The sequence below is a fragment of the Entelurus aequoreus genome, linkage group LG27, assembly GCF_033978785.1.
Source record: "Entelurus aequoreus isolate RoL-2023_Sb linkage group LG27, RoL_Eaeq_v1.1, whole genome shotgun sequence".
Lineage (NCBI taxonomy): Eukaryota > Metazoa > Chordata > Actinopteri > Syngnathiformes > Syngnathidae > Entelurus > Entelurus aequoreus.
In genome coordinates, this window is record NC_084757.1 from 34,135,176 (window position 1) to 34,279,354 (window position 144,179).

General features: G+C 39.1%; 4 protein-coding genes across 16 annotated transcripts in view; 1 reads left to right on the forward strand and 3 right to left on the reverse strand.

Annotated features, from left to right (window-relative positions):
* Nucleotides 1-7,325: 7,325 nt before the first annotated feature.
* LOC133644378 (claudin-34-like) lies at nt 7,326-8,027 on the reverse strand. Its single transcript, XM_062038799.1, has one exon. The coding sequence runs from the start codon at nt 8,025-8,027 to the stop codon at nt 7,326-7,328; it is 702 nt and encodes a 233-aa protein (XP_061894783.1).
* Nucleotides 8,028-17,370: 9,343 nt separating this feature from the next.
* Nucleotides 17,371-108,067, reverse strand: shroom2a (shroom family member 2a). 5 transcript variants are annotated; one of them, XM_062039027.1, is made up of 13 exons: nt 107,826-108,067; nt 101,770-101,903; nt 100,388-100,589; nt 66,636-66,784; nt 45,463-45,564; nt 38,758-38,880; nt 29,018-31,256; nt 28,767-28,840; nt 26,051-26,398; nt 23,269-23,754; nt 21,821-21,986; nt 21,491-21,763; nt 17,371-18,780 (listed from the first exon to the last, which is right to left on the reverse strand). In XM_062039027.1, the coding sequence occupies exons 2-13, from the start codon at nt 101,901-101,903 to the stop codon at nt 18,508-18,510; spliced, it is 4,569 nt and encodes a 1,522-aa protein (XP_061895011.1). In that variant the 5' UTR covers nt 107,826-108,067; the 3' UTR covers nt 17,371-18,507. The 5 variants fall into 5 exon arrangements, with proteins under 5 accessions (XP_061895011.1, XP_061895013.1, XP_061895012.1 ...); XM_062039029.1 differs by lacking the exon at nt 101,770-101,903 and having other exon boundaries at nt 17,373-18,780; nt 107,826-108,066; XM_062039028.1 differs by lacking the exon at nt 45,463-45,564 and having other exon boundaries at nt 17,373-18,780; nt 107,826-108,066.
* Nucleotides 108,068-116,047: 7,980 nt separating this feature from the next.
* Nucleotides 116,048-139,320, reverse strand: LOC133644610 (AP-1 complex subunit sigma-2-like). Of its 9 annotated transcripts, XM_062039248.1 has the most exons (8): nt 137,116-139,320; nt 135,908-135,993; nt 135,351-135,535; nt 126,975-127,083; nt 126,760-126,897; nt 126,257-126,287; nt 124,053-124,115; nt 119,735-121,327 (listed from the first exon to the last, which is right to left on the reverse strand). In XM_062039248.1, the coding sequence occupies exons 3-7, from the start codon at nt 135,533-135,535 to the stop codon at nt 124,054-124,056; spliced, it is 525 nt and encodes a 174-aa protein (XP_061895232.1). In that variant the 5' UTR covers nt 135,908-135,993; nt 137,116-139,320; the 3' UTR covers nt 119,735-121,327; nt 124,053. The 9 variants fall into 9 exon arrangements, 8 of the variants coding, with proteins under 8 accessions (XP_061895233.1, XP_061895235.1, XP_061895236.1 ...); XM_062039249.1 differs by lacking the exons at nt 119,735-121,327; nt 137,116-139,320 and adding an exon at nt 116,048-116,930 and having other exon boundaries at nt 135,908-136,328; XM_062039247.1 differs by lacking the exon at nt 137,116-139,320 and having other exon boundaries at nt 135,908-136,327.
* LOC133644609 (retinoschisin-like) overlaps nt 138,996-144,179 on the forward strand; it is a 6,901-nt gene continuing 1,717 nt past the window's right edge. The window contains exons 1-5 of the mRNA XM_062039246.1: nt 138,996-139,186; nt 139,271-139,296; nt 139,407-139,626; nt 143,635-143,776; nt 143,846-144,041. Of these exons, the coding sequence (XP_061895230.1) occupies nt 139,132-139,186; nt 139,271-139,296; nt 139,407-139,626; nt 143,635-143,776; nt 143,846-144,041 (639 nt within the window). The 5' untranslated portion in view covers nt 138,996-139,131. The remainder of the gene's footprint in view (nt 139,187-139,270; nt 139,297-139,406; nt 139,627-143,634; nt 143,777-143,845; nt 144,042-144,179) is intronic.

Below are 144,179 nucleotides of genomic sequence, written 5' to 3' on the forward strand. Positions count from 1 at the left end.
ATAAAACCTCTTTCTTGTTTGGAAGATACACTCAATTATAACTGTTATTTCTTACTGCACATAATAAATATGTATAAAGTGTTCGGATGTATTCATATTCATTTACGTAAAATTGTAAATTATATATATATATATATATATATATATATATGTATATACATATATAAAATATATGAATATAAAATATGAATATATGATATATACATATATATATATATATATATATATATATGTATATATATATATATATATATACACACTAAATTCAATTAGAAAATGTAAGAATTTGCATTTACAAAACATATTTGTTACATGTATTTTCTTTTATAAAATGTTATAAAATTGGGTATATTTGATTATTTTCAGACGTGTTGAACAATATTTTAATAAAAGTACAGTTGCCGTTCTATCAAATATCAAGGCAAGTATATGTATATATATAAATCATATATATATATATATATATATATATATATATATATATATATATATATATATATATATATATATATATATATATATATATATATATATATATATATATATATCCATCCATTTTCTACCGCTTATTCCTTTGGGGTCGCGGGGCGCTGGAGCCTATCTCAGCTACAATCGGGCGGAAGGCAGTGTACACCCTGGACAAGTCGCCACCTCATCGCAGGGCCAACACAGATAGACAGACAACATTCACACTCACATTCACACACTACGGCCAATTTAGTGTTGCCAATCAATCTATCCCCAGGTGCATGTCTTTGGAGGTGGGAGGAAGCCGGAGTACCCGGAGGGAACCCACGCAGTCACGGGGAGAACATGCAAACTCCACACAGAAAGATATATATGTTGTATGGGGTGAGATGGCGACTTGTCCAGGGTGTACCCCGCCTTCCGCCCGAATGTAGCTGAGATAGGCTCCAGCACTCCCTGTGACCCCGAAAGGGACAAGCTGTAGAAAATGGAGATATATATATATATATATATATATATATATATATATATATAATAATGGATTAGATTCATACAGCGCTTTTCCAGACACACCTGGTGGTGGTAAGCTACATTTGTAGCCACAGCTGCCCTGGGGTAGACTGATGGAAGCGTGGCTGCCAGTTTGCGCCTACGGCCCCTCCGACCACAACCCATCATTCATTCACCAGTGTGAGCGGCACTGGTGTCTTGCCCAAGAACACAACGGCAGCTATTAAGATGTCAAGAAATATATATATATATATATATATATATATATATATATATATATATATATATATATATATATATATATATATATATATATATATATATATATATATATATAATTAAATTAGAAAATTGATTTACAAAACATATTTGTCATATATATTGCACATATACAGTATATATATATTATACTGTATTCGTTTTGACCACAAGAGGGCAGTGTTTAATTTTAATATTTCATTCTGTCTATACGATTCCTTGCCTTAAAAATAAATGTTTACACTATAAACATTGTAATTGTCTTCAATTATTGGTCTATTAAATCACAAAAACGTCGCTTTTATTCTTATATATTCTCTCTAAGGTTAGATAAAACATTTCGTACAAAGCAACACAAGCACGACGCCATTTATCATAATAAGACAACGCAGCGCCGTAAAGGTGATAAAAGTAAACACGTAGTATTAGTTTTGACCACGAGAGGGCAGCGTTGTTTAATTTGAATATTTCCAATATTTCTATACGATCCCTTGCCTTAAAAATAAATGTTTACACTATAAATGTTGTATTTGTCTTCAATTATTGGTCAATTAAATCACAAAAACGTCGCGTTCATTCTTACATCTTCTCTCTAAGGTTAGATAAAAACGTAGTTTGTACAAAGCAACACAAGCACGACGCCATATATCGTAATAAGACACAACGCAGCGCCATAAAGGTGACAAAAGTAAACACGCAGTATTAGTTTAGACCACAAGAGGGCAGTGATTAATTTTAATATGTCATTATTTCTATATGAACCCTTGCCTTAAAATACATTGTATTTGTCTTCAATTGCATATGTATTCGTCTGCCAAGTCACAAAAACGTCGCTTTTATTCTTACATCTTCTGTCTAAGGTTAGATAAAAACGTATTTCGTACAAAGTAACACAAGCACGACGTCATTTATCATAAGACAAAGCAGCGCCGTAAAGGTGATACAAGTAAACACGTAGTATTCGTTTTGACCACAAGAGGGCACTGTTAATTTTAATATTTCCATTATTTCTATACGATCCCTTGCCTTAAAAATAAATGTTTACACTATAAATATTGTATTTGTCTTCAATTATTGGTCTATTAAATCACATAAACGTCGCTTTTATTCTTACATCTTCTCTTTAAGGTTACATAAAAACGTATTTCGTACAAAGTTACACAAGCACGACACCATTTGGAGTAATAAGACACAACGCAGCGCCGTAAAGGTGACAAAAGTAAACACGCAGTATTAGTTTTGACCACACGCAGTATTAGTTTTGACCACAAGAGGGCAGTGTTTAATTTTAATGTCATTCTTTCTCTATGAAGCCTTGCCTTAAAAATAAATTTTATTTGTCTTCAATTATATATTTATTGATCTATTAAATCACAAAAACGTCGCTTTTATTCTGACATCCCTCTAAGGTTACATAAAAATGTATTTTGTACAAAGTAACACAAGCACGACCCCATTTGGAGTAATAAGACACAACGCAGTGCCGTAAAGGTGATAAAAGTAAACACGTAGTATTAGTTTTGACCACAAGAGGGCAGCGTTGTTTAATTTTAATATTTAATTGTTTCTATATGAAGCCTTGCCTTAAAAATAAATTGTATTTGTCTCCAATTATATATATATTGGTCTATCAAATCACAAAAACGTCGCTTTTATTTTTTACATATTCTCTCTAAGGTTACATAAAAACGTATTTCGTACAAAGCAACACAAGCACGACGCCATTTATCGTAAAAAGACAACAAAGCGCCGTAAAAGTGACAAAAGTAAACATGTATTAGTTTTGACCACAAGAGGGCAGCGTTTAATTTTAACATTTCATTCTTTTTATATGATCCCTTGCCTTAAAAGCAAATGTTTACATTATAAACATTGTATTTGTCTTCAATTATATATTTATTGGTCTATTAAATCACAAAAATGTCGCTTTTATTTTTTACATATTCTCTCTAAGGTTAGATAAAAACGTATTTCGTACAAAGCAACACCAGTTCGACGCCATTTATCGTAAAAAGACAACGCAGCGCCGTAAAGGTGACAAAAGTAAACACGTAGTATTCGTTTTGACCACAAGAGGACAGTGTTACATTTTAATATTTCATTCTTTCTATATGATTCTTTCTATATGATCCCTTGCCTTCAAAATAAATGTTTTTGTCTTCAATTATAATTATTGGTCTATTCATATCTAATGACGTCACTGTATTTAAATGTGTATTTTTAAAACATTTTTATTGATTACAATTCTTAATTTTTTGTGTTTTCTTGTAAAATGATGTCTCCAAAAATGTGTTACATTTAAAATACATATTTAATAAAACTGACTTTGAAACAATTAGAAATACGTTTTTATTTATTGAAACAAATACTTTATTTTATTTCGTTGTCACTAAAGTGTAACAATTAAATGTTGCAATTTTTGGGGGTTAAAATTACCAAAACTATTTAAAGACAATGAGTTCAATCAAAACATTTTTATTTTATTTAATCTTTATTTTGTTTGAACCTGATCAACATTTTGCAAATAAATATTTGGTGTTAACTGCAACAGTCTCCTTGTATCTTCTTGAATTGAAATCTTTGTATTTTATTGCTTATAAAAGTGAGAAGCATCAAAATGGCCGCTGCATTTGAATATTTGAATATTTTAGTGTTTATTGGAAAACCCACAGACAACCCTGAATAAAATCATAACAAAACTGAATTAAATTCCAAAATGTAGGAATATTTATAAAAAAAAACATGTTTATGTTTTAATTTCTTAAAAATGTTGCATTTAAAATGTCAAACTAAATTCAAACAATTTAAAAAGTACTTCTATTTTTGAATACTGTACATCCATTGCATTTAGTTCTTGTTAAAATGTAACAATTGAATATTTTGTGTTAACTAAAATTTACTTTTGCACCCCCAGTGTGCTCCTGTCATATAGAGGATCTCAGATAACCTACCACAACACCACCAGTGTGCTCCTGTCATATGGAGGATCTTTGATTTAGCTACCACTGTAAGGAAGGGATAGTAGTTCTTTTAGAGTTGGGACACGATGAACAGATTCCGGCCAGAGAATCCTTTAATCATCTTTATTGCTGAAAGGCAGATGTGAATGCGTGTGTGGTTTTGTGTGTGGTCTAAACAAATAGAGAAAAGAGGAAACATTACAATCCTATTATATACTCATTAATATGCATAGAAATGCATAAATAATATAACATAATATAAAGGTGTGCATAACAACAACATATATACTGCATTTAACTGCATGAACTTCAAACAAGTTTCTAAGCTTCAGAGCCATACATGGCGATTATGTGGTCTCTGTCGCCATCTAAAGGCCAAACTCCGCCATCGCAGTTGCAATGACGTTAAATAAACTACACGTGAATGTAAACGCCGTCAACGAGACGAATTATCTCTCAATTGACCCCAAAACAACTGAACTTAGCATACGATGCACCGAACATGTGTAGAAGTAGCAAGGCACGACAAATGCTGTGTGACAAAACTTACATTTAGTCGTCAACGCACACAAGCTGCATGGCTGCCACCATTGATTGAAGCCACACAAGCTGCATGGCTGCCACCATTCATTGAAGCCACACAAGCTGCATGGCTGCCACCATTGATTGAAGCCACACAAGCTGCATGGCTGCCACCATTCATTGAAGCCACACAAGCTGCATGGCTGCCACCATTGATTGAAGCCACACAAGCTGCATGGCTGCCACCATTCATTGAAGCCACACAAGCTGCATGGCTGCCACCATTGATTGAAGCCACACAAGCTGCATGGCTGCCACCATTCATTGAAGCCACACAAGCTGCATGGCTGCCACCATTGATTGAAGCCACACAAGCTGCATGGCTGCCACCATTCATTGAAGCCGGCGATTCTGACAAGGACGTGCTTTAGAGGGGAAATGACGTCACAGATTGACCTATCAACTTAAAGACACAGGAACAATACAGAACTGGTTAAAGGCACACAACACTAGTGTGCTCCTGTCGTGTAGAGGATCTTTGACAACCTACCACAACAACACTAGTGTGCTCCTGTCGTGTAGAGGATCTTTGACAACCTACCACAACAACACTAGTGTGCTCCTGTCGTATAGAGGATCTTTGATAACCTACCACAACAACACTAGTGTGCTCCTGTCATATAGAGGATCTTTGATACCCTACCACAACAACACTAGTGTGCTCCTGTCGTGTAGAGGATCTTTGATAACCTACCACAACAACACTAGTGTGCTCCTGTCGTGTAGAGGATCTTTGATAACCTACCACAACAACACTAGTGTGCTCCTGTCATGTAGAGGATCTTTGATAACCTACCACAACAACACTAGTGTGCTCCTGTCGTGTAGAGGATCTTTGATAACCTACCGCAACAACACTAGTGTGCTCCTGTCATATAGAGGATCTTTGATAACCTACCGCAACAACACTAGTGTGCTCCTGTCATATAGAGGATCTTTGATAACCTACCGCAACAACACTAGTGTGCTCCTGTCGTGTAGAGGATCTTTGATAACCTACCGCAACAACACTAGTGTGCTCCTGTCATGTAGAGGATCTTTGATAACCTACCACAACAACACTAGTGTGCTCCTGTCGTGTAGAGGATCTTTGATAACCTACCACAACAACACTAGTGTGCTCCTGTCGTGTAGAGGATCTTTGATAACCTACCACAACAACACTAGTGTGCTCCTGTCGTATAGAGGATCTTTGATACCCTACCACAACAACACTAGTGTGCTCCTGTCGTAAAGAGGATCTTTGATACCCTACCACAACACCACTAGTGTGCTCCTGTCGTGTAGAGGATCTTTGATAACCTACCACAACAACACTAGTGTGCTCCTGTCGTGTAGAGGATCTTTGATAACCTACCACAACAACACTAGTGTGCTCCTGTCATATAGAGGATCTTTGATAACCTACCGCAACAACACTAGTGTGCTCCTGTCATATAGAGGATCTTTGATAACCTACCACAACAACACTAGTGTGCTCCTGTCGTATAGAGGATCTTTGACAACCTATAACAACAACACTAGTGTGCTCCTGTCATATAGAGGATCTTTGATAACCTACCACAACAACACTAGTGTGCTCCTGTCATATAGAGGATCTTTGATAACCTACCACAACAACACCAGTGTGCTCCTGTCATATAGAGGATCTTTGATAACCTACCACGACACCAGTGTGCTCCTGTCGTGTAGAGAATCTTAAAATAACCTACCACAACAACACCATTGTGCTCCTGTCATATAGAGGATCTTTGACGGGAGTCTTTTAAAGACAAACCGCAACAACACTAAGGTGCTCCTGTCATGTAGAGGATCTTTGATAATTTACCACAACACCGCCAGTGTGCTCCTGTCAGATTGAGGATCTTTGATAATCTACCAGTGTGCTCGTGTCATATAGAGGATCTTTGATAACCTACCACAACAAGGTGCTCCTGTCGTATAGAGAGGATCTTTGGCATGTGTTTTTAACAACCTAATAAAGAACTAGTGTGCTCCTGTCATAGAGGATCTTTGATAACCTGCCACAACAACACTAGTGTGCTCCTGTCGTATAGAGGATTTTTGACGGGTGTCTTTTTAAGACCGACCGCAACAACACTAGTCGTGTACTTTTGTCGGATCGTCAATCGCCACAATTTGTGTTAAAGTTAACAAAACTACAAACGACATTGAATTGAATTAAAATATTCAGGACTTTATTTGATAGAACATTTTCAAAATACATGTTTTTAAATAAAAAGCTGCTGGAAAATAGACCGTGACTCACTAGAATGACTACTTTGTATAGAGAGAGAATCGGAGTTGGTCTCTAACATGGCGCCCTGTGGTCACGTGAGGGCTTTTGACCAATCAGTGATAGTCTTTGTCATAAGACCACAGGGCGCCATGTTGGAGACCAGCTGTGAAACCCGGTTGTCCAAACTCTGTACAGAGGCTCTGTTGAGAGGATCCAAAAGACATGAAAGTAGCTAAAAAATGAAATAAAAGTTATTGTTATTATCCTGTTTTGACATTAAAGTTGTTCATTGAAGCAGGAAATGTGGATTATAACGCGTGGAAAGATGGATTATTCCTGCCTTCAAAGTTCTCTGCTCTTCCAGAACCTTCCGCAGGTGGCGTCCAGAGGCCGGGGGGCGTGCCTTCAGGTGCGCGGTAGCACAGGAACGATGTCCCGCTGAGCAGCATCAGGATGGCGCCGAAGAAGCCCACGCCCACGGCCGCGCCCACCCGCTGGCTGGCGGGGGCGGCGGGCAGCAGGAAGTGCGGAGGGAAGCGGATGGTGGCGCCGTTGAGGACTGAGGTCAGGTTCCAGAGCAGCGGCACCGAGGTGACGGCCGCCGTCAGCACGAAGAGGCTCCCCGCCAGCAGGAAGAGCGGCCGCACGTTCCCGCGCTCCTCCACCGAGAAGTAGACGCGCCTCAGCGCCAGGCCGCCGCCCACGTTGGCCGCCAGGCCGCCCAGCGCCGCCAGCAGCATCAACACCTGCGCCGCCTTCACCTCCGCCGGCACGAAGGCCTCGGACACGCCCATCCTCTGGCAGCGCTCCGCCTGCGGGAGGGCGTGGCTGTGGAAGCACGCCCGCCAGATGCCCACCCAGGCCACGCCCGACGTGACCACCGACACGTCCTCCACCTGCCACAGGCGCCACTCGTCCATGCCCGCCGTCGCCATGGTGACGATCCACGCCAGGCAGCCCGCCAGCAGGCCCAGGAACTGCCGGTGGGCCGTGTGGGCCACGAAGTCCATGGCACACATCAACACAGCGGCGGGAAGGACCTCGGCAAGACCGCGCCCACGTCCAGCCCTGCCCCAAAGATGGCAAACATCAACGAGGAACGCGACTTGATGCTGACTCAGGCTTTCTTACTGCACTCCTCTCATATAGAGGATCTTTGACGGGTGTCTCTTAAAGGCCTACTGAAATGAATTGTATTTATTTAAACGGGGATAGCAGATCCATTCTATATGTCATACTTGATCATTTAGCGATATTGCCATATTTTTGCTGAAAGGATTTAGTAGAGAACATCGACGATAAATTTGCAACTTTTGCTCGCTGATAAAAAAAAGCCTTGCCTGTAGCGGAAGTAGCGTGACGTCACCGGAGGAAAGACTTCTCACATTCCCCATTGTTTACAATGGAGCGAGAGAGATTCGGACCGAGAAAGCGACGATTACCCCATTAATTTGAGCCAGGATGAAAGATTCGTGGATGAGGAACGTGAGAGTGAAGGACTGGAGTGCAGTGCAGGACGTATCTTTTTTCGCTCTGACCGTAACTTAGGTACAAGCTGGCTCATTGGATTCCACACTCTCTCCTTTTTCTATTGTGGATCACGGATTTGTATTTTAAACCACCTGGGATACTATATCCTCTTGAAAATGAGAGTCGAGAACGCGGAATGGACATTCACAGTGACTTTTATCTCCACGACAATACATCGGCGAAACACTTTAGCTACGAGCTAACGTGATAGCATCGTGCTCAAATGCAGATAGAAACAAAAGAAATAAACCCCTGACTGGAAGGATAGACAGAAGATCAACAATACTATTAAGCCATGGACATGTAACTACACGGTTAATAATTTCCAGCCTGGCGAAGCTTAACAATGCTGTTGCTAACGACACCATTGAAGCTAACTTAGCAACCGGACCTCACAGAGCTATGCTAAAAACATTAGCTCTCCACCTACGCCAGCCAGCCCTCATCTGCTCATCAACACCCGTGCTCACCTGCGTTCCAGCGATCGACGGTGCGACGAAGGACTTCACCCGATCACGGATGCGGTTGGCGGTCCGGAGACGGAGGAAGTTAAGGTGAGGTCGGCGGCTAGCAAGTCTGCTATCCATCTCTCAGTCCTCCTGGCTGTGTTGCTGCAGCCAGCCGCTAATACACCGATCCCACCTACAGCTTTCTTCTTTGCAGTCTCCATTGTTCATTAAACAAATTGCAAAAGATTCACCAACAGTCCAGAATACTGTGGGATTTTGAGATGAAAACAGAGTTTTTTGTATAGGATTCAATGTGTCCGTATACTTCCGTACCAACTCTTGACATCACGCGCATACGTCAGCATAAAAAAACGTTTTCAACCGGAAGTGTGGCGGGAAATTTAAAATTGCACTTTATAAGTTAACCCGGCCGTATTGGCATGTGTTGCAATGTTAACATTTCATCATTGATATATAAACTATCAGACTGCGTGGTCGCTAGTAGTGGCTTTCAGTAGGCCTCTAAAGACCTACCACAACAACACTAGTGTGCTCCTGTCATAGAGGATCTTTGATAACCTACCACAACAACACTAGTGTGCTCCTGTCAGAGGATCTTTGATAACCTACCACATCAACACTAGTGTGCTCCTGTCATAGAGGATCTTTGATAACCTACCACAACAACACTAGTGTGCTCCTGTCAGAGGATCTTTGATAACCTACCACAACAGCACTAGTGTGCTCCTGTCATAGAGGATCTTTGATAACCTACCACAACAACACTAGTGTGCTCCTGTCATAGAGGATCTTTGATAACCTACCACAACAACACTAGTGTGCTCCTGTCATAGAGGATCTTTGATAATCTACCACAACAACACTAGTGTGCTCCTGGCATATAGAGGATCTTTGATAACCTACCACAAGAACACTAGTGTGCTCCTGTCATAGAGGATCTTTGATAACCTACCACAACAACACTAGTGTGCTCCTGTCATAGAGGATCTTTGATACCCTACCGCAACAACACTAGTGTGCTCCTGTCATATAGAGGATCTTTGATAACCTACCACAACAACACTAGTGTGCTCCTGTCATAGAGAATCTTTGATACCCTACCGCAACACCACTAGTGTGCTCCTGTCGTATAGAGAATCTTTGATAACTTACCGCAACACCACCAGTGTGCTCCTGTCGTATAGAGAATCTTTGATAACTTACCGCAACACCACTAGTGTGCTCCTGTCGTATAGAGAATCTTTGATAACTTACCGCAACACCACCAGTGTGCTCCTGTTGTGTAGAGGATCTTTGATAACCTACCACAACAACACTAGTGTTGCTCTTGTCATATAGAGAATCTTTGATAACCTACCACAACAACACCAGTGTGCTCCTGTCGAATAGAGGATCTTTGATAACCTACCACAACAACACCAGTGTGCTCCTGTCGTATAGAGGATCTTCGATAACCTACCACAACACCACTAGTGTGCTCCTGTCATATAAAGGATCTTTGATAACCTACGACAACAACACTAGTGTGCTCCTGTCATATAAAGGATCTTTGATAACCTACCACAACAACACCAGTGTGCTCCTGTCATATAGAGGAGCTTTGATAACCTACCACAACACCACTAGTGTGCTCCTGTCATATAAAGGATCTTTGATAACCTACGACAACAACACTAGTGTGCTCCTGTCATATAAAGGATCTTTGATAACCTACCACAACATCACCAGTGTGCTCCTGTCATTTAGAGGATCTCTGACGGGTGTCTTTTAAAGACCAACCGCAACATCACTAGTGTGCTCCTGTCGTGTAGAGGATCTGTGACTAATCTACCACAACAACATGATGTGCTCCTGTCATGTAGATTATATTTCATAACCTAACACAACCAGGTGCTCCTGGCATATAGAGGATCTTTGATAACCTATCACAACAAGGTGCTCCTGTTGTATAGAGGATCTTTGACATGTGTTTATAACGACCTAATAAATAACTAGTGTGCTCCTGTCATATAGTGGATCTCTGACGGGTGTCTTTTAAAAACCTACCGCAACGCTAGTGTGCTCCTGTCGTATAGAGGATCTTTGATAACCTACTGCAACAACACTAGTGTGCTCCTCTCATATATAGGATCTTTGATAACCTAACAACAACACTAGTGTGCTCCTCTCATATAGAGGATCTTTGATAACCTACTACAATAACACTAGTATGTTCCTGTCCTGTAGAGGATCTTTCATAACCTACTGCAACAACACTAGTGTGGTCCTGTCATATAGAGGATCTTTCATAACCTACCACAACAAGGTGCTCCTGTCCGAATAAAGAATCTTTGACAACTTACCGCAACAACACTAGTGTGCTCCTGTTGTATAGAGGATCTTTGACTAACCTACTGTCACAACAGCACTAGTGTGCTCCTGTCGTATAGAGGATCTTTGATAACCTACCACAACAACACTAGTGTGCTCCTGTCATATAGAGGATCTTTGATAACCTATTGCAGTGTTCCTCGGTCATATAGAGGATCTTTGACAGGTGTTCTTATCTTCAGTACTTGATGCTGTCTTGTCTGGTCGTTACGTGACGGCGGTGATAAGACGAGCACGAGAGAAAAGTAGTCAAGTTACAGTAAGAACGGAGAGTGCTAATTAATACAGAATGATGTCGATGTCCCCCGCCACCCCGAAAAGGGACAAGCGGTAGAAAAATGGATGGATGTATGTCGACGTCACGCCAACATTGGAGTATCATGGGATGCAAGAGAAGTAGCCTGCTGCACTTGTTTCTAGCGTTGCCGTAGCAACGGCAGTAAGGTAACAACGGAAGAGGTTACCTTTGCAGAGTTGAGGTGTCATCCTGGAGGAGTCTTGATGCCAAGTGAAGATGGGACGTCCTGACAGGAAACCTTCAAGTCCTTATCAGCAGGGCGTGATCCGGTTAATGAGTGACACTGACGTGTTTACGTGTGACACAACAATAAAACATTTCAGGTTGGGATGTCACTTCCTGGTTGAAGACAAGTGTGAGCAGGTGATTATTGCTGCATCAGCACTTTAAATGAAGCCCTCAACGCAAACACTCCCTGGTGACCTGAGCAGCGTTTCCACTTATCCAAGCTCAAGTGCCCTCTGAAAGCACACTTGGAAGGCCACCATCGCTGACACACGTCAGCAGGAAGCGTCAGTGGTCACATGGTGTAACGCCACATTCGGTCCTCCGCACGCAACGTCAGCTTTGGTACACGAGTACTGAGGACCATGTGACGTCACGGACAGGAAGTCCTTATGGCGTCTGCTCGCTTTAGCTGGCAGGGCTCATGGCTTTCAACAGTGCCAAGGAGAAGCCAGAGCTTGAAAACCCTCTTCTGTTGTTTGGTAGCACTTATACTTCTGGCTGAGATACGTAAACAAATATGTTTGTTCATTAGAGATGGACAACTATTAATAATAAACTTTACTACAGACAAAATCATCCTTCACATTCTTTCTAAGTGTGGTCCCAGTCATAACATTTTTAAAAATAAGTCATTTATTATTTTCTTCCAATGCTTAAATCTCTAGATTAACTTCAGATCTGTCGATATAAAGTTTAATTTGTATTTTTTTATGTTTGACGCTCTTTTTGTTGTGGAAAATCTTGTTTTTTTTATGGCAAAAACACAAAATATGCAATATTTTTAATTGTCAAAGTGTAATATTTGATGTGAAGTAACTGAAGCCTTAATTAGAATAGAATGAATAGAATAGAATGCCTTGTATTGTCACTATACACAGGTACAATGTCACTATACACATGTACAATGTCACTATACACAGGTACAATGTCACTATACACATGTACAATGTCACTATACACAGGTACAATGTCACTATACACAGGTACAATGTCACTATACACAGGTACAATGTCACTATACACAGGTACAATGTCACTATACACAGGTACAATGTCACTATACACAGGTACAATGTCACTATACACAGGTACAATGTCACTATACACAGGTACAATGTCACTATACACAGGTACAATGTCACTATACACAGGTACAATGTCACTATACACAGGTACAATGTCACTATACACAGGTACATTGTCACTATACACAGGTACAATGTCACTATACACATGTACAATGTCACTATACACATGTACAATGTCACTATACACAGGTACAATGTCACTATACACAGGTACAATGTCACTATACACAGGTACAATGTCACTATACACAGGTACAATGTCACTATACACAGGTACAATGTCACTATACACAGGTACAATGTCACTATACGCATGTACAATGTCACTATACACAGGTACATTGTCACTATACACAGGTACAATGTCACTATACGCAGGTACAATGTCACTATACACAGGTACAATGTCACTATACACAGGTACAATGTCACTATACACAGGTACAATGTCACTATACGCAGGTACAATGTCACTATACGCAGGTACAATGTCACTATACACAGGTACAATGTCACTATACACAGGTACAATATCACTATACACAGGTACAATGTCACTATACACGTGTACAATGTCACTATACACATGTACAATGTCACTATACACAGGTACAATGTCACTATACACAGGTACAATGTCACTATACACATGTACAATGTCACTATACACAGGTACCATGTCACTATACACAGGTACAATGTCACTATACACAGGTACAATGTCACTATACACAGGTACAATGTCACTATACACAGGTACAATGTCACTATACACAGGTACAATGTCACTATACACAGGTACAATGTCACTATACACAGGTACATTGTCACTATACACAGGTACAATGTCACTATACACATGTACAATGTCACTATACACAGGTACAATGTCACTATACACATGTACAATGTCACTATACACAGGTACAATGTCACTATACACAGGTACAATGTCACTATACACAGGTACAATGTCACTATACACAGGTACAATGTCACTATACACAGGTACAATGTCACTATACACAGGTACAATGTCACTATACACAGGTACAATGTCACTATACACAGGTACAATGTCACTATACACAGGTACAATGTCACTATACACAGGTACAATGTCACTATACACAGGTACAATGTCACTATACACAGGTACATTGTCACTATACACAGGTACAATGTCACTATACACATGTACAATGTCACTATACACATGTACAATGTCACTATACACAGGTACAATGTCACTATACACAGGTACAATGTCACTATACACAGGTACAATGTCACTATACACAGGTACAATGTCACTATACACAGGTACAATGTCACTATACACAGGTACAATGTCACTATACACAGGTACAATGTCACTATACGCATGTACAATGTCACTATACACAGGTACATTGTCACTATACACAGGTACAATGTCACTATACGCAGGTACAATGTCACTATACACAGGTACAATGTCACTATACACAGGTACAATGTCACTATACACAGGTACAATGTCACTATACGCAGGTACAATGTCACTATACGCAGGTACAATGTCACTATACACAGGTACAATGTCACTATACACAGGTACAATATCACTATACACAGGTACAATGTCACTATACACGTGTACAATGTCACTATACACATGTACAATGTCACTATACACAGGTACAATGTCACTATACACAGGTACAATGTCACTATACACATGTACAATGTCACTATACACAGGTACCATGTCACTATACACAGGTACAATGTCACTATACACAGGTACAATGTCACTATACACAGGTACAATGTCACTATACACAGGTACAATGTCACTATACACAGGTACAATGTCACTATACACAGGTACAATGTCACTATACACAGGTACAATGTCACTATACACAGGTACAATGTCACTATACACAGGTACATTGTCACTATACACAGGTACAATGTCACTATACACAGGTACAATGTCACTATACACAGGTACAATGTCACTATACACAGGTACAATGTCACTATACACAGGTACAATGTCACTATACACAGGTACAATGTCACTATACACAGGTACATTGTCACTATACACAGGTACAATGTCACTATACACATGTACAATGTCACTATACACATGTACAATGTCACTATACACAGGTACAATGTCACTATACACAGGTACAATGTCACTATACACAGGTACAATGTCACTATACACAGGTACAATGTCACTATACACAGGTACAATGTCACTATACACAGGTACAATGTCACTATACACAGGTACAATGTCACTATACGCATGTACAATGTCACTATACACAGGTACATTGTCACTATACACAGGTACAATGTCACTATACGCAGGTACAATGTCACTATACACAGGTACAATGTCACTATACACAGGTACAATGTCACTATACACAGGTACAATGTCACTATACGCAGGTACAATGTCACTATACGCAGGTACAATGTCACTATACACAGGTACAATGTCACTATACACAGGTACAATATCACTATACACAGGTACAATGTCACTATACACGTGTACAATGTCACTATACACATGTACAATGTCACTATACACAGGTACAATGTCACTATACACAGGTACAATGTCACTATACACATGTACAATGTCACTATACACAGGTACAATGTCACTATACACAGGTACAATGTCACTATACACAGGTACGATGTCACTATACACAGGTACGATGTCACTATACACAGGTACGATGTCACTATACACAGGTACAATGTCACTATACACAGGTACAATGTCACTATACACAGGTACAATGTCACTATACACAGGTACAATGTCACTATACACAGGTACAATGTCACTATACACAGGTACAATGTCACTATACACAGGTACAATGTCACTATACACAGGTACAATGTCACTATACACAGGTACAATGTCACTATACACAGGTACAATGTCACTATACACATGTACAATGTCACTATACACAGGTACAATGTCACTATACACATGTACAATGTCACTATACACAGGTACAATGTCACTATACACAGGTACAATGTCACTATACACAGGTACAATGTCACTATACACAGGTACAATGTCACTATACACAGGTACAATGTCACTATACGCAGGTACAATGTCACTATACACAGGTACAATGTCACTATACACATGTACAATGTCACTATACACAGGTACAATGTCACTATACGCAGGTACGATGTCACTATACACAGGTACAATGTCACTATACACAGGTACAATGCCACTATACGCAGGTACAATGTCACTATACACAGGTACAATGTCACTATACACAGGTACAATGCCACTATACGCAGGTACAATGTCACTATACACAGGTACAATGTCACTATACACAGGTACAATGTCACTATACACAGGTACAATGTCACTATACACAGGTACAATGTCACTATACACAGGTACAATGTCACTATACACAGGTACAATGTCACTATACACAGGTACAATGTCACTATACAAAGGTACCATGTCACTATACACAGGTACAATGTCACTATACACAGGTACAATGTCACTATACACAGGTACAATGTCACTATACACAGGTACAATGTCACTATACACAGGTACAATGTCACTATACAAAGGTACCATGTCACTATACACAGGTACAATGTCACTATACACAGGTACAATGTCACTATACGCATGTACAATGCGATCTCGCTATGTCTTCTGGGATGTTGTGCGTGTAGTGAAAGCCACCGGAGACCGATATCTGGCATTCGATTTGTCAGAGTAATTGTATCTAAGTTATCACAAAACCTTGTGTTTCAATGAGTTCCCGGCGAGCAGACAGAAGCGGTCTTTGATCTTACCAATCAAAAGGCTTGTAAAACTCCACTGTGTAGGATGGGAAGCGACATGAAGGTGTCAGTTTCTTTGATGTATTGTAATCCACAGGAAGATTTTGTCGTGACCCGAGATCTACAAAGCGGAGAGGAAGCAGGACCTGACCCCCCTCCAGGCACCTTTTCTTCAAACTGTTTTGTAACCAAAGGCGACGGCTGTTTACGACCCCCTTCCTTTAGAAACAGCCGTTGCCATGTAATCAGGGAAAGTCCAAATAAAAGAGGAGGTGTACAATCTTTCGTCAGAGTGTGGTGGGAGACTGTACAAGAGTACAGCCCAGACGTTTCTCCTCAATTGAGCTAAATTGAATTCTGTCTTGGTTTAATTGAACCAATTAAACCACCAATAAAATTCTCAGGATCCAAAAGGGTCCCACTCATTAAAGTGTTAAAAATTAGTCATACATTTTTTTATTTTTTTTATTTTCAATGCTTAAAACTCTAGATCAACTTCATATTCAGCCATCGATAATACATTTTTGTTTTTGGCCAAAAAATATACAATATTTTACCCCCAAAATGTTTCAAAGTGTGAAATAACCGGAGCCTGGAATATGTAAATAGTTCATAACATTGATTTTGATTCATTATTATTTTTTGAGCAGTTTTAAAGAGAGAAAAAACAGCCTGGAGAGCAGCGTTGCGTTATTGGAGTCAACATTGCAACTATTTATTGTCACATTTGCTCTTTTCTTCCACTGTTTTTGTCAGAAAAATTGTATGTAAATTATCAAAAAACTTTCCGTTCTCTGAGTTCCCAGTGAACAGACAAGAGGCTGTCTTTGTTGCACCAAGCCAAAGGCTTGGAAAATTCCGCTGCGTACGATGGGAAGAGACGGGAGGGGGTTATCTATTGTCATCCAAGACCTGCCCAAGCTCGATCCAGGACCAGTCCAAGCCCGAGGCATCTTTTTGTTTTGTGTTAATGTGGCCGAAAACAATGGCTGTTTACATACCCCCCATTCCTTTAGAAACAGCTGTTGTTATGTAAACAGGGGTCCAAATAAAAAGAGGTGGCGTACAATCTTTCACCAGAGCGTGGGTGACACTGTAAGAGGTTACAGGTCGACACGTTTCTCCTCAAATTGAGCGAAATTGAATCCTGTCTCTGTTTATTTCCTTGCTTCTTGTCTGTTTTAATAGATGCCATCGATGTTTGAACCTGACAGTTTTTATTTGTATTTTTAGAACAGGTTGTCAAAAAAACGGGACACCTTTGTTCAAAGGCAGAACAAAGTTGTGTCTTTTAAAGTTGGAAAGAAGTGAGTGAAAATGTAAGAAGCCACACGAGTGGTGCAAACAAGGCAAGAAGAAGAAGATGCGGTGTAAACAAAAGTAGCACATCCAAGTGATTGGTACTGAATAGTTTGTCGTTTTCTGTCACGCAAAGAAAAGTCTGTGGGTCAAATATTGAAAAAACAAAAAGTGAAGTGAAATTGGTGAGGTGATAAACAGGAAGTGAGGTGGTGTGGACTTCCTGTGCAGACCCAAAAGGCTACAATAAATTACTAGAAGAAGGAAAGGCTTGATGCAATGTACAGTGTGTGTCTGACCCCCTCTGCTGGACACAGGCAGGAAGTGCAGCGTGTCAGAAGGCCCGCCTCTGGTCCAGGGGCAGACTGTCCAGCAGACACTTGAGCTGCTCCTCGCCCAGCTTGATCTTGTCCTCCAGCTTGCGCTGCTCCATGATGAGCGCCGACTTCATCTTGACAAAGTGCTCGTAGTCCGCCATGCCCTCCTGCGCCAGGTAGCTGTCCAGGATCTCGTAGACGGCGCGCTCCCGCCGGTCCAGGTTCTCCTTCAGCTCCTTGGCGTCCTCGTGCTGCCGGATCAGCAGCTTCCTCTTCTCTGTCAGCGTACGCTGGAGGGAGACGCCAAAGCACGTGAAACCTTTTGCACCGCCTTTGTCACCTCCACCCTTTGGTGCTATTCATAATAACCACTTATTACTCATAATGATCACTTACTATTCATAATGATCCCTTATTGCTCATAATGTTCACTTATTATTCATAATAACCACTTATTATTCATAATAATGACTTATTATTTATAATGATCACTTATTGTTCATAATAATCCCTTATTGTTCATAATAATCACTTATTATTCATAATAATGACTTATTACTCATAATTATCACTTATTATTCATAATAATCACTTATTGTTCATAATAATCACTTATTATTCATAATGACTTATTACTCATAATTATCACTTATTATTCATAATAATCACTTATTGTTCATAATAATCACTTATTATTCATAATGACCTATTATTCATAATAATCACTTATTATTCATAATAATCACTTATTGTTCATAATAATTACTTATTATTCATAATAATGACTTATTACTCATAATTATCACTTATTATTCATAATAATCACTTATTGTTCATAATAATCACTTATTATTCATAATAATGACCTATTATTAATAATAATGACTTATTATTCATAAAAATGGGAGCCATTACCTCCCTGCTTGACACTCCGCATCAAGGGTTGGAATTGGGGGTTAAATCACCAAAAATGATTCCCGGGCGCGGCCACCGGCTGCTGCTCACTGCTCCCCTCACCTCGCAGGGGGTGATCAAGGGTGACGGGTCAAATGCAGAGAATAATTTCGCCACACCTAGTGTGTGTGTGACAATCATTGGTACTTTAACTTAATAATTATCACTAATTATTCATAATAATGACTTACTGTTCATAGTAAACACTTATTATTCATAATATCGACTTATTACTCATATTAACCACTTATTATTCATAATATCGACTTATTACTCATAATAACCACTTATTATTCATAACCATCTTTTAAGTTATTAACCGTTTATGATATTAATGACTTATTATTCATAATAATGAAGGCATATTCACAATAATGACTTATTGTTCATATTCAACACTTATATTTCATAATTAGCACTTATTAGTCCTAATTAGCACGTATTATTCATAATAACGACTTATTATTCATAATAACTTATTATCCACAATAACGACTTACTATTCATAATAACGACTCATAATTCATAATGATGACTTATCCATAATAATGACTTACTATTCATAATAACTTATTCTTCATAATAATGACTTACTATTCATAATAAAGACTTATTATTTATAATAATGATCTATTATTCATAATAATGACTTATTATTCATAGTTATCATAGTTGCTCATAATAATGACTTATTCATAACCATATTTTAAGTTACTAACCTTTTGTGCTATTATTGACTTATTATTCGTAATAATTATTTATTATTCATAATAATTACTTATTATTCATAACCATCCTTTGTTATTAACCTTTTATGCTATTAATAACTTATTATTCATAATAATTACTTATTATTCATAGGAATCCTTTAAGTTATTAACCTTGTATGCTAGTAAGGACTTATTATGCATAATAATAACTCATTATTCATAACATATTTTAAGTTATTAACCGTTTAGGCTATAATGACTTATTATTCATAACAATTACTTATTAATCATAATAACGACTTATTATTCATAACCATCCTTTTAAGTTATTAACCTTTGATGCTATTAATGACTTATTATTCATAATGATTTATTATTCATAATGATGACTTATTATTCATAATAACTAGGGATGTCCGATAATGGCTTTTTGCCGATATCCGATATTCCGATATTGTCCAACTCTTTAATTACCGATACCGATATCAACCGATACCGATATCAACCGATATATGCAGTCGTGGAATTAACACATTATTATGCCTAATTTGGACAACCATGTATGGTGAAGATAAGGTACTTTTTAAAAAAATTAGTAAAATAAGATAAATAAATTAAAAACATTTTCTTGAATAAAAAAGAAAGTACAACAATATAAAAACAGTTACATAGAAACTAGTAATGAATGAAAATTAGTAAAATTAACTGTTAAAGGTTAGTACTATTAGTGGAGCAGCAGCACGCACAATCATGTGTGCTTACGGACTGTATCCCTTGCAGACTGTATTGATATATATTGATATATAATGTAGGAACCAGAATATTAATAACAGAAAGAAACAACCCTTTTGTGTGAATGAGTGTAAATGGGGGAGGGAGGTTTTTTGGGTTGGTGCACTAATTGTAAGTGTATCTTGTGTTTTTTATGTGGATTTAATTTAAAAAAAAATAAAAAAAAAAAATTTAAAAAATAAAACGATACCGATAATAAAAAAAACGATACTGATAATTTCCGATATTACATTTTGACGCATATATCGGCCGATAATATCGGCAGGCCAATATTATCGGACATCTCCAATAATAACGACTTAGTATTTATAATAATGACTTACTATTCATAACACATTTGCAGCAATTGTACAAGTTTGGGGAGATTTGGACATAGTTAGTTTACTAATGATTAATAACAGGTTAATTACACATTAATGTAATAAAACTTTAAAAATGGGTAAGTGTTTGGACACAATGGGAGCAAAAAGGTTTGGGACTGGGCTCTGGTTATGAATCCAAACTTGTTGCTAACATAAAAGAGCAAAAACTGGTGTGTACGTACTCGCTCCTGGGGCGTGGCGTCCTGGTCCAGACTGTTGAGGGCGTTCTCCACCCGGGCCAGGCGCCCCGACAGGGACAGCAGCAGACTGACCACCTTGTCCAGGTCCCCCACGAACATGCGGAACTTGTCCAGCTCGTTGGGCTTGCACACCTGCTGGACTCGGGCCTCCACCTGCTCCCCCAGAGTGTTGTTGTCCAGCACGTCCTCCTGCAGACTGTGGCGCGCCTCACGCAGGACCTGCAGCTTCTGGCTCAGGCTGGAGATCAGCTCTTGCTGCTCCATCAAGACATGGTTCAGTCATAATCCACATATTACTTTCATCAACTTTACCTTCTTGTTGGCCAAGTCCATGTCCAGCTCGTCATCGTAGTCCTCGTCCTCGTCCTTGTTCTGATCCTGCATGTCCTTCATTTTGATGAGGAGCTCGGCTTTGGGGGCTGAAGTACTGTAGTACGCTGAGCTGGTCACCATGGCAACCATACCGTCCTCCTTTTCTCTTTAATGAAGAACATGACATTTTTTATGAACAGCTAATGTTGTTTTATGTTATGGTAAAAAATGTCATTTTAGCATGTAGCTCACATAGCTATGCTAATGTTGCTAACATAGCATGATGTTAAAGTGTAATGTTAGCATGTAGCTCACATAGCTATGCTAGTGTTGCTAACCTAGCATGATGTTAAAGTGTAATGTTAGCATGTAGCTCACTTAGCTATGCTAATGTTGCTAACCTAGCAAGATGTTAAAATGTAATGTTAGCATGTAGCTGAAATAGCTATGCTAATGTTGCTAACATAGCATGATGTTAAAGTGTAATGTTAGCATGTAGCTCACAAAGCTATGCTAGTGTTGCTAACCTAGCATGATGTTAAAATGTAATGTTAGCATGTGTCTTACTTAGCTATGCTAGTGTTGCTAACCTAGCAAGATGTTAAAGTGTAATGTTAGCATGTAGCTCACATAGCTATGCTAATGTTGTTAACATAGCATGATGTTAAATTTAACTTTAGCATGTAGCTCACATAGCAATGCTAGTGTTGCTAACCTAGCATGTTTAAAATATAATCTTAGCATGTAACTCATATAGCTATGCTAGCGTTGCTAACCTAGCATGATTTTAAATGTAATTTTAGCATGTAGCTCACATAGCTATGCTAGTGTTGCTAACCTAGCATGATGTTGAAATGTAATATTAGCATGTAGCTCACATACCTATGCTAGTGTTGCTAACCTAACATGAGGTTAAAATGCATTGTTAGCATGTAGCTCAGATAGCTATGCTACTGTTACTAACCTAGCAGGATGTTAAAGTGTCATGTTAGCATCTAGCTCACATAGCTATGCTAGTGTTGCTAACCTAGCATGATATTGAAATGTAATCTTAGCATGTAGCTCACATAGCTATGCTAGTGTTGCTAACCTAGCATGATGTTAAAATGTAATGTTAGCATGTAGCTCACATAGCTATGCTAGTGTTGCTAACCTAGCATGATGTTAGCATGTAGCTCGCGTAGCTATGCTAGTGTTGCTAATGTAGCATGATGTTAAAATTTAATGTTAGCATGTAGCTCGTGTAGCTATGCTAGTGTTGCTAACCTAGCATGATGTTGAAATGTAATGTTAGCATGTAGCTATGCTAGTGTTGCTTAGTAGTTTTACTGTTAGACATCAATGTGACCTTGAATAACATGAATAAAATCTGGTCTTTGTTTATAAAAGTAGAGTAAAAAGTCAAAAGAGTGTCAGAAGTCTTCAAGGAGTTAAAAATGGAGGCTGACCTCTCCTCAACAGGACGTGAGGTGGCGGGCTTGGACGGGACTTTCCTGCGCTGGTGTGCTGCGTCCAGCAGCTGCTCCCCTTCAGGGAAGATGCCCTCCATCAGGTCCATGGTGGTCTTCATCCTGCTCTGGTCCAGAATCTCCGCCAGGGACTTGTCCTTGTCCATGATGTCCCGGGCCAGCTCCTCCCTCTTCTGCTCCTCAGAGACCCTCGCCGTGGCGTGGTCCTCCACACGGGTCCTGTCGGGGTCCTCCACACGGGTCCTGGCAGGGTCCTCCGGGGTCTGGGGCGGACCGGGCGGTGAAGACCCAGCTGGTCTCGGGCGACTGAAGGCACAGAAGAGCGAGTCCTGCCCGCCGCCCCCCAGGCTGCCCAGCCTGCTCATGTCGGGGCCGCTGCTCGCCGCTAAGGAGCCGCTCTCCGGGTCCCGCGGGGTCCTGACGGGAACTTTCTTCACTTTAGGCTTCTCCGGCACGTTCTCCACCCTGGGACGAAAACACTTTCATGTTGACTTCCAAAAAAATTGGGCTAAAAAGCTAGCATGCTAACGGTTAACATGAAATATATAAATATATATATATATATATATACCTGAAGAAAACAGCTAAAAAAGATAACATGCTAATTTCATGCTAACGGCTAGCATGAAATATATAAATATATATATATATACCTGAAAAAAACAGCTAAAAAAGATAACATGCTAACATTAACATGACAACAGTAAGCATGTGTCATAGTAAAATATACAACATATGAAGTGTGTCTCTGCATGGTTAGCATGCTAATGTTAGCATGCTAATAGTTAATATGTGTCAAGTACCACAATATAACTCTGAAGTTACCCGCGAAATGTGCTAAAAAGCTGGTACGCTAACAGTTAGCATGCGCCAAGAACCGATTTATATGACTCTGAGGTTAATACCTACAAAAATAGCTAAAAACAGATAAAATGCTTACATTGGCATGACAACAGTGAGCGTGCAACAAGTACTAAAATACATAACATTTGAAGTGTGTGTCTGCAAAATTAGCTCACTAACATTAACATGCTAGCAGTGTGCGTCAAATACCACAATATATGACTACCTGCAAAATTGGCTAAAAAGTTGTCATGCTAATGTCAACATGCTAACAGTTAGCATGCGTCAAGAACCGAAATAAATGACTCTTAGGTTTGTATGGATAAAAATAGCTAGAAAAGATAACATGCTAAAATTAGCATGATAACAGTTAGCATGTGCCAAGAACCAATTTATATGACTCTGAGGTTAATACCTACAAAAATTGCTAAAAATAGGTAAAATGCTAACATTGGCATGACAACAGTAAGCGTGCATCAAGTACTAAAATATATAACATTTGAAGTGTGTGTCTGCAAAATTAGCTCGCTAACATTAACATGCTAGCAGTGTGCGTCAAATACCACAATAGATGACTCTGAAGTTACCTGCAAAATTGGCTAAAAAGTTGTCATGCTAATGTCAACATGCTAACAGTTAGCATGCGTCAAGAACCGAAATAAATGACTCTTAGATTTATACGGATAAAAATAGCTAGAAAAGATAACATGCTAACACTAGCATAATAACAGTTAGCATGCGACAGGAACCAACATATATGACTCTGAGGTTAATACCGACAAAATTAGCTAAAAAAGATAAAATGCTAACATTGGCATGACAACAGTGAGCGTGCATCAAGTACTAAAATATATAACATTTGAAGTGTGTGTCAGCAAAATTAGCTCGCTAACGTTAACATGCTAGCAGTGTGCGTCAAATACCACAATATATGACTACCTGCAAAATTGGCTAAAAGGTTATCATGCTAATGTCAACATGCTAACAGTTAGCATCCGTCAAGAACCAAAATATATGACTTTTAGGTTTATACTGGTAAAAATAGCTAGAAAAGATAACATGCTAAAATTAGCATGCTAATAGTTAATATGTGTCAGGTACCACAATATGTGACTACCTGCAAAATTGGCTAAAAAATTATTATGCTAATGTCAACATGCTAACAGTTAGCATGTGTCAAGAACCAAAATATATGACTCTTAGGTTTATACTGGTAAAAATAGCTAGAAAATATAACATGCTAACATTAGCATGATAACAGTTAGCAGGCGCCAAGAATCAATTTATATGACTGTGAGGTTAATACCTGAAAATATCTAGAAAAGATAACATGCTAACATTAGCATGGTAACAGTTAGCATGTGTCAAGAACCAATATATATGACTGTCAGGTTAATTCCTGTAAAAATAAGTAAAAAAGCTAACATGCTAACATTAGCATGGTAACAGTTAGCATACATCAAGCACCATTATATATGACTGTGAGGTTAATTCCTGTAAAAATAGGTAGAAAAGCTAACATGCTAACTTTAGCATGGTAACAGTTAGCATTCATCAAGCACCAATGAGGTTAATTCCTGTAAAAATCGGAAACGCTAACATGCTAACATTAGCATGGTACCAGTTAGCATGTGTCAAGAACCAATATATATGACTCTGAGGTTAATACCTGTAAAAATAGGTAGAAAAGAAAACATGCTAACATTAGCATGGTAACAGTTAGCATTCATCAAGCACCAATGAGGTCAATACCTGTAAAAATCGGTAGAAAAGATAACATGCTAACATTAGCATGGTAACAGTTAGCATTCATCAAGCACCAATGAGGTTAATTCCTGTAAAAATCGGAAGAAAAGCTAACATGCTAACATTAGCATGGAATGTTCTAGTGAAACTTGTAAGAAAAAGGAGTAGTTACCCGTTAGAGTGGTGGTCCTGCAGGCAGATGGGAGGTTTGTCGCTGAGTCTCTGCGGGGAAAAGTGTGGCGAAGGTGGGCGTGGCGCCTCCATGGCGGCCGGCGTCCTCCCAGGCAGATGGTCCGCCGCCATTTGGGCCTCGGCCTGAGGAGGGTGGGCGGGGTTGGCCTCGCCGCTGCGGGTGTGACTCGGGGACTGCTGCTTAGGACATTTGGGCGGGGCCGGCTGCCTCCTGGGTGCGGCCGGCGACTTGGCGGGATCCTGGGTCGGCGAGGGGAGGAGCTGTGCGGGAGTGCGGTCGGGAGCCGCGGACGCACGCTCGCCGTCCCTCGCTGCTCCCTCCGGGGAGCTGCGGGTCACAACAAAACCACGCTGAGCTTCTCTCGTTACAAGAAGGTTCCGGAAAGTCTCCTCCCTCCGCTGGCAGCCGGCGCAGGAATATCTGAGCTGCCACAAACCCTCCAGCAGGAAGAAACAATTCTGCTTTTCCCCGCAACTCTTACACCGCAGTGTCTTTGAACGCAACACACCATTTTGGCACTTTTCACTTTTATCAGTCTGGTTATTTTCAGCATATCAAAATATGATAGCACTTCAAAACCAGCATGAGAAAAGTTGCCTTTTTCCCCACTGCACTAGGCCACGCCCCCTCCCTAATCAACTGTCTATTTTGGGCCGGGAAATCCAGGTGTTGTCCTTCTCGTTACAGGAGCGCCACGAGTTTCATGTTCAATCAAATAACGCAACAGAGATGGATGGACACGAAGACGACAGAAAAGTGCTAACTTTGTGTGAGTATGTTGACAAATATGAGATGATTATATAAGTCAAGAGGGTGAGGCAGCAGCTCACACATTCTCATACTTTCTGTGACATACAGGAAGTGTGTGAATGAATGATGGGTTCTCACTTGCTGTATAAGTCTAATCCATGATTATTATTATCATTAACACCAGCATAGCATAGCTAACGTTGCATTTAGCATCATGCTAGGTCAGCAACACCACCATAGCTATGCAAGTTACATGCTAAAATTTAATTTTAACATCATGGTAGGTTAGCAACACTAGCATAATTATATGCTAACGTTACATTTTAGCATTATGCTAGGTTAGCAACATTAACAAAGCTATGTGAGCTACATGCTAACATCATTTTAACATCATGCTAGGTTAACAACACTAGCATAGCTATGCGAGTTACATGCCAACATCAAATTTTAACATTATGCTAGATTAGCAACATTAACATAGCTATGTGAGCTACATGCTAACATTACATTTTAACATCATGCTAGGTTAATAACATTAGCATCGCTATGTGAGCTACATGCTAACATTACATTTTAACATCATGCTAGGTTAACAACACTAGCATAGCTATATGCTAATATGACATTTTAGCATCATGCTAGGTTAGCAACACTAGCATAGCTATGCGAGTTACATGTCAACATCAAATTTTAACATTATGCTAGATTAGCAACATTAACATAGCTATGTGAGCTACATGCTAACATTACATTTTAACATCATGCTAGGTTAGTAACATTAGCATAGCTATGTGAGCTACATGCTAAAATTACATTTTAACATCATGCTCGGTTAACAACACTAGCATAGCTATATGCTAATATGACATTTTAGCATTATGCTATGTTAGCAACACTAACAAAGCTAAGTGAGCTACATGTTAACATTACATTTTAACATCATGCTAGGTTAGCAACACTGGCATAGCTATGTAAGTTACATGCTAACATTACATTTTAACATTATGCTAGGTTAGCAACATTAACATAGCTATGTGAGCTACATGCTAACATTACATTTTAACATAATAATAGGTTAACAACACTAGCATAGCTATATGCTAACATTACATTTAGCATTATGCTACGTTAGCAACATTAACAAAGCTAAGTGAGCTACATGTTAACATTAGATTTTAACATCATGCTAGGTTAGCAACACTAGCATAGCTATGCAAGTTACATGCTAACATTACATTTTAACATTATGCTAGGTTAGCAACATTATCATAGCTATGTGAGCTACATGCTAACATTACATTTTAACATCATGCTAGGTTAACAGCACCACCGTAGCTATGTAAGATACATGCTAACATGACATTTTAACGTCATGCTAGGTTAACAACACTAGCATAGCTATGTGAGCTACTTGCTAACATTACATTTTAGAATTATGGAAGGTTAGCAACACGAGCACAGCTATGTGAGCTACATGCTAACATGACATTTTAACATCATGCTAGGTTAACAACACTACCATAGCTATGTAAGATACATGCTAACATGACATTTTAACGTCATGCTGGATTAATAACACTAGCGTAGCTATGTGAGCTACTTGTGGTTAGAGTGTCCGCCCTGAGATGGGTAGGTCGTGAGTTCAAACCCCGGCCGAGTCATACCAAAGACTATACAAACGGGACCCATTACCTCCCTGCTTGGCAGTCAGCATCAAGGGTTGGAATTGGGGGTTAAATCACCAAAAATGATTCCCGGGCGCGGCCACCGCTGCTGCTCACTGCTCCCCTCGCCTCCCCTCAAATGCAGAGGATAATTTTTACCACACCTAGTGTGTGTGTGACTATCATTGGTACTTTAACTTTTACTTGCTAACCTTACATTTGATCATTATGGTAGGTTAGCAAGACTATGTGAGCTACGTGCTACAATAAGTTGTTCTTACCTTGAGGCGGCAGGTTTCTTCTCCATCTGGGATTGTTCCTTCTCTGGTGTTGTTGTTGCCGCGACACAAGTTGTCTAGACCAATAAAAAAAAAAAAGAGTCAAATCATCTCTAAATAAATCAGCTTTACTTTGTTCTTGGAGACATTTTTGTTGAAATATGCACAGGAACAAGTTGGGTGTCTTCAGGTAAGGGTGTGTCCTCAAGAACAAACATGGATCATTATTTGACTCCAACCGAGGAGACACTCACCTGTGCATAGATGTCCGCTGAGGGGGAAGACCTGGACCTCTCGTGACAACAGGCCGACTTGGCTCTCTCCTCAGACCCAGGATCCAGGATGTTGTCGGCAGACCGGAATCGTCCAGAGGCTCTGGTCTCCGCGGGGTTCTTCTGGACGTTCCATCTGGCCTCGTACTCGGCGAAGGTGCCCAGTCGTTGCTGGTCATAGACCGAGTACGGACCTTCCTGAGGGTCATTACCGGCTTCTGTTTGGCTGTCCAAAGCAGCAGCTGTGCGACCATTGGGGTTCTCTCTGGTGCGATGGGAAGATGCCTGGTCGGGAACCACAGGTTTCCCGTTTTCTTTAAAGACTTTCTGTTGGTCCGATGACGCGCTCATGCTTTCTTCCTCTTTTACGCCGACTTCATGGATTTTGTCAGGCTCCGAGAAGGACCTTACCTTCTTTTCGGCCTGGATGCGCTTTCGGCCACCGATGCGCATTACCGGACAACCCGGAGTGGCAGGTTGTCTCATGGCCATCTCTGAGACTGCTGGGACAGGAGTTAGGTCTTTCCGAGCCATGGCTGAGGCTGGGTAACTGGGTATAGCTTCAGCTGAGGGGTGCTCCAGCAACACGGGTTCCAGATCTTTCCTCCTGAAGGACGTAGCCTTCAGCACCCGTGCCTGTGCTTCCTTCAGATGATCCTTATAGGTGTTGGTGAAGGGGCTGTTGGCCACAGCGGGGCTGCAGTTCTTGTTGGACTTCCATACGTCCTGATCGTCTTCAGCTTCGCCGGGAAGAGCTGCGGCGCTCTTACTCTTCTGCAGCTTGGCTCTTCTCATCTGGATCTCATTCTTTAAGGTTGTAGCAAAGCGGTCGCTGCGCCTCATCTGCACAGACTCCACCGTCTCATCTGTCTCTGCTTTGGCGTCCAAGGCCAAGCAATGGAGCATGGGCGTGGTCTGGGGGCTGATCTTGTGGTGCCTCACATCTTGGGGAAGTTCTCTGTGCTGCAGAGGAAGCGACCGCCGTTGTTCGGAAAGTTTGCTCGGGTGCTGGGCCTCCTCATTTTGTACGTTTGGTCCTCGATGCTTCCTGCCGTCGTCAGCGGTGACTTTAGGGGGCGAGGTCTCCACAACCGAGGTCACCTGCTGCTTGATGTACCCGTTAGAGGAGTACTGCGGCTGTGGAGACAGCTGATACTTAGCTTTGGTGTGCGTTTGTTGGCTAAGAGTGTTCTGCTCATTTCCGGTCTGGGTTAAGTCCAAACTTTTCCCGTCCTCTGGGTTCCCGGATGCAGGCTGGCATGTGGTGACACAGTAGTAGCGGCTATGTCCGGCGGCGTCAGTGTTGGGGTCAGGAGCTTGAGACGTGCTGACATTTCTCCTGGGGTTCTGGCTTGTCAGTTGTGCAGAACTATTAGTGGGCAGCTCCTGCATGCTGGAGAAGTAGCCACTGATGTTCTTCGGGCCGGTTGTAGCCCACGGTTGCGGAGGGAAAGTGCTTTTGTCGCTGTGGTGCCTGTGATGGGTGGGCTGACCTGGCCGGACATCACTGCTGGAGAGGGAGTGTTGCTTGTTCGAGCTGTGAGAGTAAAAAGTACCCCGCTCATTTTGGGGGGAAAGGTTGTGACCACCACGATCTTCAGCAGAAAGTTTACCCTGGACACGAGAACTAAGCGCTTCTGGGTGAGCTATGACAAGCCCTCGCTCCTTGGCGACAGCAAAGCTGTCACTGCGGGCAGGGGGCGCCGGTGGGGGCGGCGAAGGAGAGGAGGTCTTCTTTTTTTCCGGAACGTGCCAGACCGGCCCGCAACTCATTCTGCCAGATGTGGAAAGGCGGAATCCGGCCTGGTCGTCGTTCTGAGGCCCGTCGCAGCCTCCCGGCATCTGAAAGTACATGAGCTTGTCCTCCGGTCTGACTCCCTCCATCGCACTTTGGCTGTTCCTGCCGTTGCTGTGCCTCCCCCCCGCATCCCACTGGCTGACCTTGTACAGCACGTTCTCCGTGGAGGCGGCATTGCTCTTGGAGAGCGTAAAGTCCGGCGTTCCGGAGCTGGTGGAGAAGGAGCTGTAGGCGGAGTCTCGCTTGCCTCCACCGAGGTGCTCCATGCTGTTGTTGTTGGACTTGGCGGGGGACAGCTGACCGGCCGGGTACGGATGGGGGACCTGTTCTAAGCTGTCCATGCTGCCCAGGGAGCTGAAATGGTCCGAAACCCTGCAGAGGTTGGTTTGCTCCCAGCCAGCGGACAGATCGGTCGATGAAGAACTGGGGTTTGAAAATGGAAAATGAAGAGCAGCCAGTCAACATCTTTGGCAAAACAAACATGTATGCTAATAAAACTTCTCGTTTCTTTGCGGCTAACCGTGTTATGAAGTAAGGACATGTCCCAATCAGACGTGGTTTGACCTAGCCTCAGAAGGTCACATATCAAGCTCGGCCGATTTTCGAGAAGTCAATTAATCCAAGGATAAGTGAAAATGAACTTGATAACTTTGCCAACCTCCATAATGTGCGCGCGTGTTGGTGGACTGCGAGAGCTTGGCATCGGTTTTAGCAGCTGCGGGAGTTAGCACTACATGCACACAAAAAGTACGAACGATAACCCACAGTGAGTATTACCGTACTGAACTAAAACCGTCAAACAACTGCGACTGATAACCACACAGTGATTACATTGTGGACCGGTTAGCATTAGTCTGCTAGCTAGCTTAAATACTAACATAAAAACAAGAGACTATGGTAACAATCTAAACTTGTCAAGGTGTATAAATAATTGCAAGATACGTTGAACACAAAGAACGTGGTGGATATAAACTCCACAGTGTGGAGTGTCTGACTGTGGCGGTCCGCTCCCTGTATGATCAGTGTCAGAGCTTGGTCCGCATTGCCGGCAGTAAGTCGGACACGTGGGTTGGGTGAGGGTTGGACTCCGCCAAGGCTGCCCTTTGTCACCGATTCTGTTCATAACTTTTATGGACAGAATTTCTAGGTGCAGTCAAGACTTTGAGGGGATCCGGTTTGGTGGCTGCAGGATTACGTCTCTGCTTTTTGCAGATGATGTGGTCCTGATGGCTTCATCTGGCCAGGATCTTCAGCTCTCACTGGATCGGTTTGCAGCCGAGTGTGAAGCGACTGGGATGAGAATCAGCACCTCCAAGTCCGAGTCCATGGTTCTTGCCCGGAAAAGGGTGGAGTGCCATCTCCGGGTTGGGGAGGAGACCCTGCCCCAAGTGGAGGAGTTAAAGTACCTCAGAGTCTTGTTCACGAGTGAGGGAAGAGTGGATGGTGAGATCGACAGGCGGATCGGTGCGGCGTCTTCAGTAATGCAGACGCTGTATCGATCCGTTGTGGTGAAGAAGGAGCTGAGCCGGAAGGCAAAGCTCTCAATTTACCGGTCGATCTACGTTCTCATCCTCACCTATGGTCATGACCTTTGGGTTATGACCGAAAGGACAAGATCACGGGTACAAGCGGCCAAAATGAGTTTCCTCCGCCGGGTGGCGGGGCTCTCCCTTAGAGATAGGGTGAGAAGCTCTGCCATCCGGGAGGAGCTCAAAGTAAAGCCGCTGCTCCTCCACATGGAGAGGAACCAGATGAGGTGGTTCGGGCATCTGGTCAGGATGCCACCCGAACGCCTCCCTAGGGAGGTGTTTAGGGCACGTCCGACCAGTAGGAGGCCACGGGGAAGACCCAGGACATGTTGGGAAGACTATGTCTCCCGGCTGGCCTGGGAACGCCTCGGGATCCCCCGGGGAAGAGCTGGACGAAGTGGCTGGGGAGAGGGAAGTCTGGGCTTCCCTGCTTAGGCTGCTGCCCCCGCGACCCGACCTCGGATAAGCGGAAGAAGATGGATGGATGGAGTGTCTTTAACAGGAAGTGAACTTGCGTGATGTCACGTAGACCAAAAGTGATCCCCCAATTTGTGTTTATAATTTATAACAAAAACATTTGAAAAGTTTACACTTTAAAATGGAGGAAGATAAACATATTTAAACACACAAATAAAAATAAAAGAACAATATTTAATATGTCATGTCCTCTTTCCTCTTAATTTTAGTTATTAAAAAAAATACATAAGTTGTAAAAGTACTTTGAGCACAATCAACAATTTTGGCCACAATAACTTTATTTAGCCATTTTATTGTTTTGTTTGTGTATATTTGAGGGTCCCCCACCCCCTCCTTAACAGAGACAGATGTTGATCCTTGACTGTCCTTTTATCCGGGTAGCCTCCCTTTTTCTTTTCTGTCTCCTCAGACAAAACTTTTTGTTTCTTTGGTTGTTTTGCAGCTTCTGCCATGATGGCGACAACTTTACACACATCACTTTGTTTTTTGTCTTTATAGAGTACTTTTGAGTTTGTCAGTTTGGAACTGGAACTCATTTATTGCTACCAGGCTAATTTCCGATAACTAGCATTAGCTTTATCATTTTGATTTGAGCATCAAAAGTCACTAACAAGCATCGGTCTGAAATCCCTCGTCTTTGAGCTCACGCCAGCGAGTGAAAGTCGGGACAATGTTGATCCTTGACTTTTTTTGTCTCCTCAGACAAAACTTTTTGTTTCTTTGGTTGTTTCGCAGATTCTGCCATGATAGCGACTATGATATAAAGTTCCGTATTTTTAACGAATAGACAAAAGCGGAGTGACGTATGCCGTAAAGTTGTTTTTTTAAAGTCGCTAAGTGCCAGTGAGAGCGATACAGACCCCCTCAGGCCACGGCAGAGGTGTCATTTAACTAGTTCTAAGTCCATGTATCATACCAAAAGTTATGAAAATATTTTATGAAGGTTGAAAAGTTACTTAGTGGGTTTTACTTTTTAAAATGTTTATTATTGTAGCAATAGGATTGTTAAAGTTAAGGATTTTTGTGGGTTCTGATCGTTTGTGAGGGCACCAAAGGAACTTCTGTGTGTGTGTGCGTGTGGGCAGAGCAGTGATACAGGACAGTTCAGATTGTTGTTGCTGTTTTGTCAATAAATAGAAAGTTGATCCATCAGCTCCTTGTTACGTGTGTTTGATATTTAGTACTGTACATCACTTTATACTATATAAAATATGGACTTTTGTCAAGGCTGGAACCGATTATTCATATTTACGTCGTTTCTTGTGGGGAAATTTGCTTCACTATACAAACTTTTGGATTTACGAACCGGCCCAGACTGAGCATACAGTTCATGCTCATGTTTCCTCTCAATGAACCACAGCTCTGCAATGCCGGCAGCACTCATGCATACCCACATGTGTGCGGACTCCTTTTCAGTGGCCAGCGCCTCTACACGAGTTGTACACTGACTACTCTAAAGTATAGAGTACAGTGCTTGGTGAGACGTCACTATTGAAATATGTGATGTTTGATTTTCTTGGCTGTGTTTGCTTCCACGGGCCAGTGGAAAGTCATGTGCAAGCGCCTTCAGTGTACTGCGGTGAAGAAGCGATAGCGAACTCAACTCCAAAGTGCGTTTTTCTGTGTTCATGTCCTCGCCATGATACACACACTGTGTTCAGCAGGGGCCGTTTACTGGAAAGACAAAGCATGCGGCGGCCATTTGGATTTTCTGTATTTTATTCAAAAAAGAATGCTTAAACCTGACGTATACATTTAAAAAAAAATCTCCTTGTAGTGCATTATTATTACCATATTTTCCGGACCATTGAGCGCATTAAAGGGGTCATATTATGATTTTTTTCTAAATGTAAATACTTCCTTGTGGTCTACATCAGTGTTTTTCAACCTTTTTTGAGCCAAGGCACATTTTTTGCGTTGCAAAAATCCAGAGGCACACCACCAGCAGAAATCATTAACAAAACGAAACTCAGTTGACAGTAAAAAGTCGTTGTTGCAATTGTTGGATATGACTTTAAAGCATAACCAAGCATGCATCAATATAGCTCTTGTCTCAAAGTAGGTGTACTGTCACCACCTGTCAGATCAACCCCTGACTTATTTGGAGGTTTTTGGTGTTCTCCTGTGTGTCGTGTTTTAGTTCTTGTCTTGCGCTCCTATTTTGGTGGCTTTTTCTCTTTTTTTGGTATTTTCCTGTAGCAGTTTCCTAAGAGCGATATTTCCCGCATCTACTTTGTTTTCATCCTTCTTCGTGGGGACATTGTCGATTGTCATGTTCGGATGTACACTGTGGACGCCATCTTTGCTCCACAGTAAGTCTTTGCTGTCGTCCAGCATTCTGTTTTTGTTTACTTTGCAGCCAGTTCAGTTGTAGTTTTGTTCTGCATAGCCTTCCCTAAGCTTCTATGCCTTTTCTTAGGGGCACTCACCTTTTGTTTATTTTTGGTTTAAGCATTAGACACCTTTTTACCTGCACACTGCCTCCCGCTGTTTCCGACATCTACAAAGCAATTAGCTACCTGCTGCCACCTACTGATATGGAAGTGTATTACACGGTTACTCTGCCGAGCTCTAGACAGCACCGACACTCAACAACAACACATCATTTGCAGACTATAATTACTGGTTTGCAAAACATATTTTTAACCCAGTCTGTGACCACCTGAGGGCACCACAGACTGTGGATGCTTTTAAAAAAGGCTTAGAAACCCTTCTTTTTAAAAAAGCCTTTTTTTTTTAGATATATGCATACTAGTTTTAGCTATTTGGCTGTTCTAGTTTTTATTTTTATTAATTTTTTTATTATCATTTTATTTTTTTTAATACACTGTAGCACTTTGAGGTTGTTTACTCAATGTAAAGTGCTTTTTACAAATAAAATGTATTATTATTATTATCATTATTATTATTATTAAAAATTAGATAATCTCCCACGGCACACCAGACTATCTCACGGCACACTAGTGTGCCGCGGCACAGTGGTTGAAAAACACTGGTCTACATAACATGTAATGGTGGTTCTTTGCTCAAAATGTTTCATAGATGATCTTTTACACACCATCTTCAAGTCGCTTTCTGACCGTCTCTTTTTGTGGGCCTTCCTATTTACGTGCCTCCACTTTGACAGCGTCTTCTCCCCGTCATCTTTGTTGTACCGGTGTCAAAAGACGGAGCTAACTGTCTAAATGACATTAAGACTTGACTCCCATCAATAACGGAGCAGCATCTCCTCATCCATGGCTCACTAGTGCAACAACAACGCCGGAAATGTGTCGTGTGAAAAACCGTCCGACCGGAACTCCCCAATAACTAAAGTTCCTTGGGTGAATAATGTAAACTCACTACACCGGTAGTTTTTAGCGCTTCCATAACGAGTCTACTGACAGATATAAATTAGAACTTTACGCTATTTTATATTAGAAATGGCAACAGCGCAGGATGAATGCCCCACAACAAGAAGATAAAAAGGAAATTATTGACTACAATGGCGGACGCGCGCAGATTTTCAGGACTTATGCAGATCCCAAATACACATCAGCAGGTACCAGAAAGTACGAAAAGTTGGTTTTGCATAATATTGCAAAACAAAACACCAGATAATATGTATGCTAATAGGTGCCATTTTGCGGTCCTTATACACACACCATAATAATACCATATGTTGAAGCACGGTACGTCTGACTATGGTAGCCGTAATGCTCCCACAATCCATCAAGCGGTGCGGCTTTGTAGCTTACCAAAGTCACACTAAAACCTTTTAACAGATTTTTGAGCGCCGCGTGTAATGTGCTATATTCTCAATGGAACATTTAAAGTTTTGGTGTCGTTTACTGGCGTCATCTTGCAGTCCACACGTATCTCTTATGTGTGACTGCCATCTACTGGAGTAGCCAAAACAAACAAAACGGGACCAGTAGGATGCCAGGAAAGGAGGACAATAACTGGATTTTCGGTAGGGCTAGACGACTGAATTTGTGAACTGCTGCCTGCTCTTCTTTCCTTATATAATCATCTCATATTTGTCAACATATTTACACAAAGTTTGCATTTTTTTGTCGTCTTCCCGTCCATCCATCTCTGTTGCGTTATTTGATTGAATGACGGAACATGAAACTCGTGGCGCTGCCTCAATGTTGTGGACGGAGGCTTGACTCCATCGTTGGAGTAGCCAAAACAAAACGGGATCAGTAGGATGCCAGGAAAGAAGGACAATAACTGGATTTTCGGTAGGGCTAGACAACTGAACTTGTGAACTGCTGCCTGCTCTTCTTTCCTTCTATAATCATCTCATATTTGTCAACATATTTGCACAAAGTTTGAATTTTTCTGTCGTCTTCCTGCCCATCCATCTCTGTCGCGTTATTTGATTGAATGACGGAACATGAAACTCGTGGCGCTTCCTTAATGTAGCGGACAGAGGCTTGATGAGCGAATCCATCGTTGGAGTAGCCAAAACAAACAAAACAGGACCAGTAGGATGGCAGGAAAGAAGGACAAAAATTGGATTTCCGATAGGGCTACACGACTACATTTGTGAACTGCTGCCTGCTCTTCTTTCCTTATATAATCATCTCATATTTGTCAACATATTTACATAAAGTTTGCATTTTTCTGTCGTCTTCCTGCCCATCCATCTCTGTCGCGTTATTTGATTGAATGACGTAACATGAAACTCGTGGCGCTCCCTTAATGTTGCGGACGGAGGCTTGACGAGCGACTCCATCGTTGGAGTAGCCAAAACAAACAAAACGCTGCAGTAGGGATAAACAATACAGGGACAGGAAGGAATGACAAAAACTGGATTCCCCGACAAAAACTGGATTTTTCCGGGCAAAAACGGGAAGTTTTGACACGTGAGCAAAAGGAGACGTATCGCCTTGCGAGAAGACCAAAGAAGGATTCTCACAAGAACTCAAACGCCCTGTTAGATATCAAAACATATTTGGGGAGGATTAATGATAATGAGTTTTTTTATTCTATAATTTACATTGGTATTAAAAAAAGGGCCGATACGATTTAAAAAGCCGCTACCGGTATAGGTCAAAATGCCAAATAATAATCGGTGGATGTTTTTAAGTGCGCTTTATACATACTTGCCAACCTTGAGACCTCCAATATCGGGAGGTGGTGGTTGGGGGCGGGGGGCGTGGTTATTTACAGCTAGAATTCACCAACTCGAGTATTTCATATATATATATATATATATATATATATATATATATATATATATATATATATATATATATATATATATATATATATATATATATATATATGAAATACTTGACTTTCAGTGAATTCTAGCTATATATATATATATATTTATTTTATTTACATAAAAGAAATACTTGAATTTCAGTGTTCCGGTGGCTATCCATTAGATGGCAGTATTGTCCTGTTTAACTTCTCCGTTCATGATGAGTATATCATTTCGGCCACCGTGTTCAATGGAGAAGTCTGTTCTACATATTTACAGGCAACATACACCTTCCCCTTCGAACTGTCCTGGATGAACTGAAATTCTTGTTTCCATTCGTTTGAATTCGTTAGGCAAGCTGTTTATATTGTGGGAAAGCGGACGTGAGAACAGGCTGTCCCCACTCAGTCTCAGGTCCGCATTGAGCTAGAGGGGGCGTGGCCTCCAGCTCCGGCTGAATACCGGGAGTTTGTCGGGAGAAAATCTCTGCTGGGAGGTTGTCGGGAGAGGCGCTGAATACCGGGATTCTCCCGCTAAAAACGGGAGGGTTGGCAAGTATGGCTTTATAGTATATAAAGTAGTTATTAGTATAAAAAACATTACATTACACCTTTTTGCTCTTTTTTCCTACAGTTTTTTTGTCTGATTTTATTTTGCTAACATGCTTAAAGCTTGAAGCCCAATTCATGGTGTGGGGCTGTAAGTTAACATCTGGCGTTACCTGGCATCGTACGCACTGTGCCACGCCACGGCGGGCGCAGTCTGCGTCTTGGCCGACTCCGGTTGGCTCTCGTTGAACTTGGTGGAGTGCCAGGAGTGAGGCCTGCTTATGGGCTCATTGCGCCTGGGAGAGAGGAGAACAGAGTGCGTTAGAGACAAGAAACAAGGAGAAAGAGGTCTCCTGTGTATACTCCTCAGCATGTGGGCATTTGATCTAAGAGGAGACTGAGGGCAGCAGCAAGGTAAGGACTACCAGATCTGCTTCACCAAGGGGCGGGTCTCTGCAGATACAATGTGGAGCCAAGAAGGTACCGATCGGTGGAAAAGGTACCTAATATACAAACATACAGAGGAACCACCATTCACAAACCCTTCCAGTTGCAAACTTGCCAGTTTAAGGACTTTTAAAACGCGCCAAATACGTCCCTGTCATTGTTTTTGTGCTTGATCGTCATGAAGAGGTTGAGGAAGCCAACTGTTCCGGAAGACTACCTCTCGTTCTTCCAAGAGCCAACACACACACACGGCCCCTCCTCTCGCCTCCCCTCCTTTGTCGATGTTAAAGCCCCACTTAAGAACTTTCAGTTTTGGTTGCTTTTGGCGGTGCCAGTGGACCAAAGTGTTTAGTGTTTTGCCTGAAGGAAGACCCTCATTCCCCATCAGGACCAGCGCAGAGTGTCGGAAATGGTCTTAAAACGACTGTCACGTACACACAAAGTGACACGATAACGCCACAATGATTCAGTAAGACCCGTCTTTCCACATTAAGGACCTACATATTTTACTCAAACTTTACACACATCACGTTGTTTTTTCTTTATACAGTACTTTTGATTTTGTCGGTGTGGCTATTTATTGCTGCCAGGCTAATTTCCGATAACTAGCATTAGCATTTTGTTTTGAGCATCACTAACAAGCATCGGTCTGAAATCCCTCGTCTTTGAGCTCACGCCAGCGAGTGAAAGTCGGGACATATTAATCCTCGACTGTCCTTTTATCCTGGTAGCCTCCCTTTTTCTTATTTTTGTCTCCTCAGACAAAACTTTTTGTTTCTTTGGTTGTTTTGCAGCTTCTGCCATGATAGCAACTTCCGTCTTTTTAAAAAGGCTTAGTTGGCCACATGCGTGGACAGCACCTTTTAGCTCTTATTTCCAAAATTGTGTACACTACTGAATTGGGGTCTTATGGCCGCTTATGTGGACACTTATACTGCCATCTGGTGGTGTCAGAAGAGTATAACATACAATGGAATTTGGGGAAAAAAAGTGTAAAGATAAGAATTAGCATGTCACTAAACATGAAGTACACGTTTGTGTACTTATGGACTAAGTACAACTTATCAAAAGATGATTCTTAGTTTTTATTCTAATTAGGGTCCAATAAGCCCAAATAGCAAATACAAATAGCATGTAAACAAACAGCTTGGACCTTAAGAGGTTAAGAACCTACATATTGTACTCAAACTTTACACACATCACATTGTTTTTTCTTTATACAGTACTTTTGGTTTTGTCGGTGTGGCTATTTATTGCTGCCAGGCTAATTTCTGATAACTAGCATTAGCATTTTGATTTGAGCATCAAAAGTCACTAAGAAGTCCAGCAGGAACAGAGCCAAGGCAGCAATCGGTCGGAAATCCCTCGTCTTTGAGCTCACGCCAGCGAGTGAAAGTCGGGACAAGGTTGATCCGGTAGCCTCCCTTTTTCTTTTTTTTTTGTCTCCTCAGACAAAACTTTTTGTTTCTTTGGTTGTTTTGCAGCTTCTGCCATGATAGCAACTTCCGGCTTTTTAACGAACAGGCAAGGGCGGAGTGACGTATGCCGTAAAGTTTTTTAAGTCGCCCCCCAGGCCACGACAGAGGTGTCATTCACTAATTGTAAGTTCATGTATCATCCCAAAACTTTATGACAATATTTTATGAAAGTTAAAAAGTTACTTAGTGCTGCTTTAATGTAGGTGGATTTTACTTTTTTAAAAATGTTTATTATTGTAGCAATAGGGTTGTTGAAGTTAAGGATTTTTGTGGATTCTGATCGTTTGTGAGGGCACCAAAGGAACGTCTGTGTGTGCGCGCGTGTTGGCAGAGCAGTGATACAGGACAGTTCAGCTTGTTGTTGCTGTTTTGTCAATAAATAGAAAGTTGATCCATCAGCTCCTTGTTACGTGTGTGTAGTACTGTATATCACTGTATATTCATATTTTTTAAAATAAAATATGGACTTTTGTCGAGGCTGCAACCCATATTGGGGAAATGTGCTTCACTATACAGACTTTTCGATTTACGAACCCTGTTTGAGAACCGATTAAGTTTGTAAATTGAGGTTCCACTGTAGTAGTAGCAAGCTTTAGGAACTATGTGGCTGCAAAACAATAACATCCATTTCATTTCAAACAAATAATACCCCTTTCACACTGTGAAGGCCAGAATTTTTGTGTTGTGTCACGGTTCTGTTTTTTTTTTTTTATAGGACTTTTCCACATTGTGAGGTGGAATCAGAGCCAGAACAGAGTATGTAGGGCTAATCCACAAACATTCCGCTTGTGTTGCAAACAATTGTCGCTGCTTCTGACACTGACATTGTCCCGCGTCAAATGATGGGACTGTGGCATTCTGTGTGAAAGGCACGCAGTCATGGCGACTAGACATCAACCTTTTTATTCAGGGCCGATTTGCAGTAAGTTATTTAAAGATGAATATCATATGTCAGTAAACATCTGGACAAGTCTTTAAAGGCCTACTGAAAGCCACTACTACCGACCACGCAGTCTGATAGTTTATATATCAATGATGAAATCTTAACATTGCAACACATGCCAATACGGCCGGGTTAACTTATAAAGTGACATTTAAAACTTCCCGGGAAATATCCGGCTGAAACATCGCGGTATGATGACGTATGCGTGTGACGAAGTCCGAGTAACGGAAGTTATGGTACCCTGTAGAATCCTATACAAAAAGCTCTGTTTTCATTTCATAATTCCACAGTATTCTGGACATCTTTTGCAATTTTTTTAATGAACAATGAAGGCTGCAAAGAAGACAGTTGTAGGTGGGATCAGTGTATTAGCAGCGGACTACAGCAACACAACCAGGAGGACTTTGTTGGAGCGCTAGCCGCGCTAGCCGCGCTAGCCGCCGACCTCACCTTGACTTCCTACGTCTCCGGGCCGCCAAACGCATCGGGTGAAGTCCTTCGTCCTTCTGCCGATCGCTGGAACGCAGGTGAGCACGGGTGTTGATGAGCAAATGAGGGCTGGCTGACGTAGGTGGAGAGCTAATGTTTTTAGCATAGCTCTGTGCAGTCCGGTTGCTAAGTTAGCTTCAATGGCGTCGTTAGCACAGCATTGTTAACCTTCGCCAGCCTGGAAAGCATTAACCGTGTATTTACATGTCCACGGTTTAATAGTATTGTTGATTTTCTATCTATCCTTCCAGTCAGGGGTTTATTTATTTTGTTTCTATATGCAGTTAAAGCAAGATGCTATCACGTTAGCTCGTAGCTAAAGCATTTCGCCGATGTATTGTCGTGGAGATAAAAGGCACTGAATGTCCATTTCGCGTTCTCGACTCTCATTTTCAAGAGGATATAGTATCCGAGGTGGTTTAAAATACAAATCTGTGATCTACAATAGAAAAAGGAGAGTGTGGAATCCAATGAGCCAGCTTGTACCTAAGTTACGGTCAGAGCGAAAAAAGATACGTCCATCGCTGCCTCTCAAGTCATTCACTGTAACGTTCCTCATCTACGAATCTTTCATCCTCGCTCAAAGTAATGGGGTAATCATCACTTTCTCGGTCCGAATCTCTCTCGCTCCATTGTAAACAACGGGGAATTGTGAGGAATACTAGCTCCTGTGACGTCACGCTACTTCCGGTACAGGCAAGGCTTTTTTTTTTATCAGCGAGCAAAAGTTGCGAACTTTATCGTCGATTTTCTCTACTAAATCCTTTCAGCAAAAATATGGCAATATCGCAAAATGATCAAGTATGACACATAGAATGGATCTGCTATTCCCGTTTAAATAAAAAAAAATCATTTCAGTAGGCCTTTAAGTTGTTGTTTTTTTACACGTTTGATGTTGATTTATCATTAAAAAAAATCGAACACCTTTATTACGTGTGTTTAAGAGGAACATCAACATTTTATTTAAAAATATGGAACATCTACTGGGAAAATAGGTCAAAATATGACATTTGTCTACATCACAATAAGCCATCTCCTCCATTTTATACACTTTTATGACACTTTATGGATTTAATACTTTGTAAGGTTTCCTCCTGAAATATTGTCAACATTGAAATAAAAACTATTTTGAGACATTTTTCCAAATGGCGGACATCATTTCTCCCTGGATGTTACAGAAAGTATGAGAATGTGTGAACTGCTGCCTTCTCCTCTTTCCTTATATAATCATCTCATATTTGTCAACATATTTACACAAAGTTAGCATTTTTCTGTCGTCTTCCCGTCCATCCATCTTTGTCGCGTTATTTGACTGAATGACGGAACATGAAACTTGTGCCGCTCCTTTAATGTTGTGGACGGAGGCTTGAATCCATCGTTGGAGTAGCCAAAACAAACAAAACGGGATCAGTAGGATGGCAGGAAAGAAGGACAAAAACTGGATTTCTGGTAGGGCTACACGACTGAATGTGTGAACTGCTGCCTGCTCTTCTTTCCTTATATAATCATCTCATATTTGTCAGCATATTTAATCAAAGTTTGCATTTTTCTGTCGTCTTACCGTCCATCCATCACTGTCGCGTTATTTGATTGAATGACGGAACATGAAACTCGTGGCACTCCCTTAATGTTGCGGACGGAGGCTTGACGAGCGACTCCATCGAGCGACTCCAAAACAAACAAAACAAGTAGGATGGCAGGAAAGAAGGACAAAAACTGGATTTCCGGTTTATATAATAATCTAATATTTGTCAAGGTATTTACAAAAAGTTTGCTTTTTTGGTAGAGATATTTTTTTCTGTCGTCCCTACGTCCACAAATCTCTTTTGTCAATTGACTGAATCGTGAAACACAAGCTTGTCGAGCAACTCGCTGCAGTGGGGATAAACAACACAGTGTCGGGAAGACGCCGGGGAAGGAAGGACAAAAACTGGCTTTCCCGACAAAAACTGGATTTTTTTCCGGGCAAAAACGTGAAGTTTTGACACGTGAGCAAAAGGAGACGTTTCGCCTTGTGAGAAGAATTCTCACAAGAACTCAAACGCCCTGTCAGATATCAAAACATATTTGGGGAGGATTAATGATAATGAGTTTTTTTATTTTTATAATTTACATTATATATATATATATATATATATATATATATATATATATATATATATATATATATATATATATATATATATATATATATATACACACACACAACCGTTCAAAAGTTTGGGGTCACATTGAAATGTCCTTATTTTTTAAGGAAAAGCACTGTACTTTTCAATGAAGATAACTTTAAACTAGTCTTAACTTTAAAGAAATACACTCTATACATTTCTAATGTGGTAAATGACTATTCTAGCTGCAAATGTCTGGTTTTTGGTGCAATATCTACATAGGTGTATAGAGGCCCATTTCCCTCAACTATCACTCCAGTGTTCTAATGGTACAACGTGTTTGCTTATTGGCTCAGAAGGCTAATTGATGATTAGAAAACCCTTGTGCAATCATGTTCACACATCTGAAAACAGTTTAGCTCGTTACAGAAGCTACAAAACTGACTTTCCTTTGAGCAGATTGAGTTTCTGGAGCATCACATTTGTGGGGTCAATTTAAACGCTCAAAATGGCCAGAAAAAGAGAACTTTCATCTGAAACTCGACAGTCTATTCTTGTTCTTGGAAATGAAGGCTATTCCACAAAATTGTTTGGGTGACCCCAAACTTTTGAACGGTAGTATATATATATATATATATATATATATATATATATATATATATATATATATATATATATATATATATATATATATATATATATACAGTATATATATATACATATATATATACACACACACACACAAGAGGAGCCAGATGAGGTGGTTCGGGCATCTGGTCAGGATGCCACCCGAACGCCTCCCTAGGGAGGTGTTTTTAGGGCATGTCCGACCGGTAGGAGACCACGGGGAAGACCCAGGACACGTTGGGAAGACTATCTCTCCCGGCTGGCTTGGGAACGCCTCGGGATCCCCCGGGAGGGGCTGGACGAAGTGGCTGGGGAGAGGGAAGTCTGGGCTTCCCTGCTTAGGCTGCTGCCCCCGCGACCCGACCTTGGATAAGCGGAAGAAGATGGATGGATGGATGGATTGGTATTAAAAAAAGGGCCGATACGATTTAAAAAACCGATACCGGTAAAAGTAAAAATGCCAAATAATAATCAGTGGATGTCTAACAGCAGTTTTGTGGCAAAGAGGCTCTGTTTGGGCTCTGATGCAGCGTGTCTGTGTGAAAGGGGCTGGGTGTGCAAAGACCACACCCGTCCAGGTGCGTGTGAGGAGAAAGGTGAACAGACGACATGCATGCGCTACACAAGACTTGACGAGGGACAGCCGGAGTCACGGACGATGGCGATGAATGTGGTGATGGGCCCACGGGGGGTCACACAGAGGGTGGGGTGGTGGTGGTGGGTGGGATTATGCGGCTCACATGAAAGACGAGGGTTAGCGACTACCGTGGCGCCACACAAGCGTACCTCATGGAACTTCGCAAAATCTTGGTGAGGAAACTTCTGGCCACATGCACGTCATTCTCTGAAGGCATTTTCTGAGCTACAATGTCCACCATTTTCATATTCCTGGGCAGCATTGGGAGGAACACACACACACACACACACACACACACACACACACACACACACACACACACACACACACACACACACACACACAGAGAAACACACAAACACACACTAAGAGCTCAGCAATGATTGTGCATACTAATCTGTCAAGTCAGCAGCTACTTAGAATTGTGTTGACATTGCGCAACAGCTCCCTCTGCTGGCCAAACCAGCTGGTCACATGCTATCTGAGCCGTGAAAGGTGGGGTAAAAAAACTCTTGGAATGTTGATGCGCTGGTGGACCCGTCGCGGTGATATCCACACAGGTCACGGGGAGGGGGGGGGGGGGGGGGGGGGGGGGAGGCACACGGACCCGACCATATGGTTCACGGGGGAACAGACGCCCAGCATGGGGGCGGCAGAGGCTTAAGAGACGGGAGAATGTCTCCTTTAAGGGCAAGCTGTCGTCTGCCTTACCCCAGCAGCTCAAACAGGAAGTGGTGGCTTCCCTGCACAGGAAGTTATGGTCCACGGGCTTAATAATAAGACAGTACGGCTGCACAATTATGGCACAATTCCGAAGGGAATAAGCGGTAGAAAATGGATGGATGTATGGATAATAATCACAATTATTTTCATCGATATTGTCATCGCGAGGAATTACACAATTATTCATCTATTCGAAAACAGGAGTATTTATTGTACCACCAAAAACTCAACTTTAAACATAGTTTTAAAAACTAACGAATAAACCACAAGAAGTAAAATAATAACATTAATAATACATTTAAATTAAAATAGCAATATACAGTTGTGCTCATAAGTGTACATACCCTGGGAGAATTTATGATTTCTTGGCCATTCTTCAGAGAATATGAATGATAACACAAAAACCTTTCTTCCACTCATGCTTAATGGTTGTGTGAAGCAAACAACTGTGTTTACTCTTTTTAAATCAAAAACGACAAAAGTACCCAAATGACTTTGATCAAAAGTTTACATACCCCAGTGACTTTGATCTGATAACATGCACAAAAGTTGACACAAACAGGTTTGAATGGCTAATCAAGGTTCCAATCCTCACCTGTGACCTGTTTGTTTGTAATTAATGTGTGTGTATAAAAGGTCAGTGAGTTTCTGGGCTTCTGACAGACCATTGCATCTTTCATCCAGTGCTGCACACATGTTTCTGGATTCTGAGTCATGAGGAAAGGCAAAAGAATTGTCAAAGGATATGCGAGAAAAGGTAATTGAACTGCATAAAACAGGAAAGGTGTATAAAAAGATATCCAAGGAATTGAGAATGCCAATCAGCAGTGTTCAAACGCTGATTAAGAAGTGGAAATTGAGGGATTCAGTTAGACCAGCAAAGATTTCAGCCACAACTGCCAGGAAAATCCACAAATAACTTCAGCTGAAATACAGGACTCTCTGAAAAATTGTGGTGTGGCTGTTTCAAGATGCACAATAAAGATGCACTTTAAGAAAAATGGGCTGCATGGTTGAGTGGCCAACAAGTTCAATTTTGGTCTCATCACTCCAAATTACTTTGTTCCAGAAGTTTTGAGGCTTGTCTGTGTGCTGTTTGGCGCAATGTAAGCGGGATACTTTGTGACATTTGGGCAGGAATGGCTTTCTTCTGGCCACTCGACCATGCAGCCCGTTTTTCTTCAAGTGCCTCCTTATTGTGCATCTTGAAACAGCCACACCACAATTTTTCAGAGAGTCCTGTATTTCAGCTGAAGTTATTTGTGGATTTTTCTTTGCATCTCGAACAATTTTCCTGGCAGTTGTGGCTGAAATCTTTGCTAGTCTACCTGAATCCCTCATTTTCCACTTCTTAATCAGCGTTTGAACACTGCTGATTGGCATTCTCAATTCCTTGGATATCTTTTTATACCCCTTTCCTGTTTTATGCAGTTCAATTACCTTTTCTCACAGATCCTTTGACAATTATTTTGGCTTCCCCATGACTCAGAATCCAGAAACATCTGTGCAGCACTGGATGAAAGATGCAATGGTCTGTCAGAAGCCCAGAAACTCACTGACCTTTTATACACACACATTAATTATAAACAAACAGGTCACAGGTGAGGATTGGAACCTTGATTAGACATTCAAACCTTTTTGTGTCAACTTTTGTGCATGTTATCAGCTCAAAGTCACTGGGGTATGTAAACTTTTGATCAGGGTCATTTGGGTACTTCCTTTTGTCATTTTGATTGAAAAAGAGTAAACACAGTTGTTTGCCAATAAATAGCTTCACACAGCCATTAAGCATGAGTGGAAGAAAGGTTTTTGGGTTATCATTCATATTCTCTGAAGAATGGCCAAGAAATCATAAATTCTCCCAGGGTATGTAAACTTATGAGCACGACTGTAAAACAATAACATAATTTTTTTCCTTTTTGTTTTCAATTCAGTTCTTTACCTTCTACACTTATATTACCACCGCAAAGTGTGTGCTTTTTGTGTCAAATAAAACGTAACAAAATGTTTGTTAATTAAATTAAATTACATTTATTGGCGCAATACATCTTTGGACAATGTAGAGCAGTATCTTAAGTCAAAGCAAAATTATTGTGCAAATGTATCAATAAGTGCTTAAGTACATTATTCTTGTGTAAGGTACTTTCTTAAAACCTTCATTTTGTTAGCGCAAACAGACTGGATGCGGTGCACAGCGCTATTATTGTGAAGGGGGGGAAGTGTGCTTTGCTGTTCTCAGCTTGACAAGTAAAGCCTTGACTCACTTGATGTTGTTAAAAAAAAAAGAGTAAGCACCTCTCCAGTTGCGACCGCTGTTTGTACATTGATGTGACATCCATGATGTCGTTCACAACAACACAACAGATGATATGTGTTGTATTTGTATGATTGTTTGTAAAAAACCCAAAACCAGTGAAAATGGTATGTGGGCTCGGTACCGAGGTTGTCGTTGTGGCTTGTACAGCCCTTTGAGACACTTGTGATTTAGGGCTATATAAATAAACATTGATTGATTGATTGAAAATGGCACCTTGTGTAAATGGTAAATAAAAACAGAATACAATGATTTGCTAATCCTTTTCAACTTATGTTCAATTTAATGGACTGCAAAGACAAGATATTTACAGTCCGAACTGGAAAACTTTGTTATTTTTTGCAAATATTCGCTCATTTGGAATTTGATGCCTGCAACATGTTTCAAAAAAGCTGGAACAAGTGGCAAAAAGACTGAGAAAGTTGAGGAATGCTCGTCAAATACTTGTTTGGAACATTCCACAGGTGAACAGGCTAATTGGGAACAGGTGGGTGCCATGATTGGGTATAAAAGCAGCTTCCATGAAATGCTCAGTCATCCACAAACAAGGACGGGGCGAGGGTCACCACTTTGTCAACAAATGCCTGAGCAAATTGTTTAAGAACAACATTTCTCAACCAGCTATTGCAAGGAATTTAGGGATTTTACCATCTACGCTCCGTAATATCATCAAAAGGTTCAGAGAATCTGGAGATGTGCAAGTTAAAACTCTACTATGCAAAGCGAAAGTAATTTATCAACAACACCCAGAAACGCTTCGCTGGGCCCGACGTCATCTAAGATGGACTGATACAAAGTGGAAAAGTGTTTTGTCGTCTGACGAGTCCATATTTCAAATTGTTTTTGGAAACTGTGGACGTCGTGTCCTCCGGTTAAAAGAGGAAAAGAACCATCCGGATTGTTATAGGCGCAAAGTTCAAAAGCCAGCATCTGTGATGGTATGGGGGTGTATTAGTGGCCAAAGCATGCACTGCAAAAAGTCAGTGTTCAAAAACAAGAAGAAAAAAAAATACAAAAATTAGGGGTATTTTATTTGAACTAAGCAAAATTATCTGCCAATAGAACAAGAAAATTTGGCTTGTCAAGACTTTCCAAAACAAGTAAAATTAGCTAACCTCAATGAACCCAAAAATACCTTAAAATAAGTATATTCTCACTAATAACTATACTACTATATGAGTACGTATTTTCTATTGTTTCATTGATAATAAACCAGCAAAGTCCATTTGGCTGTCATCTGTTGACACAATTGTGTCAAAGTCATGATTTGTTTTTTCCATGCTTGAAAAAGGAAATTATTACATTAAAAAAGTATTTTTATACCTGTTTTTGATTGATTGATTGAAACTTTTATTAGCAGATTGCACAGTACGGTACATATTCCGTACAATTGACCACTAAATGGTAACACCCGAATAAGTTTTTCAACTTGTTTAAGTCGGGGTCCACGTTAATCAATTCATGGTAATTCATTGTGAGTGTAGATGACACAGCTTTGCAACAGTTGATATTCTAGTTTCAAGCATGTTTTACTCAATATAGGTCATCAAATCTCAGCAACAAGCTGTAATATCTTACGGAGATCATTTAGGACCAAAACCCTTAAAACAAGTAAAACATTAACATGAAATCTGCTTAGTGACAAGAATTATCTTATCAGACAGAAAATAAGCAAATGTCACCCTTATTTGAGATATTTCATCTTACTTAGATTTCAGTTTTTGCAGTGTGGGTAACTTACACATCTGTGAAGGCACCATTAATGCTGAACGGTACATACAGGTTTTGGAGCAACATATGTTGCCATCCAAGCAACGTTACCATGGCCGCCCCTGCTTATTTCAGCAAGACGATGCCAAGCCACGTGTTACAACAGCGTGGCTTCATAGTAAAAGAGTGTGGGTACTAGACTGGCCTGCCTGTAGTCCAGACCTGTCTGCCATTGAAAATGTGTGGTGCATTATGAAGCCTAAAATACCACAACGGACACCCCAAGACTGTTGAACAACTTAAGCTGTACATCAAGCAAGAATGGGAAAGAATTCCACTTCAAAAATGTGTTTCCTCAGTGTTGTTAAAAGGAAAGGCCATGTAACACAGTGGTAAAAATGCCCCTGTGACAACTTTTTTGCAATGTGTTGCTGCCATTAAATTGTAAGTTAATAATTATTTGCAAAAAAAAAAAAAAGGTTCTCATTTTGAACATTAAATATCTTGTCTTTGCAGTCTATTCAATTGAATATAAGTTGAAAAGGATTTGCAAATCATTGTATTCTGTTTGTATTTACTATTTACACAACGTGACAACTTCACTGCTTTTGGGTTTTGTACTTTGATGTTACATCCATGATGTCGTTCACTCATTCGATCCTCATCCGTCACACGCTAGGGAATTTGCATGCACGTCGTTTTTTTGTAGATTATTATGTGTTCATAATCGTGATTAGCCATCATTGAAAATTAAAAATGCAATTAATTGTCCAGCCCTACAAGACATGCTAGCATGCATTTAATATAGACATCCTCAACGTTCTAGAATCATTCGATAAATGCTCAATGACCAGCTGAAATAACAACGTTGAAACATGAGGGGTACACAATAAACACAGTAGTAAGGGGATCCATATGGCCCCATTCGGCACGATTTACCTGACACATGAAACGTGACGACTTAGAGGGTAGCACTAGCCACTTTAGCTGCCAGGTGGCAGTAGAGTGTTGGACATCCTGAAATGTGTTTTGTGGCAATTCCAACTTTGAGCACAGCGTCAGTCGCTGTGTAGAGTGGCGCTTTCCGTCATTTTCAGCAGACTGCATTGCAAAATGTCAACGCAGTCCCCAGGAAGGGGACCATATGAATCCTTTCCCTGCTGTATTTTTCGGTATCGACTTTGAAGGAATATTGTGCATCCTAGTAAACTACTAAAAATGACAAAGTTACGGTCTTGCACATTGAGCTGTGCGAGAAAATTCAGGTGAGTGTGACGTACCCGGGTCAAACGTCTGGGTTTAGTATGGGTTGTTAGGCTGCAACTAACGATCGTTTTGATAATCCATTAGTCGATTAATCGGATAATAAAGAGTACACATGTTTAATGGCTTGTTGGGCTGCAACTAACAATTGTTTTGATAGTTGATTAGTCGACTAATCGGATAATAAAGAGTACACATTTAATGGGTTGTTGGGCTGCAACTAATGATTGTTTTGATAATCGATTAGTAGACTAATCGGATAATAAAGAGTAGACATATTTAATGAGTTGTTGAGCTGCAACTAACAATTGTTTTGATAGTCGATCAGACGACTAATCGGATAATAAAGAGTACATATATTTAATGGGTTGTTGAGCTGCAACTAATGATTGTTTTGATAGTCGATTGGACGACTAATCAGATAATAAAGAGTATACATATTTAATGGTTTGTTGGGATGCAACTAAAGATTGTTTTGATAGTCGATTAGTCGACTAATCAGATAATAAAGAGTATACATATTTAATGGTTTGTTGGGATGCAACTAAAGATTGTTTTGATAGTCGATTAGTCGACTAATCAGATTATAAAGAGTATACATATTTAAAAGGTTGTTGGGCTGCAACTAACGATTGTTTTGATAGTCGATTAGTCGACTAATCGGATAATAGAGTACACATATTTATTAGGTTGTTGCGCTGCAACTAACGATTGTTTTGATAGTCGATTAGTCGACTAATCGGATACTAAAGAGTATACATATTTAATGGGTTGTTGGGCTGCAACTAAGGATGGTTTTGATAGTCGATTAGACGAATAATCGGATACTAAAGAGTACACATATTTGGTGGGTTGTTGGGCTGCAACTAACGATTGTTTTGATAGTCAATCAGTCGACTAATCGGATAATAAAGAGTTCACATATTTAATGGGTTGTTGGGCTGCAACTAACGATTGTTTTGATAGTGGTTTAGACGACTAATCGGATAATAAAGAGTATACATATTTAATAGGTTGTTGGGCTGCAACTAAGGATGGTTTTGATAGTCGATTAGTCAACTAATCAGATTATAAAGAGTACACATGTTTAATGGCTTGTTGGGCTGCAACTAACGATTGTTTTGATAGTTGATTAGTCGACTAATTGGATAATAAAGAGTACACATATTTAATGGTTTGTTGGGCTGCAACTAATGTTTGTTTTGATAGTCGATTAGTCGACTAATCAGATTATAAAGAGTACACGTTTAATGGCTTGTTGGGCTGCAACTAACGATTGTTTTGATAGTTGATTAGTCGACTAATCGGATGATAGAGTACACATATTTATTAGGTTGCTGCGCTGCAACTAACGATTGTTTTGATAGTCGATTAGTGGACTAATCGGATAATAAAGAGTACACATTTAATGGGTTGTTGAGCTGCAACTAACGATTGTTTTGATAGTCGATTAGACGACTAATGGAATAATAAAGAGTACGCATATTTAATGGGTTGTTGCGCTGCAACTAACGATTGTTTTGATAGTGGACTAATCGGATATTAGAGGTTACACATATTTAATGGGTTGTTGACTCTTTTTGTTTGAGTTCAGACCTCGCTTGGCGATGCTATGTAAGGGCTGGTCTCCTAAAGCTTTAGTAAACTTGGCCAAGTACTATTCTGTCTCGGTGGTCCTTTTGACTCAACATATATGTCATCCAAAAGGACTTGGGTTGGATCGGTGTGTTTTATTCCCTGAGAGGAAGACTGGTCGTGTGCAACACAGCCCTAGTTGCGATGGTCAAGAATTTGGGACAAAGCCTTTCCTCTGGGTCTCAGGGTGGACAAACCTAAACACAAACCGTAAAGGCCTTCAACGATGTGACGGCAGGAGGAGCCGAAAGCAACAAGTGCCTGGGGAACAGCCGCCATGACATGATGTCATCACTTCCATGGACTTGGGAGCACTACGACCAGAGGTAAAGGCACGTTTCCAGGACAAAGACCGCCAAGATGGAGCTCAGGGGTTTTCTGGGGCACATGGCCGCCTATTGGTATGCAAATGAGGCGCTTTTATTAGGCCTATCGTCAGGGCTACAGCTGGCCCGCCACAGATATGCTGGTGCTGGCATTGGGGGGCAGGGGGACAAACTTTGAAAACATCCCATGTGTTCATATTCGTTTGGTTTGGAAAAAGGCTAAGTCTGCTTGATCGTAGCTTAACCTAAATGCAGCCCGACAGGAAAACAAGCACATATCGGGGTCACAAACATGTTTTTGACAAAAGTTTGGACTCACCAAACACGTGGACGCGAGAGACACAACCGTACGTGACAACCGGCTCACCTCCGCCACCTGCAAACGCCCTCCGAGTCCCGGAGCCTCGACGGGAGACGAGCTGCAGAAGGGGAGACTTCCTTGGGGATGAAGGAGTTTCTTTTCACCCCTAAAAGGAGGAGGAGGAGTGGGCCGTCGAGGTCCCGCACCTCGCCTCATTGGTCCTGAGCAGCTACTATGCTAATGAAGTGGGACAAAACGCCTGACTTTTCGTGGTGGGAGGCGGATGTGCATTGCTCCCATCGCTATGGCAACGGGCTGCGCCTGGGAAACGAGCGTTGCAACGAGTAAGGTTGTCCCGATACTAATATTTTTGTTTGATTCAACATGATTCTTGATTTAAACCGATAATAAATAATACACCCTTCTCAAAACAGGCCAGTGCTCGGAAAAGTAATTACAGTTACTTGTTACTTTACAAAAAGTAATTGAATAACTAACATAATTACTATTTGATAAGTGTAATTGATTACTAGAGTAAGTAAATAATACTGAATAGTGTATTACTTGAAAAAAATAAAAATTCAAATATCTTGCATATGCAGTTGAGAGACGTTTCATGAAAGCAGAGTGGGTGTTTAGGGTTGCCCCGATACCAATATTTTGGTACTGGTATCAAATTGTATTTTGATACTTTTCTAAATAAAGGGAACCACAAAAAATGGCATTATTGGCTTTATTTAAAAAAAAAAAAATCGTACGGTGCATTTAACGAATGTTTCTTATTGCAATCCAAGAACAATTTAGTCCTTAAATAAAATAGTGAACATACTAGACAACTTGTCTTTTAGAAGTAAACAAAAAAAGGCTCCTAATTTAGCTGCTGGCGTATGCAGTAACATATTGTGTCATTTATCATTTCATTATTTTGTCAACATTATAAAGGACAAAGTGTAAAAATTGATTATTAATCCACTTGTTTATTTACTGTTAATATCTGCTTACTTTCCATTTCAACATGTTCTATCTGCACTTCTGTTAAAATGTAATACTCACTTATTCTTCTGTTGTTTGGATACTTTACATTAGTTTTGGATGATACCACACATTTAGGTATCAATCCGATACCAAGTAGTTCCAGGATCATACATTGGTCATATTCAAAGTCCTCATGACGTATTTACTGAGTTTATAAACATAATATGAATTTTTAAAAAAGGAAAAAAGGATTTGTGACAGTAAAAAATATCGATGTAATCATAGTAGTATCGACTAGATACGCTCTTGTACTTGATATCATTGCAGTGGATGTCAGGTGTAGATCCACCCATTGCATTTGTTTACATTGTGACGCCGGTGAGCTATTGTATCCTCCTACGGTGTGTAGTGAAGCATATTTAGCTATTGCTCGTCCTCCAGTGATAATGATACTTGTAAGAAACGTATCTGCTTGTAAGTACTCCGTGTGTGTGCGCTGCCAAACATGCTCCTCCGCTCGTAAAACTAACAATGTCATGACGACGCGCCATCATGCCCGTTAAAAAATATAAATAAATAAATTGGGAACTGATACTTTTCAAACAGAGTACAGTACCGTTTTTGAGTCATAAGTACAGCGATACTATACTAGTACCGGCATACCGTACAACCCTAGGAGAGAGTTATTTTTGAAAGAAATATGAGCTTGTTTTAGGCGAGTAACTTCAATCAGAAATACTTTAACAAAAACATCATTTAAATCTGCTTTGCTCACTAAGAACTTCAAGGAAATGTCAATGTTATTTCCACATTTTATTTATTGTTATGGTTGTGTATATTTGATCCCCCCCCCCCATCTACTAGGCCACCTGCTCAGTGGCCTTGTGGTTAGAGTGTCCGCCCTGAGATCGGTAGGTTGTGAGTTCAAACCTCGGCCGAGTCATACCAAAGACTATACAAATGGGAGCCATTACCTCCCTGCTTGGCACTCAGCATCAAGGGTTGGAATTGGGTGTTAAATCACCAAAAATTATTCCCGGGCGCGGCCACCGCTGCTGCTCACTGCTCCCCTCACCTCCCAGGGGGTGATCAAGGGTGATGGGTCAAATGCAGAGGACAAATTTCACCACACCTAGTGTGTGTGTGACAATCATTGGTACTTTAACTTAACTTAAATTAAGATATTTTATGGCTTTTGATTGTAATTTTTGCTAACAATGTATATTTTATTGTTATTGTTTTAGTTAACTTGGAAATTTCAACGTTTCCATTCCAAATACACAAGAAATACAAGTTTATTGCACTTGAAAGGATATACAAAACCCCAAACCAGTAAAGTTGTCACGTTGTGTAAATGGTAAATAAAAACAGAATACAATGATTGGCAAATCCTTTTCAACTTATATTCAATTGAATAGACTGCAAAGACAAGATATTTAACGTTCGAACTGGTAAACTTTGTTCTTTTTTGCAAGTATTAGCTCATTTGGAATTTGATGCCTGCAACATGTTTCCAAAAAGCTGGCACAAGTGGCAAAAAAGACTGATAAAGTTGAGGAATACTCATCAAACACTTATTTGGAACATCGCACAGGTGAACAGGCTAATTGGGAACAGGTGGATGGAGCGAGGGTCACCACTTTGTCAACAAATGCATGAGCAAATTGTTTAAGGACAACATTTCTCAACCAGCTATTGCAAGGAATTTAGGGATTTCACCATCTATGCTCCGTAATATCATCACAAGTAGGGCTGCAACAACTAATCGATTAAATCGATTAAAATCGATTATAAAAATAGTTGCCGATTAATTTAGTCATCGATTCGTTGGATCTATGCTATGCGCATGCGCAGAGGCTTTTTTTTTTTTTTTTTTTTTTTTTAAATAAACCTTTATTTATAAATTGCAACATGTACAAACAGCTGAGAAACAATAATCAAAATAAGTATGGTGCCAGTGTGTTGTTTTATTCAATAAAATACTGGAAAGGATAGAAATGTAGTTTGTCTATTTTATCCGATTATTAATCGATTAATCGAGGTAATAATCGACAGATTAATCGATTATCAAATTAATCGTTAGTTGCAGCCCTAATCACAAGGTTCAGAGAATCTGGAGAAATCACTGCACGTAAGCAGCTAAGCCCGTGACTTTCGATCCCTCAGGTTGTACTGCATCAAAAAGCGACATCAGTGTGTAAAGGATATCACCACATAGGCTCAGGAACACTTCAGAAAACCACTGTCAGTAACTACAGTTGGTCGCTACATCTGTAAGTGCAAGTTAAAACTCTACTATACAAAGCCAAAGCCATTTATCAACAACACCCAGAAACGCCGCCGGCTTCGCTTGGCCCGATCTCATCCAAGATGGACTGATGCCAATTGGAAAAGTGTTCTGTGGTCTGACTAGTCCACATTTCAAATTGTTTTTGGAAACTGTGGACGTCGTGTCCTCCGGAACAAAGAGGAAAAGAACCATCCGGAAGACATTAAACCCCCCTCCTCCCTGCCAGCATCTGTGATGGTATGGGGGTGTGTATTAGTGTGCTAAATTCCTTGTGTTCTAGATCAGTGTTCCTTAACCATAGGGCCAGGGCTCTATAGGCTCTATAGGGACTGTTATAGGCGCAAACTTCATAAGCCAGCATGTGTGATGGTATGGGGGTGTATTAGTGCCCAAGACATGGGTAACTTACACATCTGTGAAGGCACCATTAATGCTGAAAGGTACATACAGGTTTTGGAGCAAAATATGTTGCCATCCAAGCAACGTTTTCATGGACGCCCCTGCTTATTTCAGCAAGATTATGCCAAGCCACGTGTTACAACAGCGGGGCTTCATAGTAAAAGAGTGCGGGTACTAGACTGGCCTGCCTGTAGTCCAGACCTGTCTCCCATTGAAAATGTGTGAAGGCTAAAATATGAGAAGGGAGACTGTTGAACAACTTAAGCTGTACATCAAGCAAGAATGGGAAAGAATTCCACCTGAGAAGCTTCAAAAATGTGTCTCCTCAGTTCCCAAACCTTTACTGAGTGTTGTTAAAAGGAAAGGCCATGTAACACAGTGGTAAAAATGCCCCTGTGACAACTTTTTTGCAATGTGTTGCTGCCATTAAATTCTAAGTTCATGATTATTAGCAAAATCCCAATACACAAAACTATTGCACTGATTGTAAAACGGGCCGTTTACAGAACCAAAACTGCGTCGGACTGGGTTGTCGGTTCCACCCTTTTAAGATCTCAATCTACTTAAGTGGAACCCAGCAACAAATTCCAAACATGCTGCATGGACTTATTCCAGCAGGACATGTGTGTTCAACGCACACGCCAGAAGGGGGGGAAGCGACTTCTTCCAGGAAACTCGTCCACCTTGTAAAGAGGTTTTAATGATTGGAGGGAGGGAGTCCACACCGCGGGGGTCTGGCGAGTGGACGGTAAAACCCACTGAAGTGAAGACACAAACACATCATGGAAAAAAAAAACAAAGCGGCAACACTGACCAGCTGTAAATGATCTGAGGCTGTTAACTTTACACCTGGGGGGGGGGCGGGCGCATGCGAACAGGTGATACATTATAAAACAACTTGGCGCTTTGATCCATGCAAATCAACTGCTACTATGATTGAGCGCGTGGCACACTCACTAGCTGTATTGACGCTGCACTGGTACAGTGTTGGTGTTTTATAATGGTCGCTTGCCAACTCGTTTAACCTGCAAGTATTAGGAACGTTTGGGAACTGAGGAGACACATTTTTGAAGCTTTTCAGGTGAAATTCTTTCCCATTCTTGTTTGATGTACAGCTTAAGTTGTTCAACAGTCTCCCTTCTGATATTTTAGCCTTCATGTTGCACCACACATTTTCAATTGGAGACAGGTCTGGACTACAGGCAGGCCAGTCTAGTACCCACACTCTCTTACTATGAAGAATGCAGAATGTGGTTTGGCATAATCTTGCTGAAATAAGCAGGGGCGTCCATGATAACGTTGCTTGAATGGCAACATATGTTGCTCCAAAACTTGTATGTACCTTTCAGCATTAATGGTGCCTTCACAGATGTGTAAGTTACCCATGCCTTGGGCACTAATACACCCCCATACCATCACACATGCTGCCTTTTACACTTTGCGCCTAGAACAGATGGTTCTTTTCTTCTTTGACGTCCAGTTTCCAAATACAATTTGAAATGTGGACTCGTCACACCACAGAACACTTTTACACTTTGCATCAGTGCATCTTAGATGAACTCGGCCCCAGCGAAGCCTGGCGGCATTTCTGGGTGTTGTTGATAAATGGCTTTGGCTTTGCATAGTAGAGTTTTAACTTGCACTTACAGATGTAGCGACCAACTGTAGTTACTGACAGTGGTTTTCTGAAGTGTTCCTGAGCCCCTGTGGTGATATCCTTTACACACTGATGTCACTTTTTGATGCAGTACCGCCTGAGGGATCCAAGGTGCGTAATATCATGGCTTACGTGCAGTGATTTCTCCAGATTTTCTGAACCTTTTGATGATATTACGGACCGTAGATGGTGAAATCCCTAAATTCCTTGCTGGTTGAGAAATGTTGTTCTTAAACTGTTGGACAATTTGCTCACGCATTTGTTGACAAAGTGGTGACCCTCGCCCCATCCTTGTTTGTGAATGACTGAGCATTTCATGCAAGCTGCTTTTATACCCAATCATGGCACCCACCTGTTCCCAATTAGCCTGTTCACCTTTGGGATGTTCCAAATAAGTGTTTGACAAGCATTCCTCAACTTTCTCAGTCTTTTTTGCCACTTGTGCCAGCTTTTTTTAAACACGTTGCAGGCATCAAATTCCAAATGAGCTAATATTTGCAAAAAAATAACAACATTTTCTAGTTGGAACGTATCTTGTCTTTGCAGTCTATTCAATTGAATACAAGTTGAAAAGGTTTTGCAAATCATTGTATTCTCTTTTTATTTACCATTTACACAACGTGACAACTTCACTGCTTTTGGGTTTGGTATATTATTTGTATTACGTAATTGGACAAAAATAAGACGTATCTCTCATAATTCAGAAATTGTGTTTACTGCCAAAAAAATATTGTATCTTTATTTATAACAATCATTGTAACTGATATTGCTTTGACCGCAAAAGATTAACTCTAATATTTAGAAATATATTTTTTAGACCTATATTTATATTACAAGTGCATATTTCTATTGAACATATTTAATGGTTAAACATATTAAACAATGTTTACATTGGCCACACACTGTTTTGGGTTTTGGAAATGACTTCCAAGATGGCACCAAGTATCAAAAATCAGGATTTTTAGGTTTAAACACACAAAATTAACAAAAAAAGCTGTCATAAAATGTTAGCATGCTAACATTTTCAATTATTTTTATTTTCAAACCGATTTTCTCTTGATGCCTTATTTACATTACACTTTATAAAATTTTGTTTTAAATAACACATTTATTACAGCTATTATCTTTTTTATGGAGTAATGCAGTTACTTACTATCTGCCATTTTATTATTTAATTTAAAAAAAATTTTGATCGGTATCTGCCTTTTTTTTAATCGCTATCTGCCCTTTTATTATTATTAAATTTGTTTAATTAATTGATATCTGCCTTTATTATCGCTATCTGCCTTTTTATTATTATTTAAATTTTTATAGATCGTATCTGCCTTTTTTCTTCCTTTTTTTATCAGTATCTGCCTTTTTATTTATGTGATTTTTTTTTTAATTGATTGGTATCGGCCTTTTTTTATCGCTATCTGCCCTTTTATTTTTTTGAAATTAATTGATATCTGCCTTTTTAATCGCTATCTGCCTTTTTATTATTATTAAAACATTTTAATTAATTGATATCTGCCTTATTTATCACTATCTGCCTTTTTATTATTATTTTTCTATTGATCGGTATCTGCCTTTTTTATCGCTATCTGCCTTTTTATTATTATTAAAATGTTTATGGATCGGCATCTGCCTTTTTGAAATCAGATTCTGCCTTTTTATTTATATGATTTTTTTTTGTATTGATTGGTATTTGCCTTTTTTTTTATCACTATCTGCCCTTTTATTATTATTACTATTTTGTTAATAATTGATATCTGCTTTTTTTTATCGCTATCTGCCTTTTTAGTATTATTACTATGTTTTTATTAATTGATATATACCTTTTTTGTAATCACTATCTGCCTTTTAAATATTCTATTTTTTTATTGATCGGTATCTGCCTTTTTTTTATTGCTATCTACCTTGTTATTATAATTAACATTTTTCTTAATCAGTATCTGCCTTTTTTTTATATGATTTTTTTTTGTATTGATTGGTATTTGCCTTTTTTTATTGATTGCTATCTGCCCTTTTATTATTATTACTATTTTGTTATTAATTGATATCTGCTTTTTTTTTATCGCTATCTGCCTTTTTAGTATTATTACTATGTTTTTATTAATTGATATATGCCTTTTTTGTAATCACTATCTGCCTTTTAAATATTCTATTTTTTTATTGATCGGTATCTGCCTTTTTTTATTGCTATCTACCTTGTTATTATTATTTAAAATTTTCTTAATCAGTATCTGCCTTTTTTTTTTTTTAAAGTATTGATTTTGAATCATAATCGATTTAGCAATAGCATACATGATTTAATGTCATCAAAGACAAATAATCAGTAAATGATGGACAGTTAAATAAATCCCGCCCCTTTCGCTCGATGGCGGCCATGTTTTTTCACCAATCTCGATCATGTTTGACCCAAACGCACTTGTCAGTTACTGGTGATCATTACAGTGTGTGTGTGTGTGTGTGTGTGTGTGTGTGTGTGTGTGTGTGTGTGTGTGTGTGTGTTATAGGGCTCATTGAGCTGTGTGAGAAATTTCAAGTGCACGACAGCTGTTGAGGGTTTGATAACAGCGCCATGAATGTACGAGCCCACAGCAGGCGTGCTCAGTTGAAGACTTACTTTAGTTGGAATGATTCCACGTCAGGTCCTCCGTTATTTTCAGCACGTCTGCCGTTAAAGGTCGCTTGGTTTTAGTCAAGAAATTCCTGTTTATTTGACGGCGTGTGGCAATCCTGGCTTTTTGTCGCCATTCCTCCGCCCTGGGATGGCGCTACTATTGCAATCCAGTCGCTACCTGCTCGAACAAGCTCCGCCCACAAAGACCGCACCTGCAGACGGAGGAGGGCAGGTTGGGACAGCTTCCCCGTTCAACGACGATCCCTCCCTGAGATAACGAGGACGTGTTGGAACGACGCGGGCGAAGGATGCATCCTCTCGTCTTCTACGACAAACGTTGGGCGGACGTACCCCGGGACGAGGAGAGGGAAGGAAAGGTGCGGTCCTGTCACAAAAGCCATTCTAAGCAAGATGCATGACTGACACCTTCAAATAATTGATTGTAAAGATCGACCTATACTGGACCGATAACGATTATTAGTGGTCAACAGGGCGGTAATCGATATTTGGAGGTTATATTAATTTGCAGTAAAAGTAATTTAAAGATGAATATTATATGTCAGTAAACATCTGGACAAGGATTTAAGTGGTTTTTTAAACATTATTTTGTAGGAAAGGTGGAACCAGTAGTGACATAATGTTTGATGTTGTGTTTAATTTATTACGTGTGTCTAAGAGGAGCATCAACATTTTATTTCTAAATATCTCCTGGGAAAATAGGTCAAAATATCATATTTGTCTACATCACCATAACTCATCTCCTCCATTTTATGCACTTTTATAACACTTTATGGATTTAATACTTTGTAAGGTTTCCTCCTCAAATATTGTCAACATTGACATAAAAAACAATTCTGAGACATTTTTCCAAATGGCGGACATCATTTCTCCCTGGATGTTACAGAAAGCATGAGAATGTGTGAGCTGCTGCCTCACCTTCTTTCCTTATAAAATCATCTCATATTTGTCAACATATTTACACAGTTTGCATTTTGCTGTCGTCTTCATGTCCGCCCATCTCTGTCGCGTTATTTGATTGAATGACGGAACATGAAACTCGCGGCGCTCCCTTAATGTTGCAGACGGAGGCTTGACTCCATCGTTGGAGTAGCCAAAACAAACAAAACGGGACCAGTAGGATGGCAGGAAAGAAGGACAAAAACTGGATTGCCGATAGGGCTAGACGACTGAATTTGTGAACTGCTGCCTGCTCTTCTTTCCTTATATAATCATCTCATATTTGTCAACATATTTACACAAAGTTTGCATTTTTCTGTCGTCTTCATGTCCATCCATCTCTGTCGTGTTATTTGATTGAATGACGGAACATGAAACTCGTGGCGCTCCTTTAACTTTGAGAGGCTTGACGAGTGACTCCATCATTGGAGTACCCAAAACAAACAAAACGGGACCAGTAAGATGCCAGGAAAGAAGGACAAAAACTGGATTCCCGGTAGGGCTAGACGATTTAATTTGTGAACTGCTACCTGCTCTTCTTTACTTATATAATCATCTCATATTTGTCAACATATTTACACAAAGTTAGCATTTTTCATGTCTATTCATCTCTTGTCGCGTTTTTATTTAATGGAATGGCAGAAGATGTTTCTTAATGAGCCCACCCTGCCAGAGTTGCAAACGGAGGCTTGATGAGCGAATCCAAACAAAACGGGACCAGTAAGGAAAGACAAAAACTGGATTTCCGGTTGGGCGTGAAAATTAGCGCAAAAATAATAATCACGATTAATTTGACGGATAACAGGATTATTAACAGGATTATTAATTAATTTGAAAACATGAGTATTTATTAAACCACCAAAACTTAACTTTAAATATAGTTTAAAAATATATATAAATTAGTAACGAATAAACCACGACAAGTAAAATAATAAATAATAAAATAAAATAATAACTAAACAGGAATATAAAAACAATACAATCTTTTTTTTTTTTTTGTAATTGTTTTAAATTCCTTTTTTTCTAACCTTTCCTACTTATTTTTTTTACCCCAATAGTGTTTGTGCTTTTGAGTCAAATAAAAAGTTTCTTAATTAAATACAAAACTCCTCACATTTATTGGTACAAAACATCTTTGGATGATGTTGACCAGTATTTTAGCTCAAAGCATCATAACTGCGTAAATGTATCAATAAGTGCTTTAAATATTGCTTTTTTGAATCCTTCATTTTGTTAGCTCAGGCAGACTGGATGTGGCACACCGCGCTCTTATTGTGAAGGGGGAAGTGTGCTGTGCTGTTGTTCTTAGCTTGACGAGTAAGGAGACAATTTGAGGCTGTGAAAACAAAATAAAAAAGACGGATACCAATCAATAAAATTAAATAATAAAAAGGCAGATAGCTATAAAAAAAAAAAGGTAGATACCGATCAATAAAAAAATTGAAATAAATAAAAAGGCATATAGCAATAAAAAAAAGGCATATATCAATGAATAATTTCTTTAAAATAACAATAAGAAGGCAGATAGCGATAAATAAGGCAGATATCAATTGATAAAAAAATAATAATAATAAAAGGGCAGATAGCGATAAAAAAAGGCAGATCAATAAAAATAAAAATAAAATAATAAAAAGGCCGATAGAGATTTAAAAAAAAGGCAGATACTGATTAAGAAATTCTTTTATAATAACAAGGCAGATAGCAATAAAAAAAAAAGCATAAACCAATCAATAAAAAAATAATAAAAAGGCAGATAGTGATAAAATAAAGGCATATATCAATTAATTTAAAAAATAGTAATAATAATAAAAGGGCAGATAGCGATAAAAAAGGCAAATACCGATCAATAAAAAAAATACACATAAATAAAAAGGCAGATACTTATTAAAAAAAGAAAAAAGGCAGAAAGCGATTAAAAAAAGGCAGCTACTGATCTATAAAAATGTAAATATTACTAAAAAGGTAGATAGCGATAAAAAAGGCAGATATCAATTCATAAAAAAATAGTAATAATAATAAAAGGGCAGAAAGCGATGAAAAAAGGCAGATACCGATCAATTAAAAAAAATACAAAAAATAAAAAGGCAGATACAGATTTTAAAAAAAGAAGAAAAAAGGTAGAAAACGATTAAAAAAGCCAGATACCGATCTATAAAAATTTAAATAATAATAAATAGGCAGATAGCGATTTAAAAAAAAGCAGATACCGATCATTTGGAAAATAATAATAATAAAAATGCAGATAGTGATAAATAAGGCAGATATCAATTAATAAGAAAATATTAATAATAATTACAAAGGCAGATAGCAATTAGAAAGGCCGATATCAATTAATAAAAAAATAGTAATAATAATAAAAGGGCAGATAGCGATTAAAAAAAGGCATATATCAATGAATAATTTCTTTAAAATAATAATAAGAAGGCAGATAGCGATAAATAAGGCAGATATCAATTGATAAAAAAATATTAATAATAATAAAAGGGCAGATAGCGATAAATAAGGCAGATATCAATTGATAAAAAAATATTAATAATAATAAAAGGGCAGATAGCGATAAAAAAAGGCAGATCAATAAAAAAAAAAAATAATAATAATAAAAAGGCAGATAGAGATTTTAAAAAAAAGGCAGATACTGATTAAGAAATTATTTTATAATAACAAGGCAGATAGCAATAAAAAAAAAAGCATATACCAATCAATAAAAAAATAATAAAAAGGCAGATAGTGATAAAATAAAGGCATATATCAATTAATTAAAAAAAATAGTAATAATAATAAAAGGGCAGATAGCGATAAAAAAGGCAAATACCGATCAATAAAAAAATACAAATAAATAAAAAGGCAGATACTGATTAAAAAAGAAAAAAGGCAGAAAGCGATTAAAAAAAGGCAGCTACTGATCTATAAAAATGTAAATATTACTAAAAAGGTAGATAGCGATAAAAAAGGCAGATATCAATTCATAAAAAATAGTAATAATAATAAAAGGGCAGAAAGCGATGAAAAAAGGCAGATACCGATCAATAAAAAAAAATACAAATAAATAAAAAGGCAGATACCGATTAAAAAAAAGAAGAAAAAAGGTAGAAAACGATTAAAAAAGCCAGATACCGATCTATAAAAATTTAAATAATAATAAATAGGCAGATAGCGATTTAAAAAAAAGCAGATACCGATCATTTGGAAAATAATAATAATAAAAATGCAGATAGTGATAAATAAGGCAGATATCAATTAATAAGAAAATATTAATAATAATTACAAAGGCAGATAGCAATTAAAAAGGCAGGTATCAATTAATAAAAAAATAGTAATAATAATAAAAGGGCAGATAGCGATTAAAAAAAGGCAGATACCGATCAATAAAAATGTTTAATAAAATAATACAAAGCAGATAGTGATAAAAAAAAAGGCAGATACTGATTAAAAATATATAATAATAGGAAGAAAAAAGGCAGAAAGCGATTAAAAAAAGGCAGATACCGACCAATTAAAGTCGAAAAAATAAATAAAAAGGCAGATACCGACCAAAAAGTTGATACTTTTTTGATACTTGATACCTCTCCATCTTGGCCAAGCAGAGTGTTTAGCAAAAGTGATATTACATTGATCATCACGGACAAGTACTTCAACTAAGTCATCAGGGTTGGTCTTGAAGAGCAGGAAGTTGTTTGTATCGCTCTGAAACAATGATATTGTGCACGGTATGTCGAAAAGTAGACAGAAGGACAATGGAACCAGTGTTACGCACACGCACACGCACACACATTCTGACACACACACACACACACACACACACATTCTGACACACACACACACACACCAAGATATGATGACCAATGGATGCCAAAGAGTGAATCACTCACGATGAGGCAAGAGGTTTATTGTCCATGGCGGTTCAGAGGGTTGGGAAATATTTGCATAAAGGTGCCGTATGATGTCACATGACCTGTATGATGTCACATGACCTTTATGATGTCACGTGACCCGCTGCAACCCCACCAAACAGGATGATCTAGCGAGCGGAGAAATCCCACAGCGCGTGGGCTAATCTACACGCAAACAGCCGCCGTCGCCTCGGTTTGTTGGGAGATGTCGCCATGGCAACCCGCCAGGCTCGGCCTTAAGTGGGAGGGTGGGTGGGTGGGGGTGGGGCGAGCTTACCTTTTCACCATGAGACTGAGCATCTTGTGGGAGCCTTTCACCAGGCAGATGGCCTCCTGCCTGTAGCCGCTGAGGGGAATGTGGTTGATGTTGAGCAGCTCGTCTCCCGCCTGCAGACCCACAGCTGCTGCCTGGCTGGCCTCCTCCACCTGTGGCACCAACACAGCAGCACACATCACCACGGCCCCAACTTCTACAATGACCACTTTTCAGCATATTTTACAGACAAATCCCTAAGAGTCCGATAACTGACAAGTTAACTGTTAGCATGCTAACTTTAGCATTGTAACATACTCATTTTTTCAGCCAATTTTGCAGCTGAACACCTTAGAGTCATAAGACTTGGTACTTGACACATGCTAACTGCATACTAAAGTTAACATTCTAGCATGCAAAACTTTAAGAACATTTTACAGGCGAACATTTCCGAGTCAAATGACTTGGTACTTGACATATGCTAACTGTTAGCATGCTAATGTTAGCATTCTAGAACGCAAACTTTTTAGGCAATTTAACATTTCGGAGTCATATGACTTGGTGCTTGACACATGCTAACTGTTAGCATGCTAACTTTTTAAGCAATTTTACAGATGAACACTTCAGAGTCATAAGACTTGGTACTTGACACATGCTAACGTTAGCATTCTATGACCACTTTACAAAAATTTTACAAACAAACATTTCAGAGTCATATGACTTGGTACTTGACATATGCTAACTGCATACTAAAGTTAACATTATAGCATGCAAAACTTTAAGAACATTTCACAGGCGAACATTTCAGAGTCAAATGACTTGGTACTTGACCTATGCTAACTGTTAGCATGCTAATGTTAGCATTCTAGAATGCAAACTTTTTAGGCAATTTAACATTTCAGAGTCATATGACTTGGTACTTGACACATGTTAACTTTTTAAGCAATGATGATGAACACTTCAGAGCCGTATTACTTGGTACCTGACACATGCTAATAGTTAGCATTCTGGCATGCCCACTTTTGAGGCAGTTTTACAGATGAACACATCAGAGTCGGATAACTTGGCATCTGACATGTTAACTGTTAGCATGCTAACTTTAGCATTCTAGCATACTCATTTTTTCAGCCAATTTTGCAGCTGAACACCTTAGAGTCATAAGACTTGGTACTTGACACATGCTAACTGCATACTAAAGTTAACATTATAGCATGCAAAACTTTAAGAACATTTCACAGGCGAACATTTCAGAGTCAAATGACTTGGTACTTGACATATGCTAACTGTTAGCATGCTAATGTTAGCATTCTAGAACGCAAACTTTTTAGGCAATTTAACATTTCGGAGTCATATGACTTGGTGCTTGACACATGCTAACTGTTAGCATGCTAACTTTTTAAGCAATTTTACAGATGAACACTTCAGAGTCATAAGACTTGGTACTTGACACATGCTAACGTTAGCATTCTATGACCACTTTACGAAAATTTTACAAACAAACATTTCAGAGTCATATGACTTGGTACTTGACATATGCTAACTGCATACTAAAGTTAACATTATAGCATGCAAAACTTTAAGAACATTTCACAGGCGAACATTTCAGAGTCAAATGACTTGGTACTTGACATATGCTAACTGTTAGCATGCTAATGTTAGCATTCTAGAATGCAAACTTTTTAGGCAATTTAACATTTCGGAGTCATATGACTTGGTACTTGACACATGTTAACTTTTTAAGCAATGATGATGAACACTTCAGAGCCGTATTACTTGGTACCTGACACATGCTAATAGTTAGCATTCTGGCATGCCCACTTTTGAGGCAGTTTTACAGATGAACACATCAGAGTCGGATAACTTGGCATCTGACATGTTAACTGTTAGCATGCTAACTTTAGCATTCTAGCATACTCATTTTTTCAGCCAATTTTGCAGCTGAACACCTTAGAGTCATAAGACTTGGTACTTGACACATGCTAACTGCATACTAAAGTTAACATTCTAGCATGCAAAACTTTAAGAACATTTTACAGGCGAACATTTCAGAGTCAAATGACTTGGTACTTGACATATGCTAACTGTTAGCATGCTAATGTTAGCATTCTAGAACGCAAACTTTTTAGGCAATTTAACATTTCGGAGTCATATGACTTGGTGCTTGACACATGCTAACTGTTAGCATGCTAACTTTTTAAGCAATTTTACAGATGAACACTTCAGAGTCATAAGACTTGGTACTTGACACATGCTAACTGCATACTAAAGTTAACATTATAGCATGCAAAATTTAAGAACATTTCAGAGTCAAATGACTTGGTACTTGACATATGCTAACTGTTAGCATGCTAATGTTAGCATTCTAGAATGCAAACTTTTTAGGCAATTTAACATTTTGGAGTCATATGACTTGGTACTTGACACATGTTAACTTTTTAAGCAATGATGATGAACACTTCAGAGCCGTATTACTTGGTACCTGACACATGCTAATAGGTAGCATTCTGGCATGCCCACTTTTGAGGCAGTTTTACAGATGAACACATCAGAGTCAGATAACTTGGCATCTGACATGTTAACTGTTAGCATGCTAACGTTAGCATTCTAGCATACTAACTTTTTCAGCCAATTTTGCAGTCAAACACCTTAGAGTCATATGACTTGGTGCTTCACACATGCTAACTGTGAGCATGCCAACGTAAACATTGTAGTATGCCAAGTTTTTAGCCAATTTTACAGACGAACACTGCAGAGTAATATGACTTGGTACTTGACATATGCTAACTGTTAGCATTCTAGCATGCAAACTTTTTAGGCAATATTAACACTTTGGATTCATATGACTTGGTACTTGACACATGCTAACTGTTAGCATGGTAACTTTCTAAGCAATTTTACAGACTAACACTCCAGAGTCTTATGACTTGTTACTTGACACATGCTAACGTTAGCATTCTAGCATGCCAACTTTTTAGCCAATTTTAGAGAAACACCTTAGAGTCATATGACTTGCTACTTGACCCATGCTAACTGTCAACATGATAACATTAGCATTCTTGCACGGTAACTTTTTATGAAATTTCAAAGACGAACACTTCAGAGTCATAGGACTTGGTACTTGACATGCTAACGTTAGGGCAACGTGAAATGTTAGAATGCTAACGTCAGAATTCTAGCATATCAACTTTTTAGCCAATTTAGGACAAACACCTCTGAGTCAGTTAACTTGTCATCCGACACATGTTAACAGTCAAAATGCTAACGTTAGCATTCGAACATACTACCTTTTTCACCCAATTTTGAAGCCAAACACCTCAGTCTTATAACCTGGTACTTAATACTTAGCACTTGATGCATTTTAACTGCTAGCATGCTAACGTTAGCATTTGGGTCTGGCTTGCACATTTCAGCATTCACACACAATTTCTCCCAATATTCTAGCTTTTTTCCCTGTAATGTTCTAGTCCGAAATGTTTATATTTTGTCTTAAATGAACTTGAAGAACTTGTCTAGAGAGAGAAGCAGGTACACTGCTGCATTGTAAGCTTTCGTCGCGTTGTACTTTGCGGTGACGTTTCAGGTGATTGACGATGTCTGTAGTTTTGCCAAACTCAGATTACAATGTACTCTCAGAGGCGCTTTGTTGTTGGGCTTGAATCCAAAATGCTGCTACCGCGCTGAATGACAACGTCTTTGAGTACAAGTTTGCGTTACGTCAATAGTGCGCCAATAATCCACTATGTACTGTATATCCTTTCATACTGCTGGTTTTGATGTTCCTGTGTTATGATGTTCATTTTTCCCATGGTCTGAACACACCGTGTGGGAGGAGAATGAGGTGTGTGTCTGGAGAAGCACGGGGACGAACGTGTGAAGATGAAGGGAATATGAGTTAGCACAAGATTGGCAATAAAAGTACATTTAAAAAAAAAATGGCACAAGATTGGCAATAAAAGTTTAAAAATTAAAAATTAAAAAAGCGTTGGATTTGTGTGTCTTCTTTTGGACGCTACAATACATTATACATCTATTCGTTTTGTACCGCTTGTCCCTCTCTGGGTTGCGGAGGTGGCTAGAGCTGCATTCAGAAGTCGGGTTACACCCTGGACAAGTCGCATTATATTACTGTCATTTGTTTTCACGTTAAAAAAAACCTCATTTTTAAGATGTAGTGGCTAATATTTTGCCGTGGCGGTGCGTCACGATTGGGGGGGAACTGATATAAGGTTCTTAATCTTTTTGACCTCCAGGGCCTATTTTTCAACTCCAGAGGGGCCCACTTAAATATTAACACTGAATTTGTATTCTTACTCTTGATTTGAATCATATTCAATAATTTATCTATCCTACTTACAACTTGTCAAATGATATGAAAGAATGTGTTAATCACAAAGAATATTATTTATTTAGCACATAGAACTTGGGCTTAGTCCAGGCTGATTATGAAATTAAGGACTGACCACATTTACTGCCTGAGAAGGGACTCATAAATAATTATAAATAAATAAGCTAAATTAATAATGAACATGTTTCTTAACTTAACTGTCAAAATAAAATAGTTTGACCCCTTTAGTCATCATTTTTGTGCTTAAGAAACTTCTCTGACTTTACCTTAAGACTTCTTCTGTTTGCGTGATATTGTCATGACTACCACAAGTGGTGGGAAAGTGTATGACAGCTGAGTACCGCTGAAAAACGTCCCAAAAGCGGAGCGCCGGCCCTATGGTTAAGGAACACTGATCTAGAACACAAGGAATTTAGCACACTAATACACCCCCATACCATCACAGATGCTGGCTTTTAAACTTTGCACCTGTAACAGTCTGGATGGTTCTTTTCCTCTTTGGTGCGGAGGACACGACGTCCACAGTTTCCAAAAACAATTTGATATATGGACTCGTCAGACCACAGAACACTTTTCCACTTTGCCTCAGTCCATCTTAGACGGCGGCGTTTCTGGGTGTTGTTGATAAATGGCTTTCGCTTTGCATAGTAGAGTTTTAACTTGCACTTACAGATGTAGCGACCAACCGTAGTTACTGACAGTGGTTTTCTGAAGTGTTCCTGAGCCCATGTGGTGATATCCTTTACGCACAGATGTCGCTTTTAGGATGCAGTACCGCCTGAGGGATCGACGGTCACAGGAGTTGCTGCTTAAGTGCAGTGATTTCTCCAGATTCTCTGAACCGTTTGATGATATTACGGACCGAATCCCTAAATTCCTTGCAATAGCTGGTTGAGAAATGTTGTTCTTAAACAATTTGCTCAGGCATTTGTTGACAAAGTGGTGACCCTCGCCCCGTCCTTGTTTGTGAATGACTGAGCATTTCATGGAAGCTGCTTTTATACCCAATCATGGCACCCACCTGTTCCCAATTAGCCTGTTCACCTGTGGGATGTTCCAAATAAGTGTTTGATGAGCATTCCTCAACTTTCTCAGTCTTTTTTGCCACGTGTGCCAGCTTTTTTGAAACATGTTACAGGCATCAAATTCCAAATGAGCTAATATTTGCAAAAAAGTAACTAAGTTTACCAGTTTGAACGTTAAGTATCTTGTCTTTGCGGTCTATTCAATTGAATATAAGTTGAAAAGGATTTGCAAATCATTGTATTCTGTTTTTATTTACCATTTACACAACGTGACAACTTCACTGCCCCGGCCCTAGGGTTAAGGAACACTGATCTAGAACACAAGGAAGCCTGTTCAATATGGATTATAATCATCACAGGTCACGTTTAACCTCTTCCCAATTTTCAAATAAAAACAGATTGTACCATTGTATTCCATCTATTTTCTACCGCTTGTCCCTTTTGGCATCGTGGGGGGGCGGCTGGAGCCTATCCCAGCTGAATTTGGGCGGGAGACGGGGTACACTCTGGACAAGTGGCCACCTCATCACAGGGCCAAACTTAAATTACTGTAATTTGTTTTCATGTAAAAAAACCCTCATTTTTAAGGTGTGGTGGCTAATATTTTGCTGTGGCAGTGCGCCACCATTGGGGAAACAGAGAGGGGAAACTGCGGTGCGAGTGGTAATACGAGAGAAAGAAGGTGCGAATCTGGTAACAAATGAACGAAGAAGAATTAATTCCCCAGAAAAACAGCACGGGGTCCATCGTCTGTCGGTGGTTTGGCTTCAAGCGGGAAGACGTTGAACAGACAACCGTAATAGGAATGGTGTTCCTGGGATTAAAGGCCACACCTTTTCTCCTCCAAACATATTGCTGGGTATTGTGGCCAAACAGCTCCATTTTTGTTTCATCTGACATCACATGGACAAAGATAAGACCTTCTGGAGGAAAGTTCTGTGGTCAGATGAAACAAAAATGGAGCTGTTTGGCCACAATACCCAGCAATATGTTTGGAGGAGAACATGTGAGGCCTTTAATCCCAGGAACACTATGCCTACCGTCAAGCATTGTGGTGGTAGTATTATGCTCTGGGCCTGTTTTCCTGCCAATGGAACTGGTGCTTTACAAAAAGTAAATGGGACAATTAAAAAGGAGGATTACCTCCAAATTCTTTAGGACAAGCTAAAATCATCAGCCCAGAGGTTGGGTCTTGTCCTTGTCCCTTTCAGCATCAAGGGGGGAAGGCAGTTTTATGTGCTCAAAATCTTATTGTTGTCACGTTTCTGCTGGGACTCATCTACCCTTCCTGAGACGGACAAGGATGAGGACCACAGGCAGGAAGCACATGGACTGACAGGAAACCATCTCTGATGTGTGGGCATGATGTACTCTCGCCAACGTCAGAAGGTTGGGCCATCTTTAAACCCGTCAGGCCGGAATCTTTACGGCTGGAGAAGCCAAAACCAAAGGGGTTGCGTGTTTGAAGGCCGAGACGCGGAGGAAGACGAGGGTCCCAACCATAGACATCTTATAAGTAGACGCAGCATTGGCTGCTGTGACGCGAGAAATTGGGCCGCCATCTTGAAGTGGTGATGAGGAGCCGGCGAGCAGCCTAAACTGACAGTTGACAGATAGAAAACAAAGATGGTGTTCAGCGTTTTCCTGCTCAAATGAGCGAACTGTTGAAAATAGGAATCGAGGGATTACTTTTCACAAGTAAGATTTAACATTAACGTACTATTGGTTGTATTTTCTGAAAAGAATATTACCACAGAGTTGAGAAGGAGCAAATATATATATATATATATATATATATATATATATATATATATATATATATATATATATATATATATATATATATATATATATATATATATATATATATAAAATAGTACTGAAATACAAGAGTATGACCATAATAGAATTGCTTGTCAATGAAATTAATTACATTTAAAAATGTCATACTTGAATAACATAAAGTTGAAATAAATGTGTGTGGGGGGGATATATGTTAACTAACTAGACAATCAGATGGACAGTGGCTATACAGTATTATACAAGTCTAAATTTAAACAATTTAAATATTTTTTTTACATGAAAAATACATATAAACAATCACTGTAAACATTATCATTTAATTGAAGAATTTAATACAAAATATCAATCAATCAATCAATGTTTATTGATATAGCCCTAAATCACAAGTGTCTCAAAGGGTTCGGAGCCCACAAAAGGGCAAGGAAAAACTCACAACCCAGTGGGATGTCAATGTGAATGACTATGAGAAACCATACCATACCATACCAACTTTATTTATAAAGCCCTTTAAAAACAACCACAGTTGAAAAACAAAGGGCTGTACACCACAAAGAAATAAAGGCAAAGGACAGACTAAAAAATAAAATTTAAAACAGAAGTAAAATACACATTAAAAAAGCAAATACAAAATTACCCTAAGAACAATTTTGTTGGATAAAAAGCAGTTAAAAGTTAAAAACAGTTAAAAAAGTTAAAAGTTAAAAACAGTTTTAAAGTCTCATGCTGGGTTAAAAGCCAGTGAATAAAAATGGGTTTTAAGAAGGGTCTTAAAAATAGCCAAAGAAGGGGCCTGTCTCACATGGAGTGGAAGATCATTCCAGAGTTTGGGGCCCGCAACAGAGAAGGCTCTGTCCCCCCTGAGCTTACGCTTGGATTTGGGTACCCCCAGGATCAGCTGATCAGCTGACCTGAGGGACCGGGTGGGGGCATAGAGGTGGAGCAGCTCAGAGAGGTAAGGTGGGGCAAGACCATGTAAGGATTTCAAAACAAGTAAGATCATTTTAAAATGGACTCTAAAAGACACAGGCAGCCAGTGAAGTGAGGCTAAAACAGGAGTAATGTGCTCTCTTTTTCTTGTGTTTGTTAAAAGTCGGGCAGCTGCATTTTGGACCAGCTGCAGACGTGAGAGGGAGGACTGACTAATTCCAAAATATAAAGCGTTACAGTAATCCAGCCGAGATGTAATAAAGGCATGGATTACTGTCTCAAACTGTTGCCTAGAAAGAAGGTTTTTAACCTTAGCCAGCTGACGTAAATAAAAAAAAGCTGGCTTTCACCACTGTGCCAATCTGACGGTCCAATTTAAAATCACTGTCAATACGAAAACCCAGGTTGGTGATCATGGGCTTAACGTACAAAGCCAAGGGGCCAAAGTCAACAGGGGGAAGCTCACAGGTACCACTAGGTCCAAACACTATTACTTCTGTCTTCTTTTCATTGAAGTTTAAGAAGTTTAGGGCCATCCAGGCCTTGATGTCATCAAGACAAGCAAGTAATGGCTGTGGAAACCTTGGAGAGCACCGCAGATGTGGGTGTCTAATGTATTCATACATTGTTTATGTAGGATATACGCATGTATATATAATGATCATATGGTTTCTTCAATTTAAAAATAGCTGACCGTTTTTTTCCCCCTTCTCTGGGATTATATTCCCAGTTTTGATCTCGGACGTCTGGTCACTAATAGCATATAAGAATATTATATTACTGTTAAGCAAACTATGGATAATAAAACACGCCAAAACATGTGTCCTCTATAGAGATGTCCGATAAAATGCTTTAAAATGTAATATCGGAAATTATCGGTTTCAAAAAGTAAAATGTATGACTTTTTAAAACGCCGCTGTACAGAGTGGTACACGGACGTAGGGAGAAGTACAGAGCAGTTGCGTCTCCCAGTCATACTTGCCAACCCCTCCCGTCAATCTACCGGGGCAACCATTCTCCCGAATTTCTCCCAATTTCCACCCAAATAACAATATTGGGGGCGTGCCTTAAAGACACTGCATTTGCGTGCCGGCCCAATCACATAATATCTACGGCTTTTCACACACACAAGTGAATGCATTGCATACTTGGTCAGCAGCCATACAGGTCACACTGAGAGTGGCCGTATAAACAACTTTGACACTGTTACAAATATGCGCCACACTGTGAACCCACACCAAACAATGACAAACACATTTCAGGAGAACATCCGCACCGTAACACAACATAAACACAACAGAACAAATACCCAGAACCCCTTGCAGCACTAACTCTTCCGAGACGCTACAATATACACCCCCCGCTACCCCCTACCCCAACCCCGCCCAGCTCAACCTCCTCATGCTCTCTCAGGGAGAGCATGTCCCAAATTCCAAGCTGCTGTTTTGAGGCATGTTTAAAAAAAAGAATGCACTATGTGACTTCAATAATAAATATGGCAGTGCCATGTTGGCATTTTTTTCCATAACTTGAGTTAATTTATTTTGGAAAACCTTGTTACATTGTTTAATGCATCCAGCGGGGCATCACAACAAAATTAGGCATAAAAATAAATAAATAAATAAATGATAAATGGGTTATAGTTGTGTAGCGCTTTTCTACCTTCAAGGTACTCAAAGCGCTTTGACAGTATTTCCACATTCACCCATTCACACACCCATTCACACACTGATGGCGGGAGCTGCCATGCAAGGCGCTAACCAGCAGCCATCAGGAGCAAGGGTGAAGTGTCTTGCCCAAGGACACAACGGACGTGACTAGGATGGTAGAAGGTGGGGATTGAACCCCAGTAGCCAGCAACCCTCCGATTGCTGGTTCTCTACTCTACCAACTTCGCCACGCCGTGTTAATGTGTTAATTCCACGACTGTATATATCGGTATCGGTTGATATCGGAATCTGTAATTAAGAGTTGGACAATATGGGAATATCGGATATCGGCAAAAAAGCCATTATCGGACATCTCTAGTACGGATGTCCCGATCCGATATTTGGATCGGATCGGCCGCCGATATTTGCCAAAAAATGTGTATCGGCAAGGCATGGGAAAATGCCGATCCAGATCCAGTTTTTAAAAAATTCCGGTACGTGTTTTCCAACGCACCGATTTAAACAATACATTCCACTTTTCTGCTGCTCCCTAATTTCCGTTCCGCATTTTCCAGCACACCTTCAACACATCCACAGGTCTGTGTCCTAACCGTTAAGACGGCCATGTGAATTAAAAGCTACCGGTAAAAATGTCAGCTGTCTCTGTGCGATATAGAAAATGACTGTATCGTGATATTGGAGTATACGTTCTCACGCAGTTGCTTTTAGCTGCGGGCATTACACGACAGGCTCTTCCCACTCCTTCTTGTGTCTGCTTCTCACAGACAGCAAGCGCACCTTCTTACACACGTCACATACTGTCACGTCATACGTCACATACGTATACGCACTCTCCCAGCAGAGAGGTAGCAGCATGGCTAACGTTAGCTGTAATGCTAGCGTAGCCGTGTGAGCGGTAATAACGAAGGAAGAATGAATTAATTCCCAAGAAAAACAGCAGGGGGTCCATCGTCTGGCGGTGGTTTGGCTTCAAGTGGGAATATGTCGAACAGACAACCGTAATTTGTCAAGTGTGGGGCAAAAGCGTTGCTATAAAAAGTAGCATTGCTGCTAATATGTAGCATAATTTGAAAAGTCCCCTGCTAGAAAATGAAGAGTGTTTGAAACTCCGCACGTCAACATCTCCATTGTGTATTATTCAAACTCACCTAATTCAGCTGGCTAGTTGTTATCAAGAGTACTAAAACCCTTTTCAACATGAATCTGACAACTAAGTAGGCTAAATAACTTTAAACTTTAATACATGCTCGGCCAGTATCGGTATTGGATCGGAAGTGCAAAAACAACATCGGTATCGGATCGGAAGTGCAAAAACCTGGATCGGGACCTCCCTAATCTCTAGTCCTTTATCATAGCTACATGTATGACAAAAAAACATGTGAATATCAGTGGCATTCAGTGAGATAAGATGAATTAAATGCGCTGACAGTTCATTGCTCCTGCCAAATGAATTGCACTGAGTGGCGTGGATCACCACTCCAAGATGGCGGCCCCGCGTCTCGTCAGCACCAGTAGGCAGTAACGCTCCATGCTGCGTCTACTTATAAGATGTCTGTGGTCCCAACTAGCGGGTGACTTAACGACACAGGCATGTGTAGGTTTACACGACATGACGTGGTCTTCATCCTCCGTGTGAGCAAAATCCCTTTTCATTCTTCAATGTGCTGAGAAAGTTTTATGGGAGGCTGGCCGGCTTCCCCGCGCGGGCCCGATATGGTCATGTGTTTTGTGGGGAGCCTGAATCGATGGCTGATGCGTGGCCAAGTGCAAAACAGCACTTGGGATATTTTTAAACTGTGGCACTCAAACATCGAATAAACATGGGCTCTTTTGACGAGTTCCAAGGCAGCGCTTGTTTGCTCAAAGTGGCTTTGCTATATTTGTGCAACAAAACCAATGTCAGGCTTCTCAGCGTTCTCACAGAAAGAAGCAGCTGAAGGCAAAAGCATGACTCAGAGGTGATGTGACCAGGGTTCCAACTTCTTCCAGCGAAAGCTGCATAAATACACACTGAAGAATGCGGGGGGCCACTTTGATATATGGAATATACTCGATACATCGCCGGTTTGTCTCTGCGCGATATAGAAAATGACTATATGGTGATATTGGAGTATACATTCTCACGCAGTTGCTTTTAGCTGGGGGCATTACACCACATGCATTTCTCACTCTTTCTTGTCTCTCCTTCTCACAGAGACATAAAACAAGCGCACCTTCTTACATACTGTTGCGCGTGCAATGTCATAGGCCCTCGCCGAGCAGAGAGGTAGCGGAAGGGGTAACGTTAGCGGTACGGTGCGAGTGGTAATACGAGAGAAAGGAGGTGCGAATCTGGTAACAAATGAAGGATGAAGAATTAATTCCCAAGAAAAACAGCACAGGGTCCATCGTCCGGCGGTGGTTTGGCTTCAAGCGGGAAGATGTCGAACAGACAGCCGTAATATGTCACGTGTGCGGCAAAAGCGTTGCTACAAAAAGTAGCATTACTGCTAATTTGTAGCATCATTTGAAAAGTCACAGCAGTGTTTTTCAACCTTTTTTTGAGCCAAGGCACATTTTTTTCATAAAAAAAATACGGAAAAGGTTAAAAAATGAAACTCCACCAGGTCGTCGTGCCTTATTTTGAGTTTGTTGTTGTTTCCTGTGTGTGGTGCTTTAGTCCCTGTCTTGCGCTGTTATTTTGGTGACCCTTCCTGTTTTGTTGGCGTTCTCCTGTAGCAGCTTCACGCCTTCCTTTGAGTGCTATTGCCCGCACCTGCTTTGTTATCGCAACCAAGACTATTTAAGTTGTGCGTACGCTATCCTTCTTTGTGGGGACATTGTTGATTGTCATGTCATGTACGGATGTGCTTTGTGGACGCCGTCTTTGCTCCACACGCTGTAAGTTTTTGCTGTCGTCCAGCATTCTGTTTTTGTTGACTTTGTAGTCCAGTTCAGTTTTACTTTTGTTTTGCACAGCCATCCCTATGCGTCAGTGCCTTTTCCTAGCGGGACTTGCCTTTTGTTCATTTTTGGTTTAAGCGTTACATACCTTTTTACCTGCACGCTGTCTCCCGCTGTGCTCTGCATATTGGGATCACCACAAACCATCCTCGACGCGTTCCGACTTCTACAAAGCAATGAACTACCTGCTGCCACCTACTGATATGGAGTATTACAAGATTACCCTCCCAAGGTCTACACAGCACAGGCACAAGACAACGGCACATTATTATGATTATTGATTTGCAAAAAATATTTTTTGGACCAATTAGGTGAAGTTGCATAATTTCCCACGGCACACCAGACAATATCTCACGGCACACTAGTGTGCCGCGGCACAGTGGTTGAAAATTACTGCGCTAGAGAATGAGGAGTGCTTGAAACTCCGCATGTCAACATCTCCGGCCGGTGCCACACCCACAAAATGCCGAAGCAACCATTTCCAATCAACACCGTATGAAACAAATAGTCAACAACAGAAGGAGATAACGTCCGCAGGAACCTACCACATAGCGAAGGACATACACCAGGGGTGTCCAAACTTTTTCCACTGAGGGCCGCATTCTGAAAAATCAAAGCAAGCGGGGGCCATTTTGATATTTTTTATTTTAAAAACCAATACAATATATGTATAAAAAATATACATTTAGGCCTCCACTCAGGCTTGATCCCAGGGACCCCAAATGGTTTTGGTAAAAAAAATGTTAAAAATGTGTCATTATTCAGTACTATTTTTTTGTATTATTATTCAAGTTTTAAATCTATAGATCAACATTAGGTCTATCTGTCAATATAACGGTTTTAAAGATTTAAGTTGTATGCTCTTGTTGTCAAAGAAAACCCTGTTTTTTTATGGAAAAAATACAAAATATGCAATATTTTCACACAATAACATTTTTAAGTGGAATATTTGAGATTATATAATAATTAGAGCTTTAAAAAGGTCAATAACTCAATGAATTTAACAACATTGATTTTAATTCATTATTATTTTTTGAGCAAAAGACACTTAAAAACAAATCACACTAAAATTATTGGGGATCCAAATAATTATAGTGTTAAAAAATAAATTATATATTTTTTTACTGTTTACTTTTAACACAATAATCTCGAGATCAACTTCAGATCTATCCGTCAATTATACGGTTTATTGTTGTTTATGTTTTTCGTTTGTTCGTTTTAGGCCCTTCTTTATAAAAAAAACAGCTCAGTTTTTTATATGGCTAACACAAAATATGCAACATTTTCCCCAAAAATATCTCAGATGTGACGTAACTGGAGCCTCGAATAGGTCAACAATTCATAATGACATTGAATTTGATTCATTATTATTTTTTAAAGAAAGAAACCGCCTGCATGGCAGCTTTGTGTTATTGGAGTAAACATTGCGACATTTTCTTGTTACATTTCACCTCTTTGCTCTTTTATACTACTTATCATGTTTTTAATCTTTTTCATTCCTATTTTTGAAATGTGCCGTGGGGCCGTTAAAAAATGACCTGCGGGCCACAAATGGCCGCCGGGCCGCACTTTGGACACCCCTGACATACACAATTTGATTTCTTATTATGCAGCTCATTTTTATTTGACAGTTATTGCTTGCTGTGGTTGTAGTAAATTATAGCTGTTTTTTAACTATATTTAACGTCGACTTTTGGTGGTACAATACATACTCATGTTTTCAAATTGATGAATAATCGTGTAATTAATCGTGATTACGATATCAATGAAAATAATGGTGCTTATCATGTTATTGTAGTTGCTACTAAAAGTGTTCTGCTTCTTTGGTGGACGAAGTGTTTCATTCAATCCAACATGGCATCACGTGCAGGACAGCCCAAAGTTTGCCTTTCGTTTCCACCCACGACTCCTATGAAGAATGTGGCTCTTAAAACAGCCAATGCCAGCATGGAGCCCAACAAAAAAAAAAAGGGGGGGGGGGGGGGGGCAAACAAAGGCTTACGTGGAACATCCACACGGGAGGGATCATTCCGCTTCTCCAAACAGTTGGCCTAATCAGCGAGAGCCACGGCGTGCCCTTTGTTGACGCTCTTCCTGCGGGGCTGCCATCGCTCAGAGAGGATGCACGCCTGTCCTCCAAAATAGTCTCCTGTCTTGGCGAGGAGGGGGGCGCCACGGGAAGGATGTGGTGGGGTTGAGGGGAAGGAGAAACGTGTCCTGCGTTTGACTTTTTGCTGACAGGACGGGATGCTGACTTCAGATGTCACAAATGAAACTGATGCTGTCAAGAATCTCCATTGTGATCCTGCTCTTTCCTCGTTAGTTATTTTGACTTCAATGTTTGTCTAAAAACAACAGACGCAAAGTAGCGGTGTCCAATATGTGACATATGACATCACATGGACAAAGATAAGACCTTCTGGAGGAAAGTTCTGTGTTCAGATGAAACAAAAATGGAGCTGTTTGGCCACAATACCCAGCAATATGTTTGGAGGAGCACATGTGAGGCCTTTAATGCCAGGAACACTATCCCTACCGTCAAGCATGGTGGTGGTAGTATTATGCTCTGGGCCTGTTTTGCTGCCAATGGAACTGGTGCTTTACAGAGAGTAAATGGGACAATGAAAAAGGAGGATTACCTCCAAATTCTTCAGGACAAGCTAAAATCATCAGCCCGGAGGTTGGGTCTTGGTTGGGTGTTCCAACAGGACAATGACCCCAAACACACGTCAAAAGTGGTAAAGGAATGGCTAAATCAGGCTAGAAATTAAGGTTTTAGAATGGCCTTCCCAAAGTCCTGACTTAAATGTGTGGACAATGCTGAAGAAACAAGTCCATGTCAGAAAACCAACACATTTAGCTGAACTGCACCAATTTTGTCAAGAGGAGTGGTCAAAAATTCAAGCAGAAGCTTGTGGATGGCTACCAAAAGTGCCTTATTGCAGTGAAACTTGCCAAGGGACATGTAAGCAAATATTAACATTGCTGTATGTATACTTTTGACCCAGCACATTTGCTCACATTTTCAGTAGACCCATAATAAATTCATAAAAGAAGCAAACTTCATGAATGTTTTTTGTGACCAACAAGTATGTGCTCCAATCACTACATCACAAAAAAATAAGATTTGTAGAAATGATTGGCAACTCAAGACAGCCATGACATTATGTTCTTTACAAGTGTATGTAAACATTTGACCACGACTGTATACATATATATTTATACATATATGTATATATACGTATATTAACATACACTACCGTTCAAAAGTTTAGGGTCACCCAAACAATTTTGTGGAATAGCCTTCAATTCTAAGAACAAGAATAGACTGTCGAGTTTCAGATGAAAGTTCTCTTTTTCTGGCCATTTTGAGCGTTTAATTGAGCCCACAAATGTGATGCTCCAGAAACTCAATCTACTCAAAAGAAGGTCAGTTTTGTAGCTTCTGTAACGAGCTAAACTGTTTTCAGATGTGTGAACATGATTGCACAAGGGTTTTCTAATCATCAATTAGCCTTCTGAGCCAATGAGCAAACACATTGTACCATTAGAACACTGGAGTGATAGTTGCTGGAAATGGGCCTCTATACACCTATGTAGATATTGCACCAAAAACCAGACATTTGCAGCTAGAAGAGTCATTTACCACATTAGCAATGTATAGAGTGTATTTCTTTAAAGTTAAGACTAGTTTAAAGTTATCTTCATTGAAAAGTACAGTGCTTTTCCTTCAAAAATAAGGACATTTCAATGTGACCCCAAACTTTTGAACGGTAGTGTATGTGTTTATATACAGTATATATATACACATATATATAATAATTGGATATTAAAGGCCTACTGAAATGTGATTTTCTTATACAAACGGGGATAGCAGGTCCATTCTATGTGTCATACTTGATCATTTTGCGATATTGCCATATTTTTGCTGAAAGGATTTAGTAGAGAACATTGACGATAAAGTTCGCAACTTTTGGTCGCTGATAAAAAAAGCCTTGCCTGTACCGGAAGTAGCGTGACGTCACAGGTTGTGGAGCTCCTCACATCTGCACATTGTTTACAATCATGGCCACCAGCAGCGAGAGCGAGTCGGACCGAGAAAGCGACGATTTCCCCATTAATTTGAGCGAGGATGAAAGATTCGTGGATGAGGAAAGTGAGAGTGAAGGACTAGAGGGCAGTGGAAGCGATTCAGATAGGGAAGATGCTGTGAGAGGCGGGTGGGACCTGATATTCAGCTGGGAATGACTAAAACAGTAAATAAACACAAGACATATATATACTCTATTAGCCACAACACAACCAGGCTTATATTTAATATGCCACAAATTAATCCCGCATAACAAACACCTCCCCCCTCCCGTCCATATAACCCGCCAATACAAATCAAACACCCGCACAACACACTCAATCCCACAGCCCAAAGTACCGTTCACCTCCGCAAAGTTCATGCAGCACATATATTTCCCCAAAGTCCCCAAAGTTACGTACGTGACGTGCACATAGCGGCACGCACGTACCGGCAAGCGATCAAATGTTTGGAAGCCGCAGCTGCGTACACACGGTACCGCGTATCCAACTCAAAGTCCTCCTGGTAAGAGTCTCTGTTGTCCCAGTTCTCCACAGGCCAATGGTAAAGCTTGACTGTCATCTTTCGGGAATGTAAACAATGAAACAGAGGCTACGTGTTTGTGTTGCTGCAGCCATCCGCTAATACACCGCTTCCCACCTACAGCTTTCTTCTTTGCTGTCTCTATTGTTCATTAAACAAATTGCAAAAGATTCACCAACACAGATGTCCAGAATACTGTGGAATTTTGCGATGAAAACAGACGACTTAATAGCTGGCCACAATGCTGTCCCATAATGTCCGCTACAATCCGTGACGTCACGCGCAAACGTCATCATACCGAGACGTTTTCAGCAGGATATTCCGCGGGAAATTTAAAATTGCACTTTACTAATCTAACCCGGCCGTATTGGCATGTGTTGCAATGTTAACATTTCATCATTGATATATAAACTATCAGACTGCGTGGTCGGTAGTAGTGGCTTTCAGTAGGCCTTTAAGAGTATGTGAAGTGAAGTGTGAAGGGAATTATATTTATATAGCGCTTTTCTTTAGTGACTCAAATTATATATTGCATATTTTGTGTTTTCCCCTTAAAAAAACAGGGTTTTCTGCAACAAAAAGGGCATTAAATAAAAAAATAAAATTGTAAACTTTATATTGATAGACAGAGCTGACGTTGATTTAGAGCAGGGGTCACCAACGAGGTGCCCGCGGGCACCAGGTAGCCCGTAAGGACCAGATGAGTAGCCCGCTGGCCTGTTCTAAAAATAGCTCAAATAGCAGCACTTACCAGTGAGCTGCCTCTATTTTTTAAGTTGTATTTATTTACTAGCAAGCTGGTCTCTAATTCTAAGAGAGACAAAACTCAAATAGAATTTGAAAATCCAAGAAAATATTTTAAAGACTTGGTCTTCACTTGTTTAAATAAATTCATAATTTTTTTTACTTTTCTTCTTATAACTTTCAGAAAGACAATTTTAGAGAAAAAATACAACCTTAAAAATGATTTTAGGATTTTTAAACACATATACCTTTTTACCTTTTAAATTCCTTTCTCTTCTTTCCTGACAATTTAAATCGATGTTCAAGTAAATTTTTTTTTTTTTATTGTAAAGAATAATAAATACATTTTTATTTAATTCTTCATTTTAGCTTCTGTTTTTTCGACGAAGAATATTTGTGAAATATTTCTTCAAACTTATTATTATTAAAATTCAAAAAAATTATTCTGGCAAATCTAGAAAATCTGTAGAATCAAATTTAAACCTTATTTCAAAGTCTTTTGAATTTCTTTTCAAATCATTGTTCTGGAAAATCTAGAAGAAATTTGTCTTTGTTAATATAGCTTGGTCCAATTTGTTATATATTCTAACAAAGTGTAGATTGGATTTTAACCTATTTAAAACACGTCATCAAAATTCTAAAATTAATCTTAATCAGGAAAAATTACTAATGATGTTCCATAAAAAGATTCGAATTAGCTAGTTTTTCTCTTCTTTTTTTTTGGTTGAATTTTGAATTTTAAAGAGTCGAAATTGAACATAAACTATGTTTCAAAATTTAATTGTAATTTTTTGTGTGTTTTCTACTCTTTTAAACCATTCAATTAAGTGTAAATATCATTAATTATTAATAATAACATAGAGTTAAAGGTAAATTGAGCAAATTGGCTATTTCTGGCAATTTATTTAAGTGTGTATCAAACTGGTAGCCCTTCGCATTAATCAGTACCCAAGAAGTAGCTCTTGGTTTCAAAAAGGTTGGTGACCCCTGATTTAGAGAGTCTAGTTATGAAAATAAATAATGGGTCCCATTATGGGTCCCTTGGACCAAACTTGAGGGGAGCCCTAAAGGTTAAAAAATGTATACACTTTGTATTGGTTTTGAAAATTAATAATATCAAAATTGCCTCCGCATGCTTTCATTTTTCATTGTGCAGTTCTCTTGAGTGCAATATTTGTCTACTGCACTCGCCTGTGGTCACAACGTTTGCAAACCACATGCTATAACGTCTTCTTTGAGTCAGCACAACTCAAAGTTTGCATGCTGTGTGCAGTTTCTTTAGCACTGCCTTGGGAGTCCGAGCATTATCTTGTGTGAAAAAACAAATCTTCAAGTGTTGCAAAGTGCCAAAGCAAGAGATGAACCCTTCTATGGGGTGTGTGCACATAGAGAAGGTTCCGTGATGAAGCCAAGGTGTTTAGGTTGATTTGTTGTCAGACAAGACAATACGTCAGAACGCTGACACACACATTTACCTATCAGCCGCAAACCCAGCTGTGTTTTGTCAAAGGGGATTATTTAGGTTTATTGAGGGTAAGGAACTAAGTCCACCAAGACCTGGAGCATTACCTGAGTCATGAGAGGAATGTGAAGAATTTTAATGAGGTCCAGGATGGATTTTTTTTTTCAAAGCGATGCTCGGACTCTCTTTGTTACACGCTTGGCCTTTCCTTTTCAACGCACACATGAATATATACACAACCCAAAAGCAGGGAAGTTGTCACGTTGTGTAAATGGTAAATAAAAACAGAATACAATGATTTGAAAATCCTTTTCAACTTATATTCAATTGAATAGACTGCAAAGACAATATACTTAATGTTCACACTGAGAAACTTTTGTTATTTTTTGCAAATATTAACTCATTTGGAATTTAATGCCTGCAACATGTTTAAAAAAAGCTGGCACAAGTGGCAAAAAAGACTGAGAAAGTTGAGGAATGCTCGTCAAACACTTATTTGTAACATCCCACAGGTGAACAGGCTAATTGGGAACAGGTGGGTGCCATGATTGGGTATAAAAGCAGCTTCCATGAAATGCTCAGTCATTCACAAACAAGGATGGGGCGAGGGTCACCACTTTGTTAACAAATGCGTGAGCAAATTGTCCAACAGTTTAAGAACAACATTTCTCAACCAGCTATTGCAAGGAATTTAGGGATTTCACCATCTACGCTCCGTAATATCATCAAAAGGTTCAGAAAATCTGGAGAAATCACTGCACATAAGCGGCAAGGCTGAAAACCAACATTGAGTGCCTGTGACCTTCGATCCCTCAGGCGGTACTGCATCAAAAAGCGACATCAGTGTGTAAAGGATATCCCCGCATGGGCTCAGGAACACTTCAGAAAACCACTGTCAGTAACTACAGTTGGTCGCTACATCTGTAAGTGCAAGTTAAAACTCTACCATGCAAAGCGAATGTAATTTATCAACAACACCCAGAGATGCCGCCGGCTTCGCTGGGCCCGAGCTCATCTAAGATGGACTGATGCAAAGTGGAAAAGTGTTCTGTGATCGGACGAGTCCACATTTCAAATTGTTTTTGGAAACTGTGGACGTCGTGTCCTCCGGACCAAAGAGGAAAAGAACCATCCGGATTGTTCTAGGCGCAACGTGTAAAAGCCAGCATGTGTGATGGTATGGGGGTGTATTAGTGCCCAAGACATGGGTAACTTACACATCTGTGAAGGCACCATTAATGCTGAAAGGTACATACAGGTTTTGGAGCAACATATGTTGCCATCCAAGCAACGTTATCATGGACGCCCCTGCTTATTTTAGCCAGACAATGCCAAGCCACGTGTTACAACAAAACGGACTGCATATTTTTATCACATGCGAACAGTGTAGTGACAAAACTAATATAAAATGTTGTTTAATCTCCAGTGTACTTCAGGACAGTTGAATATATTTCAAAGATACAATACGTTTCAGCTTATTAGCATATGTTTGGTAGCCTGTAATGCTACATTACCGTATTTTCCGGACTATAAGGCGCACTTAAAATCTTCTTTTCCCCTCAAAACTCGACAGTGCGCTTTATAACCCGGTGCACCTAATGTACGGAATCATTCTGGTTTTGCTTACCAACCTCGAAGCTATTTTATTTGGTGCATGGTGTAGTGATAAGTGTGACCAGTAGATGGCAGTCACACATAAGAGATATGTGTAGACTGCACTATGATGGCAATATGACTCAAGTAAACAACACCAACATTTTATATGTTCCATTGAAAATATAGAACATTACACAGGGCGCTCAAAAATCTATCAAAATGTTTTAGAACGACTTTGGTAAGCTATGAAGCCACACCTCTGTGCCGATGCCATAGTCGATAAGCTTCTTCTTTTTCTCTATCTTCTTGTTATGGGACATTCATCCTCCACTGTTGCCATTTCTAATATAAAGTAGTGTAAAGTTCTTACTTATATTTGTCAGTAAACTCGCCATGAGGGCGCTAAAAACTACCGGTGTAGTGAGTTTACATTATTCACCCAACTTTAGTTATTAGAGAGTTCCGGGGGGGGGGAACATAAGCCTGTGTGATAAATCGATTTTATCGATAAATTCAGGTTTTTAGTTGCAGACAATTAGAAAAATAAAAATAAAATATTCTTACTGCGGCATATTTTTTGTCCTTAGGAGGTTCCGTACCTTCCGCCTTCCCCTTATTTCCTACGCGGAGATTTACACACGTAGCCCAACCTGGCTAACGCAAACAAGAGCACAACGTTTGTTCCAAAGGAAAAAGTCTCGTCCGCGGTTTGGTTTTGTGGCAACAAGCGTGGAACCAAAGACTGCACCCTGCAAAGTTTGTGTAAAAAGAAAAAAAGGTGGCATCTGAAACCGGAGCATCCTTCCTTTGTTTTCACTTTATCGACTTTTATTTACTTTCACCTAAAAAAACACTCATTTTAAGGTGTTACGATTGTTATTTTATTTTGTAGTAGAAGCAGCGACTTCCTCCCGTTCAACTTCCTTTGTTTTCACTTTATCGACTTTTATTTACTTTCACTTAAAAAAACACTCATTTTAAGATGTTGTGATTGTTATTTTATTTTGTAGTAGTAGTGACTACCTCCCGGTCAACCTCCTTTGTTTTCACTTTATCGACTTTTAGTTACTTTCACGTAAAAAACTCATTTTAAGGTGTTGTTGTGATTGTTATTTTATTTTGTAGTAGTAGCGACTTCCTCCCAGTCAACTTCCTTTATTTTAACTTTATCGACTTTTATTTACTTTTACCTAAAAAAACACTCATTTTAAGGTGTTGCGATTTTTATTTTATTTTGTAGTAGTAGCGGCTTCCTCCCGGTCAACTTCCTTTGTCTTCACTTCATCAATGTTTATTTACTTTCACCTAAAAAAACACTCATTTTAAGGTGTTGTGATTTTTTATTTATTTTGTAGTAGTTGTGACTTCCTCCCGGTCAACTTCCTTTGTTTTAATGTTGTGATTTTTAATTTATTTTGTAGTAGTTGCGACTTCCTCCCGGTCAACTTCCTTTGTTTTAACTTTATCTACTTTTATTTACTTTCACCTAAAAAAACACTAATTTTAAGGCGTTTTGATTGTTATTCAATTTTGTAGTAGTATCGACTTCCTCAGCGTCAACTTCCTGTGTTTTCACTTTATCGACTTTTATTTACTTTCACCAAAAACAAAATAATAATTTTAAGGTGTTGCGATTGTAATTTTATTTTGTAGTAGTAGCAACTTCCTCAACGTCAACTTCCTTTGTTTTCACTTTATCGACTTTTATTTACTTTCACCAAAAAACCCCCACTAATTTTAAGGTGTTGTGATTGTTGTTTTATTTTGTGGAAGTAACAACTTCCTCCCGGTCAACTTCCTTTGTTTTCACTTTATCGAGATGTTTTACTTTCACTTAAAAAACACTAATTTTAAGGTGTTGCGATTTTTATTTTTATTTTGTAATAATAACAACTTCCTCTGTTTTCACTTAATCGACTTTTATTTACTTTCACCTAAAAAAACATTCATTTTAAAGTGTTGTGATTTTTATTTTATTTTGTAGTAGTAGCGACTTCCTCCCAGTCAACTTCCTTTGTTTTCACTTCGACTTTTGTTTACTTTCACCTAAAAAAAACACAAATTTTAAGGTGTTGTAATTGTTATTTTATTTTGAAGTAGTAGCGACTTCCTCCCGGTCAACTTCCTTTGTTTTCACTTCATCAATGTTTATTTACTTTCACCTAAAAAAACACTCATTTTAAGGTGTTGTGATTTTTAATTTATTTTGTAGTAGTTGTGACTTCCTCCCGGTCAACTTCCTTTGTTTTAATGTTGTGATTTTTAATTTATTTTGTAGTAGTTGCGACTTCCTCCCGGTCAACTTCCTTTGTTTTCACTTTATCTACTTTTATTTACTTTCACCTAAAAAAACACTAATTTTAAGGCGTTGTGATTGTTATTCAATTTTGTAGTAGTATCGACTTCCTCAGCGTCAACTTCCTGTGTTTTCACTTTATCGACTTTTATTTACTTTCACCAAAAACAAAATAATAATTTTAAGGTGTTGCGATTGTTATTTTATTTTGTAGTAGTAGCGACTTCCTCAACGTCAACTTCCTTTGTTTTCACTTTATCGACTTTTATTTACTTTCACCAAAAAAAAACCACTAATTCTAAGGTGTTGTGATTGTTGTTTTATTTTGTGGAAGTAGCAACTTCCTCCCGGTCAACTTCCTTTGTTTTCACTTTATCGAGATGTATTTACTTTCACTTAAAAAACACTAATTTTAAGGTGTTGCGATTTTTATTTTTATTTTGTAATAATAACAACTTCCTCTGTTTTCACTTAATCGACTTTTATTTACTTTCACCTAAAAAAACAGTCATTTTAAAGTGTTGTGATTTTTATTTTATTTTGTAGTAGTAGCGACTTCCTCCCAGTCAACTTCCTTTGTTTTCACTTCGACTTTTGTTTACTTTCACCTAAAAAAAACACAAATTTTAAGGTGTTGTAATTGTTATTTTATTTTGTAGTAGTAGCGACTTCCTCCCGGTCAACTTCCTTTGTTTTCACTTCATCAATGTTTATTTACTTTCACCTAAAAAAACACTAATTTTAAGGTGTTGTGATTTTTAATTTATTTTGTAGTAGTTGCGACTTCCTCCCGGTCAACTTCCTTTGTTTTAATGTTGTGATTTTTAATTTATTTTGTAGTAGTATCGACTTCCTCCCGGTCAACTTCCTTTGTTTTCACTTTATCTACTTTTATTTACTTTCACCTAAAAAAACACAAATTTTAAGGCGTTGTGATTTGTTATTCAATTTTGTAGTAGTATCGACTTCCTCAGCGTCAACTTCCTGTGTTTTCACTTTATCGACTTTTATTTACTTTCACCAAAAACAAAATAATAATTTTAAGGTGTTGCGATTGTTATTTTATTTTGTAGTAGTAGCGACTTCCTCAACGTCAACTTCCTTTGTTTTCACTTTATCGACTTTTATTTACTTTCACCAAAAAAACCCCACTAATTTTAAGGTGTTGTGATTGTTGTTTTATTTTGTGGAAGTAGCGACTTCCTCCCGGTCAACTTCCTTTGTTTTCACTTTATCGAGATGTATTTACTTTCACTTAAAAAACACTAATTTTAAGGTGTTGCGATTTTTATTTTTATTTTGTAATAATAACAACTTCCTCTGTTTTCACTTAATCAACTTTTATTTACTTTCACCTAAAAAAACAGTCATTTTAAAGTGTTGTGATTTTTATTTTATTTTGTAGTAGTAGCGACTTCCTCCCAGTCAACTTCCTTTGTTTTCACTTCGACTTTTGTTTACTTTCACCTAAAAAAACCCACAAATTTTAAGGTGTTGTAATTGTTATTTTATTTTGTAGTAGTAGCGACTTCCTCCCAGTCAACTTCCTTTGTTTTCACTTCATCAATGTTTATTTACTTTCACCTAAAAAAACACTCATTTTAAGGTGTTGTGATTTTTAATTTATTTTGTAGTAGTTGCGACTTCCTCCCGGTCAACTTCCTTTGTTTTAATGTTGTGATTTTTAATTTATTTTGTAGTAGTTGCGACTTCCTCCCGGTCAACTTCCTTTGTTTTCACTTTATCTACTTTTATTTACTTTCACCTAAAAAAACACAAATTTTAAGGCGTTGTGATTGTTATTCAATTTTGTAGTAGTATCGACTTCCTCAGCGTCAACTTCCTGTGTTTTCACTTTATCGACTTTTATTTACTTTCACCAAAAACAAAATAATAATTTTAAAGTGTTGCGATTGTTATTTTATTTTGTAGTAGTAGCGACTTCCTCAACGTCAACTTCCTTTGTTTTCACTTTATCGACTTTTATTTACTTTCACCAAAAAAACCCCACTAATTTTAAGGTGTTGTGATTGTTGTTTTATTTTGTGGAAGTAGCAACTTCCTCCCGGTCAACTTCCTTTGTTTTCACTTTATCGAGATGTATTTACTTTCACTTAAAAAACACGAATTTTAAGGTGTTGCGATTTTTATCTTTATTTTGTAATAATAACAACTTCCTCTGTTTTCACTTAATCGACTTTTATTTACTTTCACCTAAAAAAACAGTCATTTTAAGGTGTTGTGATTTTTATTTTATTTTGTAATAGTAGCAACTTCCTCCCAGTCAACTTCCTTTGTTTTCACTTCGACTTTTGTTTACTTTCACCTAAAAAAAACACATTTAAGGTGTTGTAATTGTTATTTTATTTTGTAGTAGTAGTGACTTCCTCCCGGTCAACTTCCTTTGTTTTCACTTTATGGACTTTTATTTACTTTCACCTAAAAAAACACTAATTTTAAGGCGTTGCGATTTTTATTTTATTTTGTGGTAGTAGCGACTTCCTCAAAGTCAACTTCCTTTGTTTTCACTTTATCAACTTTTATCTACTTTTGCCTAAAAAAACACTCATTTTAAGGTGTTGTGATTTTTATTTTATTTTGTAGCAGTAGCGACTTCATCCCAGTCAACTTCCTTTGTTTTCACTTTATTGGAGTGCGCATGCAAGTGACGTCGAGGCAAGTTCACGTTTACTTGCAACAGTCAGCTGGAAAAAAATCAGATCTCCAAAAAATTAGATTTGGGCCACTTTGTCCTGCAGTGTAAACGTAGTCTTTGACTCCATGTTTATGTGAACAAGACGGGCCTACCTAGCACAAAGCCCTGAGGTACAACATGAACTTTCACAAAGTGTGCCAGAGGATTTTACAGTGCTGGTAAATCAAAGCCTCCCCAATAAAGACAATCTTGAAAGTGCAGTGCGTTGCGTGCAAGTCTGTATTCCCGCCTTCCATGATGGATTCCATGATGACAAACAACGGCTGGGAGATAAGAGAGCATTTCATGAGCCCAACTAGAAACAGACTTTTACTTGCCTCTTATCTTCTTACACAAACATCCAGCGCAGCGTCTAAATCACCACTGGTGACTTCATTTAGACGTCATTCACCGGATTTCACACCAAATGTAACCTTCCTGCCTCACTCCTGGTACCACCAGCCAGCAAGTGTGCAAAGGTGTCCGGAATAAACCTAAATCTCAAACACCACTTGTACTGGTACGCTTTAGAAAATGTCCAAAACAAGACTTCATAACAATATGTAATATGTACAATATACACACTGCAAGTATATATATATAATGTAGTAACAGACACCTTCATAACAATATGTAATATGTACAATATACACACTGCAAGTATATATATATAATGTAGTAACAGACACCTTCATAACAATATGTAATATGTACAATATACACACTGCACGTATATATATAATGTAGTAACAGACACCTTCATAACAATATGTAATATGTACAATATACACACTACTCGTATATATATATAATGTAGTAACAGACACCTTCATAACAATATGTAATATGTACAATATACACACTGCAAGTATATATATATAATGTAGTAACAGACACCTTCATAACAATATGTAATATGTACAATATACACACTGCAAGTATATATATAATGTAGTAACAGACACCTTCATAACAATATGTAATATGTACAATATACACACTGTAAGTATATATATAATGTAGTAACAGACACCTTCATAACAATATGTAATATGTACAATATACAAACTGCAAGTATATATATAATGTAGTAACAGACACCATAACAATATGTAATATGTACAATATACACACTGCAAGTATATATATAATGTAGTAACATACACCTTCATAACAATATGTAATATGTACAATATACACACTGCAAGTATATATATATAATGTAGTCACAGACACCTTCATAATAATATGTAATATGTACATTATACACACTGCAAGTATATATATAATGTAGTAACAGACACCATAACAATATGTAATATGTACAATATACACACTGCAAGTATATATATATATAATGTAGTAACAGACACCTTCATAACAATATGTAATATGTACAATATACACACTGCATGTATATATGTAATGTAGTAACAGACACCTTCATAATAATATGTAATATGTACAATATACACACTGCAAGTCTATATATATAATGTAGTAACAGACACCTGCATAACAATATGTAATATGTACAATATACACACTGCAAGTGTATATATATAATGTAGTAACAGACACCTTCATAACAATATGTAATATGTACAATATACACACTGCACGTATATATATAATGTAGTAACAGACACCTTCATAACAATATGTAATATGTACAATATACATACTGCAAGTATATATATAATGTAGTAACAGACACCTTCATAACAATATGTAATATGTACAATATACATACTACAAGTATATATATAATGTAGTAACAGACACCTTCATAACAATATGTAATATGTACAAGATTTACCCTATTTTGGTCATTTTAATCATTTCCGGGACACACCACCTCAAACAACAGAATGGAATTTTACTGACTAGAACTCTGAAAATGTACATTAAACCAAAGAATGGCATTTGCAATACAATGGAACCTCCATTTATGAACCCCTCTATATGCAAACATTTCGGTTTAGGAACTTTTACATGAAGGTTTTCTTTACACGCTGTAAGTACCGTCAATTTTGGACTATAAACTGCTATTTTTTTTTCATACACTTTGAACCCCGCGGCTCATAAAACTGGGCACCTCATTTATGGATTTTTCTTCGCTGACAGCCATAATGCAAATACAAAACCCGAAACCAGTGAAGTTGTCACGTTGTGTAAATGGTAAATAAAAACAGAACACAATGATTTGCTAATCCTTTTCAACCTATATTCAATTGAATAGACTACAAAGACAAGATACTTAACGTTATTGTTATTTTTTGCAAATATTAGCTCATTTGGAATTTGATGGCTGCAACATGTTTCAAAAAAGCTGGCACAGGTGGCAAAAAAGACAAGACAGTTGAGGAATGCTCATCAAACATTTATTTGGAACATCCCACAGGTGAACAGGCTAATTGGGAACAGGTGGGTGCCATGATTGGGCGAGGGTCACCACTTTGTCAACAAATGCGTGAGCAAATTGTCAAACAGTTTCAGAACAACATTTCTCAACCAGCTATTGCAAGGAATTTAGGGATGTCACCATCTACAGTCCGTAATATCTTCAAAAGGTTCAGAGAATCTTGAGAAATCACTGCACGTAAGCGGCTAAGCCTGTGACCTTCGATCCCTCAGGCGGTACTGCATCAAAAAGCGAGATCAGTGTGTAAAGGATATCATCACATGGGCTCAGGAACACTTCGGAAAACCACTGTCAGTAACTACGGTCGGTCGCTACATCTGTAAGTGCAAGTTAAAACTCTACTTTGCAGAGCGAAAGTCATTTATCAACAACACCCAGAAACGCCGCCGGCTTCGCTGGGCCCGAGCTCATCTAAGATGGACTGATGCAAAGTGTAAAAGTGTTCTGTGGTCGGACGAGTCCACATTTCAAATTGTTTTTGGAAACTGTGGACGTCGTGTCCTCTGGAACAAAGAGGAAAAGAACCATCCGGATTGTTCTAGGCGCAAAGTGTAAAAGGCAGCATGTGTGATGGAATGGGGGTGTATTAGTGCCCAAGGCATGGGTAACTTACACATCTGTGAAGGCACCATTAATGCTGAAAGGTACATACAGCTTTTGGAGCAATCCAAGCAACGTTATCATGGACGCCCCTGCTTATTTCAGCAAGACAATGCCAAGCCACGTGTTGCAACAGCGTGGCTTCGTAGTAAAAGAGTGCGGGTACTAGACTGGCCTGCCTGTAGTCCAGACATGTCTCCCATTGAAAATGTGTGAATTCTGTTTTTATTCACGAATTACACAACATGCCAATTTCCCTGGTTTGGGGTTTTGTAATTAAATGAAACAAACCCAAGAAAACACACTGGAAAGGTGTGTTATTGTTTGTGGACGAGTTCGCTCTCGCTCCTCATTTTCCATAAGTCATGAAAAAAATATCAATAATTATCGATATCGACCACGGAAAAAAATGAAAAAACATCCAACATGCCACCGCAGAGATGAGGCCAACTTCCTTTTACACTTGTAAGACAGTTCACATGGTCGAAATGTGCCCAACCCTTCTTGAAATATCAACAAATGGGGTCAACTTCAGAGGTTGTAAAGCAAAGTAGAAGTTAAAACCTCACCGGGTCCACTTTGGCGAGTGCATGCAGTATCGATGTGGTGGCGAGTGATGAAACATTAACCAAACAATGTTGAACCCAGACCAGCTGCTTCACAAGCCAGCTATGAGATCTCGCTGGTCGGAAGCATTAAGTGCAACAATGATGGGGTGAACATGGTCCAAAAAAAAAAAATAAAACACCTTCCAGTTTGAACTTTGGACCGCTTTTGTGCGGATGCAAAGCAGCGAGGAGCATGAAGTCAAACAGGCCGAGGTGGAATAAGGTAAATGATTACACCGCCAACATGGAGGTGAGATGCGCGTCATGAAATGATGCAACAGTGTAACACAACACGTGCTGGTGCTAATCGGTCCTCTCCATCCCTTGCTGGACTCAAGTGGCGCTCAAAAGCAAAATATAACATTAGTGAAGCACCAGCCCTTTTGTCCCGCATGAGAAAAGGTACGAGTTTATGTACATTTTTTATTAAAGAACAAAAACTACTGTCGTCGTCAATAATTCTCCCCATAAATGTTCTGATATCGGACAGGGGTTTTATTTGACTTCTTGAGAGAATTCTTCTCCTATCTGCTCAGCTGCTCCACACGGCCACGCCCCTTTTCTCTCCTAATGTAGTGCTGGTCGCCAACAGTACGTCTCCTCTGCCTACCCCTCAAAACTCAAACATTCCAGTTTTTGTCCTTCTTTTCTGGCATCTTACTCCCGTTTTGTTTGTTTGTTTTCGCTACTGTAACAACGGACTCGCTCGACAAGCCTCCGTCTGCAACACTCGGAGCGTATTATATATTTTTGGGAACAAACAGTTGACCTTCCCCCGGCTAGATGAACCCGCCCCGTGTATACGCCCACCACTTTGTGAAGACGCATGCTTCGCTACAAATATATATATATATATATATATATATATATATATATATATATATAAATGCAGATATATATGTGGAAATATATGAATAAATGTAGATATACATGTACATATGTAGATATACATGTAGTAGATACACGTATAAATGTAGATATACATGTATACATGTAGATATACATGTATACATGTAGATATACATGTAGATATACATGTATAAATGTAGACATATGTAGAAATATATAAATAAATGTAGATACACATGTAGATACACATGTATAAATGTAGATATATGTAGAAATATATAAATAAATGTAGATATATACAGTATAAATGTGGATATACATGTAGATATACATGTATAAATGTAGATATACATTATGTAGATATGCATGTATGAATGTAGATATATATGTATAAATGTAGGTAGATACATATTGTATAAATGTAGATATGTAAGTAGATGTATACAGCATAAATGTAGATACATACAGTATACATGTAGATACCTACAGTATAAATGTAGATGTATATGTACAAATGTAGATATACATGTATAAATGTAGATACAAACAGCATACATGCAGATATGTATGTAGATACATACAGTATAAATGTAGATATATATGTAGATATACACGTATAAATGTAGATATACATGTATAAATGTAGATATGTATTTAGATACATACAGTATAAATGTAGATATATATGTAGATATACATGTATAAATGTAGATATTCATGTATAAATGTAGATATATATGTAGATATACATGTATAAATGTAGATATATATGTAGATATACATGTATAAATGTAGATATACATGATGTAGATATGCATGTATGAATGTAGATATATATGTATAAATGTAGATACATATTGTATAAATGTAGATATGTAGGTAGATGTATACAGCATAAATGTAGATACATACAGTATACATGTAGAAACCTACAGTATAAATGTAGATGTATATGTACAAATGTAGATATACATGTATAAATGTAGATACATACAGTATACATGTAGATATGTATGTAGATACATACAGTATAAATGTAGGTACATACAGTATAAATGTAGATATATATGTAGATATACACGTATACATGTAGATATACATGTATAAATGTAGATACATACAGTATAAATGTAGATATGTATTTAGAAACATACAGTATAAATGTAGATATATATGTAGATATACATGTATAAATGTAGATATACATGTATAAATGTAGATATATATGTAGATATACATGTATAAATGTAGATATACATGATGTAGGGGATGGGACAAATGCAGAGGACAAATTTCACCACATCTAGTGTGTGTGTGACAATCATTGGTACTTTAATCTTAATCTTAATGTAGATATGCATGTATAAATGTAGATATATATGTATAAATGTAGATACATATTGCATAAATGTAGATATATATGTAGACATACATGCATAAATGTAGATATACATGATGTAGGGGATGGGACAAATGCAGAGGACAAATTTCACCACATCTAGTGTGTGTGTGACTATCATTGGTACTTTAATCTTAATCTTAATGTAGATATACATGATGTAGATATGCATGTATGAATGTAGATATATATGTATAAATGTAGATACATATTGTATAAATGTAGATATGTAGGTAGATGTATACAGCATAAATGTAGATACATACAGTATACATGTAGATATCTACAGTATAAATGTAGATGTATATGTACAAATGTAGATATACATGTATAAATGTAGATACATACAGTATACATGTAGATATGTATGTAGATACATACAGTATAAATGTAGGCACATACGGTATAAATGTAGATATATATGTAGATATACATGTATAAATGTAGCTATACATGTATAAATGTAGATACATACAGTATAAATGTAGATATGTATTTAGATACATACAGTATAAATGTAGATATATATGTAGATATACATGTATAAATGTAGATATACATGTATAAATGTAGATATATATGTAGATATACATGTATAAATGTAGATATACATGATGTAGATATGCATGTATAAATGTAGGTATATATGTATAAATGTAGATATATATTGTATAAATGTAGATATGTAAGTAGATGTATACAGCATAAATGTAGATACATATAGTATACATGTAGATATGTATGTAGATACATACATACATACAGTATAAATGTAGATACATACAGTATAAATGTAGATATACATGTATAAATGTAGATATATATTGTATAAATGTAGATATGTAAGTAGATGTATACAGCATAAATGTAGATACATATAGTATACATGTAGATATGTATGTAGATACATACATACATACAGTATAAATGTAGATACATACAGTATAAATGTATAAATGTAGATACATACAGTATAAATGTAGATATGTATGTAGATACATACATACAGTATAAATGTAGATACATACAGTATAAATGCAGATATATATGTAGATATACATGTATAAATGTAGATATACATGTATGTATGTAGATACATACAGTATAAATGTAGATATATATGTAGATATACATGTATAAATTTAAACAGATGTAGATATACATGTATAAATGTAGATATATATATGTAGATACATACAGTATACATGTAGATACATACAGTATAAATGTAGATATATATGTAGATACATACAGTATACATGTATATACATACAGTATAAATGTAGATATATATGTAGATACATACAGTGTACATGTATATACATACAGTATAAATGTCGATCTATACTGTATAAATGTAGCTATATATGTAGATACATACAGTATAAATGTAGATACAGTATACATGTAAATATATACAGTATACATTTAGATACAGTACAAATGTAGATACAGTATAAAGGTAGATCTATAGATTATAAATGTAGATATGTATACAATATAAATGTAGATATATACAGTATAAATGTAGATACAGTATAAATGTAGGATCAGTATAAATGTAGATAGAGTATAAATGTAGACGTATAGAGTATAAATGTAGATGTATATATACTGTATGTATTGATATAGATGCTGTCATCCAATGGTCAAACCTTGTAAGGATGAAAGGATGCTACTGAGCACAAACAAGAGGTGACAGTCCGCCGATCCATTTACTACCAGTCTACGTGTTGACGTCTACCTGAGGGACTTTCAGTGGGCGTGGCCTGCTTACCTTGGTGATGAGCAGAGGTTCACCATGCTCCAGTCCTCCTCGCAGCGTGAATCCCCACGGCGCACCTCCAGAGAGCAACACTTCCACCAGCTTCCAGCCCTCCCCGTCTCGGGTCCTCGCTTCCAGCTCGGCCGCCTTGTGCGTCACATGCCAATGGCCGCCGGCTTCTACGTGGTGCGGGTCTACCTTGGAGTCCATGACACTGGAGGAGGAGGAAGAGATGGATTTTTTTTAAGGCATTTTAATATTAAACAAAAACGTAAATAAATGGGAGCTTCTCTCTTCCGCCCAAAAAAATCCAATAAAAAAACATTCAAAAAGTACTCACTTTACATTTGGTGACTAGAATATTAACAAGTATTAGTGATATTGTTATTATAAGTGCTAACGCAGACCGACTATTTATGGCGGCGACGTGATCACTTCCTGTGTCCCTATGTTGACATCATCGAGTAGTCTGCTACTTCCTCGCTTCCCTGCTCCCTGTAAATGCATTCTAGATCAGTGTTTTTCAACCTTTTTAGAGCCAAGGCACATTTTTTGCGTTGAAAAAATGCGGAGGCACACCATCAGCAGAAATCGTTACAAAAAACTAAACTCAGTTGACAGTAAAAATTTGACGTCGCAATTGTTGGATATGAATTTAAACCATAACCAAGCATGCATCAATATAGCTCTTGTCTCAAAGTAGGTGTACTGTCACATCACACCTGGACTTATTTGGAGTTTTTTGCTGTTTTTCTGTGTGTAGTGTTTTAGTTCTTGTCTTGCGCTCCTATTTTGGTGGCATTTTCTCTTTTTTTGGAATTTTCCTGTAGCAGTTTCATGCCTTCCTTTTTTAGCGATATTTCCCGCATCTACTTTGTTTTAGCAATCAAGAATATTTCAGTTGTTTGTTATCCTTCTTTGTGGGGACATTGTTGATTGTCATGTTCGGATGTACATTGTACATTTGCTCCCCAGTAAGTCTTTGCTGTCGTCCAGAATTCTGTTTTTGTTTACTTTGCAGCCAGTTCAGTTGTAGTTTCGTTCTGCATAGCCTTCCCTAAACTTCAATGCCTTTTCTTAGGGGCACTCACCTTTTGTTTATTTTTGGTTTAAGCATTAGACACCTTTTTACCTGCACACTGCCTCCTGCTGTTTCCGACCTCTACAAAGCAATTAGCTACCCGCCGCCTCCTACTGATATGGAAGAGTATTACACGGTTTCTCTGCCGAGCTCTAGACAGCACCGACACTCAACAACACATCATTTGCAGACTATAATTACTGGTTTGCAAAAATGTTTTTTAACCCAAATAGGTGAAATTAGATAATCTCCCACGGCACACCAGACTGTATCTCACGGCACACTGTTCTAGATCATAAATCATGCCTCTCACCTGGTTAGTAGAAGGATGAGGACGTATTCCAACAAGTTGGGACACTTTGACCGCCGTTTAGGACCCGGAAATGGCGAGAACGACACGAAAAGACGCTTGGTGCCACCTCCCTTTTCTTGACGATTATTCTTCATCTAAAGAGGAATATATGAACATCCTAGCAGTCGGCATCTTAATGACAGCAGACCTTGTACAGTAAGGGATGTTTTATTGTGTTTTTTGGCTCTCGTGAAGTCTGCAGTGAGTAATAATCAGTGGTGATGTTTAAAAAGAGCAAACGTTGTGATGCGTTGGAGGACATCCTAGTTCCGGGTCATATTCCGAGGGTTATATATTTATTTTGACAGATAAAACAGATGAAAGTAAAGCTCTGCTCTTTACTCTGTATGCTTTATAAAACAGAGCACATCCTACAAGCTTTGTAGCTTGTCAATACTAATGTTAGATACATTTGCATTTCATTGACGATTGTGTTGTTTTCTTGAATTAACACAACTCTTTCATTCATTTGAAACATTAAACAAACATCTTTGTGCCAGAAATGCTGTGATAGGACAACAAAAAAAGACAACACATGTTGTGTTGTCAGAGCAGACAACTTAATAGTGCCTCCTTTTGGAACTTTGACCAGACATGTTTGTGGTAGAAATGCCAACATAAGACCAAAAAACAAGACAACAAAACAAGACAACATAAGTTTTGTTATCAGGGCAGACAACTTAATATTCCATTCATTTGAAACGTTAAAACTAACGTGTTTGTGGCACAAAAATGAATGCTAAGATAAGACCACGAAACAAGACACCGGTTACGTTGTCATTGCAGATAACTTAATAGTTCCTTTATTTGAAACATTATGCATGTTTGTGGTGGAAATGCTAAAATAAGACAAAAAACAAACAAAACAAGACAACACTTGCTTTGTTTTCAGAGCAGACAACTTGATGTTTTCTTCATTTGAACTGGGAAACAAATGTGTTTGTTGCACAAAATAAATGCTAAGACTAAAAAACAAGACAACAAAACAACATTAGTTGCGTTGTCAGAGCAGAAAACTTTGTATTTCATTTATTTTAAACGTGAAACACATGTGTTTGTGGCACAAAATAAATGCTAAGATAAGACCACAAAACAAGACAACAAAACAAGACTACACCTATTATGTTGTCATTACAGATAGCTTAATGTTTCATTCATTTGAAACGCTATGCATGTTTGTGGTGGAAATGCTAAACTAAGACCATAAAACAAAACAAGACAACTTGTTTTGTTTTAAATACAACAAAACAAGACAACATTTGCTTTGTTTTCATTTGAAACAGGAAACAAACCTGTTTGTGGCACAAAATAAATGCTAAGATAAGACCACGAAGCAAGACAACACCTGTTATGTTGTCATTGCACATAACTAAATGTTTCATTCATTTTAAACTTTATGCATGTTTGTGGTAGAATTGCTAAGATAAGACAACAAAACAAGACATTTGTTTTGTTAACAGAGCAGACAACTTGATGTTTCCTTCATTTGAAACGTGAAACACATGTGTTTGTGATACAAAATAAATGCTAAGATAAGACCACAAAATAAGACAACACCTTTTATGTTGTCATTGCAGATAACTAAATGTTTCATTCATTTTAAACGTTAAGCATGCTTGTGTTGGAAATGCTAAAATAAGACAATAAAACAAAACAAAACTTGTTTTGTTTACAGAGCAGACAACTTGATGTTTCCTTCATTTGAAACGTGACACGTGTTTGTGGCACAAAATAAATGCTAAGATAAGACCACAAAACAAGACAACAAAACAAGACAACCTATGTTGCGTTGTCAGAGAAGACAACTTTATATTAATTCATTTGAAATGTGAAACAAACGTGTTTGTGGCACAAAATAAATGCTAAGATAAGACCACAAAACAAGACAACATATGTTTTGTTTTCAGGGCAGACAACTTTATATTTCATTCACTTTAACCGTTAAATAAATATGTTTGTGGCACAAATTAAATGTTAAGATAAGACCACAAAACAAGACAACACCTGTTATGTTGTCATTGCAGATAACTTAATATTTCATTCATTTGAAACGTTAAGCACGTTTGTGGTAGAAATGCTACGATAAGACAACAAAACAAGACAATGTTTGTTTTGTTTACACAGCAGACAACTTGATGTTTCCTTCATTTGAAACATGAAACACGTGTGTTTGTGGCACAAAATAAATGCTAAGATAAGACCACAAAACAAGACAACAAAACAAGACAACACCTGTTACGTTGTCATCGCAGATAACTTAATATTTCATTCATTTGAAACGTTAAGCACGTTTTTGGTAGAAATGCTAAGATAATACAACAAAACAAGACAACATTTGTTTTGTTTACACAGAAGACCACTTGATGTTTCCTTCATTTGAAACGTGAAACATGTTTGTGGTAGAAATGCTAAGATAATACAACAAAACAAGACAGCATTTGTTTTGTTTACACAGCAGACAACTTGATGTTTCCTTCATTTGAAAAGTGAAACAAAGCACAAAATAAATGTTAAGATAAGACCACAAAACAACACTTATGTTGTCATTGCTTATAGCTAAATGCTTCATTCATTTTAAACGTTAAGCATGTTTGTGGTGAAAATGCTAAAATAAGACAATAAAACAAAACAAAAACAAAACAACAGTTTGTGTTCAGAGCAGACAACTTGATGTTGCCATCATTTGAAATGTGAAACACACGTGTTTGTGGCACAAAATAAATGCTAAGATAAGACCACAAAACAAGACAACAAAACAAGACAACATGTTTTGTTTTCAGGGCAGACAACTTTATATTTCACTTATTTTAAACAGTAAATAAATATGTTTGTGGCAAAAATGAAATGTTAAGATAAGACCACAAGACAACACCTGTTATGTTGTCATCGCAGATAACTTAATATTTAATTAATTTGAAATGTTAAACATGTTTGTGGTAGAAATGCTAAGCTAACACAACAAAACTAGACAACATTTGTTTTGTTTACACAGCAGACAACTTGATGTTTCCTTCATTTGAAACGTGAAACACACGTGTTTGTGATACAAAATAAATGCTAAGATAAGACCACAAAACAAGACAACAAAACAAGACAACACGTGTTACGTTGTCATCGCAGATAACTTAATATTTCATTCATTTGAAACGTTAAGCACGTTTGTGGTAGAAATGCTAAGATAATACAACAAAACAAGACAACATTTGTTTTGTTTACACAGAAGACCACTTGATGTTTCCTTCACTTGAAACGTGAAACATGTTTGTGGTAGAAATGCTAAGATAAGACAACAAAACAAGACAACATTTGTTTTGTTTACACAGCAGACAACTTGATGTTTACTTCATTTGAAACATGAAACACGTGTGTTTGTGGCACAAAATAAATGCTAAGATAAGACCACAAAACAAGACAACACCTGTTACGTTGTCATCGCAGATAACTTAATATTTCATTCATTTGAAACGTTAAGCACGTTTGTGGTAGAAATGCTAAGATAAGACAACAAAACAAGACAACGTCTGTTTTGTTTACACAGCAGACAACTTGATGTTTCCTTCATTTGAAACGTGAAACATGTTTGTGGTAGAAATGCTAAGATAAGACAACAAAACAAGACAACATTTGTTTTGTTTACACAGCAGACAACTTGATGTTTCCTTCATTTGAAACGTGAAACACACGTGTTCTTGATACAAAATAAATGCTAAGATAAGACCACAAAACAAGACAACACCTGTTATGTTGTCATTGAAGATAACTTAATATTTCATTCATTTGAAACGTTAAGCACGTTTGTGGTAGAAATGCTAAGATAATACAACAAAACAAGACAACATTTGTTTTGTTTGCACAGCAGACCACTTGATGTTTCCTTCATTCGAAACGTGAAACACACTTGTTTGTGGTACAAAATAAATGCTAAGATAAGACCACAAAACAAGACAACAAAACAAGACAACATGTTTTGTTTTCAGGGCAGACAACTTTATATTTCACTCATTTTAAACATTAAATAAATATGTTTGTGGCAAAAATGAAATGTTAAGATAAGACCACAAGACAACACCTGTTATGTTGTCATCGCAGATAACTTAATATTTCATTCATTTGAAACGTTAAACATGTTTGTGGTAGGAATGCCAAGATAAGACAACAAAACAAGACAACATTTGTTGTGTTTACACAGCAGACAACTTGATGTCACCTTCATTTGAAACGTGAAACACGTGTGTTTGTGATACAAAATAAATGCTAAGATAAGACCACAAAACAAGACAACACCTGTTATGTTGTCATCGCAGATAACTTAATATTTCATTCATTTGAAACGTCAAGCACGTCTGTGGTAGAAATGGTAAGATAATACAACAAAACAAGACAGCATTTGTTTTGTTTACACAGCAGACAACTTGATGTTTCCTTCATTTGAAAAGTGAAACAAACGTGTTTGTAGCACAAAATAAATGTTAAGATAAGACCACAAAACAAGACAACACTTATGTTGTCATTGCTTATAGCTAAATGCTTCATTCATTTTAAACGTTAAGCATGTTTGTGGTGAAAATGCTAAAATAAGACAATAAAACAAAACAAAACAACACTTTGTGTACAGAGCAGACAACTTGATGTTCCCTTCATTTGAAACGTGAAACACACGTATTTGTGGTACAAAATAAATGCTAAGATAAGACCACAAAACAAGACAACAAAACAAGACAACATGTTTTGTTTTCAGGGCAAACAACTTTATATTTCATTCATTTTAAACGTTAAATAAATTTGTTTGCGGCACAAATTAAATGTTAAGATAAGACCACAAGACAACACCTGTTATGTTGTCATCGCAGATAACTTAATATATCATTCATTTGAAACGTTAAACATGTTTGTGGTAGGAATGCTAAGATAAGACAACAAAACAAGACAACATTTGTTGTGTTTACACAGCAGACAACTTGATGTCACCTTCATTTGAAACGTGAAACACGTGTGTTTGTGATACAAAATAAATGCTAAGATAAGACCACAAAACAAGACAACACCTGTTATGTTGTCATCGCAGATAACTTAATATTTCCTTCATTTGAAACGTGAAACATGTGTGCTTGTGATACAAAATAAATGCTAAGATAAGACCACAAAACAAGACAACACCTGTTATGTAGTCATTGCGGATAACTTAATATTTCATTCATTTGAAACATGCTTGTGGTAGAAATGCTAATACAACAAAACAAGACAACATTTGTTTTGTTTGCACAGCAGACAACTTAACGTTTCCTTCATTTGAAACGTGAAACACCCTTGTTTGTGGTAGAAATGCTAAGATAAGACCACAAAACAAGACAACAAAACAAGACAACACCTGTTATGTTGTCATTGCGGATAACTTAATATTTCATTCATTTGAAACATTAAGCACGTTTGTGGTAGAAATGCTAAGATAATACAACAAAACAAGACAACATTTGTTTTGTTTGCACAGCAGACCACTTGATGTTTCCTTCATTTGAAACGTGAAACACACTTGTTTGTGGTAGAAATGCTAAGATAAGACCACAAAACAAGACAACAAAACAAGACAACACCTGTTATGTTGTCATTGTGGATAACTTAATATTTCATTCATTTGAAACATTAAGCACGTTTGTGGTAGAAATGCTAAGATAATACAACAAAACAAGACAACATTTGTTTTGTTTACACAGCAGACAACTTGACGTTTCCTTCATTAGAAACGTGAAACATGTTTGTGGTGGAAAAGCCGAGCCAAGGCAACAAAAGAAGACAATCAAGAGGTTAACACCTGTTGTGTTGCCAGAGCAGACAACTTAATGCTCTTAACGCGCACAAACGCAACAAAGGCGACCATCTTCGACAACCGCAGCGACAAAATAAACCCACTAAAGTCGCCTTTTTTTGTTTTAGCGACACTCAGTGACAAGTGGAAGAGTGAACTAAAGAGTAAATTGTTGCAAGAGTAGCTAGGGAGGACATTAAAAGGCTGCTCTTACCTGACTGTTCAACTTGTGGTGACCACGCTAGCGAACTTATCCACCGGCCTGACTTTGATCTTCATTACCACACTTCTCTACATTTTCAAACACTTTTCTACAGCTGCCTGCACATTACGCTCCTTTTGCTGCTTCCTCGTCGGCGAAGTGTGCCGCCGCTTCCCGGGGGATGGACCTTAGGAGCGGGACACTCCGGGCGGAACACACCGCCGATGCGCGCGCACCCACACACTGGCACACTAGCAATGGAAGTTCGTCACAACAGCGCCCCCTGTTGTCAGCCGCCGAATACTACACAGTCTTTAAAAATAATATAAATAAAGGTTCATTTGTGTCTTTATTACGAAGGTTTTCTTTTAAGACACTTGAATTGTTTTGCCTTTTTTTTTTTTAACATCAAATTTTGCAAACAATTGCATTAAATAAACATTTATGAGGAAAAAAATGTGTATGTTTAAAATCCCAGTTCGGTAAAATACAGTGTTTAGCGCAGAAATATTTGTTAACTTGCTACGAAACTCGAGACTCACTTCCGGTGAATTAAACCTGAAGAAGTCGAGCCCGTCTCAGAACCAGCCAATGAGGTGTCAGGTTTCAAGTCATGTGACACGTGAGGAGCTCCATGAGGTGTTGGAGGAGCACCATGATGTGTTGGAGGAGCTCCATGATGTGTTGGAGGAGCTCCATGACGTGTTGGAGGAGCACCATGATGTGTTGGAGGAGCTCCATGACGTGTTGGAGGAGCTCCATGACATGTTGGAGGAGCTCCATGACAAGTTGGAGGACAACAAGGCATGTTGGAGGAGCTCCATGACTGTTGGAGGAGCTCCATGATGTGTTGGAGGAGCTCCATGATGTATTGGAGGAGCTCCATGATGTGTTGGAGGAGCACCATGGTGTGTTGGAGGAGCTCCATGATGTGTTGGAGGAGCACCATGATGTGTTGGAGGAGCACCATGACGTGTTGGAGGAGCTCCATAATGTGTTGGAGGAGCACCATGATGTGTTGGAGGAGCTCCATGATGTGTTGGAGGAGCTCCATGATGTGTTGGAGGAGCACCATGGTGTGTTGGAGGAGCTCCATGATGTGTTGGAGGAGCTCCATAATGTGTTGGAGGAGCACCATGATGTGTTGGAGGAGCTCCATGATGTGTTGGAGGAGCTCCATAATGTGTTGGAGGAGCACCATGACGTGTTGGAGGAGCTCCATAACGTGTTGGAGGAGCACCATGATGTGTTGGAGGATCTCCATGAGGTGTTGGAGGAGCTCCATGAGGTGTTGGAGGAGCACCATGAGGTGTTGGAGGAGCACCATGATGTGTTGGAGGAGCACCATGATGTGTTGGAGGAGCTCCATGAGGTGTTGGAGGAGCTCCATGACATGTTGGAGGAGCTCCATGACGTGTTGGAGGAGCTCCATAATGTGTTGGAGGAGCACCATGATGTGTTGGAGGAGCTCCATGATGTGTTGGAGGAGCTCCATGATGTGTTGGAGGAGCACCATGATGTGTTGGAGGAGCTCCATGATGTGTTGGAGGAGCTCCATGATGTGTTGGAGGAGCTCCATGATGTGTTGGAGGAGCACCATGATGTGTTGGATGAGCTCCATGATGTGTTGGAGGAGCTCCATGATGTGTTGGAGGAGCACCATGATGTGTTGGAGGAGCTCCATGATGTGTTGGAGGAGCTCCATGATGTGTTGGAGGAGCACCATGAGGTGTTGGAGGAGCTCCATGACATGTTGGAGGAGCTCCATGACATGTTGGAGGAGCTCCATGACAAGTTGGAGGACAACAATACATGTTGGAGGAGCTCCATGACTGTTGGAGGAGCTCCATGATGTGTTGGAGGAGCACCATGATGTGTTGGAGGAGCTCCATGTGTTGGAGGAGCTCCATGATGTGTTGGAGGAGCACCATGATGTGTTGGAGGAGCTCCATGATGTGTTGGAGGAGCTCCATGATGTGTTGGAGGAGCACCATGATGTGTTGGAGGAGCTCCATGAGGTGTTGGAGGAGCTCCATGACATGTTGGAGGAGCTCCATGATGTGTTGGAGGAGCTCCATAATGTGTTGGAGGAGCACCATGATGTGTTGGAGGAGCTCCATGATGTGTTGGAGGAGCTCCATGATGTGTTGGAGGATCTCCATGATGTGTTGGAGGAGCACCATGATGTGTTGGAGGAGCTCCATGATGTGTTGGAGGAGCTCCATGATGTGTTGGAGGAGCACCATGATGTGTTGGACGAGCACCATGATGTGTTGGACGAGCACCATGATGTGTTGGAGGAGCACCATGACATGTTGGAGGAGCTCCATGATGTGTTGGAGGAGCACCATGATGTGTTGGAGGAGCTCCATGATGTGTTTGAGGAGCTCCATGATGTGTTGGAGGAGCACCATGACGTGTTGGAGGAGCTCCATAATGTGTTGGAGGAGCACCATGATGTGTTGGAAGAGCACCATGACGTGTTGGAGGAGCTCCATAATGTGTTGGAGGAGCACCATGATGTGTTGGAGGAGCATCATGATGTGTTGGAGGAGCTCCATGACTGTTGGAGGAGCTCCATGACGTGTTGGAGGAGCTCCATGACAAGTTGGAGGACAACAAGACATGTTGGAGGAGCTCCATGATGTGTTGGAGGAGCTCCATGACGTGTTGGAAGAGCTTCATGATGTGTTGGAGGAGCACCATGATGTGTTGGAGGAGCACCATGACGTGTTGGAGGAGCTCCATAATGTGTTGGAGGAGCACCATGATGTGTTGGAGGAGCACCATGATGTGTTGGAGGAGCTCCATGATGTGTTGGAGGAGCTCCATGACGTGTTGGAGGACAACAAGACATGTTGGAGGAGCTCCATGACTGTTGGAGGAGCTCCATGACGTGTTGGAGGAGCTCCATGACAAGTTGGAGGACAACAAGACATGTTGGAGGAGCTCCATGATGTGTTGGAGGAGCACCATGATGTGTTGGAGGAGCACCATGATGTGTTGGAGGAGTACCCTGATGTGTTGGAGGAGCTCCATGATGTGTTGGAGGAGCACCATGGTGTGTTGGAGGAGCTCCATGATGTGTTGGAGGAGCTCCATGATGTGTTGGAGGAGCACCATGACATGTTGGAGGAGCACCATGATGTGTTGGAGGAGCACCATGATGTGTTGGAGGAGCTCCATGACATGTTGGAGGAGCTCCATGATGTGTTGGAGGAGCTCCATGACGTGTTGGAGGAGCTCCATGACAAGTTGGAGGACAACAAGACATGTTGGAGGAGCTCCATGACTGTTGGAGGAGCTCCATGATGTGTTGGAGGAGCACCATGATGTGTTGGAGGAGCACCATGATGTGTTGGAGGAGCTCCATGATGTGTTGGAGGAGCACCATGATGTGTTTGAGGAGCTCCATGATGTGTTGGAGGAGCACCCTGATGTGTTGGAGGAGCACCATGGTGTGTTGGAGGAGCTCCATGATGTGTTGGAGGAGCTCCATGATGTGTTGGAGGAGCACCATGACATGTTGGAGGAGCACCATGATGTGTTGGAGGAGCTCCATGATGTGTTGGAGGAGCTCCATGACGTGTTGGAGGAGCTCCATGACAAGTTGGAGGACAACAAGACATGTTGGAGGAGCTCCATGACTGTTGGAGGAGCTCCATGATGTGTTGGAGGAGCTCCATGATGTGTTGGAGGAGCTCCATGACGTGTTGGAGGAGCTCCATGACAAGTTGGAGGACAACAAGACATGTTGGAGGAGCTCCATGACTGTTGGAGGAGCTCCATGATGTGTTGGAGGAGCACCATGATGTGTTGGAGGAGCACCATGATGTGTTGGAGGAGCTCCATGATGTGTTTGAGGAGCTCCATGATGTGTTGGAGGAGCACCATGATGTGTTGGAGGAGCACCATGATGTGTTTGAGGAGCACCATGATGTGTTGGAGGAGCACCATGATGTGTTGGAGGAGCACCATGATGTGTTGGAGGAGCTCCATGATGTGTTGGAGGAGCACCATGATGTGTTGGAGGAGCACCATGATGTGTTGGAGGAGCACCATGATGTGTTGGAGGAGCACCATGATGTGTTTGAGGAGCACCATGATGTGTTGGAGGAGCTCCATGATGTGTTTGAGGAGCACCATGATGTGTTGGAGGAGCTCCATGATGTGTTTGAGGAGCTCCATGACAAGTTGGAGGACAACAAGACATGTTGGAGGAGCTCCATGACTGTTGGAGGAGCTCCATGATGTGTTGGAGGAGCACCATGATGTGTTGGAGGAGCACCATGATGTGTTGGAGGAGCTCCATGATGTGTTTGAGGAGCTCCATGATGTGTTGGAGGAGCACCATGATGTGTTGGAGGAGCACCATGATGTGTTTGAGGAGCACCATGATGTGTTGGAGGAGCACCATGATGTGTTGGAGGAGCACCATGATGTGTTGGAGGAGCTCCATGATGTGTTGGAGGAGCACCATGATGTGTTGGAGGAGCACCATGATGTGTTGGAGGAGCACCATGATGTGTTGGAGGAGCACCATGATGTGTTTGAGGAGCACCATGATGTGTTGGAGGAGCTCCATGATGTGTTTGAGGAGCACCATGATGTGTTGGAGGAGCTCCATGATGTGTTTGAGGAGCTCCATGACAAGTTGGAGGACAACAAGACATGTTGGAGGAGCTCCATGACTGTTGGAGGAGCTCCATGATGTGTTGGAGGAGCACCATGATGTGTTGGAGGAGCACCATGATGTGTTGGAGGAGCTCCATGATGTGTTTGAGGAGCTCCATGATGTGTTGGAGGAGCACCATGATGTGTTGGAGGAGCACCATGATGTGTTTGAGGAGCACCATGATGTGTTGGAGGAGCACCATGATGTGTTGGAGGAGCACCATGATGTGTTGGAGGAGCTCCATGATGTGTTGGAGGAGCACCATGATGTGTTGGAGGAGCACCATGATGTGTTGGAGGAGCACCATGATGTGTTGGAGGAGCACCATGATGTGTTTGAGGAGCACCATGATGTGTTTGAGGAGCTCCATGATGTGTTGGAGGAGCTCCATGAGGTGTTGGAGGAGCACCATGATGTGTTGGAGGAGCACCATGATGTGTTGGAGGAGCACCATGATGTGTTGGAGGAGCACCATGATGTGTTGGAGGAGCTCCATGATGTGTTGGAGGAGCACCATGATGTGTTGGAGGAGCACCATGATGTGTTTGAGGAGCACCATGATGTGTTGGAGGAGCTCCATGATGTGTTTGAGGAGCACCATGATGTGTTGGAGGAGCTCCATGATGTGTTTGAGGAGCTCCATGACAAGTTGGAGGACAACAAGACATGTTGGAGGAGCTCCATGACTGTTGGAGGAGCTCCATGATGTGTTGGAGGAGCACCATGATGTGTTGGAGGAGCACCATGATGTGTTGGAGGAGCTCCATGATGTGTTTGAGGAGCTCCATGATGTGTTGGAGGAGCACCATGATGTGTTGGAGGAGCACCATGATGTGTTTGAGGAGCACCATGATGTGTTGGAGGAGCACCATGATGTGTTGGAGGAGCACCATGATGTGTTGGAGGAGCTCCATGATGTGTTGGAGGAGCACCATGATGTGTTGGAGGAGCACCATGATGTGTTGGAGGAGCACCATGATGTGTTGGAGGAGCACCATGATGTGTTTGAGGAGCACCATGATGTGTTGGAGGAGCACCATGATGTGTTGGAGGAGCACCATGATGTGTTGGAGGAGCTCCATGATGTGTTGGAGGAGCTCCATGATGTGTTTGAGGAGCTCCATGATGTACAAACTAAAGTACTACTTTTGATATAAAGAGTACAAACTAAAGTACTACTTGTGGTTTAGAGCAGTGGTCCCCAACCACAGGGCAACCACATAAAACAACATAAAAAACACAATATATACATTGTATATTAATATAGATCAATACAGTCTGCAGGGATACAGTCCGTAAGCACACATGATTGTATTTCTTTATGAAAAAAAATAAAAATAAAAATAAAGTACTACTTGTGGCATCAAGAGTACAAATTAAAGTACTACTTTTGGTATAGAGAGTCTAAACTAAAGTACTATTTGTGGCATAGAGAGTAGAAATTAAAGTACTACTTTTAGTGTGGAGAGTACAAAATAAAGTCCTACTTTTGGTATAGAGCATACAAACTAAAGTACTACTTTTGGTATAGCGAGTACAAACTAAAGTACTATTTGTGGCATAGAGAGTACAAATTAAAGTACTACTTTTAGTGTGGCGAGTACAAACTAAAGTACTACTTGTGGCATAGAGAGTACACACTAAAATACTACTTGTAGTATGCAGAGTACAAACTAAAGTACTACTTGTGGCATAGAGAGTACACACTAAAATACTACTTGTAGTATGCAGAGTACAAACTAAAGTACTACTTGTGGCATAGAGAGTACACACTAAAGTACTACTTGTAGTATGCAGAGTACAAACTAAAGTACTACTTTTGGTGTGGAGAGTACAAACTAAAGTCCTACTTTTGGTATAGAGAGTACAAACTAAACTACTACGTTTGGTATAGAGAGTACAAATTAAAGTACTACATATGGTATAGAGTACAAACTAAAGTAATACTTGTGGTATGGAGAGTACAACTAAAGTACTACTTTTGGTGTGGAGAGTACAAACTTAAGTACTACTTGTGGCATCGAGAGTACAAACTAAAGTACTACTTGTAGTATGGAGAGTACAAACTAAAGTACTACTTGTAGTATGGAGAGTACAAACTAAATTACTTCCTGTTGTATAGAGATAACAAACTAAAGTACTACTTGTAGTATGGAGAGTACAAACTAAAGTACTTTTTGTTGTATAGAGATAACAAACTAAAGTACTACTTGTAGTATGGAGAGTACAAACTAAAGTACTTTTAGTTGTATAGAGATAACAAACTAAAGTACTACTTGTAGTATGGAGAGTACAAACTAAAGTACTTTTTGTTGTATAGAGATAACAAACTAAAGTACTACTTGTAGTATGGAGAGTACAAACTAAAGTACTTTTAGTTGTATAGAGATAACAAACTAAAGTACTACTTGTAGTATGGAGAGTACAAACTAAATTACTTTTTGTTGTATAGAGATAACAAACTAAAGTACTACTTGTAGTATGGAGAGTACAAACTAAATTACTTTTTGTTGTATAGAGATAACAAACTAAAGTACTACTTGTAGTATGGAGAGTACAAACTAAATTACTTTTTGTTGTATAGAGATAACAAACTAAAGTACTACTTGTAGTATGGAGAGTACAAACTAAATTACTTTTTGTTGTATAGAGATAACAAACTAAAGTACTACTTGTAGTATGGAGAGTACAAACTAAAGTACTTTTTGTTGTATAGAGATAACAAACTAAAGTACTACTTGTAGTATGGAGAGTACAAACTAAAGTACTTTTTGTTGTATAGAGATAACAAACCAAAGTACTACTTGTGGTATAGAGTAAAGTACTCGTGATTAACTAACCAAATATACTGCATAAAAGGGACTCATAAATAACGTACAAAAATAAAAGTACATACATTTGTGTTGTGCTAGAATAAACTAAATGAATAATAATGATGTTTTTAACTCAACTGTCAATAAAGTTATAGTACAAATGAAAATACAGCTTCACCACTTTAGTCATCATTTTTGCGCCTAAGAAACTTCTCTATCTCCAGACTTCTTCTGTTTGTTTGATGTTGTCATTACTGCCACAAGTGGTGGAAACGTGTATTACAACTGAGAAACTCATGTTGCTGGCGGCCCTCTAGGGGGCGCTCACGGCCCGGCCCTACGATTAATAAACACTGACATTTATTTATCATTTATTTATAGAGAGTACAAGCTTAAATACATTTGTTTTATTTTTTTAACGACCACGTTGGTGGGGAGGACATCCTTCCAGTGCAAATACAGTAAATACAGTAAATGTATAAAAATGTTCTTTTTTTTCATCACTCTTTGGCTGTGCTGACAGAATACTTCCCTTTTAAAACAGTGAATATAAACAATATATATGTATATATATATATATATGTATGTATATATATATATATATATATATATATATATATATATATATATATATATATATATATATATATATATATATATATATATATATATATATATATACACATACATATATGTATATATATAAATATATATATGTATGTATATATATTTATGTGTAGATATATGTATGTGTGTATATATATAAGTAGATATATGTATATAAATGTAAGTGTATGTATATATATATAAATATACTTATATGTATGTGTATATATGTATATGTAGATATATGTATGTGTATATATGTATAAGTAGATATATGTATATAAATGTATGTGTATGTATGTATATATGTATGTATCTATATAAATATATACATGTATGTTATCTATATGTAGATATATGTATGTGTATATATGTATAAGTAGATATATGTATATAAATGTATGTGTATGTATGTATATATGTATCTATATAACTATATACATGTATGTGTATATATTTATATGTAGATATACAGGTATGTATATAAATGTATGTGTATGTATGTATTTATATATATGTATGTAGATATATGTATATAAATATATGTGTATGTATTTATATATATGTATGTGTATATATGTATAAGTAGATATATGTATATAAATGTATGTGAATGTATGCATATATATGTATGTATATATATATATATATATGTAAGTATATACAGTATGTGTATATGTACGTATGTGTATATGTACGTATGTATGTATATATGTATGTGTATATATATATATATATATATATATATATATATATATATATATATATATACATACATACATACATACATACATACATACATACATATATATATATATATATATATATGTATTTATATATAAAAGTGTGTGTGTCAGGTGTAATATTTGCAAGGAATCAAATAGGCAAAGATGTACTGTATTTACTGTCAAATTGTTTACGTGTAGCAGGAAGGAAGGGGGCGGGGCTTGTGGAAGACGAAGAAGAAGGCCACTTTTAAGTCAGGCCGATTTCCTCCAGAACACTTCGTGGCATCTCTCCATCCTGTAAACAACAACAACAACAACAACAACATGTCAAACCCACACCTTGACAAAGTTCACATCAATTATTACATTTCATTACCAGGAAATATTATGGGATGCACATTCATTTAATGAGCAGTACTGGTCAGAACTGCTCACATCCCACACAGAACAATCCAGGCAAACATTTGACTCCTTTTTAAAAATAAACATTGTTGTTGTTTTAACAAGATACTGGAAGTACACACAATATGTTGATGTTCTCCCCTTAAAGTGTACACAACTACCATGGATTACAAATCTATCAATCAATCAGCATGTGATGAAAGGTTAGACTTTCAACTTTAATTGAAGATAATGGACTGGTCTGCTGGACTGTTGTTTGTGCTTACGCACCAAACAGCAGTTAAGAGTACCCACCCTTTTTGGATACACTCGAGGGAGTACTGGAAAGTGCACCCCCGGGTGATTTCCTTGTCCTACTGGGGGACTTCAACGCTCATGTTGGCAACGACAGTGAAACCTGGAGAGGCGTGATTGGGAAAAATGGCCGCCCGGATCTGAACCCGAGTGGTGTTTTGTTATTGGACTTTTGTGCTCGTCACAGATTGTCCATAACAAACACCATGTTCAAACATAAGGGTGTCCATATGTGCACTTGGCACCAGGACACCCTAGGCCGCAGTTCCATGATCGACTTTGTAGTTGTGGACCATTGTCGAGGCGGCTGATTGGAGCTGTGGCCGCAAGGTAGTTGGTGCCTGTCGTGGCGGTAATCCTAGAACCCGTTGGTGGACACCGGCGGTGAGGGATGCCATCAAGCTGAAGAAGGGGTCCTATCGGGTTCTTTTGGCTCATAGGACTCCGGAGGCAGCGGACGGGTGCCGACAGGCCAAGCGGTGTGCGGCTTCAGCGGTCACGGAGGCAAAAACTCGGACATGGGAGGAGTTCAGGGAAGCCATGGAAAACGACTTCCGGACGGCTTCGAAGCAATTCTGGACCACCATCCGCCGCCTCAGAAAGGGGAAGCAGTGCACTGTCAACACCGTGTATGGTGAGGATGGTGTTCTGCTGACCTCGACTGCGGATGTTGTGGATCGGTGGAGGCAATACTTCGAAAACCTCCTCAATACCACCAACACGTCTTCCTATGAGGAAGCAGTGCCTGGGGAATCTGTGGTGGGCTCTCCTATTTCTGGGGCTGAGGTTGCTGAGGTAGTTAAAAAGCTCCTCAGTGGCAAGGCCCCAGGGGTGGATGAGATCCCCCCCGGAGTTCCTTAAGGCTCTGGATGCTGTGGGGCTGTCTTGGTTGACAAAACTCTGCAGCATCGCGTGGACATCGGGGGCGGTACCTCTGGATTGGCAGACCGGGGTGGTGGTTCCTCTCTTTAAGAAGGAGAACCGGAGGGTGTGTTCCAACTATCGTGGGATCACACTCCTCAGCCTTCCCGGTAAGGTCTATTCAGGTGTACTGGAGAGGAGGCTACGCCGGATAGTCGAACCTCGGATTCAGGAGGAACAGTGTGGTTTTCGTCCTGGTCGTGGAACTGTGGACCAGCTCTATACTCTCGGGAGGGTCCTTGAGGGAGCATGGGAGTTTGCCCAACCAGTCTACATGTGCTTTGTGGACTTGGAGAAGGCATTCGACCGTGTCCCTCGGTAAGTCTTGTGGGAAGTGCTCAGAGAGTAGGGGTATCGGACTGTCTGATTGTGGCGGTCCGCTCCCTGTACGATCAGTGTCAGAGCTTGGTCCGCATTGCCGGCAGTAAGTCGGACAGGTTTCAAGTGAGGGTTGGACTCCGCCAAGGCTGCCTTTTGTCACAGATTCTGTTCATAACTTTTATGGACAGAATTTCTAGGCGCAGTCAGGGCGTTGAGGGGATCCGGTTTGGTGGCTGCAGGATTGGATCTCTGCTTTTTGCAGACGATGTGGTCCTGATGGCTTCAACTGGCCAGGATCTTCAGCTCTCACTGGATCGGTTCGCAGCCGAGTGTGAAGCGACTGGGATGAGAATAAGCACCTCCAAGTCCGAGTCCATGGTTCTCGCCCGGAAAAGGGTGGAGTGCCATCTCCGGGTTGGGGAGGAGACCCTGTCCCAAGTGGAGGAGTTCAAGTACCTCGGAGTCTTGTTCACGAGTGAGGGAAGAGTGGATGGTGAGAACGACAGGCGGATCGGTGCGGCGTCTTCATTAATGCGGACGCTGTATCGATCCGTTGTGGTGAAGAAGGAGCTGAGCCGGAAGGCAAAACTCTCAATTTACCGGTCGATCTACGTTCCCATCCTCACCTATGGTCATGAGCTTTGGGTTATGACCGAAAGGACAAGATCACGGGTACAAGCGGCTGAAATGAGTTTCCTCCGCCGGGTGGCGGGGCTCTCCCTTAGAGATAGGGTGAGAAGCTCTGGCATCCGGGAGGAGTTCAAAGTAAAGCCGCTGCTCCTCCACATGGAGAGGAGCCAGATGAGGTGGTTCGGGTATCTGGTCAGGATGTCACCCGAACGCCTCCCTAGGGAGGTGCTTAGGGCACGTCCGACCGGTAGGCGACCACAGGGAAGACCCAGGACACGTTGGGAAGACTATGTCTCCCGGCTGGCCTGGGAACGCCTCGCGATCCCCCGGGAGGAGCTGGACGAAGTGGCCGTGGTAAAAATGCCCCTGTGACAAATTTTTTGCAATGTTTTGCTGCCATTAAATTCTAAGTTCATGATTATTTGCAAAAGAAAAATGAAGTTTCTCAGTGTGAACATGAAATATCTTGTCTTTGCAGTCTATTCAATTGAATATAAGTTGAAAAAGATTTGCAAATCATTGTATTCTCTTTTTATTTACGAATTACACAACGTGACAACTTCACTGGTTTTGGGTTTTGTACATTTTGGGCTGAAATATAATTGTTACCACACAAAAGTAAACATTCCTGAAACAAAACGTCAACTATGACATGTATATGATGTATTTAAGCACATGATTATTTTTTGGGGGTTGGTAGCAGAAAGAAGCCGGACTTACGTTTGCATCTTAGTAGTAGAAGGCAGAGAAGAGATCCATAAATAAAATATACAATCATGCAGATGTCAACGTCATCAGCACATTTTTATTAGTAAACATAACCAACACTGAAAGCAAAGCCATCAAATCTTCATTCGAAAGACTATTAGAACTCGCCTTTTAGAATAGAATCCTACACATTCATCACATATCTGCTATTTCTATATTACTTACCAAAGTCTGCATATAATCAGAGAAATCACGTATTATGTTATTCAGTATAGCAACATTCAGTCATTATTTGAGTCGTTACAATATTAATTTCATTTTAATGTTATTATTGATGATTACTGTGCATTTAAAAAACGACTAATACATAGTGTTTACTATAAATAACAAATACTACAATGAATGAAGTATAAAGAAGAGAAAATAATACATGTATATATGTGTACTACTTTGATTATTGTACTCTACTACAGTAATTACTGCCTGGACACCACCCACTGATGGCCACTAGGGGGCGCACTTCCCCGCGTTTCAAATGTCAACATACTTGTGTCATGTAGTAGTTCACCTATGACAGTACTACAGTACAGAATATCAGTCAATATTTGTAAAGTACAGTAGGAAGGGAAAATACGCTGGAATATTAAAACATAATTGGAACAAAATTGCAACGTTAACACGTCTAAAAAATTAAAGTAACAGCAAAAACTAATTAATCAACAATTCTAGCAAATAAGTCAGTAGTAACTCTGTACTAGTAAATAGAACAACATTAATTATTTCAATAATTATCTTCATTTTAGAAAGAAATACAAATGTGTACAAAGAAAACAAAAACAAGCTAAATACAAAAAAAAAAGTGCACTACTTAGGTCACGTGATGATTGTAGTTTAAATTACCGTGTGGATGACCACTAGGGGGCGCCCATTTTTGGGTTTCAAACCTGATTGTAATATGTAATTAATCCACTTAGTCAGTAGTAGTTTACTGTTAAATAGATGTATTTTAGATAAGGATGAAAAATAAGTCATATGTTAACACTGTAACAGATTAAAATGAAGAGATGGTCCCCACTTTGACACATTAAAGATGCTAATAAACACTATTTAAATGCTAAATATCTCAGTCTTATATAAGTGCCATGAGGACAAATACCATGAATAATACAAGAGATGTTGACAACACACACGATCACGTGATCCAAGTCAACATTTTGTGAGGACTGGATCATTGGTACTTGGACTGGTCTCCGAGAGAAAGGGTGCACTTTTAGCCAGGGAGTGGCAGGCGGACATTGCAGAGGGCTGAGGAAGAGGAAGGGTCCACAGTGGGGACACATGCAGAGGGACGGCATGCACACAAGATGGAGGACGGCCAGTTCAGTACACAGGGACATGAAAGTAGTCGTGACGGGGCTGCGGAGACAAACAACTTTCAACAGCAAGCAGGAAAACATGCACACTTATTATTATTATTGTTATGATTGTTATTATTATTATCGTTATGATTGTTGTTATTATTGTTGTTATTATTGTTGTTGGATGAAGTGGTGGATGTGTACAAGCAGGGTGTTTATTGTAATGAAATAGCACATCTTCATGTTGCCTTACATGGACAGACAGGACCTAGGCAGTAAAGGACAAGGGGCCGACTTTAGACACGTTGGGGACATCTCCAGGGGGGACGGGGGCCTCATGTAACAAGCACGCGTACGCACAAAAAAAACGCCTGTGCGCCCTTTTTTCACAGCAAGGTTGAGACGTACCAAGACTGAGATAGATTATATATATATATATATATATATATATATATATATATATATATATATATATATATATATATATATATATATATATATATATATATATATATATATATATATATACATATATATATACATATACTGTACATATACATATATATATACACATATATATACATATATACACACATATATATATGTGTATATATATACATATATATATGTATGTATATATATATATATATATATATATGTATATATATAATATATGTATATATATATATACACATAATATATGTATATATATATACACATATATATATACATATACTGTACATATACATATATATATACACATATATATATATATTTATACATATATATACATATATATATATATACTGTACATATATATGTATATGTACAGTATATATATATGTATATATATATACACACATATATATATATATATATATATATATATATATATATATATATATATATATATATATATATAAATATATATATACATATACTGTACATACATATATATATATATATATGTATGTACAGTATACATACATATATATATATATATATATATATATATATATATATATATATATACATATACTGTACATATACATATATATATATATATATGTATGTACAGTATACATACATATATATATATATATATATATATATATATATATATATATATATATATATATATATATATATATATATATATATATATATATATATATATACATATATACATATATATATATATACATATATATATATATATATATATATATATATATATATATATATATATATATATATATATATATATATATATATATATATGTATATATATATATATGTATATATATATATTAGAGATGTCCGATAATGGCTTTATTGCCGATATCTGATATTCCGATACTGTCCAACTCCTAATTACCGATTCCGATATCAAGCGATACCGATATACAGTACATTATTATGCCTAATTTTGTTGTGATGCCCCGCTGGAGGTTTTCCAAAATAAATCAACTCAAGTTCTGGAAAAAAATGCCAACATGGCACTGCCATATTAATTTTTAAATTCACAAAGTGCATTATTTATTTTAACATGCCTCAAAACAGCTTGGAATTTGGGACATGCTCTCCCTGAGATAATCCTGATACCCATGACAACTATGGGAAATACTATACTTTGACTTTCACAAAGTGCATTTTTAAAAAAAAATTTTTTAAACATGCCTCAAAACAGCAGCTACAAAACCAATGAAGGCACACAGCTTCAGTCCAGAGTATACTAGAGTCATAAAGTAAACGATAACGTAGTCCCCCTTTAGTGCAAGACTGCCTGGCATACTGTGTAACAGGAAATTATAAACTGGGCTCAATCTGAACAGCCGATATGGGCATCTACATCAACTATATGATTTGCCTGAGAAGATGGACAGGACAAAAATAAATAAATAAATAAAAATAAATATACAAAATTTACTTTTTGAAACCGAAACCGATAATTTCCGATATTACATTTTAAAGCATTTATCGGCCGATATTATCGGACATCTCTAATCCTGACCAATTTTTTCTCAGCAGCAGGTGATAGCTTGCGTCTTCTTCCTGATCGTGGCAGTGACAAAACTGTGCCATGCTTACCAACAATTGTCTGCACAGTTGCTGTTGGGACCTTAAGCTGCTTTGAAACGGCTCCAAGTGACTTTCCTGACTTGTTCAAGTCAATGATTCGTTTTTTTCAGTTCCTTTGACTTTCCCATTGTGGCGTTTGTAAGCGAGTCTAATGACTGCATCACATGAGTCCTATTTAAATGTGCTCAGAGAAGTCAACAGGTGTCGTCAATCATAATCACTCACATGAAGTTAAGAGGCCATGAAGCACATTTGATTTGATTGAAACTTTTCTACATCACCAAAATTGATAAAGTATGTTGCTGTACGTATACTTTTGACCCAGCAGATTTGCTAGCATTTTCAGTAGACCCATAATAAATTCATAAAAGAAGCAAACTTGTATTAATCAAGCACAAAAATGTGCTTGATTACCTCATTTCATCTGATTTTTTTCCCTTGCGTACGCCATTTTTTTAGAAAGAAAGCCACGCAACTCTCTTTACATGAGGCCCCTGGGGACTAGGCAAGGAACTGGACTAGGAAGACTGGGCTACAACCCAGCCAGGACCATTGGAACCAGAACTAACTAATGGTACATGGGTGCTACAAACATGAGCTAATGTGTGATTGCACCAGGATCTTTAGGATTCTGTATCCACTACAGGACTCTTCTAGTACTGGTACTGTACTGGTGACCCAAATCCACATGGAGTATTCACCTTAAAGGGTCAAATTCTGGAAGAGCCCAGAAGACTCTGAGGTGACATTTGGGACCATCATACCTGTGAGTACAAAATACTTGTAAACGTGTTAGCATATTGGCTAATGCTAACGACGCTAGCTTGATTGCATTACGATAGCACGTGCAAATATGCATGAAAACACTCCTACAGACATCACACATGGGACGCTTTAGTACGTGACAATTGTTTTAGTTACATTGTAAAACTTGGGAGTGATGAATGAAGAACCCATATGAGTAAAAACGCTATGGATGGCTAGAAAATGGAACTGCACTTCTACTTCTGGTTCAAAGCACTAAATGGAAGGACACTGCGAAGTGAGCGAACTCGTCCAAAAGGTGGCGCCACAGCACAAACAATAACGCACCTTTTCAGTGTGTTTTCTTATGTGTTTTTTTTATTTAACTATTTGCATTATGGCCGTCAGCCAAGAAAAATCCATGAATTAGTTTCCCCGTTTTATGAGCCGCGGGGTTCAAAGTGTATGAAAAAAGTAGCAGTCCAAAATGTAAGGTGCTTACAGCATGTATATAAAACCGTCATGTAAAAGTTCCTAAACCCAAAAGTTTGCATATAGAGGGGTTCCTAAATGGAGGTTCCCATTCTTTGTTTTCATGTACATTTTCAGTGTTTTAATCAGTAAAAAAAAACAACTGTAAAAGTGAGTGCTAATAGCTAACACTACTAGCACGAGTGGTAATAGCTAACACTACTAGCGCGAGTGCTGATAGCTAACACTACTAGCGCGAGTGCTGATAGCTAACACTACTAGTGCGAGTGCTGATAGCTAACACTACTAGCACGAGTGCTGATAGCTAACACTACTAGCACGAGTGCTAATAGCTAACACTACTAGCACGAGTGCTAATAGCTAACACTACTAGCACGAGAGCTGATAGCTAACACTACTAGCACGAGTGGTAATAGCTAACACTACTAGCACAAGTGCTAATAGCTAACACTACTAGCACGAGTGCTGATAGCTAACACTACTAGCACGAGTGCTAATAGCTAACACTACTAGCACGAGTGCTAATAGCTAACACGACTAGAACGAGTGCTAATAGCTAACACTACCAGCACAAATGTTACCAGCTAACACTACTAGCACGAGTGCTAATAGCTAACACAACCAGCACGAGTGCTAATAGCTAACACTACCAGCACGAGTGCTAATAGCTAACACTACCAGCACAAGTGCTAATAGCTAACACTACTAGCACGAGAGCTGATAGCTAACACTGCTAGCACGAGTGGTAATAGCTAACACTACTAGCACAAGTGCTAATAGCTAACACTACTAGCACGAGTGCTAATAGCTAACACTACTAGCATGAGTGCTAATAGCTAACACTACTAGCATGAGTGCTTATAGCTAACACTACCAGCACAAATGTTACCAGCTAACACTACCAGCACAAATGTTACCAGCTAACACTACTAGCACAAGTGCTAATAATTAACACTACTAGCACAAGTGCTAATAATTAACACTACTAGCACAAGTGCTAATAGCTAACACTACTAGCATGAGTGCTAATAGCTAACACTACTAACATGAGTGTTACCAGCTAACACGACTAGCACAAGTGCTAAAAGCTAAAACTACGAGCATGAGTGCTAACAGCTAAAACTACGAGCACGAGTGCTAACAGCTAACACTACTAGCACGAGTGGTAATAGCTAACACTACTAGCACGAGTGCTAATAGCTAACACTACTAGCACGAGTGCTGATAGCTAACACTACTAGCACGAGTGCTAATAGCTAAAACTACGAGCACGAGTGCTAACAGCTACAACTACGAGCACGAGTGCTAACAGCTAACACTACTGTTAACAGCTAATACAACTAGCATGAGTGCTAATAGCTATCATGGCTAACACGAGTGCCAACAGCTAACACTACTAACGCGAATGTTACCAGCTAACACTACTAGCACAAGTGCTAATAGCTAACACTACTAGCACAAGTGCTAATAGCTAACACTACTAACATGAGTGCTACCAGCTAACACTACTAACATGAGTGCTACCAGCTAACATGACTAGCACAAGTGCTAAGAGCTAAAACTACGAGCACGAGTGCTAACAGCTAACACTACCGGCACAAGTGTTGCCAGCTAATACAACTAGCATGAGTGCTAACAGCTAACATATTAGCAAGAGTGCTAACAGTACCTGCAAATATGCGCGAATGAGCGTCTATGTTCTGCAAATGCCAAAAGAAGCAAGAGAATAAAGAAGCAAAGACAGAAATGTGATTGAAATGTTGACAAGGTGGAACAAAAAACAATCAAAACAACAAAAAAGCTGGAAGAAAAGAAGGAATGTTAGCATGCTAATTAGAGTATTATTATAATTATTGTCAGATTAGAAGTGATTTAAAAAGATAAATATTACGCATGCTATAATGTTAGGGATGATCATTTAGCAATATCATTGATTGATCCGGATCAATTGGGAATGATCATCTATGAAAATCATTGATTGATCCAGATCCATTAGGCATGATCATCTATCAATATCATTGATTGATCCAGATCCATTGGGAATGATCATCTACGAACATCATTGATTGATCCAGATGCATTAGGAATGATCATTTATCAATATCATTAATTGATCCAGATGCATTAGGAATGCATCTATCGATATCATTGATTGATCCAGGTCCAGCTCACCTCCTGCAGAAGGTCGGCCTGCTCTATGGCTTTCAGCACGGTCTTCTTGGACGTCTCCTGGGCTTGGCCGGCCAGCAGGAACTCGTCCAGGATGAAGTAGGCCTTCTCAAAGTTGAAGATGATGTCCAGCTCGCACACCTGCCGGCGGCAAAGAGCAGGTGTTGGAGTCCAGGGTGAGGAGGCACAACACAAAAGGTTGTGGAGACGGCGCTCACGCTGCCAAAGTATTTGTCCAGCAGCTCCACGTATCTGTGGATGATCTCCAGCGTGATCAGCTCGTTGTCCTGCTCCTGGATGGCGCAGCAGAAGTACAGGCTGGCGTATCTGCAACGATAAAACATTTATCAGTCCCACTAAATGTGATATCGTGATACAGACAAAAGCAATAAAAACAACTTTTTATTGAACGATCACCATCGGATAGGGCTGTGTCTCGCCGTCAGCATGTGCTGACGGCGAGACACAGCCGGCAGGTGATTAGATTTCACAGGTGGTACGTGGTAATCTAACCATCTGTTGTTTTTAACAGTGAGCAGCCGGGAGCAGAGAGAGAGAGAGAGGATACGGACGTGACTGGGAGGTCACGTTCTGCTGGAGAGAAAAACTTTTGTTGAAACATTGTGATCGTTAAAACCTGCACGCTTGGCTCCCGTGGGACTGCTAGGAAGTGACTTCCACATTGATGTTTTTATGACCTATGGAAAATAAGGAGCGGGGGGAAAATATATTTGATTGGAAATGTGATCGTAATCCCTCAGCTATCAAGGCAGAAAGGAAATGTCAACGCGAGCATGGAAAACAAAATAGTCAAATCACATTGAAGACTTAACAGTAAGCTCTTAAAATGAAGGAATAAGTAAGAAATGCTTCATTAAGTGTGAGAAAATAGTGCAAAGTGTAAAAATAAAATCCCACTGAAATGGTTCACAACGATTGTCAGACATTAAGTATTCATTTAGCTGACGTGCAACAATTGTTTTTGAGGATTTTAGAGATAAAGGGGAGGTGCGATACCAGCGGAAGGTCAGAATCGCGGTTAGGTCTTTTAAGCAGAGGATGAATAAATGAAAACATGTAAACAGAGGAACTCCACTCACCCTGGACATTACCAAAATTCCAGGAATTCCGAAATACCCATTTCAATTTAACTGTTTTGAAAAATTCCAACACCAACTCATTCATATCGTCTAGGATAATTGTGGTATTACATACATTTTTTAAAAATTCATGTTTTTCCCCAATTTCCCAATTTTTCAGGAAATTCCCATTCAAATGAATGGACGTATTCATAGTTCTATAATGCCCAAAATATCTCAAAATTTTGCACAATTTTTTGTATCCGATTCCGACCTTTCAACTATCAACCCACACTACTCTTCACATATGTTGAACGCAAAACATGTTTTCCCTTTACCAAAATTCCCTGTTTTCCGGGATTTTTCCCCTCATTGAAAATAAATAGGCAATATACAAACTTCTCCATATCCCACATTTCTCAACCGATTCAACTGTTCCACCATTCACACACACCACTCACCTTGGACGATCAAACTAACATTTTCCCAAGTTCAAAAACATTCCAGGAATTCCCAGAATTCCCGGTTTTCCAAAGCCCTATTTTCACCTTTTCCTGGAAAGTTTTCACAGTCCACATTTTTCAACCGTTTTTGACCATTCCACCCTCAAAACATTCTTCTTGATTGGGACAACAAAAGTACTATTTTTCTTTTCGTACAAATTCACGGTTTTCCCAAAATTCCAGGAATTCTGAAATACCAATACTCAATTCGAAATGTTACAACGTCAACATTTTTCAACCGTTTTGAAAAATTCCAACACCAACCCATTCATATCATCTAGGACAATTGTTATATTGCCTATATTGTCGAAAAAAATCCAGTTTTTCCCGAAATTCCTATTCAAATGAATGGACATATTCACACACTGCCCTTCACTTATATTGAACACAAAACATGTTTTCCCGGAATTTCCAGTAATTTCCCCCCATTGGCAATGAATGGGAAACATACAATCGACTGCATATCCCACGTTTCTCATCCGTTTTGAACCGTTCCACCATTTACACACACCACTCACCTTGGACGATCAAACTAACATTTTCCCAAGTTCAAAAACATTCCAGGAATTCCCAGAATTCCCGGTTTTCCAAAGCCCTATTTTCACCTCTTCCTGAAAAGTTTTCACAGTCCATTTTTCAACCGTTTTTGACCATTCCACCCTCAAAACATTCTTCTGGATTGGGACAACAAACCTACTATTTTTCTTTTTGTACAAATTCCTGGTTTTACCAAAATTCCAGGAATTCCAAAATACCCATTTAAATTCAAACTGTTACTACGTCAACATTTTTTAACTGTTTTGAAAAATTCCAACACCAACCTCTTTCATTTCATTTAGGACAATTGTTGTATTACATACATTTTCAAAAAATTCATGTTTTTCCCGATTTTCCTGGAAATTCCCATTCAAATGAATGGACGTATTCACAGTTCTACATTGCCCAACATATCTCAAAATTTTGCACCATTTTTTTTATCCGATTCCGACCTTTCAACTATCAACCCCCACTACTCTTCACATATGTTGAATGCAAAACATGTTTTCCCTTTACCAAAATTCCCTGTTTTCCGGGATTTTTCTCCTCATTGAAAATAAATAGGCAATATACAAACTTCTCCATATCCCACATTTCTCAACCGATTCAACTGTTCCACCATTCATACACACCACTCACCTTGGACGATCAAACTAACATTTCCCAAGTTGAAAAACATTCCAGGAATTCCCAGAATTCCCGGTTTTCCAAAGCCCTATTTTCACCTCTTCCTGAAAAGTTTTCACAGTCCACATTTTTTGACCGTTTTTGACCATTCCACCCTCAAAACATTCTTCTTGATTAGGACAACAAAATTACTATTTTTCTTTTCGTATAAATTCTCGGTTTTCAGAAAACTCGAGCAATTCCGAAATACCAATTACTAATTCAAAATGTTACTACGTCAACATTTTTCAACTGTTTTGAAAAATTCCAACACCAACCCATTCATATCATCCAGGACAATTAGTGCGCTAACTATATTTTCACAAAATTCAAGTTTTTCCCAAATTTCCAGGAAATTCCCATTCAAAAGAATGGACGACAATGCCCAACATATATAAAAAATGTTGCACTATTTTTTTTTACCCGATTCCGACCTTTAAACCATCCACCCACACTGCCCTTCACATATTTTAAACACAAAACGTGTTTTCCCTTTCCCAAAATTCCCGGTTTTCCTGAAATTTCCGGTCATTTTCTCCCCATTGACAATGAATGGGAATTATACAATCTAATGCATATTCCACGTTTTTCATCCTTTTTCAACCGTTCCAACATCCACACACTCCACTCACCCTGGACATTCAAGCCAGCATGTTTTCCAGATTTCTGAAAATTCCCCAAAATTACCAGTCATTTTCCCCCACTGAAAACGAATGAAGAATATATATAATATAATATATATATTATCATATTTCTGAGTCTCAATGACAGTTACAAGTCCAAGATGTTAGACAGCAGAAGTGTATAGTCTATAATATATTGTGTCTTTTGTGTTGCGCCCTACAAAGTGTTAATACTGTAAGTATTGTACTTATTACGCACCAGCGGTTTGATTGTAACGTGCATCTTTGTTGTAGTTGTCATGAACACATTTGTAATTAGCAAATGCTAACCAGTAGCATGTCAATAGCCCAGCCAATGTATATTAGCATAAAGCTGGCGCATTTTTGGACAAGTGGAACTTAACTGGGGTTTTTTTTTTAATCACTTGCTTTGTTGGCGTGTAAAATCGCAGCATTACCTCAAGGTAGTTTGGCTGAGTCCGCTCTCGGTGCTGCTGGAGTGATCGCCGAGTGTCGAAGTGAGTCAGCAACCGGGCGTGACATATGAGTAAATTAATTATAGCTACATTTATTATGATTCCGACCTTCCTGCACTGATGTGTGGTTTCTCACAGCCAATGAGGCACATGTTCTCCAGGATGTTGCAGACTGACGTTTTGGGTCATGGAAGTAGTTATCTTGGGGTGTTTGTGAGGTCACATGGCAACGCTGGTGTGCCATAAACGGTCCAATTGTGCTGAGGCGGTGCCGAGAAGTTAAGCCTGATCCTGCCACAGGTTCTTTGCCGCGGATAATCCCTCACGCGCTCTCCAACGTGACCGCCGGTCCTTGAGGGTATTTGTCGGCGATTTTCTTCTTTCCACATCACAGGAAGTCACGACAACTCCAACAATCAGTGTTCCACCATTAAACTGAAGAGAGTACTGGGCCTTTTTGAAGTAAGCGGTCCAATTAAGAGGAAGAACAAATGCTTCTTTTTTTTTAATCCTGACTTTTTGACAGAAAAATCCAGACTTTTTGACACAAAAAATCCAGACTTTTTGACACAAAAAATCCAGACTTTTTGACACTTTGAAAAAAATCCCAATTTTTTGACACAAAAAATCCAGACTTTTTGACATAAAAATCCAGACTTTTTGACAGAAAAAAATCCAGACTTTTTGACAGAAAAAAATCCAGATTTTGTGACACCTAGAAAAAAATTCAGATTTTTTGACACTTAGAAAAAATCCAGACTTTTTGACAGAAAATCCAGACTTTTTGACAGTAAAAATCCAGACTTTTTGACAGAAGAAATCCAGACTTCTGACAGAAAAAATCCAGACTTTTTGACAGAAATAATCTAGACTTTTTGACAGAAAAAATCCAGACTTTTTGACAGGAAAAATCCAGACTTTTTGACAGAAAAAATACAGACTTCTGACAGAAAAAATCCAGACTTCTGACAGAAAAAATCCAGACTTTTTGACAGAAAAAATCCAGACTTTTTGACAGAAAAAATCCAGACTTTTTGACAGAAAAAATCCAGACTTTTTGACAGAAAAAATCCAGACTTTTTGACAGAAAAAATCCAGACTTTTTGACAGAAAAAATCCAGACTTTTTGACAGAAAAAATCCAGACTTTTTGACAGAAAAAATCCAGACTTTTTGACAGAAAAAATCCAGACTTTTTGACAGAAAAATCCAGACTTTTTGACAGGAAAAATCCAGACTTTTTGATAGAATTTTTTTTTTGACACTTAGAAAAAACCTGATTTTTTGACACTTACAAAAAACCCAGACTTTTTGACACTTTGAAGAAATCCAGACTTTTTGACAAAAAAATCCAGACTTTTTGACAGAAAAAAATCCAGACTTTTTGACAGAAAAAATCCCGATTTTGTGACACCTAGAAAAAAATTCAGATTTTTTGACAGAAATCCAGACTTTTTGACAGTAAAAATCCAGACTTTTTGACAGAAAAATCCAGACTTTTTGACAGAAAAATCCAGACTTTTTGAAAGAAATAATCTAGACTTTTTGACAGAAAAAATCCAGACTTTTTGACAGGAAAAATCCAGACTTTTTGACAGAAAAAATCCAGACTTCTGACAGAAAAAATCCAGACTTCTGACAGAAAAAATCCAGACTTTTTGACAGAAAAAATCCAGACTTTTTGACAGAAAAAATCCAGACTTTTTGACAGAAAAAATCCAGACTTTTTGACAGAAAAATCCAGATTTCTGACAGAAAAAATCCAGACTTTTTGACAGAAAAAATCCAGACTTTTTGACAGAAAAAAATCCAGACTTTTTGACAGAAAAAATCCAGACTTTTTGACAGAAAAAATCCAGACTTTTTGACAGAAAAAATCCAGACTTTTTGACAGAAAAATCCAGACTTTTTGACAGGAAAAATCCAGACTTTTTGATAGAAAAAATCCAGACTTTTTGATAGAATTTTTTTTTTGACACTTAGAAAAAACCTGATTTTTTGACACTTAGAAAACCCCCAGACTTTTTGACACTTAGAAAACCCCCAGACTTTTTGACACTTAGAAAGAACCCACTGTTTTTGACACTTAGAAAAAAATCCCGACTTTTTCATATTTAGAAAAGAATCTGGATTTTTTGTGTCAAAAAGTCAGGATTTTTTCTAAGTGTCAAAAAAAACAAAAAAAAACAAATGCTTTTGTGTTACGGCGGGAGCGGAGTCTTTTAGCGTATCGTTTTTGTATACCACCATCAACAATGGCAAACAGTTGGAGGCGGAGCTAACCGTTTCCTGCTTGCTGAGTAACGCTGTTTTGTGCACTAAATAGTGGGAGGGAAACAAATACATTTAAAAAAAACAGTGAAAGACTCATTGATTAACCTAAGCCGAGTCTTTTATTCAAATTTACACTTAAACATTTGTAGAAAGCCCCAAGTTATGGACTGAGGTGCAGACTGAGTTTCCCTCGGGATCAATAAAATATCTATATATTGGGGCGGTATAGCTCAGTTGGTAGAGTGGCCGTGCCAGCAACTTGGGGGTTCCAGGTTCGATCCCCGCTTCCGCCATCCTAGTCACTGCCGTTGTGTCCTTGGGCAAGACACTTTACCCACCTGCTACCATTGCCACCCACACTGGTTCAAATGTAACTTAGATATTGGATTTCACTATGTAAAAGCGCTTTGAGTCACTAGAGAAAAGCGCTATATAAATATAATTCACTTCACTTCACACTTCACATTTATCAATATTAAAAAAAAAAAGTACAAAATTTAAGAAAAAAGAGCAAAAAATCGTAATGAAATGAGAAAAAGCAGAAATATTCTAACTAATAAGTACTGTAAATGAGTCGCTACTTTTTCCCCATGCTTTGAACCCTGCAGCTTATTAAACGGTGCGGCTAATTTATGTTTTTTTTCTGTGCTAACGGCCATGATGTGTGCAATAGTTTTCATTGAACCCAAGCGGAGACATTTCTTACTTACCAAACCATCCAATGTGTGATGTCTGTAGGAGTGTTTTCATGCATATTTGTACGTAATGTAATCAAGCGAGCGTTGTTAGGATTAGCTAATATGCTAAAACGTTTACGAGTGTCTGTGTTAGTATTATTAACTTACAATGGCAATATTTTTATATTGTTTCACTCTCACAAATTCCTCAGTAAATTCACGAAAACGTCACCGTGGAGTTATTGAGTCTGTTTAGCTGATCGGAGAGCTAGTTTGCGCAGCTAGTGGGTCCATGACGATAACTTCTGTTTTGTTTGATCAGCCGTTTTACTGCCGTGTTACATACACCATTTGGAAACAATTAAGGTATTTGAATAAACATTTATAAAATATTTATGTGTAAATAACTCATTTCACAACGTATATATCTGCGGCTAATATATGGAAAAAATTATTTTCTTCTAAAGTTTAGTGGGTGCGGCTTATATGCCGGAAAATATGAAAATAATAATATACTTAGTCACTTTTCTCTTTGAATTTATACAGTATTTTTTTTTTGCAATAAAAAAATTTTCAAAATACTATTCAGTGTGCGGCCGCTGGTGGGAAAAACTGAAGATCTAAAATACTAGAAACTCTCACAATAAAAATAAAATAAAAATATACACACAGTTTAGTTAGTTCATTGAAAAATAACAAATTATACTTTTAACTTATGAATGTAATTAATTAGAAAAATTACAATAACAATAATTAACACAGTTAAATTATTATTTTCGTACAGACATAATGTTTTAACACTAGGTTATGCAGTTACACAATTTTAATATTATTATTATTATATTCTGACAGAAGGAGCTCACGGCATATTGCTGGGGAAAAAAACTAACAGTAAAAATGTAGGAAAGGAGAGCAAAAAATCAGACCGTAAAGAGAAAAAGCTGACAAATTTCAAACTAATATTTAGTAATAATTTATACTTTGTCACTGATAACATAGAGCTGACACAAAGTTTTGCTTTAAATATATATAATATATATTTCAGCATAACAATAAAAAAATATCCATCCATCCATCCATTTTCTACTGCTTGTCCCTTCAAAAAAAATTCAAAATACTATTCAGTATGCGGCCTTTGGCGGAAAAAGCTGAAGATCTACTAGAAGCTCTCAAAATAAAAATAAAATAAAAATATACACACAGTTTAGTTAGTTCATTCAAAAATACAAATAACACTTTTAACTTATGAAGTCATTTTTTAGAAAAATTACAATAACAATAATAAACACTGTTAACTGTGTAAGTAAAAATTATTATTTTCGTACAGACAGAATTTTTTATGCAGTTACACAATCTTATTATTATTATTTTTATTATATTCTGACAGAAGGAGCTCACGGCATATTGCTGGGGGAAAAAACTAACAGTAAAAATGTAGGAAAGGAGAGCAAAAAATCAGACTGTAATGAGAAAAAGCTGACAAATTTCAAACTAATAATTAGTAATAATTTATACTCTGTCACTGATAACATAGAGCTGACAAAGTTTTGCTTCAAATATATATAATATAAATTTTAGCATTTTTTTTAACAAAATAAAAACATTTAAAAAATGGCCACCCTGCATAATTTGACTTTTTTAGTTTGGAGCTACATAATCGCCAGGCCAAATAGTGGCATCAGGTGTCAACTGCAGAGAGTAACAGGCACTCGCCGAAGGAGGGGCGTTGCCAGATGCAAAAAGGAATGTGTGGCACGTACACGCACCTCTTGTACACCACCTTCATGTCCCTCCACTCCAGGAAGCTGCACATCTTGGGTTTGCGCGCCAGGATGGTTTGCACCAGTTCCCTGCCGATCTTCTTCTTCTCCTTGTCCGAGAGCGGCACGTACCACTTCTGGAGGCGAAGCTTGCCCTGTCTGCTGAAAAGAAGCATGAACTGCATCTGAAAGGAAGGAAGGAAGACCGGAAGTGAGACAAAATGTCCTCACCAAGACAGGAAGTGAGACAAAATGCCCTCACCAACGCTGTTTAGGACAGAAATAAAAGGAACAGTTAGTTTACAATAAGCACAGAACAAATGTTGATGAGAAATAATAGGAAAACAACAGCTAATGAAGGTTGAAGGTCAATAAAAGAGGGAAAGGCGGCGCATTAAAATCATTCAGACATGACAGAAGACCACCATAACACAACCTAACGGAAGTACAGTCGGCGTATTTTTGGCGAATACTAGCCATTTACGAATCACAACACAGAACAATAAAGCAACAGCGCAACTTAAAAACGTCAAAAGTGTTTAAAACAAACTTGTTACCTTTAATATTAGCACACTTTTCCACTCCGAAGAAGAAATGTGCCACCCATCACCGCCCGCAGCCGCTGCTGCTCACCATCGAGTTCCTGATTGGACAGAGGAACGCGGAAGTGGATGATTCATTGGCTACAAATTTAATTCCCGCCTTCTCTGTGATCCAGATCTGTGACGTCGCGCTGTATGGCTGCTGGAGATGTCAATCAAAGACCGGCGACGCGGATTGGACGAGGCAAAAATAAATAACGGTTCAGTAGAGGGTGGGTTCTCATTTTGATTATTACTTCGAACTTATTTAGCCCACTTCTGTTAATAAACGTTAGTTTTATTTTTCAACTATTAAGTTTTGTTGTACTTGCATTATCCATTTGTAGAAATAAAAATAGCTCAAATGAAGTACAAAAACAACCGCATGTGAAATCTCAATAGGAATCTATAATTTAAAAAAAACATTGATTTTGACCGGATTCTACCTTGTCCTGAAGTATGTCAATACTATTAACTAAATGATCAGAATTTACATGAAATAGTTAACCTAGTGACCTTTGACGTTTTCATCCTTTAACATTGGAACAAAAAAATAATCGAGTCCTAATATTATTACCCATTTATTATTCCATGCATTTAAAGACATAGGGATCAAGTGTACTTAAGTTTTTTAAAAAAAAGTCATAAAAAAATATGAAACTGTAATTCTTTATTTGCTTTTCGTTTTAACAAAATAAAAAAAGAAAATGATCCATGTAATGAAATAAATAAAACATGCACGTATTGCACAATTTTATTTTTTTATGCATTTCTTAGTTGTGTTGCATGTAATTAAAATGATCATAACAATGCTGTCATATAAAATACAGTATGTTTAATGAATGATTATATATTAAAAAAAAGAAAGAAAAATAAATATATATATACATATATATTGTATTGATATATATATATATATATATATATATATATATATATATATATATATATATATATATATATATATATATATATATATATATATATTGTATTGTTAATTAAAAATAGAATAATTAAATAATGTTGTTTCTAAAATTATAAATAATAAAATATTGGTGTTTCTATTGTTTTGATTATTGTATGTAACAATAAAAATATCGAAATCTAAAGACAGGCTTGTATCCTGTAGAGCTTGTGTGAGGTTGTTGCTTGCATGTGTAATAAAAATATAATAGAATATTTACCTGTGATCTTACATAGGTTCCACTTCCTGTCCCTGCTAAAGTTACTTTGTATCCCTGATAAAGTCACTTCCTGTCCCTGATAAAGTTACTTCCTGTCCCTGCTAACGTTATTTATTGTGCCCCTAAAGCTGTTTCCTGTCCCTGCTAAAGTTATTTTTTGTGCCCCTACAGTTACTTCCTGTCCCTGTTGAAGTTACTTCCTGTGCCCCCTAAACTGACTTCCTGTCCCTGCTAAAGTTATTTCTTGTGCCCCTAAAATTACTTTGTCTTTGTTAGTGACTCCCTGTTGCTGCTAAAGTGAATTCCTGTCCCTATTAAAGTTACTTCCTGTGCCCCCTAAAATGACTTCCTGTCCCTGTTAAAGTTACTTCTTTTTCCCCCCAAAGTGACTTCCTGTCCCTGTTAAAGTTACTTTCTGTGCCCCCTAAAGTGACTTCTTGTCCTTGTTGAAGTTACTTCCTGTGCCCCCTAAAGTGACTTCCTGTCCTTGTTAAAGTTACTTCCTGTGCCCCCTAAAATGACTTCCTGTCCCTGTTAAAGTTACTTCCTTTGCCCCCTAGAGTTACTTCCTGACCCTGCTAAAGTTATTTCTTGTACCCCTAAAGTTACTTCCTGTCTTTGTTAGTGACTCCCTCTCGCTGCTAAAGTGACTTCCTGTCCCTGCTAAAGTTCCTTCCTGTGCCCCTAAAGTGACTTCCTGTCCCTGTTAAAGTTACATCCTGTGCCCCCTAAAGTTACTTCCTGTCCCTGTTAAAGTTACTTCCTGTGCCCCCTAAACTGACTTCCTGTCCCTGCTAAAGTTATTTCTTGTGCCCCTAAAATTACTTTGTCTTTGTTAGTGACTCCCTGTTGCTGCTAAAGTGAATTCCTGTCCCTATTAAAGTTACTTCCTGTGCCCCCTAAAATGACTTCCTGTCCCTGTTAAAGTTACTTCTTTTTCCCCCCAAAGTGACTTCCTGTCCCTGTTAAAGTTACTTTCTGTGCCCCCTAAAGTGACTTCTTGTCCTTGTTGAAGTTACTTCCTGTGCCCCCTAAAGTGACTTCCTGTCCTTGTTAAAGTTACTTCCTGTGCCCCCTAAAATGACTTCCTGTCCCTGTTAAAGTTACTTCCTTTGCCCCCTAGAGTTACTTCCTGTCCCTGCTAAAGTTGTTTCTTGTACCCCTAAAGTTACTTCCTGTCTTTGTTAGTGACTCCCTCTCGCTGCTAAAGTGACTTCCTGTCCCTGTTAAAGTTCCTTCCTGTGCCCCCTAAAGTGACTTCCTGTCCCTGTTAAAGTTACTTCCTGTGCCCCCTAAAGTGACTTCTTGTCTTTGTTAAAGTTACTTCCTGTGCCCCCTAAAGTGACTTCCTCTCCCTGTTAAAGTTACTTCCTGTGCCCCCTAAAGTGACTTCCTGTCCCTGCTAAAGTTACTTCCTGTGCCCCCTAAAGTTACTTCCTGTCCCTGCTAAAGTTACTTCCTGTGCCCCCTAAAGTTACTTCCTGTCTCTGCTAAAGGGACGTCTTGTCCCTGCTTAGGTGACTTCCCGTCTCTGATAAGGTGACTTCCTGTTTCTCATAAGGTGACTTTCTGTCACTGTTAAAGTGACTTCCTGTCACTGTTAAAGTAACTTCCTGTGCCTCCTAAAGTGACTTCATATCCCTGCTAATGTGACTTCCTGTCCCTGTTAAAGTGACTTCCTGTCCCTGTTAAAGTGACTTCCTGTGCCTCCTAAAGTGACTTCCTATCACTGCTAAAGTGACTTCCTGTCCCTGTTAAAGTGACTTCCTGTGCCTCCTAAAGTGACTTCCTGTGCCTCCTAAAGTGACTTCCTATCACTGCTAAAGTGACTTCCTGTCCCTGTTAAAGTGACTTCCTGTGCCTCCTAAAGTGACTTCCTATCCCTGCTAAAGTGACTTCCTGTCCCTGCTAAAGTTACTTCCTGTCCCTGCTAAAGTAGCGTGGAGCATTAGGGCAGATGGGTTGAGTGGATTAGTGTAATCTCCTCAGTGCACATTGGAGCAGAAGAAGAGGAAGATGAAGGTCTTCACTCCTTCAGCGGTGGTCCTCTTGGTCCTCATGGTGTCTCAGGGTAAGTCTCCCACTGAATGTCCACCAAAGTCTTGCAAAGAACCTTCACAGGTGTCTTCTTACCTCCCATGCGTGTGCGGTCCAGTCAAGACTGCTGTTGACGCTCAGGAGGTAATAATAATATCAATAATAATAATAATAAAAATGTGGGAGGAAACATTGCGTCAAAGTCCTGCAACACAACTTCAAGCTCAGCCTTTGAAACAATTTTTCCTCACGAGATCCTGCAGGAGGACGAGATCCTGCAGGAGGACGAGATCCTGCAGGAGGACGAGATCCCGCAGGAGGAGCAGCAGCAGATCCTGGAAACGTGGACCAGGAAGGTCCAAACGTGTACCTGCGACTGTGAGTCGCCCACACGCTTCTCACCCACTGAAACCTTCACCTCGCCACCACCTCCTCCTCCTCCTCCTCAGAGTCACCTGCTGACTTGCATGCCAGGTGAAATTACCTGGACTGACAGTCTTAGCATGTTTTAGCGTGTGCATGTTTTAGTATGTCTTTGCATATTTAGCATGTCTTAGTGTCAGGTTCAAACACTGATGACATCTATTAAACAAGACAAGAAGCAAGGAATTAAACAGAGACAGAATTAAATTTAGCTCAATTGAGGAGAAACGCGTAGACACTGTATCCTTGCACAGTGTAGTCCCACGCTCTGACGAAAGATTGTACAGCTCCTCTTTTATTTGGACTTTCCCTGATTACATGGCAACAGCTGTTTCTAAGGGAGGGGGGTCGTAAACAGCCATCGCCTTTGTCACAAAACAGTTCAAAGAAAAGGTCGTAAAACAGTTCAAAGAAAAGGTGCCTGGAGGGGAGTCAGGTCCTGCTTCCTCTACGCTTTGTAGATCTCGGGTCAAGACAAAATCTTCCTGTGGAATACAATAGAAGAAAGAAACCGACGCCTTCATGTCGCTTCCCATCGTACACAGTGGATTTTTACAAGCCTTTTGATTGGTAGAATCAAAGACAGCTTTTGTCCTCTCGCAGGGCGAGCTGAACTCAATGTAACACAAAGTTTTGTGATAACTTAGATACAATTATTCTGACACTTAGTATGTTTTGTTATGTTTTAGCATTTGTAGTTATGTCTTTGCATGTTCAAGGGTGTGCATGTTTTAGTATGTCTTAGCATGTTTAGCGTGTCTTGGTATATTTAAGTATTTTTCAGCATGTTTTAGAATGACTTAGCATGTGGTTATGTCTTAGCATATTTTAGCATGTTTTAGGGTGTCCATATTTTAATATGTCTTAGCATATTTAGCATGTCTTAGTATGTTTTAGTATGTCTTAGTATGTTGTGTTATGTTTTAGCATGACTTAGCATTAGCACTAGTTATGTCTTAGCATGTTTAAGAGTGTGCATGCTTTAGTATGTCTTAGCATGTTTAGCATGTCTTAGTATGTTTCAGAATGTTTTAGCATGACTTAGCATGTGTGGTTAAGTCTTAGCATATTTTAGCGTGTGAATGTTTTAGTATGGCTTAGCATATTTAGCATGTTTCAGCATGACTTAACCACACATGCTATGTCTTAGCATATTTGAGCATGTTTAGCGTGTTTGAGGGTGTGCACGTTTTAGTATATTTTAGCATGTCTTAGGATGTATGAACATGTTTTAGTATTTTTCGAATGTTTTAGCATGTGCATGATTTAGTTTTTCATTATGTTTTAGTGTTTCTTTTAGTGTGTTGTTGCATATTTTATCATGTTTTATCATGTACATGTTTTAGCATGTCATAGAATACAGTATGTCAAAGATTAGAGTGGGCATTCTCTTCCACTCTGGCGTTGCAAGCAGTGGGAGGGGACCGCCTGCGGTGGCAGTTCTTGTTGCCCACCGGTTCAGAGCCTGCACGTTGGAGTCCAACCCAGTAAACCAGAGGGTAGCTTTCTTTAGCCTTCGGGTGTGGTTTGTGCCTACGTACCAAACAGCAGCTCAGAGTAGCCGCCCTTTTTGGATTCCCTCCAGGGAGTACTGGAGATTGCTTCCACGGGTGATTTCCTTGTTCTGTTCAGTGAAACCTGGAGAGGCGTGATTGGGAGGAATGGCCACCCAGACCTGAACCCGAGTCGTGTTTTATTATTGGACTTTTGTGCTCATCACAGATTGTCCATGACAAACACAATGTTCAAACTTAATGGTGTCCATATGTGCACTTGGCACCAGGACACCATAGGTCGCAGTTCCATGATCGACTTTGTAGTTGTGTCATCGGATTTGCGGTCTCGTGTTTTGGACGCTCGAGCAAAGAGAGGGGCGGAGCTTTCTACCGATCACCACCTGGTGGTGAGTCGGCTCCAATGGCGGGGGAGGATGCCAGTCAGACCCGGCAGGCCCAAACGCATAGGGAGGGTCTGCTGGGAACGTCTAGCAGAGTCTCCTGTCTGAGAGAGTTTCAATTCCGACCTTCGGAAGAACTTTGAACATGTCACGAGGGAGGTGCTGGACATTGAGTCCGAGTGGACCATGTTCCGTACCTCTATTGTCGAGGCAGCTGATCAAAGCTAGGTGGTTGATGCCTGTCGTGGAGGTAATTCCAGAACCCGCTGGTACCAGCAGTGAGGGATGCCGTCCAGCTGAAGGAGGAGTCCTATCGGGTCCTTTTGGCTCAAGCGGTGCGCGGCTTTGGCAGTCGCAGAGGAAAACATTTGAACATAGGAGGAGTTTGAGGAAGCCATGCAAAACGACTTCCGGACGACTTCGAAGCGATTCTGGACCACCACCCACCGCCTCAGGAAGGGGAAGCAGTGCACTGTCAACACTGAGTATGGTGAGGATGGTGTGGATCAGGAATACTTTGAAGACCTCAACCCCACCTACACGTCTTCCTATGAGGAAGCAGTGATTGGGAAATTTGTGGTAGGCTCTCCTACTTATGGGACTGAGATCACTGAGGTAGTTAAAAAGCTCCTCAGTGGGATCTGCCCAGAGTTCCTTAAGGCTCTGGATGCTGTGGGGCTGTTTTGGTTGACAAGACTCTGCAAAATTGTGTGGACATCAGGGTGTGGTGCCTATGGATTGGCAGACTGGGGTTGTAGTTTCTCTCTTTAAGAAGGGGAACCGGAGGGTGTGTTCAAACTATCGTGGGATCACACTCTTCAGCCTTCCCGGTAAGGTCTATTCAGGTGTACTGAAAAGTAGGCTACGGCGGATAGTGGAACCTCGGATTCATGAGGAGCAGTGTGGTTTTCGTCTTGGTCGTGAAACTGTGGACCAGCTCTATACTCTCGGCAGGGTCCTTAAGGGTGCATGGGAGTTCGCCCAACTAGTCTACATGTGCTTTGTGGACTTTGAGAAGTCATTTGACCGTATGGGGGTATCTGTGTGATCTGTGTCAGAGATTGGTCCGCATTGCCAGCAGTAAGTCAGAACCGTTTCCAGTGAGGTTTGGACTCTGCCAGGGCTGCCCTTTGTCACTGTCACCGATTCTGTTTACAACTTTTATGGACATAATTTCTAGGCGCAGTCAGGGCGTTGAGGGGATCCGGTTTGGTGCCTTTAAAACTAGGTTTCTGCCTTTTGCTAATGATGTAGTCCTACTGGCTTCATCTGGCCAGGATCTTCAGCTCTCACTGGATCGGTTCGCAGCCAAGTGTGAAGCGACTGGGATGAGAATCACCACCTCCAAGTTTGAGTCCATGGTTCTCGCCCGGAAAAGGGTGGAGTGCCATCTCTGGGTCCGGGAGGAGATCTTGCCCCAAGTGGAGGAGTTGAAGTACCTCGGAGTCTTGTTCATGAGTGAGCGAAGAGTGGATCGTGAGATCGACAGGCGGATCGGTACGGCGTCTGCAGTGATTTGGACACTGTACGGATCCGTCGTGGTGAAGAAGGAGCTGAGTTGGAAGACAAAGCTCTCAATTTACCGGTCGATCAACGTTCGCATCCTCACCTATGGTCATGAGCTTTGGTTATGACCTGAAGGACAAGATCACGGGTACAAGCGGCCGAAATTAGTTTCCTCCCCTCGGGTGGTGAGTCTCTCCCTTAGAGATAGGGTGAGAAGATCTGTCATTCAGGAGGAGTAAAGTAAAGACGCTGCTCCTCCACATCCAGAGGAGCCAGATGAGGTGGTTCGGGCATCTGGTTTCCCTGGGGAGGTGTTTAGGGGTAGGAGACCACGGGGAAAGACCCAGGACAGGTTGGGGAGACTATGTCTCCGGGCTGGCCTGGGAACGCCTCGGGATACCCCAGGAAGAGCTGGATGAAGTGGCTGGGGAGAGGGAAGCTAGGGCTTCCCTGCTTAGGCTGCTGCCCCCGCAACCCGGCTTTGTATAAGCAGAAGATGGATGTTTTAGAAATTGCCAAAATAAAAAGATACTCTATTTGAAAATATATAATATTATATATACTTTTACATTTTCTATTGAATAACTTAGATTTCTAAACTACAGCAACATTTGTAGTTCATATGGGAGTAAAATAAGAATATTCTTCATTCCCAGAATGTTCGTACCACCAGGCGTTGGGCTTTGAATCTGGATCAGTGAGGCCAGAACAGATCAGCTGCTCCCACCAGGACCAGTACACCAGCTGGTACTCTTCCTGGGTCCCAGACCGAGCTCGCCTCAACAACCAAGGCTTCGGGTAGTCCCTCCCATACCTGTTGTTGTGCCCGATGTGAATATGCAGGACTATTAATGATGCCCGGTTCAGGTGCGCCTGGCTCTCCAAGTACAACGACCAGCACCAGTGGATCCAGATGGACCTGAAGGAAGTGGGCGTGGTCTCGGGGATTATGACGCAGGGACGCTGCGACGCTGACGAGTGGATCACAAAGTACAGTGTTCAGTACCGGACCTTGGACTCGCTCAACTGGGTTTACTACAAGGACCAGACCGGCAACAACCGAGTACGTTGCAGTTGTTTCTTCAGTTTCATCCCAAACAAAAAGCTGCACTTCAGATTCAAACGTGTCAAGAAAAACCAAAACGAGGCTTCGAAGTTTACAATAAATCAACATTCAATTTACTTCGGATTTTTATGCTGA

Coding starts and splice junctions, on each gene's coding strand:
- shroom2a (XM_062039027.1), bottom strand. CDS start 101,903: ATGAAGAATAATCGTCAAGAAAAGGGAGGTGGCACCAAGCGTCTTTTC. Junction 38,881..45,462: donor ATTTTGCGAAGTTCCATGAG/GTACGCTTGTGT, acceptor CCTCTCTCCCAG/GCGCAATGAGCCCATAAGCA. Junction 21,987..23,268: donor TCACGTCCTGTTGAGGAGAG/GTCAGCCTCCAT, acceptor TCTTCATTAAAG/AGAAAAGGAGGACGGTATGG.
- LOC133644378 (XM_062038799.1), bottom strand. CDS start 8,027: ATGGACTTCGTGGCCCACACGGCCCACCGGCAGTTCCTGGGCCTGCTG.
- LOC133644610 (XM_062039249.1), bottom strand. CDS start 135,535: ATGCAGTTCATGCTTCTTTTCAGCAGACAGGGCAAGCTTCGCCTCCAG. Junction 127,084..135,350: donor GTGGTGTACAAGAGGTGCGT/GTACGTGCCACA, acceptor TTATCGTTGCAG/ATACGCCAGCCTGTACTTCT. Junction 126,288..126,759: donor AGGCCGACCTTCTGCAGGAG/GTGAGCTGGACC, acceptor TGGCATTTGCAG/AACATAGACGCTCATTCGCG.